Genomic DNA, 144,179 nt, shown 5'->3' on the forward strand with positions numbered 1-144,179 from the left:
CTCCACCAGCAATGGAAACTATTATTAAACACTTGAACATAACATCAGTAAAATAAGAATGACCTAAAATGACAGAAACTATCTTTAGAAAAAAAAATGTATTTGACGTGTATTTTGAGTGTTTAGGTTGGCCAATGTCTCAGCTGCTAACATGGAGGAGGCGGGGTTTATGACCTATACTGTCGAAAGCCACCAGGGGGCGATCAAGATGTATTGGCTTCATCTTTATATACTGTTTACGCATTTTAATCTTAAGTCAGTTCGTAACAACTGCAAACACAATCTGATTTCAGGCTAATGTTGAATCCAGTGCAGAAATGGCGGACCCTGCCACCAACAATTGAAACTATTACAAAATGAAGTAATTACAGAACATAAATGCATTGAATGGCTATTGCTGAAAAAAAATGCAGACCAACAAAATGATACCAAAAGACATATGGTGATTTTATGAAAACCTTATGACATTATTGTAAGAGAGGACGCTTTACTATAATGTCACAGTGACCAGCAGTTTATATTTAATCTGTGACTAACTGTCCACTGAAATTTGAGCCTGGCTGTTACTGCCAGCCGTTTTTCTGATACTCCCTCCGTCTCATGTACTTTTACAGTTTTTTTTTTCTTACCTTCTTGCTTTCTCTCTTTGTGTCCTCCCCCCTTTCAGTTCTTTTCAGCTGTTTTCTCCAACCACACACTTACCTCTCAGTAGCCCCAGGCCGTCACTTTCCTTCACCACCTAACCTTTTATTTCTTCAGCGTCTCTCAGCTTTTCTCTCTCCTCTTTCCATTGATGCCGTTCCATATCACAACCAGACCTTTTGTCTTCTGCCCTCACTGCTGCCCTGCACTCTCTCCTGGTTACCACAGCAGCCAGTAACTGTTTCAGGTGATGACCAGTTTCTTGTAAAGAAACCCTCACTTTAGCCACAGGCCAGAAGTAAGGTGTTAAAAGAGACAGATAACAAAAAATGTCTTGACTGAAACATCAAATCATCTCACTTAAAAAAGCAGAGTAGGACAGCAGAGTTTGCACCTTAAAGAATACTGTGTAACCTATAAATTATTCAAGTCATGCTTGAGATAAGGAGACTGAACTGGATTAAGTTGAAATTGTGAGATATTGCAACAAAGGAATTGTAAAATAAAACAAGATACTAGTCCATGTTGATAAAACTGTAACAGAAGTGACCATTTCTACTTGTTTGTGTTTTCACGTGTGCTTGCTTCGTCTGATCATATTTATAAGCGAAAAAAATAGTAACACCCACTTTCCTATTTCCTGCACAAGCTATCTTTTATCAATTTTCTATCAGGTCAAGGATAATATTTGTGAAATTATTGTATTCAGGCTGCATGAGAATATAAATCCCTCAATAAATATAAATGCAGACTTAAGACCTTTTTGATGAACAAAACTGTTTGAATACTCCCACACAGAAACACACGCATGTTTTTACTGTGGCTGTAGGAATTGCAATGTCAGTCTGTCAGTCAGCCAGTTGGCTGGGTTGCCACTTTGAAATATTACAACTATTGGACGAAATTTAGTCAGCCTACAGGCATTTATGTTCCCCAGAGGATGAATCCTAACATCTCTTACAGTAGGCCTAGCTTTTAATCTAGCGCCTTTGTTTGTTTTGTTCAGTATTTTGGTTTATGACCAAATAAAAAACTAATGACCCTCCCATCAACCTCAGCTGTACTTTGTGTTCGATGCTTATTAGCAAATATTAGCATGCTAACATGCGAAACTTAGATGGTGATTATGGTAAACATTAAAACCACCTGCTTGACATCAGCATGTTAACATTGTCAATGTGAGCATGTTAGCATGCTGACGTTACCATTTACCTCAAAGCACTGTACTATGCATAGGTGTCATTTACAGTGGGGATGCCATCACATTCTCATCCCAACTTGTCATATAATGCTGCTTTGTCAGTGGCCTTTCATGTCTAAATATGATGCGCTAGGTACCCTTCTGCATCTGTTTTTGACGCTTCTGGATGACTTGTCACTTTATGCTTGTGCATTGCGTCTTTTCAATATACACTTCCATTTTCACAAGACATGTTCGGTTTGGGATCGTTACATTCATACAGTCTTTTGCAAAAGAAACTTACAGTGATTGTACAACACCTGGCTTTTACGTTTTTCTTGTGCAACAAAAGCATGTGGTTAGGGTTAGAAAAAAACACCATGGTTTGACTTGACATTCGCACAGGAAGCACACTGCGGTCTCAGGTGAAAAGCTGGAGTTTGTTGAACCCATTCACCTTCCCTCTTGTCCACCCTATAGGAACTTTCCAGGTCTTTATGTGATGTTGTTACTGACACCGTCCAGTGGCCTATCATATGAAAGGTGCCTTTTTGCGTTGCCGCAAATCATGCCTGCATCTGTGCAGACCCAGCAGAGAGAACACTGAATTTAAAAGGTAGATCTACATGAGAATTAAGATTTGAAAGTGATACAGAATACCTGAGAGCTTTACTGCATTATATTTCTGTATAGGGACCAAGCAGTGAGGCAATAAGGACACAGGGAAGCATGGGTTTTTATTTACCCCAAAAAATGCATGAAAAATTACAAACCAAGAAATGAATGACTAGGCCTATAAAAGAGGTCATCACAACAGAACTATACTCACTATATGATTACTACACATGGTGTTAACTGAACAAACTGACCTGTCAAAATGACACAAGAGGGAGCATATACTATAGTAAGTAAACCCAAATCCCCTCCCTATGACATGGCAGCACATGGTTTGATCCAATGAGTTAATGAGTTGGCTCCAGGATTTAAGAGCCCTCATCCCTCAGCCATGCCTTTTACTCCACCAGGAAGGGACCTCCCCAAACAACTACAGAAACTCAAAGACAAAGAAAGAGATGATTAATATTAAACAATTTGCCTGTGTAACCCTGCAGTGCAGTACAATGAAAGTAACCTGTATAGATAACAAACTCATGAGTTTAAAGAGTGTGGATTGGGAAAACATTACTATGTGTGGCTATGACCATCACAATTTAATTTTTATTCAAATTATTTTATTTAAATTGTCACCTGCTGCCTGAATTTTCTGTTTTATCTGTACATAACGACATTTCAACCATACACTGGTGCATTAAAAAATCCCCAGAATGCAGGAAATGGAGTGTTTGACCCCCAGACTTGCACACGCGATTTTTTTCCCTAGGATGGCGAAGGCATGGCTCACCCTACTCTCCCTCTGATTGGCTAGTAGTCATTGCCTCTTTTGGCTGGATTGGTTAGGTTTAGGCATGAGGAATGAGATTGGTTAAGGATAGTGTAAGAATGTCAGGGTAAGTCAATCGGACGCAGAGTAAGGCAGAGTAGGGCGGGTCTCGCCTTCGCCATCCTAGGGGAAAAAAACTTGTGACCCCCACTTCATACGTGCCCGTCCATGTTGAAACAAAACCTATGCTATGATAGAAGCCTGGGCAATGCCATTTTGATGTACCATTTTTTCCCCAACCTGTTTTAATTATCTGATCTCACACCAATCCCCCATTGCATTGCCTAAAATCACACATGTTAAAGACCATTTAATTTTTTTTTTTTTTTTTCATCTGAGACCTTTTGTTCCCACCACTTTCTAACACACCGCGACGCCCTTGGTGCTATATGTTAGCAAATCTTAGCATGCTAAAGTAAGATGATGAGCACTGTAACCATTATTCCTGCTGAACATCAGCATGTTAGCATGGTCATTGTGAACATGTTAGCATGCTGACGTTAGCATTTAGCTCAATGCAGCACTGTGCCTATGAGCAAACTCTCACAGAACTCAGACTCATTTGTTTTTCCTTTTACTTTGTGTGATAACTTCTTCTCTCTCTTTAACTTTTGAAAAAGTTTTTCCTCCCTTTCATGCCTTGCTTTTAATCTGTAGGCTGTTAAGCTGTTTCAGTGCCCGTTTGTTGTATATTTATCTTGAGTTACTAACTAAACTCAACTCAACTCTCCTGAACCAGGAGAAGCTCATGCTCAGGATCACAGCCAGGAGCTGCAGGTGTTCCTGGGCCTCCCTTATCTTTATAATCCTCACAGTCTGAATGAAAAGCTTGTGATCCTCCTTGGTGTTCTCGTGTGTTGTCACCTGTTTATACTTCTGCTCTGTCTTAATGGGGATGTCGATGTGCTCCTCTTTATAGCTTCTCATTGTTGTACTGAGTTTTGTCAGGTTCTGTTGAAGCAAAAGTGATAAAGAAGAGTGGAGAATTTAGCAGATATTTCCCTCGAGGAGTTGGCGGGGACCAAAAACAGAGCTAAAAGAAGAGTGAATATTGGACATACATGCAGGTGGCCAAAAACATGACTACAAATGAGTAAATGTTGCTCCCTGTCTGCTAAATGAGTAAATAGGCAACGGTTTGCTGACATGCTCACATTCTACACTTTATAAGGCCATAAAATGTGTCAGTGTTGTGTTTACAGCATGTTCTCATTCCCCTTAAGTTGTCAAATAAATGAGTTAATGCAAGTTTAGTTACAAAGTATTAGCCTTTGCAGCCTTTTGGAGCTGTTAAATCCCCATTTTAATATTATTTTTCATTGATTTTCCTGTCAGAACTCCACTTTTTGCAAGGTCACCTGTGCTTACTACTAAACCAAATGTTGCTACTCTCATACTTGATTTCAGGATTGATGCTGATTCCTTTTTTTACCTTTCTAAAAATATCAGTTTGCATTATGGTTGAAGCCTTCAGTGTTCATTTAATCAGACCACAGTCTCTTGCGTCATGCACTTAGAATCTTTCACTGCCTTTTTGCAAACTCCAGGCTGCTGTCTTCTGCCATCTGGCCACTCTCCCACACAGTCCAGATTTGTGAAGTGCTGCACTGACTGTTGTATTTCCAGAAAATTCTCTTGTAGCAGCCAAGGAACGCTGTAGTTTAGTTAGACAGGTCCTTGGATCTTCATCACCTCCGCAACCGGGGTCCATTGTTGCCTGTCGCTTGATTTGTGGTCGGACGTCCAGCTCTGGGGATGAAGCTTTACTCTGCCAATGTCCAAATTCTCTGTGTTCTCACAAAGCCCCAACATGTTTCCAGGTAATAACTTTTCAATTTGGGAAAATTAAATGATGAAAAAACAATAAATGCACAATACAGGCACAGTATGTGTCTTGTGCTGTACATAGAGGTGATGTAAGTGGCATAGGACACTGTTTTCTACCATCTTATGCAGTACATCTGAATACTGCACTGAGTTATAACAGTAAGTTATTCATGAGGAGCTCCTTGTCATGCTTTGTGTTTAACTGATGGAATGTGTCATCAAGTGTGCAGTGATGGACAGCAGGGATCCATTGGAGAACTGCGGGGAGCTTAGTCCACATGCTTTTCTGATTTCCTGAGCTTTCTGACAGCATCATGAATATTTGCCTGTTCTTGAATATTTTTGTTTTTGTTTTATTTTCATTTTGAATGTTTCCTGACCCTCATGAAATTCTGAAACCCCCACAGGGCGTGCCGCTTCAAAGCAAGATATTTAAGCAACAGTAGGCCAGCAGTTAGTATTGTACAATGATAATCAAAGCAGCAGTTTATCCTCATGGTCTCGTCTTTGTTCATCAAATCATCTGTTAAATTAACATGATTTATTGAATTCCCTAATTTGAGGATGGATACAAGGCTCCATATGAGGTAGCAAGGTAGGTTAACTAAAATAGATGCTGTCAAGCATCCTCAGACCCCTGGAAACACACTGATATGTGGTGGTCCGTATTGTTTCTAATCTTATAGAATCTTATAAATAATCTTTTTCTATTACACTGCAGTCTAAATGTCCACATTACACCATCATGTCAGATTATACATCTTAAAAACGTAATAAAAACAGCTGATTTTTTTTTTTTTTTGCAGTAATACCATCCCTTTCTGCCTGCACAGGTAACAAATAACATTAACAAAGGCTCTGTTCCATTTAGTTTTGACAGTATGCAGTAAGATGCAGCCACTATCATTGATGATTTATTACACCTGTGTTTGAAAGTCAATGTGTCCACAGTAAAAAAAAAGTCTTTCACAAACAAACCTATATAATTTGAAGGGAAGTGCCTTTTTTATGTGTTCTTTTTTGTGCTTCTAAAATATCAGTGTAATTCATTCATTAATAAGACACATTACTGGTGGAATTTTACTGTGAATGTCTTGCATTTTGCACACTGCATTGCAGATCTAATAACATTTGGCAGAGCTTTAGCTCTCCAGTCCTGTGGGAGCCTCCTGGCATTGCCTCATCAATACCATGGCCCGGTGGCAGACTCAATAAAAGAAAAGAAAAAAGAAGACGAAGAAGATGAAAAAAAAAGAGCAACAAATGAGATATGTATAGGGAGTGGTACACAAAATTCAATAGAGTGTTGTATGCCATCCTCTTTAACTTTCAAGGTTAAAGGTTTGAGCCTTATTGTCATTATACAGTACAAGATTACACAATGAAATGCAGTTGAGGCCCCATCCACCTGCACAAAAGTACACCTTGGTCAGTCAGGTTAGCGCTCATGCAGTGCCACAGATGACTGGTTTAATTATTTGTTATGTTACCTTTGTCAGACTGTGTGGCCTGCACAAGCTGGCACTTTTATTAAATGAAATGATAGAGTCTGTAACAACAACATCTGTAAAAAAGTGTACAAAAAGAGCAATTACACTTAATGGATGTGAAAACCAGATGGCGTTGGGGGAGGGAGACAAAGTGAAAACGTTAAGAAATGGATATGATTTAGAGGCGCTGGATTATTTACATATCATCATGTATGTATTATTACAATGATATCAGTATTTCATTTTTAAATATCACGGTGACCATCAATCCCGGTATATCACAAGATCCCTAATCCTAACTAATATGTTAATAAAGCTGCATTACATACTGAGAAAATTCATAAATGATCTGCAGGTTATCACGCTGCAAGATCAGATGAAACATTCCATCAGATAACATTAAAGGAACACTCCCTTACACTTTGGGTAACACACTTGTCTGCTGTCTTTAACAGATTTACACCAGAAGATCAATAACAATTTCATCCCAGCACATCCAATACAGAGATGTGTTTTGTCTGGCTCTGCTTTGCACAAAAGCTGTTAGCAGCAGACAGGATGTCTTAGCTTTGCTCTGTCAAAAGCTGTCTTATTTGGGGTAAATAACACATTTTCTTTCATAATTATGATTTCAGAACTATGTCAAGAAAAACAAACAAAGAGCTCGCTTCCTGTTGGCTCGTCTCCGATGCTCCCTGGCAGCGAGAGCAGAAGTCATGTGCTCCAACACGGCCTCATCATCAGTGGCAGTGGTACAGGGTATGATGGCATGGCAGACCTGGTCACAGATGGTACACTTAGGCGCCCCAGAGGCTGCCTGCTGACAGGACACACACATTACACAAGAAACACTGTTATCCTCTGCTTCCGCTTCAGACACTCTGACCAAACACCTCTGTCAGGTCTTCCTCTGTACAAACATGACTGATGCACGCTTTAGGTATCTGGCAGACTTCTCCGTAAACCTGCAACGTCTTCTCTTTTTCTTCTGTGCTGAGAAAATGAGAGACTACTCGTCTGTCACAAAAGAATTGTGACTGAAGTAAGCCAATCTCATTTTGAATGTCCTGATGTCAGAGCTGCAAAGCCTGGGATGGAACACATGCCCAGGCAATGGTTCACAAATCCTAAAAAGTAGCAAACAGAGGAATGTATTGGTATGCCTACACATCCAGAAGATCGAAAATGATAACCTAGATTTTTCGAACAATGCCCTTTTTGTGAGGAGTTAGTGTAAATATAGAAAATCCAAATCTGTGCAAAATGTAAAGACAACCTTTTGTGCAACAGATAATTGCACTCTGCAGTGTTAGCTCTGAGTTTCTGTTCCTGGATCTGCAGGGAGATTCTGAACAGGCTCACTTTCTTGCTCTTTCTAAATTGACCTTATTGACTCCATCTCTGTCTCTTTCCTGTGATAAAGTGCTTTTGGCAGATCTCATTAAAGCTAGACGATACATCTAAAAGAGGCTCATAGCAGATCTCCCCAAGGCCTCGCATCTCTTTAGCAACATTGAAAAGTTCTCGAATCAATCAGAAATTTGAAAGCACCCCGCTGGTCCTTGTCCTGACAGTCTTTAGATGTCTTCAATGTTGGTGGCTTAGAGAGTATAATGATGATGTGACCTCTGCAAAGCCAAATACAAAACAATAAAAATAAATAAATGCAGTCAATGTGTTAACTCATTAGTATATTATACTAATTTAAAAAGCACATCTTATTTAGTTTTGTTTTTTTAGCTGCACTAGGGGCATGGCCATGGGCAGATTATGAGATAATGAGCCCCGGGCAAAGACGTACAGTCCACCTCTCCTACGTAGAAGCAAGACTTTAAAGTTGTTAAGCCTCTTTTTGTTTTTTGTCTCTTTGTAGTTGTTTTGTGTCTTTTAGTAGACACTTTGTAGTTGCCCTCGGTGTCTCTGTAGTCACCTGTTAACATCTCTTTGTAGTTGTTTTGTATCTCTTGGGGGTCATTTAAAATCTCTTTGTAGTTGTTTATATGTCTTTGTAGTCCCTTTATCGTTGTTTTGTTTTGGAATCTCTTCGTGTCTCTTTGCAGCTGTTTTGCATCTCTTTGTAGTTGTTTTGTTTCTCTTCGTGGTCATTTTGAGTCTCTTACTGGTTGGTACCTGTCTCTTCAAGTGACATTTTGCAGGTAAAGTCTAGGGGAGCCCCTGACACCTGGCCCCTGGGCCTGTGTCCACTAGGCCCGTTCAGTAATTAATCAATGGGAATGGTTAAATGATTGGGAATTACAGTTGGTCCACTACTTTTCTCTAGACTGAAATATCTCAGCAACTATTGGATGGAGTGCTATGAAATTGTCTTGACATTCATGGTGCTCAGAGGATGAACCCTTATTATTTCTCCTGACCGATCTTCTGAAGTGTTTTTTTAATCATTGACACAGAGTCTTGTTTCCTTTTTAATCACATTTTCTGTGTGCCCATGGATGTGTAGGTCCTAAAATGAGGTATGGTCAAGCACATTGTTGGTGCTATTTTTAAGGCAGCAGAAAGTGACTGTGACATTGACCAACAAAAACCTGGTCTCAGGTAAATGGCGCAATATTTTCCTGCATTTTCAAAAGGCACATTACTCAGACAGTGAGATGTTTCTACATAGGCTGGCTCACAACACACATACACTCTGCTTGTTACACACACGGGACACGCTGATGTGTTGTGGGTGGGTGAAATAATACATCATTAATGAGGAAAATATTGTTTACATTCTCTAAACTGTGAACGTAGCCGTAGGCGTAGATTTCAAGGGGGACACAGGGGACATGTCCCCCTCAATATTAAAGCATTGTGCTTTTGTCTTCTCATGAAATACCAGAAGGCTTTTATTTTGACAAAACTAAAGATATTTACACCATAAACTGATGCAGAAGAAGCACAAACTAGTGCATAAAAATTCACCAGAACACAGAAGATAAAGTGTTTGGTGCTCACATTTCTCTGGCAGTATACCCCTAAATCACCCTGTCCAATATGTACCCCCCCCCCCCCCCAATGTTAAAACAAAACCTACGCCCTTGAACGTAGCAGAGAGCAGAGCAGAGTTGCAGAGCTGCTGTCTGATTCTCCATCAAGAGAGATGCTGTGTGCATTCACGCACGAGGAGCAGCATAACTTCATTTATTATTTCAGAAGCTGAAAGTTTAGGTCTGTTTCCTCTGTCAAGATTATAAATATGGTTTTTAATATTGCTGCCTAAATGTGCCATGATATTTACTGCAGTGACATTACTACTCTTACTGCATTACTCTCAGCAGAAAACTTCTCCAATTTGCCAAATCCCCCATGTATGTAACAGTATGCCAGGTGCAGGCACACCTAGCTTTTAAAGGGAAATGGGGGATAACACTCTGATTGGCTGAATTTATATTACGCCAGGGTGTCCAAACTGTTTTGAATGGGGTCTAGATTACATAATGTGAAAATGCCCAAGGGCCAGCTGCTTCTCGCGTCATAGGGGTTATTAATGAAATCATGCACAAATGAAACAAACATAACTGTTTCATGTTCCATGTCTGCTACCTGGCCAGAAATGTCTGCTGCTAGGTAACCCATTCATTAGCTTACTGCCTGTTTATAAAAAACAAAATAGTTCTTCCAGCTTAGTTCCTACTTGGTACAGGTCCAAAAACTGTATAATAGTCCTGCCATTGCAAGCTGAAAGGAAAAAATGCAAAATGAACTTGTTTAATTAACCAACCAGGCCACATGTAGTGTATTTTGAAAGACAAGCCCAGGATCATTTGAAATGGCCTCTATTGGCTCCCGGGCCTGACTCTGGACATGGCTTTATTACACCAAAAACATACCTATAATTAATTCAAGGAGTGAATACAACCCCTTTGCCCCTTGTGCCTTAATTTACACCCAGAATATTCTGCGTTTAAGATGCAAAGTGGAGTTGGACACACCCTAAACGCACTTGCGCCATGCACTTTGAACCATGTACTATAAATCGCTTGAATAGGGCTCCTGACAACTTTTAATGTCTAATTTCAACGGCAAGCTGCAGGTATCACTGCACAGGCGTGAGGGGTTTGAAAACTGGGAGCCTTCGGGAAGAGTACCCAACTATTGTTTCCTTACTTCAGAAAAATTGTTTCTTTTTTCCATCAGTATAGCGTAAATACATAACTGAAGCCTTCACTTGACGTGTGACAGCAGCTGACACAGTGCTCTGCCATCCATGAAGGAAATGCAGGAATGGGATAGCTGTGAGAGGAGTGTTTGAGAAAGACATACAAGAACAGAGGCCGCAAAAGAGGTGGAAATATACAGTACTTCATAACAGATTGTGCAAAAAGAGAGCAACCCGAGGAGGCTGACGGAAAACTACAAAAATAAGGAAAATCCCCAGAAACGTTGTTGTTGACCTGCTAAATATTATACTTTATACGCTCCATAAATTAGCCTACCACAAACAAAACCTGAGAGTATGCATAGAAGTCAATCATAATATATAGTTGCTATAAATCCTCCTACTTATGACATGGTTGCTAATGCTGTTAAAATTCTTATACTTCTCACCTATGCTAGAACAATGTAACCTGTATATTACTGTATACAGTCAGCATGCAACTCGCTTTCACTGCCTTCTTGTATCCTTTCCCCAAACAGAAGACTGTTTCTCAGTTTGTTCTGTCAGTGTCTTTTGAAAAGGATGTTGAGACTGAGCTGTGCCGTCTTCTAAGCGAAACTCTGTGTCTTCAGGTAACTTAAACTACAGGAATGTCACTGCTGGAGACGGTGTTTACTTGGCAGAGTCATACATTTCTTAAATGTCAGCACTCGTTGTTGATGAACCGAGCTTCCCTCCCTTGTGTCACTTGGTTGCCAAGTGTTCTTTCGTGTCTGAATTCTTTTTTTTTTTTTTCATAGACTACTTCTCTTGCTCCAATTTTTCTTGACCTCCATATTGCTGAGTGGTGTGTTTCTCTCAGATCTCATTTTTAATCAGCTCAGTTGGACAGGCTGAAATCAGAGAAGTGGGTTTGTGAATTCCCTCCTGCTGCTTGAATTGAATAACTGTCAGTGTGTTTACCCAAATTCCTGTCATTACGGTGCCATGTCTTTGGGACAATTTCATACAAAGGACAGAATATTCGCCGCTAAGGTGGTTCTTAAAAAAACAAAAAAACACTTCAGTTGCTTCTCAATGTTTTCTTTCAGTCTGTCTTTGTGACAGGTTGTACTTTACACCCAAATTTGTTTTTAGACAAAGCCATCTGGAGGTGCGTGGACTCTGCTGTTTCATATGACTGTGAGGGATGACGGTCAGGTCCCTGGTGTCCTTAATGGCTAAAGTTTCTTTGTATTAATAAGAGCGTCCAACCTGCTGATGAATGCAACGATGTCACCTGCGGTTTTGGCATATCATTGCCAAAAAACACACCAGATGTATCAATGATGAGCATGCAAAAATATGCATGCCCAACATTGCACACAAAGACTGTAATTTATACATTTTCGTTTTGAGGTTCTTGTCATGATGCTGTAGAGTTCCACACAACATCCTTCTGACCATTGTTTTATTTACATTAATATTTTTGTGCCATTAAAGAATTGCCAGAGCCAATGTAATGTTATTGCAGATAAATTAATTGGTTTTGTGTTTGTCTGTGTTTTGTTTGTTTTTTTACAACTGAATTTTGCATGCATTGTACATTTTCCTTTGCTCAGCACCAAAACACTAAAAATAGACACTTCTTTCATTAACTTTATTTATATATACTGTAACTAAATAAACAGTTCATTATTCAGTTGCAAAATAACAGCAAAGTAGTGTTACAGTACATTAGAGGCTTCTCAGTGGAAATAACATGGTAAGATGATATAACTGAATCCATGGGAGAGGATTTTCAACATTACACCTGCTTGCTGTCTGTGGGTTTGACAGCCACGTGCTATTGAGAGGTGAGCTGTTTGATGTTTGAGTCCTCGAGGCTAATGAAGAGGAGCTTTGACAATATCTTAACTGGGAGTCTGAGCCTCCAGTCACTGAAGCCCCTCTGGCAGGATGCAGTTGAAAGTGGCAGCACAAGAATCATTTCACGCACACACACAGACACACAGACACACAGACACACACACACACACACACACATTGTTAGTGAGTTGCATACCTTCTGGAAGTCTTACTAGTAACTGCTACAAAACAAAATCATAACAAATAGCAGCGAGCGAGTTAGATGCGTGAATGTCACTCAATCTTGTTGATGCTCAGGTGGTCCTGGGGGCTCTAGGGGTTGCCAGTGACCCTTTGGCCTTGTGAACCCCCTCCCCCAGAAAAATGCAGCAGCTAGAACTAAGGCAAACCTGTTCAAACAAATATCCCTCACTGTCATTAAAATAAAAGATCCAATGATCTTTGTCACATGACAGACAATTGGATTTTATCTGTCATAAACATACACATTACAGATATGTGCAAACATCCACTAATGTATTGTGGTCCATCTGCCCCAGTAACAAAGCCTGCTAGTCTACTGTATGCATTTGCTGTGTTAGAGACTTGAGCAGTGGTGGAAGAAGTGTTCAAGTAATTCAGCCTACTCTTGTAAATGTAGCAATATCACACCGTAGAAATACTCCTTTACAAGTAAAAGTCCTGCATGCAAAACTTTACAAGTGGCCTATTAGTGACAAAATGCAGCCTATTCCAAGTATCAAAAGTAAAAGTACCCTCAATGCAGAATGATGCCTGTCAGTATTATATTACTATTATATTATTGGATTATTGTTATTAGTGTATCAATAAGCTTTATTTCAGTGTTGTAGCCTAGTTGGTTGAGGTGGAGCTTTATTAAACAGTAATATGATATTTAACAATGAGTCATCCTATATAGCCTAAACTGTTCATATGTTTTGAATGTAAAGTGTAAAAATGTAAAATGAAAAGTAAGTAGGAACAGCTGTTGAATAAATGTAGTGGAGTAAAAAGTAAAATAGCAATCTACCACAAACTTATACAGAACTTTTTGTTACATAGTGTAATCGATTCTTATATTCTTATGTTATATTCTCATCACGTGGTAAGCTGTTCAAATGTTAATGGGTTCAAAAGCATTTATTTCGTTTCTTTAGTTGCCCTGTTGATTCACCGGCTTTCATTGAGTGTCTTTAAATGAGTGAAACAGCGCCCCCCTGGGATCCAACGCTGGTCAATGACTTCCTGCATGTGTGGTGATAGGTGGCATTACACCCTCAAAGTCAAGGCAGTCGCGAGGAGTGTCCATCCAGGTGCAGGTGCCGAAGTTTTGATTGCAGACAAGTGAGGAGGCCGCCATACTCCCTGAGGAGAAACTCTTGAGGGAACTGTGAAGACAACTGTGCTGTAGCATTACAACTAACAATAGAAAGCTATAATTTATGCAAAACAACGTGAGTTAGCTTGTTAACTAGTGTCACTGCCGTGTGTTTGTTAGAGTAATGAGCTAGCAGCAATAGAAGGAAGAGGTGAGGCACCGTCACAGCAGCACGTGCATTGGGACGTTATACAGTATGGATATGGACCATTTCATCTCCATTAAAGAGAGGACTTTCACGTCAAATAAGGTCAGACAGATACACCTTCTTTATGTGTGTTTGCTCGCTCTCCTCATGGTTTAATGTCACGCCATGGCTGTGTGTTTTTAAGTAGCTACTTGCTGTGTGGTTGTTATGAGGTCGAATGTAAGTACTGTGCTTTGTTTGTTTGGACACTGAAGCTGTTGTGTAATTGCTGCTGTCCACGTGTTCAGCATGGAAAGAGCCCGCTGAGGCTCTGAATTGTTCCCTTATTTTGCAGCTATTTGTTGCTCATTCATCTGCTGATTGATTGTGATTGGTGATTGTGGCCTGTGGAAGAGGTCTGGTATTGTTTTTTAGCCGTACTGCATAATGACATATTAGTCAGAATATGATGAGGATGTAGATAAAAGTGTGCAAGTCATGCATTTGATACATGCAGTGATGCTTATTAACATAAACATTTTTATTTGGACATGCATGTGTTTGTCGTATATTTGTCTGAAAAGAAAAGACAAAATAAGTGCAGCATTTTATCTCAAGGAAATCTGAGAAAGGGTGGATAGAGGTAACTGGACACCAATTCAAGCTCCTTCATACAGGACTAACTGTAGGACACAGAGTCTTAATTATATGAAGCATGAGCTAAACTGATGTTCCAACCTGGATATGTATTATCATAAAACCTAGTTAATTTGCAAATCTTCTCATTAAAAATCTAGTTTTGACATAAAGATACATCTTTGTACATCATAATAGCTTTGGTGCTATAACCATGGATGGTTTACTGAAAGGGCGTAATGGGCACAGGCCCAGGGACCTAAAGTGTCAGGGGCCACCCCTGGTCCTCACTGGCAAAATGCCACACATATATTAATACATACCAACCAGGAAGAGACTCAAAATGACTAAACAAGAGAGACACAATGATAACAAAGATACTGCAAAGAGATACAAAATGAAAAAAACAGGCAAGTAACAACCACAGACACAAAATGACTACAAAGAGATACAAACGAACTACTAAGAGACACAAAACAACTACAAAAGGGGCAAAACAACCACAAAGAGAAACAAAAAAAAAATTCATGGAGATCAAAAGGAACTGTGAAGAGACAAAAATTACTACAAAAACAGGCGAAATAACCACAAAGAGACACAAAGTGACTACGAAAACAGGCAAAAAACAACCACAAAGAGACATAAAATAACTACAAAAACAGGCAAAACAACCACTAAGAGACACAAAATGAATACAAAGACAGATAGAACCACCAAAAAGAAATAAAAATTACTTTAAAGAGACACAAAACCCACAAAAACATGCACAACAATCACAAAGACATGTAAAACAAAGGAAAAAAAAGGGGCAAAACCACCACAAAGTGCGTGTCTTGGTCCTGTGTAGGAGAGGTGGTGGGGCCTTTTGCACATCTTTGCCCAGGAGCCCATTGCTTCCAGCCATGGTTGTAACATCCTCTCCACAGTTTTAATGCACATTAGGTCTGCGTATGCTTGGAATAAACCTCTTCGTACAAAGTGTGGTCCGACTATGCCTAAAGGCAAAAGCCTGCCATCATAGAGAGGAATGAGAGGACTGAGATGTGATTGATCCTACAAATGGGAGTAATGGTGCAGTGCCCCCACAGAGGCATTCATGGTGTTGCACTCAGTCATACACATTTAAAAGTGACACAAGTAGTCGTGTGAAGAGTGGGGAGGAAAAAAAGAGCGTTTGAGAGAGAAGTTCACTCCTGTCCAATCGCTGCATGAGGGCGACGTGAATGCTGGATTGTCAGGTTTGGAAAAGCTACAAAACAGACAGACGCAGGCCAATGTCAGAAAGGCGCGGGGGATTTCAGAAACTTTTAGACAATTCGTCAAGCACACTGATACCTGTAGACTGTGACACTTGTCCACAACTCAACTCTGTATGGGTGTCTGGAACTCATTTGATTAAAGTTTGAGTTTCACACTCTGTTTTGAGTCCTGTCAAATGACTGTGGAAGCAAGTGCTGCTGTGAAGTTACTCAAGACCCTCCACAAAGCGTTTAATGGTGCGTATACTCTGCTGTCACATTAAAATTTCAAAAACACAATAATGTCTATAGGGTAGGGATATTGTCTTCATGCTGTAGACATGTCTGTCTCCATATCTGAGAATCTTGGTTTGCTGGAATTATAAGACAGACTGGATGGCAGAGGTACACTGCTGAAACAAACTTAATTTACCTGAAAGCATGCTGACATCCTTAAAAGCACTGCAGAATTTACCAAAACATCAAGTAAGATGGAAAAAAACATCTTCCTCACGGCACACAAACTCCAACCGTGACAGCAGTCTTTAAAAATGCAAAGAAACCTGACTGAGACACTATCAAAGCGCATTACAGAAAAACCCATGAAAATCATTGCAGATGTTTCTTCCAACAAATGTTTAGACATTGTTACAAGTCGCATTCATGGGCTCCAAGCGATAGACATCTGATCTCACATCTCCACATTGCTGTACATCTGCAGGAGCAGTGGAGAGGGCAGACATCCCAGCATTAAGTTTTACAACTGGCATTTGGAGCTCTGATGTCAGCCCCACTGGTGCGCTGAGCCTGACAGCTTTGTGAATTGACAAAGATTTAAATTTTTTGCCTGCAGCACAGGCGTTTAGAGGGTAACATACTGCATAGTGGCAGCCATTTCTCATGCCAACTGGGGTTGCAGCAGCTTACAGGTTCTACAGTATACCTTTGTGTTAAAATTTACGGTTTAGTTATCATACCATGTAAATTAACTTATTTATGGTATTAAAAAAAGAAAATTGCAACTGGATGGAGAATCTCACCAGCACATCTCCTTTCCTCCTTGACTGCCTGTCAGACCTTGTACACATACTTCCTTTTAGGGTCACTGTAACTGATGATAAAAATTTGTAATACCGTATACTGTGAAATTGTGATACTTTCTGAGATGATTATCATACTCTGAAAATCTCATACTGTCGCAACCCTAATGCCAACTTGTTTAAAATATGGCACACTTGTACTTGTTCAGAAGTGCATTTGGTGGAAAAGGACGGTGGAAGAAATGAGGCAAAGGCAAAGGCAATGCAGCAGAACAATGCAAGGAAGTGTGGTTGAAAAGGGCAACAACATAATAATGATGAAGTCACAGAAGGTTATTCCAAAACTAATATGCTCCAAAAACTAATTTATAGAAGTTAATCAAAGTCATATTTTTGCCTCTGAATCCATAATAAAACATTCTGTAGCCAACTGGGTGATAGGTAGAAGGAAGTTAATAATTTTCCCACCAATTTAATATTCCTGAATTTGTGAATCAAATCAATAATTCAGATTCTGAGTCAAACCCAATTTGGGTCTATCTGAATGGGTCAGCCTGCATCAGCCAACCCTGCTCTCAATCTGGGCTGGACATGGGTCAGCTGCTGTCTGACGTTTGTTAGGTTATACTAATGAAAGTTTGGATTTGCAGAGTCAGACAACTGAAACCATTCCTTTGGTAATTACCTTCGCCTGGCGTAAGCCTGGAGGGGATCATGCGTTTCGTTATGTGTGTGTGTGCGTGTGTTTGAGTATGTATCTGTCGCTCTGCGCTAATCTCGCAAACTACTGGACCAGTTAGCCTGATATTGTTATGCACATTAATGACTGTATGCTCAAGGACCTCTCGGAGTTGTAATAATTTGTAATAGATGAACAATCTGTTTGATTTTCTGTTTTATACCATCATTGACTACTGACTCCACACTTCTCTTAGCCGGCAGGCGGGAGGGGCTGCAAGAAATTGGCTCAGCTAAAATCAACACGCATTATCTAGTATGTTGGAGGCCACATTTTGGCCTTTGTTGAGGTTCAAAAACTTACATCTATAGAACAGTTTGGTCCTATTTTGAACTGTAGCATCTGCAGATTAATCCATACCAGAAATATTGTTATACAGCAAAACAAGGCACATTATGAGATTAAGTACTCCCCATTTTTTGTTAGCTTGGCATGGCATCACACCACACCAGGAGCGTTTTCAGAAGTTGAGCACTTTTGCCTGCTTGAGTTTGTAGATTGGAACAAATTTTGGAATTACTAGAATTGTCTACAGTGGCTGCGATTGGACCGGGTGCCTGCTTGGCTGCCTGGGGGAGAGCTACACCTTTCTTGTTATTTATTGGGATTGAGTGTAATTCAGTTTTTCATCAGTAACGAGTATTGAACTACAGACTGCAGACTGGAGTCTCATGGCCCTGGCTGACATGCACAATAAAACATAAAATTATTAGGCAGTAATGTGAGTGAAGCAGAGCCCAAATAAACAGCATATTCTGATATGGCATTAACTGAACTGACAAAAACAGCTGGAGGGCAGATTTTTGTCTTTCTAAAAAGCCCAGTCTATTTCTGCTTTCCTCTATCGTGTCTGTGAGTTTTTATATTTAGACTTTTTTAAATGCTCTCTTTGTTTGTTAGCAGTTGTGCCTATATCTACAGAGGACACACTGAACCACTGCATCACTTTCCTCTCTGCAGTGCTGCTGAACACAGTGGGTTATTGTTAATGTGGCCTAATTTACATTGTATTTCAGTGGTTAGGTGTGTTGTGCCAGAGCTCCTTTTTGTGTACATATACGTATACATACAATTGTTAAATCAAATTTCTTCACCTGCAGTCATTTGTATTCATGACAGAGATACTGTCTTACCCACACTTTCCACGGATTTAAACTTGCTCTTTTGTGCTGGCGGCTTGTGCCCCAGCACATTTTTTAATGTCTGGCATTGCCTCTAGGTGTCTTTACAGATTTCTTTAGCTCAGCCTCAGGCTAGACGCCTCAGGTAGACACCTCATCATGATGAATGACGGGAACTTGACCAACTAACAGGAAGCAGAGAGGGACTACGCTCTGCTACTCAAAGCATAAAGTTGCATAATGTATATTTAATTTAATCATAATATGGGTTCAATTGAAATTTGTAAATAACATTAATGTTAGTGTAAGTCCTTGGGAAGAACACCTTTTATCAGATCTCTGTGTGTTTGTGCACAAGCCAGAAGTCAAACCATTAATGCCAACTGTTGCATCGACATGCTAGGTGATGGCGTGGTGATACAGAAGTTATTCATGCATATTAATGCAGTTTTATTCAGTGAGGTACGAGACTGCCGCCACACTGCTTTGGTGGTATCAGGTGGAGTTTTTAAGTTTCATATAAACACGGCTACTCCAGTGGCACTGGCTTCACCTTCCATATCTCTGCACCTGACTTGTTTCTTTGTATGATTACAAACAAACAAGTTGCTGGAGATGAATCTATTTTAGGGGATTTATTGTTGGTACTTGTTATTCTTTCCTGTTCAGAAATTGAAGGTTGTTGTTGAGAAATTTGACTGTGTGTAAAGGATTTTCTCCAGAGTGACAGTATCCACATCTTAACACTGTCTCATTCAGGAGGGCCTATGGATGAAAACATTTCTTCCCTGTCATCAGTATTGATAAGCTCTTCCCAATGTAAATGCTGAGTGTACCAGAATACTTATTAATAAATACATTTGAAAAGGACAAAAAGCCTCCATCCAGCCCAAACCTACATTTTAAAATGTCAAATGGTAATGTGGGCGCAAGTAAAATACTTCTATATGCACATGCACAGCATCAAAAATCTAACTTACCACACTGATGTGCCTTTAATCTTCTTTATTATTTTGGTTCAAAATATGAGCTGTCCTGAAAGAGTTTTCTGAAGAAATGTATAATTGATAAAACTCCTTTAGTAATTCTTTAGTGTGTTTAGATATTTAGTTTGATGTCTGACTGGATGCTGAATATTCTGCCCTTCACACAAGCATTTTGCTCTGTCTGTCTCCTTGTTTTGTCTTTACTGACTTTTTGAAAGGGCGTTGAAGTTGAACAACACTTAAGTGTCAGTAGATCTTCTGTGCAGGCAGACAGCCTTTTAACAGCACTATTAACTATTAACTAACCCGCCATTGTTGAGTGTTTTAAGTAGATCTTGAGCACCAGCCACAGGAGATTAGATTCATGCCAAAAAGTCTTATTTCAGTGCAACAGTTTGGCTGTGCATTAATACATGTTTGGACATTTTCAAAAGAAGCATGTACATTCATTGGACAAAGGTTCTTGAAAAACATTTCTGATCTGTCTATTCGTATTGGCAGTTTTGATGTTGCCTCCAGAAGAGAGGTGTGAACTGTAGATGAGGTCCAGGGCAGGAGGGGTAGCATCATTATGTCCTGTTTCTGTGAAGAGGAGGGAGGGAGGGAAGGAGGGAGGGAGATGAAGGCCAGCTGTGAACAAAAACATGCATGTTTGTAAGTGATTTAAAAACTGCAGATTTAAATTGGATGAGATTTAATGTGTTCTCAAGATTTCTTTATAATCAGCAGTGGGTGAATATAGCTTGGGTTTGGCAATCTGATGGTATAGCGTGCAAAGGTGGAAATGTGTCCACCAGTAGAGATTTGGCGGTACTATTTCTACTATGGGAGCTATTCGGGGCAGGCTATGTAGTAAATCAGGGCTGGATTCTCATGTGAACTCATGAATACAGTTGCATTGCTAGGTAACATGATTTGGACAGTAATGGAGAAGGAGTGTGAAGTTGTAAATAGAGAAACCTGTAGTCAGTGTTTCTTAAGAACCTGAAAGCTTCTATTTTTTGTTTTTATGGAAGTATCAGATAAAAGAAGAAAATAATCAAATGAGAAGACATCTGGTGTTTTAAACCATATCTTTACAGAACAGTTACTGTATCATGATATATACTGTTATCTTGATATAAAATGATATATACTGTGATTTTTGCCATATCACCCACCCCTAATATAGCCATTACATCAGACAAAAGGTTGTCTGTGCTTGGGTGCAATTAGTGGAATAAGTTTGCCCATGTGTTTAAAGTCAAGCCTTATATACTGTAGTATAGGTTAATGATTTTTATAGGCTCCAAAACTGACCTTATTAAGTGAATTGGGATTTTTCTTTTTGTAAAAATAACTACTTCTTTAAGGTTAGAGGACCTGTGTTGTCATGGTTACAGTAACAGACATTTGGTTCAGGTTAGGGAATACTTGTGGTCATGGACTGTCAGATGAAGACAAGAAACAAACAGCAGTCTCCCATGTTAAAGTCCTTTGACCCTTTCACCTACCCCAACCTCCTCCCTATGCAGACTCTGTTGTCCTGTAACGTCACCTGAAGTCCTCCATGTGCTCCCGTCATAAATACGACAGCTGCCACAGGGCTTTGTCACGTGAACATAAACAGATGTTGTTCTGGGGCACTTGCTGAGATGACTGATGCTGTCGATCTTCTTGTGAGAAAGGTCTCAGTTGAACGGGACGGTGTATCTGCCTCCATGTTAGGGTATGGTGACAAGTTAACCAGTTAATGCATGATAATCCTGTTAACTGTGTAGGACCATGTAATTAAAATATGCACGTGCCTTAAAAGAATGATGGTGTATGAACATTTCCATTTATAGTTACCTTAAGTTACCTGAGTTAAGGTTGGTAGGTTTGTGGCGACAACACCCAGGTATTTTTTAAGGTGACGCAAGCACGTTTCGAACGGTGGTTGTGGTGACAACTAGGTACTTTAAGCCAACACATGATCTTTTTTGTCAAAATAACTGTTTTTTTTGTGCCTCAACCTAACCCCATGTCCACCACAGTGTTAGGTAGCGTTATTGGTATTTGGAGAGAAAAGGTTGAATTGGTGCAACCCCAATTTGTCTTTTTAAATAGTTACATTCTTCAGAGGAATGACATGTGCGAATCAGTGACTGATCTAGCCTGATCTGAGCTCTTGATACCAAGTAGGATGTGACTATGTGGGGATGTCAGTGTACAAACAGACTGGGACCTCAGTTATGATAAACAGAAGATTTTTGAGCCAAATCGCATCCATATTCCCAAAAAACATGAGGTGCATAGTCAGACCTCTTCTGGAGGGATTTGTCTTGCAAAGGCTCACTGTACCTCTATTGCTACATGTTTTTATGAAAGATGATGAAACATGAGATCAGTGAAACCCCAGAGAAACACACGACCCTTAAAGAGAAATCAGGTCATGTACAAGTAAATGGTAAGGCTGTACAAAGCACGCCTGGCAGAGACCCATGGGCACAACATGGGGAAGGGTGACTGGCATGTGTACCTTCAAAACAAAGGAAATTTTTATGGCAGGCAAGACGTAGAAGCCTCAAGGATGTGAAATCCACAGCCGAAAATACTCCTAACAGGAGGCAGTGGTACAGCTGGGAAAACAGTACAGAGATGACAGGGACAAATAGAGACATTTTTCACCAAACTCTGAGTCACATTCAGCAGACCAAAGACAAACTTATTCAGCCGCTATTCGCCCACGGCTCAGACACACACACCAGCGTTGGCAGGTGCTGCAGTCTACCTTTTATAAGTCAATTTACGAGATCAGTGGTATGGCAGTGACAGTATGTACTTGTTTTTGTATCAGCAGTACTCTCCATCTCTTTATGTCAATAAACATATTTGGTTTGTCTCACTGTATGTACCTGACCACTTATACTTATGAAACCCACTCACTCTCTTCAAAGAGATAAAAGATAAATTGAAAGAGGATTTAGCTTCTCTTACACACATTGTTCAGCTCTTCAGAGGTGAAATAAAAAGCAGAGCTTTCTGTTGTTCAGAGTTTACTCTCATTCATTTTTTATATGTCTCCGGGTTCATCTCAAAGCAGCAAAGCACAGCGTTGCTCCATTTTAATTTAATTGGGTAGGTTGATGTGAATATTCATTTATTACCGTAATAAACCCTAATGATAAAATTATTCACAGTTTTGTCTGGAATAAAATCATCATTTGGCACTCCCAATCTCATCTGTCAAATTTAATCCTTGAAAAAAATGAACAGCATGGATTTCATCTTGATTAACAATGTATTAATGGAATATGCCTAATTTGGTAAATGTCAGCCAGGTTATTTTCTACGTTAAGCCTCTAAATACAACAATGTCAGTGGGTCCTGTTTGAAGTTGGAATCACAATGGACTTGTTTTCAGTATGATAACCCACTCACAAACATGCAATGTCCGTGTGTCCTAGAAGATTTTAATGTCCTGGAGAAATTGTGGTGAAATATTAACTGTGGTTATTGAGCTAAAAAATATTTGGTAGGTTATATAAATAATGACATCATCATAGATTTATATATTTTTCATTGAGAAGTGGGCTACTTTGGATTAACATTATATCCCAAATAAGTAAGTCCCTTCTATAGAATTCTATCACCTACATTAGCCTACCTTCACAGGGGAAACACATAAACACAAAGAATTTCCTTCAGCTTACTAGACCTAGGTGAATGCTATGCAAGTCATCATCAGTACCAAAATCAGTTACGTTGCATTATTTTCTATTTAAATGTCCTAACTGGCTGTGAGCAAAGCAGCACTACTGTTTTGAGCTGAACTTTTGTTGGTCGCCCTGTTCCTAGTTATTCCTGTTCCTAGTTATTCCTATTGCTCAATTTGAAAGTGCCACAATGGACGAGGAACTGCTGATTAATGAAGTGGAAATGAAGTGTTATCTCTGCGATAACTCCTCATTTCACTACAAAAGCCTAAATAAGGGGGCAGCTGGCTGGAGGGAGATCGCCAGGGAGCTGAAAGTCTCTGGTAAATGACCATTGCTAATAACACTACCTGCTGTTGGCTTTGTTGTTTGTCATTTCCAGTAAATATCATGTGTTATCAGTTTAAAAAGTACAAACATAGAAAGACAGCAAGTAGGCTACTCACCCATCTTTCAAATTATAACGTCTCCAGTATGATCTCGGGCACACAGCTGATAGGCACAGTTTGTTTACATGAGGTAACTGTGGTGCATATTTAATAGATTCAGTGTGGACAGTGAGCGACGCTCCCTCCCCTTAGGACACGGTGTTAGGCCTACATATTCTTAGAGGGAATTATTTACACCAGACATTATGACCAGAGAGATTTGAATTTGTTGGACTTAAACTGACTGTACCGGTCCAAAAACCAGTAATTAGTCAACTGGATAATGAAAACCCTGCAAGCATCATATACTTATATCCAGCCTTATTTTGAAGTTCTTGTAGGTGTATTTTTTTTTTTTAACTTTGGACAGAGCCAGGTGAGCTCTTTGCCCCATCTCCCAGTCTTTTTGCTAAGCCAAGATAAACCACTGCTGGCTGTAGCTTGATATTTACTGTACAGACATGAGAGTGGTATCAGTCCTCTTATCGAGTCTTTGGCAAGAAAGCCACACAACAAAGCAACACAACTTCATAAATGTTAGCCTATTTCAATCCATCTCTCATATTATGTGTGATAGATCCAGTGGCGTGTAGTACATTTACTCAAGTACTTGACTTAAGTACAACTTTGACATACTCATACTTTTAAAGGGGCAAAAAGCGAAATCTTTTCACCACTAGGTTTGCTGTTGTGCACTGCCTGTAGACCAAAACAAAGTGTGTCATGGTCATGAGCCACACCTCCCTCTACCTCTGCTCTCCACTGCCCCGCCCCCACCCCACTCGCCTCGTCTGTGCAGCCGAGCACTGCAGCATCTCCACGGACTATTACATCCAGACGATCACGGTGTTTCTTCCGCAGGCTCCGCTTCACTCAGCTTCACTCAGCTGCCCGATATACCTGCTGCTTCTTCCCACGTTAACCTGAATAACAAACCAGGGCTTGGTGCTCCGGTTGGATCCAAACGGAGAGCCGGGACTAGCTGGGAGGCTAGGGGAGGCTAACTGGTTGTGCTGGCAGCTGAGTGAAGTGGAGCCTGACGAGGAAGCACCGGTGTGCTCCGGTTTCACTACAGGCAGATTCACTCGCCACAGGGGCGAGGAAATAATAATTCACATGAACGTACATGAACGCGTAGCCGGACCGGCTTGTAAACAAGGGGCTGGAGATCAACACAGAGAGAGGGTGTGTGAGGTCATGTTATACTCCAGATGAAATTACACCTCTAGTTCTTCACATAGCGATTTTTTAATTCCTTCAATCTAGAAATCATGAATTTCGCTTATTGCCCCTTAAGTATTTCTGTTACATGCAACTTTATACATCTCCTCTACTATATTCCTCAGGAAAATATTGTACTGTTTACTCCACAAAATTTATTAGATAACATTAGTTACCAGTTACTTTGCAGGTTCTGATTAGTAAAAAACAAAGATCCTCACTTTTACCAACTGCAACATTATTGTGACGCTTACATATTAATGCGCTATGCAGAAATTGCCACTTACTGTTTGTTAACGGCATTAACAGCGAAGTGAAAGCCAGGATTCACTCCCGTATTGGAACAAGCTTTGTCCGCTTGGCATTTTGTCTTGTTATATTTTCATTTTTCTCAGCTCTGTGTCTGCAAACTTCATAGCTTCCTCCTGGATGCGTACTGCTTACAGTCCGGTTGCTACCTTTTTCTTAAGTCCTGACCTCACCTGTGTGCACTGTGTCCAGATAGGTCTCAAACACAGCAAAATGAGAAGAAAATACAGGCAGAGGGCAGAGTCTGTCAAAATTAATACACCGCCACACACTTCTAGTGGTTCTGTGCTAGGGATGATTGAGAGGGATTATTTTTGTACAAGGAAAATCCTGCATAGTATACCTCCAATGATATTAACCATCATAATAATCAATAATTACAATTATTTAATAGGCTGTTTATCTGAAATGGGCAATTCTGTATAATGAGTACTTTTACTTTAGGTACATTTTGATAAAGCAAATTTTTCAATGCATGACTTTTACTGGTAACAGAGTGTTAATTAAGTAAAAAAAAATATGAGTGCTTCTTCTACCATAGATCTTAAAATCCCCTGGTCATAGGTGTGAAGTTTTGTACTCTACAGTCAGTCATTAATGCCTACAGTAAACAGCATAATGTTTTCTCCTGGCATACGAGCTCTACCTGCTCTTTGTTCCACAATGAAATGTTTTCTTGTACATTATTTTTCAATGTTCTGCATTCACCAACTATTCCCTCCCAAGTCTCAGTTCTTGACACCATTCAGGCTCAGAGGGGATGAGCCTTACACACAAAATAGCTAATACAGCTACCACCGGCTCAGAAAATAGAGGAGTAATACCAGAATCCCTGTCTTGTCATTTCTCACAGGCTTAGTCTCGCTTTTATCTTTGATGTATCCTGGTGTAATGCAGCATTCACATCTCTTTATCCACTGTGTACCTGGGCTGACTCAGCAATTGAACAGTTCTCAGTGAAATGATGTTGTAGTTTTGCTAAGGAGAAAAAAACCTGAAGGACTTTTTTTTTTTCTAGACACAACACCTCAGTGAAACAGCCTTGCAAATAGTGATCGGCGATCTCAAGGAGAGGCAAAGCTTAGAAAGTGTGGCCTCGGGGTCAGTCACTCTATCTCCCAGGGTTGTCAGAAATCAGTATATCTCCACTGTTTGTACAATGGAATATATTTTTAATCAGCCCATCACTTTTTTGTGTATCTGCACACACACATTTTCACATATTAAAGCTCTTTGCAACTTTTATCAGGATAAAAATAATTTATATTCTCTTGACAGGAAAGCAGTTTTTTTGTGATTGTCAGACAGACTATTGGATTTCAGACTGAAATAATCTGTTTATAATGATGAGCATTCAACACCATGTCCAAAGTGAATGAAATAGATCAAATGGATGACTTGGAGTGATGTCTCACTTGTCTCAACTTGCTCTATTTTCTTTTTCACCTCACCAGAACAAAAAGATGTTAACCGCATGTAATCGTGGAAACTTGATTGATTGAATGAAAAAAAGTACAAGCAAGAAGGCAAATAACAGTCATATTTACTGCAAGGTTTACACTCAGTGTAATAAAATGCTCATTTGGAATAGTTGTAAATGTCATTTTTTATAATTTATTGTAACTCCAAACAAAAATAATTTCTACAAAAAATATTCAAATAATGTCATATAATATTGATACGTGGTTGATATCTTTTCTCTCTCTTTTAGACTTCTGTTAAATTCTGTTAAATTCTGCTTCCTGAATACTGTGTGAAGATTAAATCTCGCTAAGTGTGGCAACAATCACTCATTCCTATAACAACCATAATAGTGACTAAATTTTTATAATTGGTAACCCCCTGGATATTATATAATATGTATAATCTCAGCGACTGTTAGTGGGCACATTAGATACAATGACTGAAGATATAATTCTTTAAAAAAATGCAGCAGAAATAGAATAAATGTAAAATCAAGTCTCATCTTTTTGAGAAGAAATGAAACCTGGTTAATATACTATGTAGGCCTCAGCAGCAGGATCAAACGCGCACCTTGCCTCCCGACCCGTCCGTCGTGTCGACATGTCTTGTAGTCTTACCAAGTCTGACCACACGCACGTTGGCCGTCAGTCAAATGGAGGTGAGATCCTTAACTCAACCAAGAAAAAAACAAAAAAAGAAAAGGTCCTCATGGGTAAAACAGCCATTCCCTTTGAAGTGAAACAGTGGTGATTTAAGTGTTTTTTTTATGCTTTTTGGTTTGATGCACATTGCTCCAGCTCAGGAATAAAGGGAACAGTGGTTGGTATGATTTTTTCCCCCCCTTCGTCTGCATCTTTTTTCTCTGAGGTCGCTCCCCTTTTTTCTCTTTGTCCTTCTCACACCTGAGCACACACTCCATATCGCAACAGTCCTGTGAAGTGTGTGTCTGTGTGTGTGTGTGTGTGTGTGTGTGTATATGTGTGTTTGAAAGGAGACTGGGACGAGTTAGTGTCGTGTGAGTGTGTGCGCTTTTGCGAGTGCTGCAGTGTGTGTTCGTCGGGTCCACAACTGGACCCTACCCACTCGGGGTCACTCCTCGCCTCGCGTGCACACACACATATACACACACTCCTTGGTCTGAGGGTTTTTTTCTTTTTCTTGGCTCAGTGGGGAGTTAACGTGGCCAGCAGGTGGGCTAGCAGAGTGCAGAGCAGCAGGGTGGCCGTGGTAAGGTGCAGGGAAGAGGCGGCGTTGCAGTCCTTGCCCGCCTCGCAGCGGGAGTGTTGGCACAGTACCCCCTTAAATTCTGGAGGACAGATGCACTTCTGGCTCTGGTAGCATGTTCCTCCGTTCTGGCACAGGAGCATCTCCTCGTCGCAAACGTTAGCTGTGAGACGAATGGCAGACAGAAAGAGCAGCAGAGAAAAAGGGGGAGAGTGATGGAATTGCGGAGGTAAGGAGAATGAGAGAGAAAGAGAAGTTGGGAATAAAGAGAGTATGGCAGAGTGACAGAGTGACAGGCGGTGAAAGGATAGTGGGGGAGTAAACAGCACAAAGACGAAAGAAAGATGTATGGCAAAGAGAGACAGGTGAGGGAAGATAAGGCGGGGCAAAGTTGGAAAAAGCATGATGGGAAACAGATAAAGGGGGAGGAGAAGAATTCAGGGCAGAAAGAACAAAGCAGAAAGGAAAGCAGGAGGAAGGAAAGAGGCAAGATAAATTCTCCAGTCTTTGCCTCAGGGACGACAACAGGTAACACCTGCCTTTTTTGTGTTTTTGCAGTCCTTTTCTCTTTTTTTTCTTGAGGCTGCACTTTCTCAGGGTCAAGTAAAAATCATTGTTTCAAACCTAGGACAACACACTGCATCCGTGATAATTGTTAAGTAATGGTCGGAGGAACAAATAGCATCATTAAAATGCTATAAAAGGCATTAGGAAAAGCACAGAGGTAGTTGTACTGAACAAGATACTTGACCTAAAAATGTACTGAGAGAAAACAGAGAGGATCAGGCGTCCATGACAGGAAATAATTACATGTGCTAACGTGTTTTATTGCACCAAAGATAATTGGCTCTGCTGCACTGAAGTATTTGGAGTAAGATGTCAAAACATACTGCCCTACTATTTACTGCAATATGTCTCATATTGTTGTAAATAAACCCACAGTCAAATGGCATCTATGCCTGTGGAGGTTTAATGTGTGTGTGTGTGTGTGTGTGTGTGTGTGTGTGTGTGTACAGTAGGTGGGGAGGGTCTATGTGAGATCTATGTGAGACCTCACTAGATGGTAGATGGTAGAGGAAGGCGATTTCCTGTAATGGGGTTAAGGAGTGACAGGGTCATCAATTAAAGAGCCAGCTGATGCTGCTAATGAGCTACATGATCTATTCCCCCGGGAGTAAAGAAAACATTGGGAGATGTACAAGCTACAGTAAGTGGCACAGCACACTGGCAAAGGAACATTTGTCCATGATATTTAGACACAAACCCCCCAAAAATCAGCCTCCGTATACTCACGGTAACAGCCTTGTTTCCAGTAGTATCCCGGCAGACAGTCGTCACACTTGGCTCCCGTGGCACCGTCTTTACACTGGCAGAACCCTGTGCCGTTACACCGGTCATGAACAGAACCCATCTGATTGCAGTTACACTCTGAAAGAAGAGAGTGGCGGAGAAACCAGAAATGAGTGTCATTTAGAAATTAGAACTAGAAATGGGATTGGACCGAGAGTTGAATTAAGTTCAGCCAAAAAATGTGCACATTTGTATTCTGACCATGGACTCGTCTTTGGTATTGATGCCTTTCAGGGCTGCGGTGCTGTGCATGTAAGGGGGAGTTTCTCCAAACTACAGAGATGTCCCAAGATGCTGCAGAGATTCAGACCTGAAATTTAGGCCCTTTTCAAACAGAATTATTTTTACACAATTTATTTTCACACCATATCACGCCTTGCTAAAAATTCAGATGCAAAGGCCCTGTCTAGTAATTTTCACATAAAACTAACAGATAAAGTGATACAATGCTCTCTGGACTAATAACTACTGTGATTTAAAGCACATTACCTTTTGCATGTTATAACTGTTTTATGATCCTACAGAGCCAAACTTTCCCAAGGTCTCTAAGGGCTCATTTATGCTCAACATTAGAATCGGAGGTGGACAGAGCCTTCTGTCTGTACTCTGTGTTCATTTTGTTTGTATTTGTACACATTTTCTGAATGCTAACGGATGTGGATGAAAAGGAGCAGTACCATCAGAGACCGTGGAAGCAGTTTAACGTTGTTCAAGCTAGATACTAGGGTTGGGTCGGTATGAGGAAAAAAAAAAAACGGTCCGGTTTTTATTAAAAAAACGCATCAAGTCGGTAATACCGAATTTTTGCCACTTGGGGGCGCAATTGACTCATTTAAAATAAAAAATGACCTTAGGACAACAGAGTGACAGTAACAAGTTGTTTCTTTTATTCCTTACAAATAAATTTTGCAGCTTACTCAATCAGTGCAAACAAGGGTTGCCTCCTTCGTCTGGCTCAAAGCGAAAGTGTTGCCATAGTGGCGCATTCCTTGATTTCGTCGAGACTAAATTGTCCGCCATTATCGACTCCCCGTCACTATTAAACAAACTCCAGGCTATAGTAGAGGCGCATGTGCACTCGCACCTCCTAGCTCAGTCCCCGCCCCACCCCTCTCTCTCTCCTGCTTGTTGTGCACTTAGCGAAGAGGCAGACACAGGTGCCCACAGACTCGGGCTTACTATAAGTGGAGTGGACTACGTGTAAAAATGTCTGTGAAAAATCCCCGCGATGTGAAAAATATATGCCGAACAGTCTTTTGTGTGACACTGGTGCGCGGAGCGAAGTCCGCGCGGTTGTGCTTTGCACGCACAGGGCTTGCGGACGTCCACTTTTACCGGGCGGACCTCCGCGGCGTCCGCTCCACGTACGTTCTGCCCGAGTATGCGGTCCGGTCGGTCTCAAAAAATAAAACCCGGTCCAAGACGGAGTACCAGACCGAATTGGTATTACCGAGAACCGACCCAACCCTACTAGATACCACTGTAAGAAACAATAAAGAAATTGAAAAGATGGCGGAACACACTATTCGGAAATATATGTGAAAATGGTGAAAAGAATTCTCCATCCACAGGTTGGGATGTATATAATGGCCTCACAGACATGCACCATCTACAATGTGGCCTTCGTTTAAAGATACATTATTATGAAGTCCTACATCGTCACCTTGTTTGTTGTTGTGTGTAACTTTTGACTCCGCCCTTTAGTACCATTCATTTTCTTTACCTCTGCCATCATAAAGGACGCATGGAAGTATGAGAGCAGTGATGTTTGCAATATTTGAAATGGACATATCTATTTTGTATGTAAAGGTAGTATAAATGAGCCTTTAGAGGTTAACACTTGGCATTGGTTTCCTAAAAACAACATCTATCATACACCCTGCAATGCTGGGAAAAGACTACAGCGACTCCTCTCCCTTCTAAAAAGAAGAATGAAATAACAGATGTCAGAAAGTACTGTATATATCACATGCTGTTTGGAAACTAATTCCATCTAAACAGAACTGCGAGTTCTTTTTATCACATGATATCTGCTTTCAAAAGCAGGTAGAAGAAGTGAAGGGAACATTGTGGTGTTTTGAACAGTCGAGGAGATGCAGAAGTCTATTTGTTGTGCTGCATAATTCAACAAACTTAAGTTCCGTCTGTTGAACATCTTAGGATTCAAACGGCCCATAAAGCACCACAAACTCCCATTTACTATACTTCCTACCAATCACAATGATTTATTTTTGTTGTCTTGATATGCTAACTACTTACTGAGATACATATCAAATAAGTCTGAGACAGTTTACCTCTTTAACACAGGATGACATTGAATTTGATGTTTTTTTCTCCCCACATAAATTACTCTTATTTCTGCAAGTAATTATCATTACAAATGCATATATTTATAGAATGTGACTGATATACAGATCAGTGGTAGCAGATCAGAGATAAAAAAAAACTGCAGAGCTGCATATTTGCACTGTCGGTTATGTATATTTTTTATTCTTCCATTTGATTTGATGTAAGCCAATAGTTTGTCTTTCACTTAAACCCAAGATCAAATTAACTCATTTATAATAAAATGTATTGTAAAATATTCATAAACGTGAAACAAATTGTACAACCACAGCAGTGCGGTTGGTATCTGTGTCTGTGTGGGTCATGTGCATTAATATGATGATTGTATGTGAGCCACTGAGAGTGAACACGTTCTGTGGAAAATGTGTGTGCAAATGCATTAGTGTTTGGGAGGGCATAGTGTCTTGCTCTAGAGACGTGTGAACTGATTTCTGTTGCCACGCTTGGTGTGCCAGTGTGCTGGCAGATGAGCTAATGGGGCCTTATTTGTGCTGACTCCAAGGCCTGGCCCTGTGTGTGCCCCAACCACCACAAGTTTACCCTCCAACCCCCTGCAGTCCTCCTACAGATGGATCCAAATCAACACCAGATTTCTCTCCACAGCGATGCAAACACAGTGACCTCTTATTAGGAGTTAGGACATACCCTTAAAAAGACTGAATTTAAAAGGAGTAAATACTCTGTACATACATACATATCAGGGTTCAACGCTAAGGTTTTTTTTCACTTGCCCGGTCGGGCAAGTTGGTCAGAGATCTACTTGCCCGAAGTCAGTTTTTACTTGCCCTCTAAAAATTGTTTAATTTAAGCGGCTATCAAATAACAAAGACTGCAGTTATTTTTATGTTATGTAATCTTTATTCACACTGTATTTATTAATTAAAACAACATATGTCATGTATTGTAGCTTAATTCCTACACAAAAATGACAGTGTCAGGGCTTAAAGTGAAAAATTTGTCAGTCGTTCTCCGTCTATAATTTTGCGCCCTACTTGAGCCTTGCCCACCTCTATTTATTTTTCACCCCTCTCTCCAGTTCTGCTGTATTAACACCAGGTTTAATATATTTTGCTTCCATCTCTCTGCCCTGCTCTACTGTACTTCAACGCTACTTAGGTCTCTCTCTACTCTACCAGTAGACTACCACATCCACCTGTTGCACAAAATGCACACAGCAGTGTTTCCCCTAGGATGGAGTTGTAGCAGCGGAGGTGAAGCACACGCATGAAAAATAATTTTCACATGCGTGAAACTTTTTTGTATGCTTGCAAAGCACAGCCTGGTGGGAGGTTTCTATGTATCTACTGGCACCAGAAGGGCTCTTTAGGACTAAGTACATACAGTACATGTGTGCACAGTAATGAGCAGGTGAAATGTCTGTCTAGCTTACATATGAGGTGTCTCAAGATTTAGGAACATACAATTTTATTGAATATAATAAAGTAAAAAGTCACTTGACATGCTGCTGTTTTGTGCTATGACCTATTTAAGTGTTGGAAGTTGTTATTTACGTGACAACGCCTAAACGCAACACAAGCTCAGCATGAGTGCCGTGCTGAGCTGCTGTGCTGAGCTGCTGTGCGAGCAGCGTGTTTGTCTGTGCATAACAGCAGTCTGTTGGTTATTTACACACTGTCCATTTCAATAACTTTGCCAGCTGACAAACTGCACCGGGCTCGGGGTCAGGTTTGGTCAGGAAAATGCCACTCTAGCGTGCTCACCTGTGTGTGGCGGAATTGTTAACGCGTGACCATGTAGAGACAGAAATGACACAATGGCATAACACCATAAATAATATATTGTTATGTTATTATATGAAGCGTCCGTCGCGCAAAATAATATCAATGGGGGCTGTGGGCAGGACATTGTTACACAGCTGTGCCTGTGACTTCAGGCAGAGAGACCGCTGCATCAGAGCAGAAGAGCACGTTTTAAAAAACATTTATTTTATCAATTAGTTATTAACTTTTACTATTTTTAGCAACTTGCCCAATCGGGCAAGTGAGTTGTTAGTTTACATGCCCGACCGTGAGTTTTACTTGCCCCGGGCAATCGGGCAATCCTTATTGTTGAGCCCTGCATATAGTGTGTATCACCGTTACTTGAGATGTAGTTGTCTACAGCACAGTCAGAATATATGTTTTTCATTGTTTTGGCTCTTCAGCACATTTGACTTGAAATTAGATTCAAGTGTTGACTTTCAGCTTTAGGGATGCCTGAGGGTGTATCAGTATTAGTCGATCATTGTTTGACTTACATAGACTAGTACCTCTTAAAGACAACACGGCAGGGTAGTCAGCCTAATAACTCAAAATGTTTTTATGTACAAATATTGGAAAGTTCTTGTTAGACTGAAGCAGGTGAATCTGGTAGAGAATCTGCAAGGAGAATACCTGCTGATGTCTGTGGGCTGTAATCAATAGCTGATAGCAAAGCATTTGCAAGTAAATATAAAATTGCATGACTTCATTTAAATCTGCATTTATGGATTTTCTTTGTTGTTTGTGTGTGTTTGTGTGTGTGTGTGTGTGTGTGTGTGGTGGTGGTGGTGGTGGTGGATGCGGCATTCGGCAGTGCAACAAGCTGTAAAAACAAAATTGAAATATTGTCACCTTATAGTAGTATAGTATGTAAGTTACCATGGTGAACATTTTAGCAAACAGTTGCCCATTCACACATTCAACAGTTAAGGAACAACATCGCAAGTGATGTTTCTTGCCACCTGGCAGTATTAAGTCTAATATTCACCCTCATTTTAGCTCTAGTTTGGTCTCCACCAGCTGGACAGGTAGTGTACAGTCAACATTTTCTCACTCCCAACTCGTCCAATATTGACGCTTGTTCAGGGGCCCTACATGTCAGACTATGAGGTTCTAGGTACACCTCCAGTGTCAGTTTTGGATGAAGGGACAGCATGTCAATTAACACTCGTCACATACATAGTGTCTTTTCAAAATGAACTTATATTTTCACAGGAAATAAACAGTTTTTGCTTGTTTAATTCAGTCTCTTTTTAAAATAAACTTAGAACATAGCATAGCACGTGGTTAGGTATAGAGAAAAAAAAGATGATGGTTTTGTTTAAAATATGTGTTTTTGTTACTAATGTAATGTAACGTCCCGTGACATACGTCACCACGGTAGTGTGCTACATATACTAGTACACAGCAGTGTTCTTAAAATAACTTGACTGACTTTCACACGGAAACAAACAGCAGTCTCCTGGGGTGAAAGTCCAGAGTTTGTTTGACCCATCCACCTCAACTCCCGCCCACCCTATGCAGACTTTCTCATTCTTTATACTATGGCAGTTGCTTGGAGCTTCAAGAAATGCCCCGCCCTGTGTGTGTCACGCCGCTGTTAAAGGTTGCCTTGGTGCGTTGTTTATCTGATGCAGAAAGCCACTGACCAAGTGTCGTTATTGGACGAGTTAGGAGAAAGACAGGTTGGTACAGTGGGTTGTTTTTAGAGCTTTTTCGCTGAAAACAGCTTCCCACTGTTTCTGAAAACTATGCTGATGAGGGTGGTGAGAGTGAACCAAAACGATGGAAAAAAGTTGCGGACTTTAAAATCAAAACTGTCTTCACTTTAAAAAATATCTGAGTAATTGCTTTAATTTTAAAAGCAGTAACAATCATATCATCTCCTTGTCAGTCACACACAACACACTCACACCGTCCCCCTCCACACACTCCCTCTGTCCCCCTGCAGACTGACCGATGCAGACACTCTCATCATCCAGTTCGGCAGAGGCGTTGCGGAAGTATCCCAGTCTGCAGTGTTGGCAGTTCTGGCCCCTGGTGTTGTGCTTGCAGCTGACGCATGTGACAATGTTCAGGTAGTCGATGTAGCTGCAGCGGTTGGAGTGGCCGTAGCACTCACAGTCTGAAAGAAAAGCGACATCTTTAAGTTCTTTTACTAGAGGATTGTTAAACATGTTCATGATGTTGAAGTCAATACTCGGATAGAGTAGTATCTTTTTAAGCATTCTCCTGGGATTCCTCTGTGACAGTGGGAAATGATAAATTACTTGCACTAACAGATACGCCTGACGGTTTTAGTTTTAGACGTCAGTGAACAAATGAATGACTCTGAGTGTGTTTTATGACTTGCCTTTCTGACTCTATATTGGTTCAATAAAGACAGACCACTCCCTCTCCATTACTACACTCACAGGTTTGCTGAGTCTGCTTCACTGGGCTGCACTGATTACTGATGGGAATTCCACTATCCTGAGTGAGTGTGTTGGTGTGTGCGTGCATGCTTGTTTGTGTATTTGTGTTCAGGCATGTGAATACAGGCATGTTAATTGTGTCTGGGAATTTAATTGCATTACTGGATGAGTAGATTATAAGCTACAGAATCATAACCAAGGGAGTTTGAGGTGAGTGATACAGTAGCTGTTTTCAGACTGCACCTGACACCATGAAATCGGTCTGACACCACTTAACCTGATAGAAAACCTTCCCTGCCTCTCCTCTCTTTTCACTGTTTGTTCTTCATTTCCACAGTCTTAAATTCTCTTTCAAAAAGCGCTGCACAATCAGGGCTCTTAATTAAATTTTCTCTTTGTAATTCATGAATTATCTGAGAGGATTTGATTGCAGGTTTTACTCTACAGGCTTGTACGCTTGATAAATTAAGACTTCTTCCATATTTCACACCCTAAAACCAAAGCTTAAAAAAAGAGAATGGTGTAAGACCTTTTGTATAATTTTTCCACAGAGGGAGAAATGAAAGCCTGATATCATTTACGGTAGGATCTGCATTGTGCAGAGGGGTGCAGCAAGTGTTGCTCTACATTCTCGCTACGATACTCTTGGCTGAGGCTGGTACCTAATTAAGGTTTTATTAAGCTTTAGAAGTTGGCTGCAATAGTGTGCTGCAAGGCATCACTGTCCTCTAAAGAGGCGTTTACCAGGCATGTTTATGCAAATACACATTTAAATGCACATTAAAAAGTCGGAGTTTAGCTGTTTAATCAGCCGTCACATTATTATTTTATTATTGTTTGGTTGATGATGCCAGCTGAAATATTAATGAGCTGGTTTAAAAGGAAGCCAGCGAGAGCAGTGCCATAAAGTGCCTCTCTCAGCACTGAGGAAACCATGCTAGCGGTGGGGGAAGAACTGCCTAATTAAATATAAATGGCCAATTACTCCACAGACTACAGAGGCAATGGGACATTGTTCCACAAATTAACGTTACGAGTCAAGATGCTGCTTTATTGGTGTTTGTCAATTTTGAATTGTAAACGGTGAAAGACAGTTACATTGAGAAAAGGAAGCATCAAAGAGTCTCTGAGGTTGAGGGAATAATGGTATATTTTGCTAACAAGCATCCTTTCTAAAATCAATAAATGGGAATGTCAGTGTCTGCAGCTGTTTGATGGTTTAATATGAGTTCAAAGTCCAAACACTTACCTTGATCATGCACATAAAGCAAACACAACCAAGAGGGAGTTGCATAGGGAAAGAATGAGCAAAATGAAAAACATAAAACATACAATAAAAGGAATTTTTCCACAGGTTTTCTGTTTGGAAAAACAGCATACATACTTATGTCAGGTGACAGAAAGAGTTTCTAATCCACTGATCTGAGCCAAAGAATCCAGAGGATTCAACCAAGCTCGAGTCTCCTGTCTGTATCTTCAGACCAGCTGTAGCTCATGTTGGTCTCTTACCTCTGAAATCATCGTATATGATCCCAAACAACTCTCTGGCCTGCGGCTCTCCTGAGATCAAGAGTTTCAGAAGCCCTTGAGGGATGAAGGAATCTTTGTTTAAGATTTGCCTCCACATTATTCACCATGCTACCGTCATCTACAGCCCTATACCTTCACGCAGAATAAGCAGGTATAGATGAGCATCAGTACTACAGAGAGGTAGCGTGGATTAGGTGGATGGGATTCCCGCTGGATTCTACCTTTAAAGAAGGGGTTGCTTTGTTCTATAAAGCTGACATAATCTTTACCCAGTGCAGTGTTTCTTAACTGGTTGGACAGAACCCAAAACTCATCCTCAAGATTTTAAAAGAATCTATATGCAGGGAACAACTGTAGTGCTGCCCATGACAAGTTTTCAAGTCAAATTCATGCCACAGTGAGGAAACTTTCCCATTGGTTAATAAACTTGTGACAACACTGGTGTCACCGATTACACAGATTACAAATTCTAAAGTATTTTAAGAACCTAAATCAAAAACTGCTGTGGGAAACATTGGGCATGGTTTATTTCAAAGATACTCCAAGTGGATCAGACTTTTTAAAAGTTCTCATTTGTTAAACAAAGCATATAGAGCGATTAAATTATGCGGCCCAAGGTGAATAAGGGGAATAAAATATGTCAGTTTAAAGATTCAATCGGGAAAATAACTGTGGGCTCAAATGACCGCCTGTAATGAAGCTATAAATGCAATACTGTGTCACCTATTAACCTCATCATAATACATTTTAGGTCCTAATGTGCAACCAGTTATGAATCACTGTGCTACTATTATAACACATGTTCAGATTCTACCTTTCCTTTTCTCTCTTTCTCTCTCTTCTCTGTCTTCATCCTCTCTCCCAGAAGTGTGTTTTGGGGTCACATGACTCCATCTTTCCCACTCAGGTTTGTGGTGCACTACAAAGGAGCAACAACTTGCAAATCAATCTGTATTGATGCAGCACAGATTATCTCAGGCTGTATTACCAAACTAGAAAGAACAAGTATGGACAAGACAACAACATCCAATGATTCGTGAGAAACCTTTGCTAATATAGATCCTTTTCACATATAATGTTATTGACTTCAGAAATAAGGTAAGATGCTTATGAGTATTTAGAACATTAAATTGCAGTGTTTGTTTTTTTTTAAAGTGTCATCCAGTCTTATTACTGCCTATAATCAGTTGATCAGACAAGACATCAAGAATTAAACATATTATTCAGATCGCAGAAACATTTAATTTTTTAAGAACATTTTCAATGTCAAATTCATCTTCCTATTGTAGTCTACCGATTTGTTTCCCACTTCATCCTTCTGTCTGCTTTTTATTTCTTGCCCTGCAGTGTCGGTCTTATTCTCATATGAAAAATATGGCACTTCAGCTGGTACCAAATTAAGATTTTTGCTTTATAGCGTATGTTGACTGACAGGCTATCATGTTGTTGGAGATAAATTTAGATACATTTGTTGTTTCCAATTTCCATTTTTTTCCCGAATGTGAGCTGCCAAGTTAATCTGGTGGTGAAAGTTTCTACTATTACTACTACTATATTTATTGCACCACAAATATAATAATCTGTACTGTATATAGCTACTATAAATCTACAAGGACGTTGCAACCACTACAGTTATCTACAGTTTGCCTCAGTCACTGCAGTACATACCGTGGCCATGAGTCTCATGTACATGTCCTCCAAAATTATGGGAGACTGAAATGGCACAATTGTTATTGATATAACAAGCAAAAATTAGGTAAATCAAATTTTTATGAGAAGATTATCACCACTGCACATAAAAGAGAAACCGTCTCTTTCCTCTCCATGCCCAGATGAAGTTGATGTTTTGTGGCCATGAGCTTCATGTCCGTGTCCCTCAAAATTATGGGAGACTGTCACACCACAGTCATCATTGACATAACAAGCAAAACCATCACAAGAAAAAAATGATGTGCTCTTTTTCTATGCAATTTAAATAATTAAACATTCTCTATTTTTGTGTTTTGCTTGGTTCTCCTGTCCTTTTCTTTTCTTGCTCTTATCATGAGTCTCAGAAAAAAAATATGTTGCTAATGTTGGTGCAAAATTTACTCCATGGGGTAAGTTTATGTTGTTGAACAGATACATGAATCTGTTTATATTTCTGCTTTTTATAATGTATCTAGCCCATGAGGAAAGTTTATCTGCTACATTTTTACTGCACTACAGGTAAACTACAGCATCTAACAAAAAGTGCTAATACTACATACAAAAGAGATACCTGCCCCGTGCCCAGATGAAGTTGCTGTTTTATGGCCATGGGCCTCATTCACGTGTCCTTCAGACTTGTGGGAGACTGAAACACCGCAATAGTCATTTACATAACATCAAAAAACATATAAAAACATCTGATTTTTAAGGGCCAAGTTGCCAAGTTTAACTTGTGGTGAAAGTTTATTGACTGCATATTTCCATCACTAAGGGTACACTACAGAATATAAAACTACAAGAACATTGCTACCACTACATTATAAAAGAGATACCTTTTCCATGCCCAGATAAAGTTGCTTTGTGGCCATGAGTCTCTTGTACATGTCCATGAGTCGCATGTGCATGACCATGAGTCTCTTGAACGTGGCCATGATGACCTTGGCCATGAGTCTCCTGAGTGTGGCCATGAGTCTCTTGTATGTGGCCATGATGAACGTGGCCATGAGTCTCTTGAACGTGGCCATGATGAGCTTGGCCATGAGTCTCTTGAATGTGGCCATGATGATCGTGGCCATGGGTCTCTTGTACATGACCATCAGTCTTTTGTACGTGGCCATGATGATCGTGGCCATGGGTCTCTTGTACATGGCCATGAGTCTCTTGAATGTGGCCATGATGATCGTGGCCATGGGTCTCTTGTACGTGACCATCAGTCTTTTGTACGTGGCCATGATGATCGTGGCCATGGGTCTCTTGTGCATGGCCATGAGTCTCTTGAATGTGGCCATGATGGTCATGGCCATGGGTCTCTTGTACACGGCCATGGGTCTCTTGAATGTGGCCTTGAGTCTCTCGAACATGGCTATGATGATCGTGGCCATGGGTCTCTTGAATGTGGCCATGATGGTTGTGGCCATGGGTCTCTTGGATGTGCCCATGAGTCTCTTGAACATGGCTATGATGATCATGGCCATGAGTCTCTTGTACGTGGCCATGAGTCTCTTGAATGTGGCCATGATGATCATTGCCATGGGTCTCTTGTACGTGGCCATGATTGTCTTGTACATGGCCATGAGTCTTTTGAACATGGCCAAGATGTATGTGGCCATGAGTCTCTTGTACATGTCCATGAGTCTCTTGAATGTGGCCATGAGTCCCTTGTGCGTGGCCATGAGTCTCTTTTGCATGACCATGAGACTCATGTATGTGCCCTTCAGCCTTGTGGGAGACTGACACACAACATTCATCATTCACATAGCAAGCAAAAAGATTGATAAATTTATGCTGTCTAATTTTCTCATGATGAAAGTTTATATACTGCATATTAAAATCTCCACAGGTTAGTGTTCTCAAAAATATTGATTTATCAATCCATATTGATTATGAATATTTGAAATGGTTTCAGTACTCATTCTAAAGTATCAATACACCAGTACCAGCTGTGTTTTCCAGCTCTCACTTGTTGTCAATGCATACTATTGTCATTCTGCTGTTTTCTGCTACTGACCAAGAAAAGAACAGTTGCTCTTGTCTTGTTATAGCCTTGTTATATTTATCTTTAACAAAAATTTAATTTTATGCCTACAATGTCAGTTTTATCCGTGTTATCAAAAATTGTATCAAATACCAGTATTTTTCAAGGTTTTGTTTCAAAGTTAGGAATTCCAGTATTGAGACAACACTGCTACAGGTTAACTCCAGTTAGCCACTGCTACCACTACAGTATATATAAGTATATACCTGTATGCTGCTCCCTTTTCTGCACATGCTCAGATGAGGTGGCTGTTTTGTGGCCATGAGTCTCATGCCCGTGTCCCTCAGATGTGTGGGAGACTGAAACACCACAGTTGTCATTAGAATAACAAACAAAATCTAGATATGTTCTTTGTTGTTTCTTTTTTTCAAGGACCCATAAAGTCACCAAGTTAACTCATGATGCACATTTGTCTCCTGCATATTTCCATGAATACACGTACACGAGTATATATGAGAACATTGCTACTAGGGGTGTAACGATCCATTAATCTGGATCGATGTATTGATCAAATGATCAACAATCCATATCATCTTTAAGATACACCTTTATTTTGAAATTCCAATGGCACATTTGGGTCACTGAAAACAGTGCTAGCACCAGGCAGATAATGGCAAATACCCAAGAAAAAGACGCTAAGGATAATTACTCTCCTTTTTGGAATAAGTCAACATTGTGGAAAGATTTTGGATTTTAGATAAATATGAGTCCACAGATAAAACACATGCCATAAACAAACAATGCTGGTACAAGATAAAATACTCAGGAAACATGTCAAACCTGGCTGGGCATCTCACTCTGCTAACTTGTTGCTCTTTCTACTGCTACTTGCTAAGCTACTCTGTTTTATCAATGTTAGGCTGAAAAATCAGGCATGCAGATTGAAATTCAACTGTGCTGTTCTGTCTGGAGATGCAGTGGCATAAACCAACAGTCAGTAAGAAAAAGTATCAATAATACATGCAGTTTCTGAAGCTTTGAGTAGAGGAAACGTCAGCTACCTGCTAGGCTAATTTATGCAATATAAAAAGCAAAGTTTCATTACTACAGGCAACCTATAGGAGATTTACTACTGCTACATGCAAAAAATACCTGTTGTTTCAGCTTTTCTTTCTTTATGCTCCTCCCTTTTCTCTCCGTGCACAGATGAAGTGGTTGTTTTGTGGCCATGAGTCTCTTGAACATGGCCATGGGTCTCATGTACATGGCCGTGGGTCTCTTGTATGTGGCCATGAGTCTCTTGTAAGTGGCCATGAGTCTCTTGTACATGGCCATGGGTCTCTTGTATGTGGCCATGAGTCTCTTGAACATGGCCATGGGTCTCTTGAACGTGGCCATGATTCTTTTGAGTATGGCCATGAGTCTCTTGTACGTGGCCATGAGTCTCTTGTACGTGGCCATGAGTCTCTTGTACATGGCCATGATTCTTTTGAGTGTGGCCATGAGTCGCTTGTACGTGACCATGAGTCTCTTGTACGTGGCCATGAGTCTCTTGAACGTGGCCATGATTCTTTTGAGTGTGGCCATGAGTCTCTTGTGCGTGGCCATGAATCTCTTGTACGTGGCCATGAATCTCTTGTACGTGGCCATGAGTCTCTTGTACATGGCCATGAGTCTCTTGAATGTGGCCATGGGTCTCTTGTACATGGCCATGAGCCTCTTTTACATGGCCATGATGAACAAGGCCATGAGTCTCTTGTATGTGGCCATGAGTCTCTTGTATGTGGCCATGAGTCTCTTGTGTGTGGTCATGAGTAACTTGTACATGGCCATAAGCCTTTTGTGAGTGGTCATGAGTCTCTTGAATGTGGCCATGAATCTCTTGTGCATGGCCATGAGCCTTTTGTGAGTGGCCATGAGTCTCTTGAACATGGCCATGAGTCTCTTGTGCATGGCCATGAGCCTTTTGTGAATGGCCATGAGTCTCTTGAACATGGCCATGGCTCTCTTTTACGTGGCCGTGACTCTCTTGTACATGGCCGTGACTCTCCTGTTTGTGGCCATGACTCTCTCTTAAGTGGCCGTGACCCTCTTGTACGTGGCCGTTACTCCCTTTTACGTGGCCATGACCCTCTTGTACATGGCCGTGACTCTCTTTTATGTGGCCATGACTCTCTTGTACAAGTCCCTCAGATGTCTGGGGAACTGAAACACCATAATTGGGATTGAAATAACAAGCAAAAAGATCTAAGGTTAATTTTATTCTTTGCAGCCTAAACAACCAATAAACCATTATGTTTTTAAAACCCATCTCTCCCATCTTTTTCTTTTCTTCCAGTCACTCTATACCATCATGTTATACCAGCTGTATAACATGATTTCACTGATGTGAACATGTTACTGAAAAGACAAATTTAGATGCCTATCTGATGTTTTTAGTATCTAGTAAAAATGTTAACCACAGTAAAGGTTTAGGAAGTTAAGTTAGTAAGTATTTTATGCTGAGGTTGTTTTGATGACCAAGAGTCTCAGGTGCATGCCCCTCAGGCTTGTAGGACACAAAACATTTTTCATTACGTAACAAGCATAAAGTTTAATAAATTTCTGTTGTTTTTAATTTTCAGGGCCCCATTTTTGCTGTGAGTCTTTAAGTATAACTCACGGTGGTGTGCTGCGTATGTTAGCTACAACTACAGTACATATAAAAGAGATCATTGCTTTTCTTTCCTCTTCCTGCCTTTCCTCTCTGTGCTCAGATGAGCTTGTTGTTTTGTGGCTGTGAGTCTCATGTCCATGTTCCTCAGACATGTGGGGAGCTGACACACCAGAGCCTACCTTAACATTAACAAGCGGAAATTTTGACATATTTCTGTTGTTTCCTGTTTTCAGGGGCCCATTTTACACAGTGAGTTCCCAAGTTAAGCTTGTGAGGAAAGTTTATCTACTGCATATTTACTGCACGACAATAAACTACAGTATGTAAATCTTGGAGAACATTGTCTCCACTACATATAAAAGAGATAGCTTTTCTTTCAGCTTCTATTTCTTTATGCACCTCACGCTTGCTTTCCTCTCCGTGCCCAGGTGAGGTTGTTGTTTTGTGGCCATGAGTCTCATGTAGGTGTCCCTCAGACTTGTGGGAGACTAAAACACCACAACAGTCATAAAAATAACAAACAAAAATCTACATATATTTTCTTTCCAAATTTTTAAGGGCCCATGTTTTGCTGTGAGTTGCCAAGTTTAATTTTAGTCTGCTGCACATCTGCACAATGGGTGAACTACAGTATATAAATCTACATATGCTGCAGTAGATTTATATAATCGCCACCTCCTTTTCTCCCCATGCCCAGATGAGAGGGTGGTTTAGTGGCCATGAGTCTCATGCATGTGTCCCTCAGACTTGTGAGAGACTGAAACACCACAACCATAATTAACAGAAAAAGACACATTTCTAGAGATAGACAGTTTTGCTATAAGTCGCCAAGTTTAACTTGTTGTCAAAGTATTTCCACCACAACAATTAACTACTGTAGCCACAACCACTACAGTACCTCCAAAAGAATGCCGTACCTTCTCCATGCCCAGATGAGTTGGTTGTTTTGTGGCCATGAGTCTCATGTACGTGTTCCTCAGGATTGTGGGAGACTGAAACACCACAAAATAACAAGCAAAAATCTAGATGTATTTCCTGTTTACAGTTATTTAGGAGGCCATGTTTTCTGTGGGTTGCAAAGTTGAACTTGTAGTGAAAGTGTATCTGCTGCACTTGTACCGCTACAACTACAAGAACATTGCTACAACTACATAAGAAAAGAGATACCTTTCCTTTCAGCTTTTCTCTCCTCCCCGTGCCCAGCTGAGGTTGTTGTTTTATGGCCATGAGCCTCATGTTCCTCAGGCTCGTGGGGGACTGACACACCACAGTTGTCATTGACATAACAAGCAAAAGCATGCAGTGGCATAAATTTTCTATGCACTTTTCCCAGCAACGCACACTGAACAATAAATAAATTCTTTATCCATTTCTACTTCATCCTGTCAGTCAGATAAAAATATAACACCACTATTGGTGCCAAAATTATGATTTAGCTCTAATGTTTATATGAGTGACAGACTATCATGTCAGTGAAGAGATGAATTTAGATATGTTCCTGCTGTTTTCAGTTTTTAGGGTCCCAGTTTTCACTGTGAGCTGTCAAGTTTAACTCATAAAAAAGTTCATCTACTGCATATTTACTGCGCCCAAAAGTAAACTACAGTATATAAATCTACAAGAACATTGCCACTACTACATATGAAATAATAATACCTGTCTTTTCAGTTATTCTTTCTTTCTCCTCCGCCTTCCCTTCCTCCCCGTGCTCAGATAAGGATGTTGTTTTGTGGCCATGAGTCTCATGTACGTGCCCCTCAGACTTGTGGGAGACTGACACACCACGATTGTTATTGACAAAACAAGAACAGACATTGTATAAAGTGTTTTACATGCTCTTTCCGAAGCAGTCCAAACAATAAGAACTCTATAATTAGGCTGATACTGCACTGGGTAAAGATTACTGATATCTTCTGCCTTTCTCTCCCTTCCCTTCTTCCTCTGAGACCTTGTTTTCCTTTTCTCTCTCTTTCTCTCTCTGTCAGATAGTGGATTGCCCCATCAGGGGCCTCAGCCATGGGCTTGGGAAAAAGCTGTGAGAATCAGAGAGGCTTGAGAAACTCCTTCATCACTACACTTTCACTCTGGGTGTGAAAGAAATGACATGCACTTCCTTTTATCTGAATGTCATGAAATCTTCTGGCTGGTTCTTGTTCTAACTCTCCGTGTGTGCTTGTTTCTTTGTTCAGAGCGAACTCTGTTCTTATTTCTGTTACTGTATTTACCCTAATTTGAATATTCAGAGGATGCAATATACTGTATTGTATTACAGTAACATCTTCTCATGGGTGTACCACCATATGTTGAGATTTAATGTTCTCTGTGGTGCACTCACACAAAATATCTCAAATCAATACTAGAGACAACCTCGCACACACATCCCATTTTTACTGCATTTTTAATTGTCTCTTGCTCAAGTTTTCCCTTTTTCTCTGTGTGTTCCACTTTCCCAGAGGGCTTTATGCCATTCCCAGGATCCTTTGCTTCAAGTTTTTAGGGCTACAAATGAAAGAAGAGATGTGAAACTAGTTCAGTTTATGGATCAAGCCTCCTCTTCCTTTTACCTTTCCATTTACTGCAACACAGGCACAATTCAATAAATCAAAACACCACAGTCCTCACAGAGGTGATTAAGACTAAAAATACAAATAACCAGTCACATGAAGCGACCACACCATGCACGTCATTGAGGGACTAATGATCACTAGACCACCAGGGAATACAATGCTTCATGCATCCATCTGTGTTTCCCCTTGAGGTGTTTTTGTACAGGCAATGTATGTCTTCAGTTCTTCTTCGGAGGGGGGCATCCTGCAAGCATCCTGCTCCCCTGCGGAGCGTCCCCCTTCAGGCTGTCTCCCGCCCACTCTCTCCCCTTCATCCCTCCCCCTCCCTGGGGCTCCAGTGAGACAGGATGCCAGCAGCTGTTCTCACAGCACCCTGGACCATTTCACACAACTGGCATCATGCCATAATTACATCTCATCAAAGTAACCCCTGCCTACCTCTACTCATGTCCGACTCTGGCCCCACTGGACCTACTCTCTAACGCATCTGTCACGGCTGCACACACACGTGCAAACAGTAAAAAAAAAAAAAATGCTCTTGTGGGAAGCATGATTCTAAATCACAGTTGTTTCAAAAGGCTGATGTAGCACAGCAGTGAGCATAAATGCATTTAATCTCAGTAACCCATGCTGCCTTGGGGGTAGCAGTGATTCGAACAGTTCTTGGCATTAATCTCAATCAGCTCAGCCTGAACTGTCTCACATCAGACACTGGCAGCCAGAGCATTCGGGGTTCCCGCTTCCTCTACGCTGAGTGACAGAAGGGACCTCAAAGACCACGTGGTTGTTTTATTTATATCTTGACACTTCATATATTAATGCCCCCACCCCATGACATAGTATTTTGTAATCTACCGCAGTAAGATGAGGTTAATGTTAAGGGGAATGTTTTGGGCTTAGTCCTGATTCTGTCTCGCCTGTTACCCTTTTCACATCTTTCCGTCACTCTGATCCAGTGGCTGATGCTCCACAATCCTCTGAATGATGCAAAGACAGTGTCAACTGAACTCAGACTTTTTTGCAAACCTTCCACTGGCAGTGCTCATACTGCCTCTCACTCACTCACCCATGTTAACTAGATTTCACTGCCACTACCTAAATTGAATAACAATTGACATGCGATATGATGCTGGACAACACAGGATTATAAAAGCTTGTGTATACGAGCATGTTAGTGACCTTCACCTCCGGAAAATTGCCCATTTCAGAACGGTTCCACACCATAAAAATCACACCGACTGGAAATGAAAATGATCTCCTAATTTTAAATTAGATTATTCTATTTTCTGGCAGCCTCTACTCTATATCTACTGTCATCTAGAGCTATGGGTGTGCCTTACCTCTGTTCTCACTATGCCTTGGCTCTGAGTGTTTTCCCTCAGTTTCATGTAGGCTTGTATGATGGTGAAGATGAGTGAGTACAGACTCTATTGTGATTGGATGGTGTTGATGATGATGATCAACGACCGTATGATGTGTGGACTCCTTTGGGACTGGGTGAGACAGATGTGAATGTTCAGGGATTGTCTCTGAAGGTGTGAACTCCTCTGGTGTCAGGGAAACTCGGTGCTCCTCTGATGGAGAGGATGCTGAAGGAGGGTGAACCTGTGCTGTAACAGGAAGTGTGTCAGATTCTCCCATGGGTACCATTGGAGGCTCAGACAAAGGCCTGGTGTGTAACACATTGTCTGTTAGTGGGGTTGAGCTGTCTGTAACTCGGGATTTTGCTGCTGGAACTCTCGTGTCTGTTGCATCAGTTGCATGAGGACGGAGAATGTAAATGCAGTGAGGAATGAGCAGGCTAAGACATTAGCATAAGAGATGCAGCCTCAGATTGTTTTTCCAAAGAAAGCCTAGCTTTCCTTTTTTCCTCTTCAAATGTGCACATATACACACACACACAAACATCCACGTTCACACACAGAGAAGTGAGAACACACAATGATAGTGTGATTTCACACTGCTGAGATAGGCTAAACTCAAAAGCTGTTCCACAACCCTTTTAGTGCTGGAAAATTGTGTTGTTTCTGCAAAACACAGTGACTGTTAAAGGTGTGACTATTGTTAATATGGTTGTAAAATAAAATCACACAGTGTTTGTCAAAGTGTATTACTCTGTTTTACACTTACAATGTTGTGTATGGATGTGTGCATATGTGTTTGCACACACTCAGTTTTGTCATATCCAAATCTGAGAGATGAAAAATAATGGAAGTGTTCATCTTTCACCTTCACAACAGCAATGACTTAATTACTGATCTATAAATATAGCACTGTACATTGCTGCAATATATCAACTACATAATATGAATATGTAAAAGTGCTGGTATAAGTGTGCCTGTTTAAACTGCTCTGATGTCCTGGCTAATCATCACACTATTTTCCACTAATGTGAATCTAAAGTAGTTTGGTGGCCACATTTTTCTTCAGAAGTTAGTTAATGACAGAAAATAGAATAATTGTGCTGCTAGATATTCAGACTTCAGGCTGCAATACCGATTTTTCATGCACTGCACAAAACAGTCTGTTGCGCCAATAATACATGTATAATGTACAGAGAATTTTGACATTTCAATTCAAAAATGCATGGATTACCAGAACCATCTGGGAAGCCATAAACACACACACTGCAGCCAACAACTATGTAAGAAGAGCAGTAAAGGAGGCAAAAATGGACTATGGGAAGAAAGCGTAACTACAGTTCCAGGAGGGCAATCCCAGAAGCTTGTCAAGTGCGTGCTGATGCATCTACAACAAGAGAGCTAAACAACGTTTTTGCTTGCTTTGAGGCCATAGGTGGCCAACTAGCAATAACAGATAAAAAAAGGTTAATGGATGGGTGGGTGCACCTTTCATACCTATCAACCCTGAGCATGATGTCAGGAGGGCTTTCAAGCGTGCGAACCTCAGGAAAGCAGCAAAACTAGAAGGTATCAGTGGCCGGGTCATTAAACAATGTGCTGTCCAACTAGCGCTGGTGTTCACAATGATATTTAACCAGGTCAGGCTCAGTCTGTCATACCCATGTGCTTCAAGAAGTCTACCATCATTCCTCATCATTCCTAAGAAAACAAAATCATCCTGCCTGTGGCACCAGTGGCACTCACTTCTGTAGCGATGGTTAAGGATTGCATCTGCTCCTCACTACCCAGCACACTGGATCCACTACAGTTTGCCTACCATCCCAACCAATCAACAGAAGAAACCATAGCACACATCCTACACACCACCCTATCTCCCCTGGAAAAGAAAGGGAGCAATGTGAGATTGCTGTTCACTGGCTACAGTCCAGCGTTTAACACCATAGTTCCCTCCAGGCTGGCCACAAGCTCAAGAAGCTGGGATTAAACACCTCAATATGCATGTGATCCTCGACTTCCCTGACAGGCAGACCCAAGGTGGTGAGAGTGGGTGGACACACTTTTGCCATCCTTATCCTTAACACTAGAGCACCCCAGGGCTGCGTTTTGAGTCCCCTGCTCTACTCCCTGGACACACACAACTAAGTAGCCAGTTCCGACTCTAACACAGTCATCAAGTGTGCTGATGACACAACTGTGGTGGGCCTGATCATGGGTGACCTGCTGTTGTCAGGATGACAGCCTACTCCTGAATATCAGCAAGACCAAGGAGATGATGGTGGACACTGGGAAGAAGCAGGGAAAGAACTATACCCCCTTGATATCAATGGCTCCTTGGTGGAGAGGGTGGACAGCTTCAAGTTCTTTGGTGCCCACGTCACTGAGAGCCTGACCTGGGCACTGCATGCTGACTCAATGTTGAGAAAGGCAAGGCAGAGACTGTTTTATCTGAGATGCCTGAGTAAATTCTGGGTATTCTCTCAGATACTAAGGAAAGTTTTCTTCCTGCATGATTAAGAGCATCCTGATGGAGAACAACACTTCCTGGGTTGGAAATAGGACTGAACAGGACTGCAAGTGCCCTGCAAAGACTGGTTCATTCATTCGACTGAACATATGAGGCGCTGCTCTACTTTGCCTCAATGATGCTTACACCAGGCATTGTTAGACACACTTTTTTTCTACATGATGTTGCTCAAACCGTTCTGTTCCCTGGAGGACAGTGGTTGTCCATCTTCAAGTATATATTTTTTATTTAAACTAGGCAGCTGGAAAGCAGAGATTGACAACACGTCAACCAGCACAGGAATGAGGGATCTGACAGGCTTTAATCTTGGGCTAGCAGGGATTTGTAAGAGCTACATCATCAATAAAAGCAGGAGTTTACATAACTTCAAACCATCATAGCTCACTATTCTAGTACAATCACACTACAATCATGACTAAATAGGATGCACAAATCTCATACTACCTACTTTCTAAGTGCCTACCTTCACTTAGATGAGAATGATGAGAGTTTGAAGAGCTGAAATGGGAGTTTCCAACTCCAGAAATAGAGTTACTGGAGGCAATGGACTCTGTATGTAAAAGCAAAAGGTAAAAAAAAAAAAAAAAATGGGGGCAAGGTCTTAGTGTCATTTTCAGCCATGTAACAGCGCCATCACTCTCTCACGCAACGCACCAACAATCTAATCTGATAATTATGTAATCCTGTGACATGTGCCTGTCTGTCTGTACAGATGGACTCACTAACTGTCCCATGACACTCTCTCTGGCACGCACACACACACACACACACACACATTTTAGCGAGTATACAGTGTGCAGTCTCTGCTTGGACACATTTTTAGGTGTCTTCTGCACAAATGCATTTGCATATAATGAGATCATTTGTCACTTGTATTAATGTAGCCTGAGAAATGATAACAATAATGTTTAATGCCACCTGTCAGTCTTAGCATTCTCATCATTTATTACGGGAGTGCTGGACATTGATTTAGCTCCACACTAATGAAGACATTGTGATTCAGGGCCAGTTAACGTTTTGCCAGAACACCTAATGGTGGCGGACGGAGTGACAGCATGGGTGTCATTAATATGTCACATGATTTTCCAGACATGATCTAATCTCTCTCAGTCTGAGGCCAAATTCAGTCTTTATAAAAATGCAAGGATTTCAGTAGACGAGGATGGCGGACAAAGAGGATTGTGGTCGGGTGAGTGGTTGATCTAGTTGTACATCCCCATTGCGTGTGAGGTTGCATACACTTCTCCGTCTGCATGTGTCTGCTTGTACTTTATACAGGCTACTCTATAGCTCTGGTACAATGAAGTCATGTGGAGTCATGGTGGCTGGATAGGTAGAAGTATGACTGGGTTTTAGGATTTGGTTTGTCTGACCTCCCCTCCCCCTTCTCCAAACACCCATCTGTCCAGCAGACCAATGGGCTGTGGGCTCTGTGGATCAGATTTTCTTGCCAATAGATCGCTAATCCTCATCTGAGCATGCTCAGTGACTGAACTGGGACAGGGACATGACAAAGGGTGCAACTGCTATGACATGCTGTCCAACCCATAAGTCCTGCTGTACTGTGTATAAGGATGCATTTGCTTCAGCAGCACAAACCACAGTCGAAATCTTATCATTGATCTCCTGTAAAATCCCACAGTACAAAACCTAAACTGGGATGTGCATTTTCAGATTCCAGGGAAAAGTGATAATACTGAAAACATGATTTATATAACCGACTTTTATGTGGATGAAAATTTAAAAAATAAAATCCCAGGCAGCTTTTACACTTTTCGACGCAGTTCAGAGATAAAGTCAACATTTTCTGCACAAGTATTGCTGTTATTAATATTAGAAAATAACCTACAAGCTGAGAGCCAGAGAAGATAACTGAGATTACAGCTGATTTTATTCACTGATGTTGTTATGCGCTCTAGTTATAAATGTCACAGGACCTTTATCCACACACGGTACAATAAAACCTGTGTGTGGGTATGTGTGTCAGAGTGTGCATGTACAAACAGTAGTGGCGACCGCTCTGTGAGAATGGAACCTAAGACCTTAGATCCCCGGGAGGAAAAGAAGGGGATGAAGATGATTTATGGTTTTCACTGAACTGCGCCATATGCCCGCCATAACTCTACACGCAAGCGTACACACACACACACACACACACACACACACACACACACACACACACACACACACACACACACACAGGGTTTGCTCACATCAGGGTCAGGTTCAAACCAAATACGCTTCTAAACCTGGGATAAAAAAAAGGCAGGAATACACTATGAACTTCCTTTCTGGTGTCCCAGAAGTGTAACTGAATAGTTCTGTCTGAACTGTACTGTCTGTACTTTAAGTATGATATATTATAAATAACATGAATTAGTTGTATATATTTTTGCACTCATAATTTAATAGAAAGTGATTTTAGGAATAAAATGTAGTTCATAGTTTTCAAAAAAGACACAGCTCATATCTGATTACATTTTAAATAGATGCATTGACGCTGCAATGATGATTCGATGAATCCCCAGTGACAGAAAATCAATCTGCAACATATCTGATAATCGATTGTACAACAAGTATATTCAACCAGGCAACCTGATTGATCAGCTAGACATTTAGAACATGATCAAATCAACATGACAGCACACCCTCCTCATCAATAAAATATTACTCTGCCATTTCCATGTAACTTCCAGAACTGAATCAAAAATCAGCAGGCTACAGTATTGATACAATATGGATCAATTTGTTGTCAAGTTTGATTGAATCAATTTTCTTTATAAATATACCACTTATGGTGCACTTTAGTAGTTTTATGACTGCAGTGAAAATGTTGTTTTTTAAAGGCTAAACGCCAACATATATTGATTTAAGCAGAATATTTTCTTAGATAACTTATGTCTATTTTGGACATTTATTGACTTTTGGACTTTACAGTGCTCTGGACTTTTTTTGGTAATTTGTTGGATAACATCAGCTGTGTCAGTTTGTTGATTACACTGTGATATCTTAAAAAGTGTGGATGTGACGTTTGTGAAAGTAGTAGCTAGTAGTAACTCCATAGATTTGTTTTTTCAGTTACAACAAATTCGACTTAGCATGGCAGTTTTGTGTTTGTGTATGGTACATATTCAGTTTGGGAAATCCTATGTTCTTTACAAAGCATTAATGTCAGTATTAGTTCTGTCCAATGGTTAATTGAATATCTTTGGGCTTTGGACTGTTGGTCAGACAAAACAAAACCTTATGATGGACATTTTTCACTGTTTCTACAAAATAAACCGTAGATTAATTGGCAGTAAAAACAGTAGTTAGTTGCTGCACTATTATAGAGGTTAAATAAAGCTCAAATGATCACAATATGACTGTAAACAACATGTGTTGTGTTTACATGTGATTTTCTGTGTCCTTCACAGCGGGGCTTTACAAAGCTTACAAAAGACTGTAACTCTGTTTGTTTAATGTTAAAGCTTTTGTCAGCCCCTCCTAATTCACAGCTAATCAGTGAATTCTTTGACTTCCCTACTGATGTCAGCCAAACAACAAAAGTGCTGTGCTGTTGAACAAACGCTGTTAATGGATTTCCTTCAGACAAAAAAGAAAAGTCTGACGACATCACAGTGATGCCGAAATCCCTTCACCTCCCACGTCCTAAGTGCTTTTCTGTTGGAACATGAGAGGTCTGCTGCCTACCAAGATGGCAGGTTTAAATTTAGCATGAGGGCGAGTCGGGCTTTGAGGTCCACTTTACTGTACATTCAGGCGGCTGACAGAATCTGTTCACATCCATCCTGCGCTGCTTAAAATCAGTCAGTCAGAACAAATAAAGTCTAAATGTCCATACAGTTTGATGCCCTCGCTCTCAAGACGGGACAATCCACGTCTGACATTAACGTCATCTGAGATATATACAACCAGGGAAACAGTCGATGTAAGTTGCAGGATGAATTATGGATGATATATACCCAGACACAAGCACACCACTTTTCAGCGTCTATAAGCAAAGTCATAGGCACACAACTTTGCTTTGTCACAAGCGTATAAGTCTACAATATTATTGGACCAGCTGTGGCCAGCAGTGGACCAAGTACTTAGAGACTTTACTCAAGTAATAGTAACAGTACTGCACTGTAAAAATACACCAGTACAAGTAAAAATGTAGTAAAAGTAAATGAATACTGTCACCAAAATCGCAGAATGGCCCCTTTTGTAGTGTTTTCATAGTATATATTTGGATTATTATTACGCATGTATTCACCTATAAGATGGATATTAAAGTTTTCTGGTCAAGGTGTAACAATTTCATAATTTGCAAAACAATGTCCTCTTAAAAAATCATATTTCATTTCAAGGCAACAACAATTTAGATCAACTATAAATAAAAAGTTTGACATTTTGGGAAATAGCCTTATTCTTTTGGCGGAGAGGTAGCTGCTACCAGAGAGGATTGGTACCGCTTTCATATCTGTCCGTCAAATAGGAAGTTTCCATTTTTTCGTGCTAAACAGCTGCTTGCTGTAGCTTCATAGCTGATGGACAGACAGGAGAGTGGTATCTATCTTCTCATCTGACTCTCATCAGAGAAGCGAACAAGCGTATTTCCTGCCAAGTCAAACTATTCCTTGAAGAAGTGTGAGAATCCTGAAGGAAGTCGAATAATGGAAAAATGACACCTTACTCTAGAAATTTAATAAAACCAATTGAATTCTATTGAAATGTCTGCAACGGCAGATGTTTCCACTGGTTTGAAGAAAATAAAACTTTCAGGACTGCAGTGTGTGCAGTATGGATAATGCATATCTACCAAGTAACTACAGCTGTCAAATACTTCTAGCTATGGCTAATGTACTTTTCCGCACCTTCCCGAGGGGCTCCATGGGGCTCATGGGTAAAAGCCGGGGGCCGCTCAGCTTGCGAGATGGTTATGGCGTTCTCTGCTTTGCCCTTGGGTCCACCCTCACCTTTGGGTTCCCCCTGTGTATCACCTTCAGCTTCACCTTCAGTTTTACCCTCAGCTTCACCCTCTGTCTCATCTTCAGCTCCTGGAGCAGTAAACATCTTAGATGAAGTTGACGTTGTGGCTAGTCAGCAGCACAGGTAAAAAATGGTGATTAACATAGGGGAACTGAATCTGTGGCAACCTGAAACTGAACCACTAAACTCATTATCTGCCCATTAGCAAGCATCATTCTTCTCTTTGATAAATCATACCCATTATTTTGTATCTAATTGTGAGAGGAGCCCTTTTAAAAGCAGACTTCTGCAGTGCAGTCCAATTGCTCAGTCTATCCATGCATCAGCCTTTTACTGTCCGGCCATGTGGAGAACAGCCCAGTGCTGTCAGGGTTGATGTTGCCACTTTGCCGATCGTTTCTGTCTAACAGCTCGGAGGCTGAGAGCCTCTCCACAGAGAGAATCCCTAATCAAATTCCCTTTTATTCCTGCCTCCCCTAGCTCCTCACCCGGAATCACACTGCATTACAACACACTAACATATGCCCACATCCTTCTCTACCATTTCTCTCTCTGTCTGTCTTTTCTCTCTCAGCTCCCTTTGCTGCTCCAATCCACCGCCCATTCACACCCAGCCCTCTCTCTCTCATCCCCCCTTTCTTCAATCCATCCACAACACTGTCTTTAGTTGAAATAAGAAAAGCAGAACTGTGGAAGAATTCCTCCTGTGCAGGTTAGTGTGATGTGCTGTGATGAAAGGACATGGCGACAGAGAGGCCTATTAATAATGAAGCACACAGGGCCCAAGCTGCAGCACTGAGAGAGGAGACGCAGGAAAAAGAGAAATGAGTGACTAGAGAGCCAGCTGAACATCACAGGGGAGAGGGAGAGTTTAGGAGACATGCAGGAAGCGAGGTATGGGGTTAAAACTTACATTTTAAAAACAATACAACAAAAAGGTGGAGAGATGATGAGAGAGAGAGGAAAAGAGAGAGAGAGAGTGGAATACCAACTCCTCTGCTTTGCTTTGCATTATTACTTACTAGAACCGGAGGGGGAACCAGCAACTGTACCTGAAAGAGAATAAGAAAAGGGAGAGGAGATGAGAGCTTGTTTATTTATGCATTCAATTTGCCTAAAGACTTGACTCTGCCTCATTCATCAGACTCAGGTGGCAGAGAGAGCTTAAGAGCTGTTCTGCAAAATAAGGGTTTGTTGTAGACCACCTCTCAATGTCTTGGAGTCATTACTGGGTCTGTGCCATCTCCCTCCATCCCCCCTTATTTAACCTGTTACACTTCCCCCAAATCCTCAAATGCAGAGGGCCTCATCATATATGTATGTTTTAAGAGAGCGCTACCACTCTGCTACGCTCGAATCAAAACTTTTTGCCTCTCTTGCATGTTTTCCGAGATTGTATTTATAGTTAGCTTAGCTTGGCATGCATAATGCAACTGCATAGACCAAACTGTTTCGTGAGCCATTTTGTGTAGCATTTCAGCCGAGCAAGTTGCAAACATTTTAATTTTTAAATTCCACTAATGGGATTCAGGAGTTTAAAAGGGTGGTGATGGGCTCTGAAGGTGTGTGTCAGTGCCATTAGAACTGGGTTGGAAACAAGAGTATGATGTAAAAAAAAAACAAACACAGATGACAATAGTCATTCTCTGCAGTGAGTGCAGGTACAGGTGTATGTGAGTGTGTCTCTGCTTGTGTTTCTCTCTCTGCTCATATGAGCGTGTGAATGCTTGTTTGAAAGGAGGAAAGTAGGGAGGGGCTGCCCTAGATTATTATTTTATCATAGCTAGCTACTGTAGCTGGCTACACTCTCCAAGAGGATTTCCCCCCACGCACTCCCACGTTGTTCCACAGCTCTGATCTGCTCTCTGCACCGAGGTGACTACAACTCAGAGAGCTCAGCCTCTCCATTGTCTTCTCTCCACTTCTCCTTTCTTTTCAACTTGTTCCCTTGATCCTGCTTTTCATTCAGGACCTCAGAGTGATGACAAAACCTATACATCCATCAATAGAGATTGCTGGAGAATTTTAAATAACTGCATGTATATTCGTTTTGAAAGACTGAAATGAATTGTATTGATGCTGCGGGGGAATCTGGGATTATTGTAGTAGTAAAAATGAGAGTAGGATAAGAAAAGAGAATAAACACTTTAAGTTAAATATTAACAATTAAAGAACAACGTTTTTGCTGTTGGATTAAAATGTTCCCTTTGGTGTAGAGGAATCTTTGCTAATATATTGTGACCATCACAGTTTTTCTGTAGTAAAAGGCACATTTCACCTGACTTTGCAGTTCCCATCAGCGATACAAAGCGCTTCAGCATCTTTCAGCTTTACTGTTTTGGTTCATTTTCACTGCTTTCATTGGCCTTATTTCATCTTCAGTGAAAAAACATATTTGCTTTCTTATTGTGAGTTAGATGAGAAGACTGATGATCATGTGTGTGAGGTAAATTAGCTACAGCGAGCAGGTGGTTATCTTAGCTTAGCATAGACTGACAGGGAAACAGCTCACTGATCAATGCAATTCATCTCATTTTTTTAATCCACAAAAAAAGTGTAAAGAGTGTAAAGATGACAATTTGCCGTTTTATGCAGAGCTTCGTGGTTGACTATTTCATGGATCTAAGCGTCTTATTTATTTATTATTTTATATCTATCTTCTTATCTAGTTCTTGTTAAGAAAGCGGAGTATTAGACCTCGTTTACACCCAATATTAATATGCATGTTGGGTGATTGGAACACAAGTGGATAGCTCTAATACAGGTGTAAATGCACCCAAATGCACTGCTCAGACCATATTCGGAGGTGGTCTGAGCCGCATGCAGTATGACAACATTCCTTTAACAATGTGTATGCTAATGTGTCCTGGACCACACTGAAGGACCAACTACATATCTGATGTCCTTGCCCTACTGGACAAGCAAACTCTCTGTTGCTGCCGTTACACAGGTTAGATGCAGCGCTGAGAGACCGTCTCAGCAACCTCTTTCCTTGTGGTGAATGGTCAGTTCAAGTCTGCCCGGTTAGCAAGAGCTAACAGAGCAGCAGCAGCGGCTGTTAAACTGTACCAGTAAACTCACATTGACACCAAAACAGCTTGACTCTGTCTTTAAACCTGTTAATAACCGTTAACATTAGCTGTGTGTGTGTGTGTGTGTGTGTGTGTGTGTGTGTGTGTGTGTGGACTCTCACTAACTATCCCCAGCTTGGAGCTCACACTCCCACAGGAGTAGTCTCCTAATGATGGTGAACGAAATGATGTATGTGTGTATACATGTGATGCATACAGAGCAGCGGAGTGAGATCTGATCACATGTGGTCACTGGAGACACGTGGAAAAGCATTTTTGGTGTGAGCAGACCATTTGTGATTAGATCACCCGAGACATGAATACCAGTGTGAATACCAGGTGTAAACATGCTTCTAAAAGCAGAATAAATCTTCCTAATTCTGCAGCAGTGTTTAGGTTCCTTACAGGACACATTCCCTTTCTGTAGTATTGTATTGCTGCATATTTACTGTGAGTGTGGCAACTGAAATCAATTACTGGTAATAGTCGTATCCATACATAATACAGTAAAGCAAGCTGCCAGACAGCTAGAGCACATGTAAAGACTCAGCAGTATTGTATCTAACTGAGTGCCAGATTGATGAGTTGGATCAACTCAATTGGAACAGATAAACATGTTTAATGTACGTACAGGTGTTGGGGGTTCCATTGGGTGTTGGCAGGTAGGAACCAGCCTTCCAGGATTTGGCTTTGAAGCCCTTCCTGCAGCGCTGGCAGTCCTGGCCGGTGGTGTTGTGTTCACACTGGCACTGGAGGTTCCCATCCTGCAGCAGGCACTGGGAGGCATGGAGGTTACACTTACACCTTTAAAAGGAAAGGAGAACATACAGATGACAAAGGTGAGATGACATGACCTGAGACAGAAAGTGAAAGTTGTAATGACACACTAGCTGTAAGTGTTCATTATGTCAGATATTATAGGACTTTTACACCAAGGGAAAAAAAAAAGCGCAAGTACTGAGTGTTAGAGATGTGCAGCAGAGACGGAACACAAATCTATTATGGGTGAATTGCATTACAGTAATTAATGTAAGACAAGATTAAACAAGATTAAGATTGTAGGATTAAGGTACGCAAGGTTTTACGTAATTTGTTGTTTACTGAGTGGACACTGGAAATCACACTGTACACCTGACAAACAGTACAAAGTAAGAGAAACTAATGATCAAAAGTAACTTTCTGTGTGCGTGCATGCATTTATACTTTGTGTAGACTCGCTTAGCTAGACCTATCTCCACAGTGCTGTGTCAGCGCTAGAGAAAGGTCTGGAATCACAGAGTATCTTTCTGCTATAGGGGGAAAAACGCTTTGGGTTGTTTTTGTTTCTTTAAACCAATCAGTCGCCTTGGGGCAATTCTGAGCCCAGGATACAGCAACGTGGCTCTTGCTAAATAGTTTCTAAAGAGAACTTATTTGGTGAAACATTTGCACGTGGGAGGTCGAAATGGCCCCACAGAAGTTAAACAGTCGCATGTCACTTTATGATTTTATGATTCAACATTTACTGATAAAAAAGACAAATGTAACTTGATAATCTGTGCACTCAAGGTGAAGCTTGACTATATTTTAGCTCTGAAGGGGCATATTGGATCTGCAGAAGGTTTGCTGGCTGTATGTGGCTCTAGCAAAACATTATTATGACAGTTCACAGAAGCTTGTGTGAAGTGACGCGCATCGGTACATTAGTGAGTCACTTTCACTGGTGCATGCCACTGCCAGAGTTAAAAGATGTGGCAAATCAACTCTGGCTGAGTCACAAAGTGGATCATGCAACATCAGGCATGAGAGTCCTGAGAGACGGAGTCCGGGCTTTTCCAAAGCACATTCACAAGTTTATTTATTTGTTGTGGATCTTTACAACAATTCACCCAAAGGACAAAGCAGGCATGCCTTTTTGCATGATCCAAATCTTTGTCAAAACCTGCCATTTTCAGTGTGTAACTTGTTAGCTCCGAGGTTTGTGGTGGTGTTTCCCATGGCAAAGGGGATTTAGAAACAGTAACATGCAGATAGCGTAAGGAAGGGACTATGCCGGTTGAAATCAACGGCCCAATGGCAGGCTTACATCGACAGTCTACATCCGCTGAGTCAGACTATACTGTTTGTGGTGGTATGAGTGTGCATACTGTACACATATGCAGTCAGAAAATGTTTAGGGAAGCATAAACGAGAGTTAAAACAGACTCAGAAATCTCAATATGCAATGCCATCAAGATTAATTGGCTAAAACAGTACATTTATATAAAGACAAATATCACAGTTACTATGTTAAGTGTTAATGTTTTGGTCTCAAATTCAGTTTTCTCTCAGAAGCCACTGGCAGAGCTACAACATCCATTTCTATATTGATGTTTGCTTGTGCAGTTTGTACAGTTGCCAGTTTACCTGATTCAGTTTCATTTGATTTCATCAGAAGCTTTATTCCTGTATCTTCACACTAGTAGTAGTAGTAGTAGTAAAACTAAAACTAGTAGTTTTGCAGTATTTTTTCCATTTATTTCACTATTTTAAAGAGAAATTTCAGTTTTATACAGAACATAAATGTCATGTAAGTATTGCTTGTTGCGTTTTTCTTTGTAAATAATTCTGGAGCACAGGTAAACAAACAGCAATATGTAAAGTGGAAAAATATTATACACTTTCGAAAAATTGAATGCATTATTGTAGGTTCAAGTTGGTAATCTGTTTTCCCTCTGTCTATCCAAGACCGCCATTTAGGAGCAAATTGTTGTTTACAATTACTGCCTGTGAAATTCAAGTATCTCGAGTGTATTTGTGTACGAGTGTGCATGCATGCATAAACATAAAGCGTGCATACGTGTGTGCACAGTGCAACCTCGGCAGAGGGCAGGGCCCAGGTGGGCTGATCCAGAGGTCGAAGTTCTGCTGGGAAGGAAATGAGGATCTTAAGGACATTCGGCAGCTACGACTTTAAATTACAGCCTTTTCCAGATGAGCGACTGGACTCCAATCCAGTTTGTTCCACTGGAGTGAACAGCTATCCGTCTGCATCAAATATTCAAAGAATGGCCCCTGTATTCTGGTGAGATGACTACTTCAATCTTCCTTCCTCACACTAATCTGCGCTTTCTCATCAGTTTTTCTTTTTCCTTTTTTTTGTTTTTTTTTTTGTGGTTCATGCTGTCAGCCCACCAACCTCAATCCTAGTTTCACGACAGTACTTCACATGCAGAATAACGATGACTGAAACTTAGAGACGCACAGTAAGCTTCACGGGAAAAGAAATGGAGACAGTCGATCATGGTGAATTGTGTCTCGCATCACATTGTTGCTCGCAGTCCTATAAATTACCCACGTTTCTCTCTGATCACCTGGACGAGCTGACAGGACGTGCCAGGGAGAATCCATCCTACGACAAGGCCTTGTTTCCTGCACGCTTTCTGAAGGACACGAGCTGTCCACTTAGCAAAGCGGGAAATTGAACATCTCTTTTTCATGGAGGAAATAGAGGGAGAGTGAGTGTGTGTGAAATGAGACAGGTGTGTGTGCATGCGGGCGCGCGTGTGTGTGTGTTCCTGCTTTGTGTGATTGTGATGCATTTGTCTGAGAGCGGCGATGACAGACAACAGATCAGAGAAGCAGAGGCGCGGTGACTAATGCCTGGATTGAGTGACTGACAGCGCCGAACATATCACCGCTTCTCATCTCCTGCGTCGTCGGTGATAAATCTCATCTGTCTCATCTTAAAAGTGGAAGCGCCACTGAGTGCAGGAACTAGAAGTTGTAACTTAAAATCAATACTGAAGAACAGAGTGATTTTCGAGGTATGCTCTGTGCAGTTTGTGTCTCTCAGGCCTAATGGCTGCAGCGTATTAGAGGAAATGGCTTCACTCTTGTCAATTATCTGGACAGTTGACATATAGTTGAGGTTAAAGCCTGCATGAGCAGATGAGTCTGGATCCATGAATGTCCTGTGACGAAATGTCACTGCGTCATAATATTGACTAAATATTAACTAATTTAATTATTAAAGGAAAAAATTGCTTGCAGGTTGAAACTTTCACGACTTTGACACTCCATCCCCTTGACCTGCTTTTCTGGCTCCTGCCACATAGCACAGCCCAAGAAGACCAGGAGTACTTCTTGCCTTGCACTCCTTCCGCATGACTGATGTGACACTCCGACTTTTTCAAGTGCCGTGTCTCTTTAGCTCTCTCTCTTTCAGATGACAGCTTGCACTGGGATTTCTCTCGATCCCCCTTCTTTGGTCCCTCCACACAGAAATAATACATGGGCACAATCATATGTTAATGTGCAAGATGTCTGCCTTCACTGCAAAGTCATCAAAGTGGGAGTAGCAGCTCTGAGCTGAAGGAAGTTAAGACGGGACAGCTGGATCCATCACAACCCTGTCTATTTACTTAGAGAGAGAGAGAGAGAGAGAGAGAGAGGGAGAGATGAAATTAGAGAAGGTGAGTGGAGGAAAAGACAAAGAAGGGCAAGAGAAAGCTGGGTGAGAAAGAGTCTGGGAGCAGAAGGAAATAAGTGATTCAAATGTATTCCAGTCTACATTAGAAACCACACACACAAGGTGGTGTTTTAATTAGCTGGTGTAATTATGGGTCAATACCTCTGTTTATCAGTCTGTTGGAGACTGTTCTCTGAAGAAAAATGAGAGTATCACTGGTTTCAGCAAATGGGCAGAAATGGCTTATATTTACATTTAAGCAACAAAGCCTCTAGCAACCACGCACACTACAACTCATCTGCTGGTAGCAGAGGAGGAAGTTGGGTGATGTTATTATAGAGCCACAAAGTCTGCAGAGGAAGGAAGTTGGGGTGGATGGATGGGCCAGCAAAATATAAGACTTTACTGCTGGAGACTGCAGTTTGTTTTATTGTTCCTACTGAAAGCCTTTTAACCATGACCGCAGTCATTCCCTAACCTTCACCATCCCAAACCATGACTTTTCCCCAACACCTCCACCCCCACCACCACCATAGCAGTGTAACAGCTGCTATTTTACTTTTGAAATAGCGATGTCATCCAGTGATAGTGTTGTTAGATAAGAAATTGTGTTGTTCTGGAGGAACTGGACCAACAGTGTATTTTGTCATTTAATTTAGGGGTAATCCTGGGCTGTTGGCTATGTTGCCTTCAAATTAGAATCCTGAGGATTTCAGTCCTGGTTGTTCTGGTGACACCTGTGATTGCTGGTGGTAATAGCTAGCTAGGACATTTCCATAATATGCTCAGTCAGTGGCCCTACACATCAAACGATGACGCTCTAGCTACACCTCCAGCGTCACTTTTTGATGCTCAGGGACTTTGTGTCAAGTTACATACATTGTCTTCTCAAAATAAACTTTCATGTTCACAGGAAATGTACAGTTTCGATGTGTTAAATGAATACAGTCTTGTTGAAAAATAAACTTTCACGTGGGTATTTAACTTTCTTAGGCAACAAAAGTACATGGTTAGGTTTAGAAAAAAGATCATGGTTTTGGGTTAAAATAAGTACATCTCACTAACTAAATATAACATCATGTATGTCACGTGACATACGTCACATCTGTGGCATGACATGCATCGCTACATTGCCGAAGTAACTCACTGTTCAATTTTAGTTTCCCACAGGACACAAACAGTGGTCTCCTGGGTGAAAGTCCGCTGTTTGTTTAACCCGTCCCTCACAACTCCCACCTTACTTTGACTTTCTCACTCTATATACTAGAGCAGTTGCCCAGAGCCTCAGATAATGATGAGGCCCACTGTGTGGCATACAGACACAGAGGGTGCCTCTGTATTTTGGTAACCGATGACAAGGGCCACCGACCAAGCATCAGCATTTGACGTGTTGGGAATTAGGACGGGTTGGTCCAGATCTTAGTTCGAAAATGCTGATGTGTATCAACCACTGGGGACAGTAAACATACATTGAGTGGCTCCGTTTACAGTGCAGCCAAACAGTAACACACGGACTGAGAGAATTCACTGCATCACGCTGCTTTACTAAAGATGACTGCAGAAGGCACTCAGTAGTGTCGTCCTACACTGAATGTTGTTTTCCCCCATTATGTGAAATACAGGCGTACACTTGCTTTTGTCTTCTGTATCACTTCCAATGCGTGCATTCACTGTCTCCTGTGGATTCATTTGTGTGTAGACAATTTAAATCCCATGCGGGAAAGGCGGACTCTGTCACGGATAATGAAATGTAGTATATTTAGAGGCAGAATACAAAAAATGAAAAAAAAAAAAAAAAAAGCTGGCTAGAAATAAACGTATTTGCAAAGTCGCAAAATGCTGAAAGAAGTCAAGGAGTATAAAGTAGATACTTGAGAAAAGACTGTTGAATATTAATGAACCAGTAAGTAACTACTTTCTGACCAATTCCTCAGTAGATCATTCCTGATCAACTCTGAATCAGCTTCTAAATGCCATAACATACATATTAGTCACTCTTTTGTGTCCCCCTCAAGTAAAGTGGTCCAACCTACGGATGAAAGCATTACTCATTTAATACTGTAGCTTGGCATCCCTGTTTCTTAAAAATTACAAATAAATATTTCTAATGTGCACAGCATGTGTTTCAACAGAAATATAATGCTGGATTATGATTTGTAGGAACAGAATTATTAACTGTTTAATGAATATAATTCTAAAGTTGCAAAATGTTGTGAACATAACTGCAGAATACTCATCATATGTAATTATTTTTCCTACAATATGGTTCTTTATTGATTGTTTAGGCAACTCAATGCACTTTACATTTAGATAAAGTGTGTGGTTGCAGTAAACTTTACAAAAAAGTTCAACAGTGATACAAGACAGGATATGAGAGTGATTTCTGTATTTAACCAAAGCTAACTTTCCTCATTAGAGTGTTTTTGTAACCTAAACCTAACCTTGTGCAGAATGTGAATCCTGGCGTTAAAGGCCTGGACTATGTACCCAGACCACCTCCCTGTGATGTCTGTGTGGTACAAGAAGTCACACTTTGAGGACAGATGTTTCCAGTGAACATAATCCAGCCAGCATTTACGTTTACTCCTAAACATACAAGGCAAAACTATTTAGTAAGATACAAACAAAATTCTTTTGCGACATGATTGGTACACGTGTAATGCATTATCTACATATCTGCATGCTCACGCTAACCAATAATGATCCAGTAAGAGACAGATCCACTCGTTGTCAGCCTATGTGTGTCATGTGTTTCTGTGTCCATTCACAGTGCAGTCTGTCGCTGTGAAGTCATGTCGGCCCTGTGTATTTAATGATGCGACGACTGCCTGTTTTAGACGGCAGAGACGCAGCAATTAGGGGAATAAATAATAAGAAAGATAAACAAACATCAAGGGGGAGTCATGTGGTGGCAGAGCCTGAGAAAGCAGCTGGAAGCAGCAGTTAATGGGGCTTTATCTGTCTCTTTACTGAAGTCGACGCCTATTCCTCTATTTCCCTCCGGGGACACAGCTATCACTCCTGCTCTCTTATTTTCGGTTTTGCTCTCTCCTCCCACTGTATTCTTTACTTTTGCTCCCAAATTCCATCCACTGTGACCGTTCCAGTGCTCCAGTCTTTTCTTTTGCTCTCCCTCTTTGATCTACCATATTATCCCACATCTTTTTTGTTTGTTCATTCTTTCTTTTTTCTTTTTCCTCTCCTGTCTGTCTGACTATGTAGCCCTTACTCCTTTAGCTTTTGCTACTGCCGGTTGCACCAGTGCTCACTGAGGAGAGCATTGGGTAAATTGGTTGTGGACATGTGTTTGAGAGGAGTGGGCGGAGGAGAAAATAGGGGGGTATAGACAGTGCGGAGGGCTGAGCAGTCGGTACAGCAGGGAGTAGGGCAGTTGTGTCAAAGCCCTGACAGTCTGCCTCCCTCCCCAACTACAGTGGTGAGACTCGGAGGAGGAGCAGGAGGAGGGTCCGCATTGACGTGCTCTAACCTGTGATGACAGACTGCATCGATGCGGGTCTGACCCAGCAGGAGATCTCCCTCCTCTTCTACTCTGTGTTCGATCAGCCGTCACTGAGAAGGCCCACTCGCTATTCACAACAGCTCTCTCCCCTGATACCACAAAATACACAACCGGCTACACAACCTGCTGGAGTAAATAGTAGAGTGAGAGCCTAATGGGCAATGAGTGTCAGTGCTTTTGTCAGAGAGAGACTTAACACCCAAACCAGGGCTGACTGATGACACGGAGGTCTTTGTACAAATGCAAGGGATGAATAAAATAGCAGGAAAATGGGTCGGAAGTGACAATATAATACAATCAAACACAATAACACTACAGTTAGCCCAACTCTTGTCAAAAGTACAATATCTGATTTTCAATAAACAGAGGACTTGATTCAACTTGTGTTCTAAGTTTTGAGAGTTGTACTTTGTATGGATACTTTTTTCTCAGTTTCACTCTTATGTCCTTTTGTATCTGAAGATTAAAGTCCCTCTCCAATAAAAAATGTGTTTGTTACTTTGCTTGGATGTTCGACCTTCACTGTGCAGAATGATGGAGAGTTTGACACCAGTACACATTGATCTGATGAAGGGGAAAAGTTTCTTTATGCTCACCTGAAATCTGAGTTTAAGACGTGTTTTTACAAGGATGATTTTGTGACACCTCGTCTTGAAAGCCAATTGTGGTCCAATATGCAACAGGGCCGTAGTCAACCAAAGAAAAACATGATTTTTAAAAAATATTCTTTCTAATGGGTGTGTCATGTATTTACGCTATGCTACAAACAGCAGCAGCATGACAAGACGCTGAGCGTGTATTATATTGATTCTTGTGTTTTTTCTGGTTGCAAAATGTTGAAAAATGTTTAACTTTCATTAAAGTGCTGTGCTCGTCACTACTACTACTCTACTCAGCTGTCCAGTCACAGTGGAGAAAAGATGGGACAAATACCACAAAGACCAATCGCCCCATGTCATATGTAGAAATGCAGCAATTAACACTGCTGTCCACATAGACCAGTGAGCCAGAGCAAGGACTCTATCTTGTGACGATATTTGACCTCCACAAATATTTCATATCATAGCAACTAGGGCTGTCCCGAATAGGAGCTTTGAAATTTCAGTGAAAATTTCCAGGGAATATTCAAAACTTTGACAGGAATGCAATGGGATCTGGAGGTGGGGGTAATAGTAATTAATCAGATTTATAAAACACTGATCAACCACCAGCACCTGAGCCAACTTTAGTATGACTAAGCACTGCTGTGTGTGTGTGCGTGTTAGAGAGGGAATGATAGAGAGAGGAAGGTGGACTATTGCGATCAGTGTTTCTATAAATTATCAGTAACTGTGGGTTGGGCCTTGTCACTAGATGCAAAGCAAGTGCTTTTCTAGCGCTTGCAGCTGCGGATAACCATCCACAGTTCATCTCACCTGTTCTTTCCCTCATCAGACTGCCAATTTAATGCTTGAAGCAGGGGCAATGACTGTGCTCAGAACACTTGTCTCATTTGTGTCTGACACCTCCCACCTCCTTTAAATTTTTTACCACCAGCCAAGTGGTGACAGAACAAAACAAAAATTGAAGCATTCAGATACTGGTTTAGACGTTAATTACCATGGCAAAGAAGCTTTGAAGCATTTGGATCAGCCCTAATGGCAACCGGATGCAACCAAAGCATCTAAGCTGAAAAAAATGCTGCTGGGCGTTTTCAAAATGGAGCACCTGGTGTTTTCAGGAAGGAAAAAAAAACATTGTGATGGACACAAAGGAACACCAGCAGTTGTCCAACCAGGGACAATTTGGTTGAACAAGAGCATGTCGGCCAACTAATTGACCAACCAAATGAAATATGTCAACCCTACGTCATACTTTGCCCCCCTAAGTATGACAAACTTTAAGCGTCCACTGCACATACACTTAGAATGGACTTTCTCATTAAGTAGGAGACATGTTGTGTCCAGACTTAAAACTTTCAATGGAGGAGAAAGATTAGATGTCATTTTAAAAAGGCAAATAAACTTTTGTGTGAAAGAACATATAAGAGATAACATGTCTGGAGGCAATATCTAAGCATGTCCACAAATTCAAATCTGATTGCTGGAGGGCAGCCCGCAGAAAAGCCGAGCCCTCGGACACAGTGTGTGCTGAGCGCGGTGGGAAGCGATCAAGTGAGGAGTGGGTGTTGCGTAAAGCTGGGCTCATTGATCAGCAACACGCCTTATTGGCTTCTGCTGAAGTCTTTATCACCACGTCCCCTCCCACTTCCTTCCTCGCCTTGCCTCGTAAATTCAGAGCAGCTAATTGGACATGACTGCGTTTATGTTCCAGCTTCATAAATTTCTTTCTCTGAAGGGAGAGGATCGATTTTCCTCGAGTGCAGCCTCCCGTAGCAGGGGAGCAGCATGAGTGTCTTCAAACCTTCCCTCTCCTCTCCACCTTTTTACTCCCCTCTCAACCATCCCTCCTTTCTCTCGCGTGTGCTCTCTTCTCTCTCCCTCTAGACTAAACAGGTAATCTATAACTGACCTCCCCTGCAATCATGTGGTGAGAAGGGATTACACCATTCCGCTTTTCATAACCACAACAGTTCTTTCATACGTTTCTATCAAGCCATCTCACTCTCATTCATCAATAGCAGAACTGATGCCACTTTTAAACAAATCATTCCAGCCGAGATCATTATCTGTCATTATCTAATGAAAGCTGTTGAGAGCAAAAGACCACAAATGTTTTAGATAGATTTTCTGCCTTTCATGTTGTTTCACTCTCCCTCCATCTCTTTAGTTTCTCAGTTTTCTATCTTTTTTTTATGCAAAAGAGAGAAAACACTTCCCACTGGAGCATCTAAGGCAGCCAAAGGGACTGTGTGTTTGAGGTCTCCACAACACACACATGCCTGCAATCATTATATACTGTATGTTCAATGTTGGGAGGTCACTGGATGTTTTTGGCCTGTGGAAAAAAAAGAGGAGTGAAATTGTCCAGCAAAAAGACATCTTAAATTATTCAAAGCCCAGGAATGACCTTGATTGTCTTTGCAATCCACACCCTGTGTGTGTTTGTAGTGTGTGTGTGTGCCTACTATGCAGTGTAGGGGGATGTGTGACCTCCCTGGTGTGTATGTGGGAGGATTCATTATATTAGCACAGTTTGCTCTGAGTTAAAAAGTGTGTCTTTTAGTTAGTGATGCACTAGATAGAGGGACAGAGAGAGAAGGAGAGGGAGATATTGTGTGTGACTAAGCGTACGAGTAAATTATTTACACAGGATACAGTAAATGACTATTGCGTGCGTACCCAGTCCTGAGAGCATCTCCCTGATTGGTTGGTTTTGGTCGTGTAAAGAGCAGCAGGCAGAGTCAGGCCCACTTTGAGCTACCTGCTCTCTGAAGTATGTACTGTATGCACAGGACCAAATAACTAAATAATGGAGCCTGGGCACATCCTGTTCTCCAGTCCAGACCTCAGAGGACCGCTCTCATGAGCACAGCAGAGACTCTCTGTGTGTTTGTGCGTGTGTGTGTGTGTTTGTGTGTGTGAGTTAGAGAGAGAGAGATACTGGAACAGTTCAGGTGTGGGTTACATGCCAGCTGTGTAAAATGTACTGTTTTTGCTGGCCTTTCAAACTGCAGGGGTAATTAATATGCAGCTTTCAAAGATTTTTGTCACCCTGGCTGTTTCCAGTGATACATTGTGTATGAGCATGAAATACAATTTGTAAATAACTTTCTCAGCCACTTCATCAGTTGGTGTAACTCTTGTTTCAAGAAGTTCCTGGTTTTCAGTCTTTATTCAGAGAGTATCAGGTACTCATACTGTAAATGTTGTTAAAATTTGGGGTACCTTTATTAATTATATCAGAGAGCAGATGGACTCAGCTGCAACTAAGTAGTGTATGTTGAAGTATGTGCGTCACTTGAGAATAGCTTTAAATAATATCATAATCTAGGCTGTGTGTAGATTTACGTCACGTGGCTTTGGACAGCAGAGCATATTTAGGCATGCATGGACAATTATTTACTACTCTGGTACCTTTTTTGTTTTGGGTCAGTGTCTAATTGTCTCTTGTTTGGACCAGAAAATTCAGCTATTCAGATTTATTTATTGGGTAGGTATTTGGTTTTTAATTTGGGGATTTGGTTATTCATTTTGGGGTTTTCTTGTATGTTTTATCTTTTTATTATGAGAAATGAAATTTAAGAAATTACGAATTTATATTTTTTTTCCCCATACTTTGATTTACTTGTGGCAGCCCACTGCAGTACCAGCGTTACTATTTAAAGTGGGCAAAAATCTACTTCACTGTAGAGCTGTGTGCAGCCTATCGATCCCCCCCCTCCCCCCCCCCCCCCCCCTTTTGTTTTTCATGAGAGCTCCACTCCACGCTGAGGACAGTTGTTGAGTCCACCTGAACACACAGTGACAGAGCTAACTGTTACCCTCATACAGCTAACGTTGCCTCTTGGTTATTAATGGGTCTAACGATAAAAGTTGAGACACTTCTGTGCCAGTTTCAGAGTGTTGGGACTGTTAAGTGGCTTGGTGTTGTATGTTAGCTGCTGCTATGTTAACCAGGCAGATGGTGAACTGACCGTTGGCCAGAAGGAGAATGGCTCCAGCACTATATCTAACCTGTGTTAACAGAAACACTGAATCTTATAAATATAAATCTCAAATCTCAAATTTGTTGGAGCTAGTAGGCTGTTTCGGCGCTTTTGTTTCACAGCTTTGTCAGGTGTTGCCTTGAATTTGGAGCCTTTTATTATGAGCACTAATGTTCAGCCACCCCTCCCACTCCCTGGCCGAATTTTTGAGTATTTGCTGTTGATTACTACCGATGCTCCGGAGCGGGAAAAAAAAGGTCTTGGACAGCCTTACTTGTTTGTTTTTGCAAAATTTTCTTCTAGAAAAAAAGTGGGAGTTAGGCCCTGTACACAGTAGACCAAAGACTGCATTAGAACATGTTCAGACCAACTTTAGCTCTGTAAGAAAAATGCAGCCCTCTGACTCAATGCAAAAAAATGTCATCCAGAAAAAAAGTCGAACTTCATTCAACTTTAACACACAGGGATATCATCCAGCAAGACACTGGCCAATCAAAGTGCACATTCCTGGTAGATTACTTTGTATTTCTACTGTCAACACAAAAGTTAAAATGATTGATAACATCCGGAGTTGCACAATTCTGTGTCAGAGTGTTATAAGAGTGCAGTGTTTTGGTGTCTGACAAGCCTTCAATCTCCTGGATCTATTACTCAACTTGGACTACCTGGGTTGTATTTTATTGTCTTACTGGAGCCCCAATAAACACGCCCCCCAACCCCTTGCATGTTTTTAAAGCAGGGCTATTTTTGATCTGAACACCCACTCAGTCGAAAGTTACTGTCATCAGAGTCTAAGCCAGAACAAACTCAGTTACAAATCCAAAAACTAAAACATAAAGAAAAACAAAGCGTGTCTTTCTTGCACAAAATAAATAAGAATCCAGTAGTAAAGTTTATATCTGTGCTTAGTATGCAGATGTAAATAAAATACTGAGTTAAAGCCTCACATCAGCAATTTCACCTATACAAGTTTCCTCTGCTTGTCTCTACGTGACACTAATAAAAAGTTATTGTCCTATGAATAACATATGCTGAATGTTAGCACCTATAAAACGATCCACTCTCAAAACTTACTGACCACTGTGGTGGGTGACCCTCATTAATTCGTCCACTCAAGACATATGTTACTGGCATTTGGCACTTGGCGGGTGGTAATTTAAGACACTGCATGCCTGCATTGTAATATTCATGCAGCATGATGCAGCATGAATGATGCAGAATGGCTGACACCATTCTTCCTGATGCAGCCATGTCACCGCATTGTAAGGCTTCTTCTTCTAAAGACAGTTTGGCCTTGCTCCATCCGGCCCCGATCGTCCTGAGATCACTGCATAACAGTGCTGGATATTAGAGTGTAACCTCCCTGCAGAGTCCTTACCGCTGCTGAATGTGTTTTAATGAACACTACAGCAAAGAGTAACACCTGGGGAGAGAGGAAATTGGGCGTGAGTTGGGGGGGGGCGGGGGCATTATTATACATCCTCCTCTTATTTAAGATATGAACGAGGAAGAAGAAGTAAAGGGAGTTGAGAGGCGATGGGAGGAATGAAAAAGTGATGAAGAGACAGAAACTACATGGAGGTTTGGTGGGAGGTTCTTCCTGTTGTGCAGTCCCCCACAGAGTCTGCAGACCCCCAGGGGCGATATGGATCTTTGTAGGATCTTTATGTTTGTTATGTGTGTATATGAAAAACTTTGGAGCGGAGAACAGAATACACTCAGCGCCTTCTCTCTGAGACAATATGCCCGCCTTACGAACTTTAGAGACGCACTTTTGAACCTCTAATGTGTGAAAACATGTTATTATAAATTAGCACACCAACACACACGAACCCGCAGGCCTTCACCCATCTTCACCCGTGCACCTAATTTTTACTTTACTTTTCCTCAGTTGCATTTCCTCTAATTTAAATGTGAATTCATTTGGAGAAAGTCTCCGAAAAGTCACCAAAACTTACACACAAACACACACACCTGCAGACAAAACCTAATACAAAACACACATACAACTCACATAATGTGCATTCCTGTATAGCCATGTGTGTATTAGTTTCTAATTCCGTTGAGACCGCGCAGGGGAGGATGCCTGGGGAAGAGAAGCTGAGCTGGGATCAGCCAGAGGACAGGGGTTAATATAATTATCCTGCTAAAACCTTGAGACTGAAAGAACATCATTAGTCATAGAGAGAAGAGAGTCGCCCGAGCCGCGGGCCAGAGGAGGAGAGGAGGTGAGGACAGAGGAACAGAGGAGGAGAAGGAGGGGAGAACGGGGGGAGAGCTTCAAAACACACCAGTGCAGTTAGCAAGACAATTAGTACTAGGACTAAAACTTGGGGGTCTTTGTCAAAAGAAAAAAACAGGGAGGACAGTGTTTACCAGCGCTCGGAGCTGTCGCAGAAACTGCTGTGCTTATTCAGTAATTATGATATTTTGCTTAATAATCTCTATATAATTGAATTACTTTTGGTGAAATGGTTTAGCAATCTGATTCGTATCTTAACTGAACCCATAATGATACTCCTGTGTAGCCAAAGCTCAGCATTATTTAGTAATTAATGAAATGACCTCTGGTTTGTGCAGATTTGTTATGAAGCTGTAGTAACTGAAGGACTCAGTATTTTTTGTGAATGTGCTTAGAGGCCAGCAAATGGACAGATAGATATTAAAGGGCAGATCTTCAAACATGTGCCTTTTAGGGCCAATGCACTGATCAGTTACACTTCAGTTCAAATCCATGAGGAAGGTGAGAAAACTATATGCATCTATTTCTATCTCTTCACTCTGTACTAGATTTTTTGGGGGGGATTTTAGTGACTTTGTATGACATAAATATGACTGACTAACACAAGGTTCCCATAGGTCCTTGAAATCCTTGAAAGTTTCTGCGTTTGAGGGGAGGAAATCAACGCCTTGAAAGTTATTTGAAAGTTGATATAACTAGACATGGGTAATTTAAAGTGCTTAAATCTATATATGTAGTGCAAGAATAGAAAGTTCTTTTGATTTTCTGTTTACTTCATGTCAGTAAATAAGCTACGTTCTGCTGCTTTGTTAAAGATCAGGACATCTGTATGCCCGATGCAGAGTCTGCAGCAAATCAATAGAATTTTACGCCATGGGCGAAGCAGCTTTGGCGCATGCTGACGAGGCATCACACAGGACGGCACTCTGCAAGTTATCATTAATTAACCTTGATCTGTCTCTCAAACTATGCCATGTTGGGTTTTTGAATTTGAAGGAATTGGGCTGGAAAGTCCTTGAAAAGTCCTTGAATATCCTTTGATGTTTAAGAAGCTGAAGGTGTGGGGAACCTGCTGATAGAGATGCAGCATCAGTTTGACCCCATGAATAAAAATCAAACGAGGGCTGCCACTACAGCCGATGATTTTCATTATCTACTAATCTGGCAATTGTGTTTTTTGTTTAGAAAATACCAGAAAGAAGTAGCTAAGTCTATGATTGCATAGGCCTAGGTGATATGGACAAAATCAAATATCCCAACATTTTTTCATTGTTGACTACTGGTGCTTTCACTGAATTTTTGATAAATAATCAGTAATGTGGATATAATGACTAATTGGGTAAAACGGCTAGGACAGTCTGGAAAGTTAAGAGAATTACATCACTGTACTGTTATGCAGCCTTTAAAACCAGGAAAAGACTAAACTTATATTACGATATCTAAAATAGATCTAATCTCATATCATGATATTGATATAATATTGATATATTACCCAGCCCTTTACCCTATTACCCATATTACTCTCACACAAGACAATGCAAATGCTCACAATTGAGAATATGGAACAGGGGAATATTTGGCATTTCTGCTCAGTACATTTACTAAATGTTTATCGAAGGTTTAAATCTAATACACTGCATTCCTGTTTATTGATAGTGAAGATTATTGATCAATGTAATATTGGGTGAGTAATTAATACACAAGTGAGGGGTGAAGTATTTGACAGGATAAAAAAAAGCCCCTTACATGTACATTAAAAGGAAGGAATGATTACTTGTAGGTTATATGCAATTTACCAGCTGATAAGAGTAATAATAATTATTAATTTAAAGTAGTCAGCATGTAGATTCTCAGAAACTAATAATCACATTGGTACATTATCATCGTGCGACCCTGACATTACATTCTTGACCTTGGAAATAGAAGCTTACAAAATAATCTCACCCCAAACTCCACTTACTCACTTGTTACAGAGCTTTTGATTAAACTACATGGCGTGGCAGATGAAGCCCAACTTTTAGGACAGCGTTCACAAGAGGTTCAATGACAACTGAGCAAAACCCACCCACTGATGCAGAACTTGTGATACAATCAAAAACTCCAGAACAAGCAAGTTATTGGACCTCAAGTTGAAATTGTTTTATCAATAATAGTATCATAGTACATTCAGTCAGTCCTCAAGCAATCAAGTGATAATTATCAACTAAATAATCCTTTGCGAGTTCTCTACTTTTAAGTTGTTAATTAATTCATAGTTTGTTACAACCCTAGATTTTTTTTGTCTTATTCCAAACTAAACAACGTTCATCATATCACCTGCTGACTTGTTAAGCAGGACTGAAAACTTGCACTCTTGTCCCTCCATGGCCCATGATGGGACAACACTGTGGTAAAAGTGAAAATCTCTGACATCAAAAAACCAACTGATCACAGTTTGAGCTGGGGTGTTTCTCATTGACAAGCACATGGGCTCCTTTTATGTCTCTCCGAACTGATGAGTTGTTTATCCGTGCCCGTCTACATGCTCGTAATGACAGTGACAGTAAAGACGCCGTGTGTTTTTTGAACACACCATGCCTGTAATAATGCTATGCTAATTAATGTGGCTGACTGAGAACAAACCATCTTTCCAAGGACACCCTCCCTCTACCTCATGTTCTCCCACTTACAATTCCCAGCATGCTTTTCAGCTTTAAAGCACGCTTGCGGTATCAAGAGATTCCCCTCTCACCAGATGCTGGGTAAGGCACAGTGCAGGCGCTAGTGGGGAGAATTCTTTATTGTATTTGTGAATTTAAAAGGATATTTATGGGATGAGTAAAGAGGAGGGGTGGGAAGGTGGAGGAAGAAAAGAAAAATCTATTGAAGAGGGAGGGGATGAAAAAAGAGACGTTCATCTGTGAAACAAAAGACGGGGAATGAAAGGAAAACAGGAGAAAACGCTGACTTTAACTTTCTTCCCTTCTGAGGGGAAATAAACTGTGATTATCAAATCAGTTACAACCATTGTGTCATAAATCATCGCATATGAGGGGAACAATGACACATTCCTCATTGCGGTCCCTCAGCTTTCTGCATGCCTTTCTTTTCTGTGGAGTGCTCATGAATGATTTAAAAAGTGATCTGTTTCTGAGCCTTGGCTGCCTCGGAGGAAGAGGAGCTCAGAGGGGAGGAGTCTGAGCAGGGTGGGAGGGACCATGCATGAAGGCTTCCTGTCTCCGGCAAGAACACACTCTTCATCACACATCAAGTACGGGTCGTATATTTCATTCATGAGGGAGAGGGTGGCAGTATTCAAGTGCAAAGCACTTTCCTCATGAAACGGAATAGACGGCTAAAGTTTTCAACCAGGGGTGCAAAATACGGAGAATATGTGCAGAGACTCTGCTCTGTGGTGATCGTGTGAACTGGAGAATAATATTTACAGAGCATCACACCTCACATCATTCATCACAGAATCACACACCCCAGCTAGTCCCATGAAACTAGGAGTTAATCCATCATCTGCCTCCCTCTTTTCTTTCTCTCCCTCTCCCCCTGATCCAGGCTTATACCTACCATGCTCTCACCTTCACTCGGCAAAGGACACAAAAGAAAACTTTAGTGTAATTCAAAAGTAGTGGTGACAGTCTCCAAAGTCAAAGTCACCCTACATGGATAACTAAGACACAAAAAGATGGAGGGTCCAAAAAGGGAGCAGAGGAGAAGCATCTGTTCTTCCTTGTTCTCCAGTGGAGATGATGGACAAGCCTCGAGGCCACAGAGATTCATGCTTCCAGTACAACAAAAGCCTTTGTAACAGTCAGATTTAGCCACAACTCAGAGTCTAATTAGTCCATCCTTCAGGAGGCAGCATGACTGCCAAAGCACAGATCAGGGTTCGCTAGAGATTTCTGATTTCCAAGTTTAATTGAGTATGTCGCAGTTACAATTTAAATTAGGTTTGTTATTGTTTCTGTTGCATAAATGATCAGTAGAGTGTTTCAGCTGGTGTGGTTTGTTTTCTTCTTTTTCCCTGTTTTGTTAAAACTACTTCAGTACCCTGGCTTTGCACTCCACTTCACTGTCAGTTTTTAGAAAAAGGATCAAAAGGATCACGCGGTAAAGAGTTTATCTTTTTTATTCTACACATGTCAAAACCTGGTGCCTACATTACCCACAATGCAACTCCAGGCAGGGTTTCAGTATTGGTGAGGGCGTGTTTACGGCACCGGTGAGACAATGGAATAAGATCCGTGAGGTCCAGCTGGAGTAACAGATTAATGCATTTAAAGGCTTATCAGACGCCAAAACACTGAACGGCAGTTTGTAGTACTCACTGACCGGATTTTACAGCTCTACAAAGTTAACTCGACGATGTGTAAAAACTTGGCAAGTCCTCTTCTAAGCATCTTGTGACCTTTTAGATTTATCTTAGGATCCCTTGAAGGGGTCCCGATCCACCCACTGATTGAGTTGATGTGGGTGAAACAGGTTACACAGCACCTTTCTCTTAACATTGACTTACTTTACTAAAGTTTCTATTTTATTTTCCAAATATTTGCTTAAATATAATAACTGTCTTGTAGATTTGGGTTTAGGTTTTAATCCTAATAAACATGATTTAGATGTGGCTCCACGTGGGCCAAGAACAAGTAACTCTTATACCATGTTTGCATTTGTATCTGGATATCCTATTTGGATCTGTAGAAAATCCATGTAAATGCAAAGTGTAACTGCATACAGGTTGCACTGTGATCAGACTGCACTCAGATCAGCTAGACCACATCTGAACTTGCGCAATCATATCCAATGAGAACATGTGCAGTATCAAAATAGCAGAAACATTTGCTAATACCAGGTGTAAATGCAAAGATCTGTGGATCATAATCCTGACAGTGTATCCACATATACATCACATGTTAATATTAGGTGTAAATGGGGCCGGATCTCGTAGTTTTCTGGTCACTTCAATGTCATATCCTCAAAATCAGGTATCAGAATTTTCAGTTTTAATTTTTCAGCACTGTGATTTAAAAAAAGAGCCTATCTGATCATAGATGTGCTGAGCATTTGTGGCCCACACGCACAACATTGTTTTCACATATAACAAAATTCTTGTATGAAACATCCCTGAGAAAAACCCGGAACCTGCAAAGTGATAGATCACTTAACTCTGCTTCTTCCTGCTAGCCGGTAATTGTAGAGGCAGATAATGTATTACTCCATATCAAAGGTGAAAATAATGTCAGTTGCAAGAGGTCTTAGAAACAGTGGACCAGATGTCAGATTTTGCAAAAGGAAAGAATCCTTATAAGAAGTTATGTTTTTGAGTTGGTGAACTTTGGAAGACCGGGGAATTTCCGTTAAAGGAGTTGTTTTGGTAATCTGAGGTTCTTGCACAGTTCCAATTCTTGGAAATCAAATGAAGCAGAGAACACTTAGGTTTCCCAAGAAATCAAACCTACTGGGACAATTACGTGATAAGCCCAGACCTGTCTGTGCACACACACACACACACACACACACACACACACATAAAGGCATTTGAAAGTTGGATAAGCGGGGCTGTTTTCTGCAGTTTCCTGCTGTGTTCTCAACCTGTGTTGCTGAGTGTATTCATTTCAGTGTTTGCTGAAGGTGAGCATTTTCCTTACATAATTATAAAGACCTCCCGCGCAAAAGTCCGCCAGCTACGCCTTAATAATTTCCATATTGAGATCCGACCACAATGCAAGCGCAATTGAGATCATGAGAACACTTTATTAATACCAGGTGTAAATTCAGAAGCTCTGAGATCAGATCAGATGTTATCCAGGTGCTGTATCTAGACATGGTCACATGTTCATACCACAGGTAAATGGGACCCAAGAACTTTGGCTGCACAGAATGATTCCTAAAACATTCTGAAGTAATTTCAAACGCTTGCATAACTTTGCTTTTTTTGTTTTTCTTTTGTTCTTAATACAGAAATAAGTCTCAAGTTTCGCCAACATTCATGACTACAGTTGCAAATTGTGTGTGTGTGTGTGTGTGTGTGTGTGTGTTTTAGTTTTCATATTTTTACAAAAGACTTCTGCTGCTCTGGCTGTCATGATATAACCACAAACAGACAAATAAAAAAAACCAACAGAAAAAATGAAAGTCATCGTCCTGAAAACTGCTCCGACTGTCCTTTCTCTACTCTCTGGCACAGAAAACTTTACTGGTGTTCATTAACATGTTGCAGTCTGTTCCAGTCTGTGAGGAGATGGAGAGCTTAAACCTCTCAGCACATTAGCTCTGTCAGCAGGGGGCCAGGATGGCACTGAGAGAAACGCAGACACATGACCAATAAATGAGTCAAGCAGGCATGAAACAACATGACCATGTAAAAACACTCCGAATATCATTAGCATTTATACGGCTTGTTTTCTGGCAGGCTTGCTCTTAACTAATTTTCACTACTGGAAAATAATTAGTTGTTGATGAAAGTTAAGGCCTTCAGACAAGACCGGGCCTTTCAGATGCAATTAGTGGTTAAAGCCCACAGAACTATATTACTTCATTGTTCTGTAGCCGATTGCTAGTAGCAGAACAAGTAGTGGTGGTATTAATGTTATTAATACTCTTTACTTATGTTTAGACAATGTCAGTTTGTCAGTTAGTTGGTCCACCACTTTGGTCCACACTGAAATGTATCAACACTTAAATGGATTGTCTTAAAATCTGGTTCAGATTATCAGACTCCCCAGGTGATTAATCTGAATGACTTTGGTGATCCCCTGACTGTCCTCTGGTGCCACCATGATGTTTGTGGTATTTGTGGTTTCGTTTGAAATGTTGAAAAAGTTATTGTACTGTATTCAGGGTGAATTCTAATAACTTCATCGTCAGATCAGAATTTTAATGAGAAATGCTTTTGGTTTATGACCAAATATCTGCAAAACTAATGAAATTTCCATCAACCTCAGCTGTAGGCTACTTACTCTTTAGTGCTGATTAGCAAATATTAGCATGCTAACACACTAAACAAAGATCATGGTAAACATTGTACCTGCTAAACATCAGTTAGCGTTGTCATTGTGAGCATGTTAGCATGCAGATGTTAGCATTTAGCTCACATACCCTCTGTACAGCACTGCTGTAGTTCAGTATAACTTCTAACCATTATAGGCATTATTAATATTATAATAAGTGTATGTAATAATATATTTTTAATGGACTTAAAATTTAAAAAAAGTACACAGTTGGATACAAGAACAGCAGTTTTAACAGCTTTTGACATGTTAATCAAGGAAGTTACCTGCACTGACGTGCATATGTCTTACCATAGTTATCAAAGTATTTGTATAAATAGGTTATATACATGGCCTCATAGAGATAAGTTATGAGATCGCAGACAGATTTAACAATCAGTAGATTCGGTAGAAAATCATCATAATCTGCTATGATAAAATCTTGTGGCTGGTTCGTCTGCTTTCATACAATAAACTGCACCACAGTCCACTTGATAGCTGACCAAGACCCCCCTTTAAAGTGGTCTCAGTTCAGTTTTTTTTTGTCTCCACTAGCAACACAATCTGAACTGTTTTATGTGCAATGACTATATTTTCATTTTATTTTTTTTACTCATTTTTATTGTGCACTTTATACTGTATTGATGCTGCTAATCCCTCTATGGGTGCCTTAGTATTATTTTATTATTTTAGTATTTATTCCCTTTTATGGTCTGGATTTTATCTTATTTTTATGTATTTATTTTATTGTGTAACATATTTAGTGAGTGGTTCTTCGACAGTTCGATATGTCGACATGGCAATAAAGTATTGACTCTTGAATCTTGTTTGATTGATAGCTTTTGTACCAGTCTAAATGAGCTGCATTAATTGGGCAAACAGGCTTGAGTTTGTTTTAACTGAACTAAACCTGTTTAGGTGTGAAAGCACCCTTCGTCTTGTTACAATTTACAATAGATATTGTACGTGATAGAAATTCTATAAGTTAGTTTCTTATTTCACAAGAAATATGAGGACAGTCAGCAAAATAATGTTAATGTCACTGTAAACAAATAAATTCCTTCAGGCCATACAACTTTGCTGCTATATAGCTGTATATATTGTGGCAAAACAAAGATTTTTTTCTTTCTTCACTGTTTGTTTAGCAGTTTGCAGAGACCAATTAGGACAACCTAAAATAAATAAATTATAAAATACTTACAGTAGTACTGTAAACTTTTGAAAAAGACAAGATTTAAAATTAAAACATTGATTTGCCAATAGTGGGTTCATCTTTTAATTCAGTTTGAAAGGATTTGATGAATTCTGTGGGCACAATTATCAGTCAAAATGTAAATTACAATGGAAAAATTATAAGCTGTGTTGACATCAACCACAACAGTGCTATACATTCACAACATGTGCTGACTGTTTTCTTGCTCAGCCAAAAGACATCGGGGAATAAGATACTTGGACTACATACTTGGCTTCTCTTAAATGTCATTCTTCCCCCGTCATCCAATCAAATTAAATTCAGAAGTCGGGGAGAAGAAGACCTGATGTTGCAGCGACTACCAGCCAGGAGAGAAAAACGATGCAGACTTCGCCTTCCCCCTCATTCTGCTCCATCTCCTTCTCCCCGTCCTGGCCCTAATCCACTTAGTTGGCTCTTCCTGAGCTTACAGCCTTTCCTTTATTCCATTATAAAGACCCACCGTACGACCTGCTGCTTATTTCATTAAAAAGGCCCAATCCGTGACCCCACGTCTAATCCATAATGCAGACTACAGGCTAGCCTATAGTCCACACCACAGTCCAGTGGGGCGGCTGACAGATGTGACAGAGAGAACACTGAACAGGGATGGAGAGATGGAGGTCCAATGAATGAGGGGGAATTTGAGAGCTCCGCTTATGAGTAAAGCTTCCCGGTGAATATGATTTCACTGATGTAAATGATGATAGAGTTGAGGCTTTGCTCCTCTATCTTTGATGGTTGGAGATAGCTTTCACATGGCCCATCAGTGATATGGAAATGGCCACATCTAAGGGTTGAATATAGCCTGTAAAATGAGCATAAGGCCTGAGGCTTTCAAAACCCCAAACACCTTGGCTTAGAGTTTATATTGTAGTCAGTACTGTAGCTCATTACAGTTAACCTTGGGAGAACTTTGTGACACAAAGTGAGTGATGCTGAATCATATAATATTCTATCAACTCTATCCAATTTGACTTTGCCTCTGTTTGACCTTCTTCTCCCTTCAAAATCCCTGCTCCACCTCTGGCTGCCCTCTACCCTAAATGCCCTCTCACAACTTGCTCAAGATCCAGTTTGCTGAGTGTTTTCAACGCATCCACAAATCTAAATTTACAACCCCCCTTCTATCAAAGCTAGCTTCCCTGCGTTTGCACTTAATGGCCTATCCAGTTACCTTTTTATTGATAAAGCAGCACTATTTAGCCCTGAGTACCTGGCTTCCCGCATACCTGCGCCAGCTCTTTAGAGCTTGGCCAGTCACTCTGACAATGCAGCGTCAGATAAAACACGTCCCATAGAGGTAGCATCTTATACTGGTTGATGGGAAAAGGGCTTGTTTTGCTGTCTCTGTCCAGGCTCAACCCAGGTCATTAAGAAGAGTTAACTAATAATAATTACTTTTAACTGGATTCATCCAGAGAGCCACAGATAGAGGCCTGGGGACATACAATACAGCCAGGAAGTAACTACAACCCTCTCTCCATCGATAACACCAGCATATCTCATTACTGTGGCGACCTGCGGTACACTGCCATTCGGTCTTGATCATATAAAACCCATTTCAGTGTGCCGTCCCCGCTGGAGCACCAGCAGAGTGGAATATTCATTATTCAAATTTTAAGCATTGGAAATCCCAATATGTTACTAAGGCCAGATGAGATGAGATGAAATAGCTTAGCCTTTTGTCCAGGGAACATTGACTAATCGTCTCGCTCCCCAAAATCAATTTCCCAGCCGTAAGCATCAGACACTCTTGATTGTACTGTACTGTTGAAGACCCCCCACCACTATCACCTAATACTCCTGCTGGCTGCCCAGAATAACTTATTGATTAGTGATTATGTTACGGGAGGTGTGGGTGGCTGGGGCGGAAGACGGACTGGCCTCAGTCATCTCCACAGGGCTAAATTTGGGTCCTCTGTTACCAGATCCAGCGCACACTGACACTATCTCCAGCTGCCACCAGCCATCAGCCCTGCTCTCTGGATGAGGAGAGAAATTAAGAAAGTTTTCTGGAAGTATAAATATGAAGAGAAACCTTTGAGAGCTCACAGTGCAGGGGGTTGTTTCAAGCAAAGCAGCTCAGCAGGGAATACGAGACGGATGATAAAGTCTTAGATGTGGTGCACTTGCGGACTACTAAATAAAGAAATGAGCACAAATATTTCAAAACAGGCATGGTTGATTATTAAATTTGCCGGCTGTGGTGGAGGTTGTGGCGTGGTGATGGACTGTTTCACCCCCAGGGTATTGGGCTGAGCTCTCCTTCTCTCTGTGATTCTGTGCTGAGCCTGAAAAGTGGCTGTGATCAATACCTGCAGGCCCTTTCCACAGTGCCAGAGGGCTGTTTATGTGTGTGTGCACGCATGTGTGTGTGTGTGTGCTGTGTCAGCATCCACTCAGGACTTTATCAAACAAGCCCTGTACCTCGACTCCACACACACATAAACACACGACGCCCCCATCGGCCAACGCCCCTCTCAAACAGTCACTCATTTTCACTTTCCCCTTCTCACCCACAATCCCCATCTCTCACACACACACACACACAGACACACACACACACAGATTCACACCTCCCCCTCCCATTCCAAGCCATCCCAACACGGATGTTAAATACCATTCAAATGTCAGCCTCCCGTATTGATTGGAATGATAATTCTGAAAGGTAGGAGAGATGGCTTGTTGATGCTAAGCAGGCGCGTGACGGCCCCGAGCATCTTTCACTGTCACAAAGTTGCCATGTAAGGGTTCCCGGCTCCGCTGGCAGAATGTGGATAGCGGTTTACGTTAGACCACCGAGGCCGTATGTTTCTGTCATTAATCATTGTCCTCACGGGCCAGTGACAGGCAGGCCAGGATTCATGTTGAGAGAGAGAGAGAGAGAGGGTCATTTTTAACGCCCTCAGATCAGAAAGGCCATGTGAGAGTGTGTGTGTGTGCATGAATGTGAGATCAGAGGGTTTGTTCATCACCAGATGGTTTTTCTTTACATGTCATGGTCTAGAAAAGACATTCATCGATATACAGTTTGCTTTATGATTATAATCTGCTAAACGTATCATTTGTTATTGATTAGTTTTAGCCAGTGTCATTTCAGCAGATACACATGAATGGTGCTTGGCCATTTGAACAATCTGGCAGCGTTCCGTCTTTGATATGTAAATCTTAATTATTTTAGGGGATATGTTTAAACAGTCCGTCCACCCAATTTATGAAAAGATGTTTTCCACATACACCTAGTGACACCTACTGTAGCCATGCAGATAGTAGAGCTGGACCCGCATATTTGACTATTTTGATATTACCTTGTTGGGTAGGAATTTGGGTTTTGGATGTTCGGGTTTTTGGGGGGGGGGGTTGCCTCACTCTCTTTCTCTTTGTTTATCATGAGAGCTCTGCTCTGCACCAGAGACAGTTGGTGAGGGTCCGCCCGCACACACACAGAGCTAGAGATGGAGCTAACTGTTAGCATCACATGGCTAACTTTACCTAACTTCAGAGTTGAGCCATTTTGGCGTCGGTGTGAGTTTGGGACCGTTTAACAGCTTGGTGTCGGATGTTAGCCACTGCTGCAGTGTTAGCTCATGTGAAGTGAATAATGAAGCTCCCTTTTTCTTGATTAGTAAAAACAATTTTGGTAATAGTAACAAACAGAAATCTTATTTGAGAGTACACTGCAGTTTTCCATTTGTTTCCAAGTTAATTCTGTTATTATGTTAAAAGGAATGAACATGTGCATCCCTTATCAAGTCAGCATTGACCCTCACCTGGCAGGTACCTCGATGTTGGAGATGGCATAGAAGTACTTCAGCAGGTTGTCTCTCTGGACATAGGTGCCTCCAAGGGCAGGCCTGAGAAGCCTCATCCTAAGGTTGGTGAAGGTGAAGAAGTCCCTCAATCCCTTCATACTTTCCATGCGAGTGTACAGGCTGTCCATGTTCTGTAGTTGCGGTCCTGCAAACACAGCAAAGCGCGCCCGCACCTCCAACTTCACATTCTTGTCGTTCTTGGAGCCAACCCAGCGTGAGTACTGCTCGGTGCAGATGACCCGTGTGATGTTTGTGGGCGAGAGGTCACGCACATGTTTGGGTGGCATGTTGAAGGCATCCATGCAGTCGTCAGCGTAGAACTGGTAGGGCTGCCAGGAGCGTCCGTGGTCCATGGACTTATCCAGTACCATGATAGTAGGTCGGCCGTACTCGAAGGTGATCTGGATGTCGTCTGTGAGCTCCAGACTCTTGTTCCAGGACATGGTGATGTTGGCCAGCAGTGGCTCTGGGTGGCGTCTCCATGTGACTGTCTGCCAGTAGGTGATTAGACCGTTGCGTTCTTTGTCCTGCATCAGCTGAGGAGGGTGGGCCAAGTCTGGGTTAGAGGCATCACACTCGTCACTGCACAGGTATGGGTTCTCCTAAAAGATGATGACAGACCAGAAATACATCAGTCAGGGTTTGAGAATTACATCAGTGTATTTCTGATTGTGTAGTGGAACATCATATTATGCATGCATACTCTTATCGTGATGGCCCACCAGCAGATGGAGACGTGAAATAGAATGCTATTAAATGTATGTAATATACATTCATTGTGCAAAATAAGAAAAGGCATGTTTGCAGATTCCGACTTTAAAGCCAATATCAGCCAATACCAATAACTGTGAATTTGGCAGTACATGCAACCAGCCTCAAAGGTCAGTTACAATGATGAACTGCTTTTACAAATTGTGCAGAAATTCTTTGCTAATGCAAACCAGATGATGCATCAGCTGTTTTGGTAGCTAGTCTCAGTCAGTCTTGCAGATGAGGACACTGGATGTAGAGGATCTGAGCTGGTGTGGTTACATGTGGTTTGCAGTTGTGAGGCCAGTTGGATGCACCACCAATTTCACGAACACTAGAGACATTGGAGACGGCTTATGGCAGTAAAAGAACATTCAGTTCATGGGCAACAGCTCTGGTGAACATTCCTCCAGTCAGTATGCCAACGGCACGCTCCCTCAAAACTTGGGACATCTGCGGCCTTGTGTTGTGTTGTGATAATACTGCACATTTTAAAGTGGCCTTTCACTGTGACCATCCCATGGCACACCTGTGTAGTAATGATGCTGTTTAATCAGCATTTTGATATGCCATGCCTGTCAGGTTGGTAGTTGGATTATCTTGGAAAAAGGAGAAGTGCTTACTGACACAGATTTTATCAAATTTACAACCAAAATTTAAAAGAATTGTATCTATTGAATGCACTAAAAAGTCTTAGATCTTTAATTTAAACCTGCAAAAAATAACAGCAAAACCACATGTATATCTAAACAAGCCACAGACTCTGGGACATTAAACTACTAAGGTGTCCTGTGGCAAGTTAAACTCAACTCCCAGCTTCCCCCTGACTGTTTGTACAGGTGTCCATTGCCTGTAAGTACCCATCAGGCACAGAGCACACTGCAGACTTCACAGGAAAGTTTCATTATATTTTGCCCAGAACCCTAAAAACCAACAGGTACTACAATGCTGGAATATAAAGTGGCCCTAGTTTGGCTTGTTGTTAATTAGTGGTAATTTTAGTAAACATCATATTCTATAAACATGAACTAATATAATAATGGTCTTAATACCGTCGCTATTTCAATTCATTATGTCCTTTGATTGTGCATATCTCCCTACCAAAATTGCAATTAATCAAATTACTACAATGTAATTGCCTCACAGTGAACATGGGGCCTTTGGTGTCCCTGGGGCAGCTCCCTGCTTTGTCTATTTGGTAATCCAACCTCACAGAGACATTTTCACGTTGTAATTTCAGCTAAATTGTCTCACTTGATGAAAGAACAAAAGTTTTTAGCTCAGTGCTTTAAAAATGCTGTGGTTTGAGTGGATGTACAGCTCACGGAGTATTTGTGGTCTTGGTTAAGGCAAGGAATTACATTTTCTTCCCACAGTCTTCCAGATAAAGTATGAATGTTCCCCTGAATGTGATTATATATCAGTATTCAAATCATGTGTGCTTTTTCTGCTGCGTCTATGACTCTCCACAAAAACGTCCATATTGTTCCCGCAAAGCATTGCGTGTGTCTAAATGAGGAATGCCTTCAACTCCTCGCCAAGGCACTGAGGGACAGAGAGCTTAAAAGTAAACTTGCCAAACAACACAACAGGAAGTGTGAAGGTCAAGAGGATCGTGCATCATCACTGTCTTTGCATAGACAGCAGAGTGTTGCTGCACTTTTAACTCCAGAGAATTGATCTTTCTCTTCTAGTGATGCCAAGACTTTCAAGCCGCGGCCCCTCTACACAACTCAGAAGTCAACGGGATTATTCACACTCCTCACACACAGAGCCTCTTTCTACCTGCACCACAAAATGCCTTTCACTCTCCGTTAGGACATCTCATGCCGCTTGTCGTCTTTTTTCTACCGAAAAGACAAATTTATTATCAGCACTATCAGCACATTCAGATTCCTACATTTCCATGTTCCAAAAAATGTCAAGTCCCGTACCTCCCATGACCTTTTACTGAGAGTTCTCACCAAACTTTGAAATTTAAAACCCTTCCCCTCAGATAAGTTTCCCCAGAATCCCTAATTCCACAATTGCTGGCTCGTCATATTGAGACATTTGCAGACATTTCAGTAAAAGTGATGTAGCTTACTGTTGTAAGCCAGTTGTCTGACATCCACATCACCACAGAAGTTAAATATTTACACAAAGAAATCCCAGAGATCCTCACAGTCATCTCTCCTGGTGCTTAATTTGCAAAACGCAGCTCTGACGCTGTTTGGATTCTATCACATTCAGAAGGCTCATCGTGCCCCCAGGATGTACTAATTAGACTGAGAAGGGGTTATTATTTTCTCCGATATTTAGTCACAGTCATTCATTGTATCAAAGGGGTCATTATTTGTATTACTTGTCTACTTTATCACACACAGGCACTGGTTTACTTCATTATACTGCACATTTGTAGCATTTCTCGATAATTCCAACCCCTAAAACTGTCATTTCCATCTGTGCCATCATGCTGTTGTCTTATTGACTGATACATTTCATTGTCCAAAAAAAATCCTCCACAGTTTTCTGCTCTAAATACAACACATCAATTTTATTTAGATTAAGAATTAGCTGCTGATGCCTGTTAAATTTCGATTCGACTGTGTTTCCAACCTCCTCCTTGTTTTCTGCACGAACTGATTACATTTTATAGCTGATGTTATCCTTCTTCTTTTATTTATTGGGAATCCAATAGTCTTTCTAAATTTTACTGCATTCCTAACAAGCTCTTGATGGAGTGCAGAGTATGTCTTAAAATATCCTCTTTTTTTCTCCCACCTCCTCCTTCCTCCCCTTTCTTCTTTGTTTTGTTCCTTTTATTATTTTTGCTGTTGGTGTTATTACTACTTCTAATTGTAGTGTTTAAGACTGCGACCAGCTCATCTTGAAATGCTGTTTGGTAAGGTAATGGAAATTATGTTAGCAACAACAACTACAGAAAAAAAGCATATTTACTTTAATTATTTTTGGAATATTTTTAGATATTTAAATATAATATGACAGCAGAAATGACAAGCAGTAGTAAGAGGAAAAGCAGGCAAATCTAAGATCCAGTGACATCAAATATTTGCAGCTTTAACATTTGACCTGCACGTGACAAAGGAATGAATAACAGTAGCTTGTTTACAGTTCAAACTGTTTACATACCAGTTTCATCCTTTTAATGTTGGTCTAATAAAAACTTTCTACTGTGTGTTTTTAACCCTGTAGTCAGTTTGGTGTGTCACTGATTTTGTAAAAATGTTTCAGAATTACAGTCAATAATGCTTGAAACAACTTTGGAGTACAAAAGTGAATAATAAGACGCATTTATAAAGCAACTTACTCGTACTTAGAGCAAAGAGCAGTAGTCACCTTTCAGAACGACTCTCAAGTGATCATATGATTGGCAACATGTACACTCAGAGCACAAAGAGCCAAACAAAGACAAGGAATTACTTTACATCTGCCCCTTACACCCGCGCCACACTGCCTGCATGAGTGTGTGTTGCAGAACCTGAACCATTGAAACACATTGTCAATGTCGACAGACATTGAAAGACAGCAAGAGCGACGCCATCCCGACATGTAAGCAGGCCCATCTGTCTGTTTTCAGGGCGTGACGGCTGCACCCTGATTTTAACAAAGTTGAACTTTTGGATACAAGGAGAACCAATCACAGCCGGTAAATATCTTGCCCTTCTCCTGTAAATATGAGTCCATGATAAATATCGAAAAGAAATTGATTGTTTTAGTGCAGGGCTACCCAGAGCTTTACACCTGTCCCACGGACAACATTTCAGGCCTAATACACATTTCAAAAACAAGATCGGCTCTGAACTAAGTATTTCTGGTTAGTAGGATATGGTGCTGGTTATGGTTGCTTCACTGCTTGAGACGCAGCCTACCTCCACGCCCTTAAAAGTTAGTACAGAGTAGGAACAAGTAGCAACCAGCACTCAACGTTGCATTTTTTGGGTTGGTTAGAGACGCGGCATGTGTCCTAGCCCTAAAACAGCCTCACTGTGTGCGCTAGCAGTGTTGATCAGGCACAGCTCAGCTGCTACATAGCTGCGGAACATAGAGAAAAATAAGTGATATGAAATGTTTAAATCAAAAGCAAATACTAGGCTGAAACTACCCAATTGTGAGTCACACATGAAGCTCACTTGAATTTAACAGCATTTTAAAACCCAAAGAAGTTTGATAAAAAGTTCCAGCACTTCATAAAGTCACTTTAATCTTTCTCCTAATTCCCAAGTTTGATATTTAGCAGTTAAAGATGAACACAGGCCCTAATGATAATACACCAGGGCTTGAAGTTCTCCGGCACGGTGCCGGATTTCCGGCGCAGGGATATTCTGGTGCAGGAATATTTTTTTCTCGTGAATATTTTATCATCTTGCCGTAGCAACAGTGATTTAACCAGTCGTTTTAAAGCAAAGCAAAGTGATAGTTCCAACTACCAATGGTGTATCACATTACTCAAGGTAAACAAGGACTTCTAGCCAATCAGAGGCAGAGTAGGGCGGGCCTTAAGTTTTCACAGTCTCTTATTCAGTCACGCCACAGACACACTGGACGCAGAACCGAAGCGCAGCGCCCAGCAGCGGAGGCAGTTTTCAGTTGGCGTCCATGTTAACCTATCTGACTGTCCACACAGGCCGGTGAGCAGAGCGGAGCGCCCGCGGAGGCTCGCGCACTGCAGCGCTTCAGTTCGGCATCTGGTCTATTTTTCACACGAGCCGTGAGTGCCTCTGTCAAGCTGGATAGAGCGGATCATACCAAACAGGAAGTCGGACACAGAAAAGACGAGAGAATCCGGCCAATTTTCAAAATAAAATAAATTTTAAAAATAAAAGCCTGTTTAATTATGATGTTGCTTGTCTGTCTGTAAATATTTGTTCAGTTTGGTCTAGACACGAGAGAGATGAAAACACACACACACACAAAGAGAGAGAGAGCGAGAAAGGGCTACAGGTTGGTGGTTGCAATTCACACATACAGAAAGAGAAAGAGGTGGTGTGGTAGAGATAAGTGAGATAATTTGTGAAGCCACCAATGAGTTGTCACTTGCAAATTAGCTCAGTCAGATAGAAGATGCTCCTTGGTGTCAGAGGTCGTGAGTTCAAGCTTCAACTGATGTAAAACGTACATTTTAATGCGTTCTTGTTGTCTTCCTATTCTGCCACTTGTTGCTCAGAATTGCCTAAAATTGCCCGGCCCCAACCATTTTGTAGTAGCTGATGACCAAATTTTCCTTTTTTGGTGAACTGTTCATATTTCATTATTAAAAACCTTGAAATTGTTATTCTAGCTCCTTGATGTGATACTTGATTGATACTCTCAAAGTGCACCAGATTAATTCATTTAGACGTCAAATGTTCAAATTTTTCTTCCGGGGGGGGGGGCATGCCCCCGGACCCCCCTAGCGCAGAAGGCCCTCTAAAAAAATTTCAGGCACAGGATTTTTTCTTGCTTCAAGCCCTGATACACTTTATATTAATGTGCCGTTTCCTTGATGATGGCCAGAGATTTCTAAACCTTATAAAACATTAAACTTACAAAATTATTAAATTTACAGAAAGACACGTCGCAGTGGGCGAAAATCCTGGCAATATAGAGGGAAAGGTTTTATGCAGATTCAAGCTTGCTCTGATTAGAGTGATGCATAACATTAACTCGCCTACTTAGCCATTTATCATGTAGCTTTGACAAAGATCCTGAAAATATACTGAGAACACAAATTATATAATTAATGGAACACTAATATAATGTCATGGTACAACTGCTTTCAGTTCAGCCCAGCAGAATTAGATTGCATAATGTCTGTCAAGTGATATTACGTTCCAAATCTATCTTTGAAGTATTAAACACTCACTTTAAGAGCAACATTGTGCCAGAACTACAGTTTACGGACCAGTTAGCAGCAACTGTAGCAACTCGAATTCAGCCGCTAGACCTGGACCGCCCAACTTCTCGTCGGATCAGCAAACTTTCTGTTACTGCTGTTACTCAGGTTAGGTGTACGTAGGCTCTTTGTATCCTGAATGCACCTCCCCAGATATTTAACTATACTTTCCGGTGATGTAGACTTCCTGTTTATTTTTGTAAAATAAAAACCTTTTTCTCAGCAGACAAAGCTTTTATTTTTATTGTGAAGACAATAAAGCCCCCACAGAACAACATTAAAGTCTTGTGTGTGATTTATCCTGGCTTCACATAAGTCGAAGACTAGTCCGCTAGCCACTAGGCTAATTTTTGCAATGGGAAATGTCATACGCTTATGCTAACATTGTTAGCATGTTGTATATGTGGGGAGAACATGTCTGGCACAAGACAACTGTTTCATCAGTGAAACTTGTAAATTATAATGGAGCCAAATTTTGTATTTTTGTTGAATATTGTCACTATTAAGCCATGTTTAATGTGTGTTTTAGATGTGTTAGTTGAATCAATCAAACCTTAGTGCACATCACGGAAACTCAACACAGTGGCATAGAAGCCCCATTGCCAACTTGTGTGATTGCAGAGTGACGCAGGCACACTGCTGCACATATACTGACAACGGCGTAGGCCACTCTATAGGCTACAGCGTAGGCTCTGCATAGAACTTACACACAACTGTAGATCAGCCTTCAACTGCACACACAGACAACACTCTTGACAGTAGATGTGGCTAAACAAGGTATAACCACAGGGACATGGAGTGAAACCAGTAGCACACCACATCATGAAAATCCCACTAATTTGGGTGACCATGAGTCTGCCTAAATATAAATGCCCAAATGTCCAGTAGGGGGCGCTTAGCTACAGCCTAAACATAATTACAGTCTGACCACGAAATAGCAGGCCTTTTTAATAGCAATGCTGCATAGTATCGACGTACAGTGAAGGAACAGATCATGTGTCCCTGCTTCTTTTCAGACGCTCACACTCTCGTCTATTGCCAAGAAGCAGCAGACGGTTCTGCCTTTTGAATAAAGTCATTGGACTGTACCGAGGGGAAAGTGAGCAGTCAGTCAAACCCACTCTAGTGGTCTAATAACAAAAGCAAAAGTTACAATTCTGCGAGGCTGAGATTATAAATCATCTGATTTATGGTGACAACGCAGAGTGGGAAAACTCCAAACATAAGCAAACGCTGGGCCGGTGCTGAGGGAAGCTGTACGGCACAGAAGACACTATACAGGATCATAATGCATGTGAAGACACAGCAGCACAACAACAGTATCTCTACACCAAAACCTGCAGATAATCTATCTCTCTCCTCATCGGAACGACATAGTAGCATTGTCCTCTATCTGATAACCCAATTATCTCCCTTGCACTGACTCAGATAGAGATCACTGTCGGTGCAAACGCATTTAGGATGATAATCTACAATGCTCATAAACAACTGCAACCGGAACAGGTAATGAGAATGAGATGAAGGGTAGTTTTACTTGTTGCTGTTAGAGGAAAGCGACTCTGTACTGTAGCGGCCTTGCTGCTTTTGTTCGCTCCATTAGTGCATCCCCTGACCTTAGTCCAGACACACGTTTACACACACGGGACTGGATTAGTAGGCTGTTGTTCTGGGGATGACCCTCGACCTACAAATCCTATTGAAAATGATCGCACTGTCACACTGTCCCAGATACTCCATATAGGTTAGCTGCGGAAGTGTGTTTGTGACAAAGTGTATGTGTCTGAGAGGAAGTGTGTTTGTGTGCAGGCAGATCTGAAACATAAAGGCAAAGATCAATACAATATTCTAGATTTTTTATAAATCTTGTCCGTCTCTTTGTTGGATTTCAGCGTTGGGTCAAAAAGCTGCATGTTGCTGTTCACCAGTCTGCTCTGACCTCTCGGAGCCCATTAGGATTATCTACAGTAGAGGTGATATGTATTGTAATATAGGCTGGAAGATTTTTATCCCCCATGAGAGACTTACGCGCGAGGTTATGTTTAAGCCCTTTGTGTGCCCTGTCCTCCTTATCCCACTCTGCCTCCTGCCACTACTCTGCCCCAGCCCACTATATCTATGCCAGGATACACACACGCCCGCAAACACACTCTCCCACACACATACATATACACACACAGATCCCGGCCAACTGCTGCGGCAGGTGGCTCGCACTGCTAAGCCCCTCCAGCAATTATCCTCGCTGGGATCCTGTCTCCACGACAACAGCCGCCATGATGCCTCTGCGATGAGTGACTTCCTTGTTTTCCCTCGCGGGATAACAATGGGATTCCAAACAGTTAATAACTTCTCAAGTGCGAAAGTTGGCCTCGTGCTACGGCTACGAGGACTGATTGTGAGTGAGCTCTCTGACCTCCTAAGAAATCATCTTACACAAACATCAGTTTATAAGCCAGTTATTTCAGTGTTTAAACACAACAGCGGTAATAAAACATTAGTGGTTGCCTGCAGAAATAACAAGCTGCCGTTATGCATTCACATGAAAATAAAGCATGAAAACAAATTGTGCTCTGCCTGTCCTTTCCTGTCTCTTTCATCGTTTTTACGAGCATTCACCCAAAATATTTTCTGTCACTGCCGTGCCCTCTCTCTCCTCTTTATTTCTTCCTCCACTTATAGAAGTTTCTAAGTTATATTGCTAGCAAGGGGAATAAAGGTAGGGACACACACTCAGAGAGCACTCATTTATTTTGTTTTGGAGAAATATCGAATGAAATGACCCTCCCATTAAAAAGGCCACAGAGGGGAAGAGAAAGGGATATTGCTTTTTCACTTATAACGTTAATCTTTTATTTTGTTGGAGGTTTTTCCATCATACTGGAGGTTCTTGTTACCCTGAGTGAAGATGGTGTGTGTGTGTGTGTGTGTGTGTGCGTGTGTGTGTGCGTGTGTGCGTGCGTGTTGCCAATAAAATGTACATACTGAACATAAGTGCGTATAAGTGATGTATCGAATTACAGATCCTTTTTACTTTGATTACCTGAAACAGCGATTATTCGCTCGCTGTAAAAATGTCTCACAAAACAGCAGTCGGCAAGTGTAAATGTGTCTTAGGTGTGTGTTTGCGTGGGCGGGTGTTGTTTATGTCTGTGTGTGTCTGTGTGTCGGTGTGTGTGTATGTGTGTGTGTGTGTGTGTGTGTGTGTGTGCGTGCGTGCAAGCAAAAGTAAATGTTTACTGTAGGCAATGTGTGACTGTGCTGGAGGAGGAGAGAAGAAGGACAGAGCAGGGACACCATGCTGCTCCAAAGCAGCAGCAGAGCTTGTCCTGCTCAGATCACCACAGTCGGACCAGGACGAGTTATATTAAGAACTTATCTTAGAATTCAGGTAATGCTTACAGCAGAGACAGAGCACTGACAGAACAAAATATCAGGAAGAGATGCTTTTTTTCCCTGCACTGATGAGGTGAATTCAGGTAAAAGCTATTATCTTTTATTGATGTCTGTTATTAAATCTAAACCAATCACAAAGGAGATGTAGATAAAGGGAGGCAGACGAGCTGGGAAAGGATTTTAAGCTTTGAGACAGATGACGTGAATTGTGCAACAGAGATCTTTATATTATACTTAATGTGTTTCTTAAAAAGTACTGCACTGATTTAGCATTGAACTCCCGGAACATTCTCAGACTTACAATGGGCAGTTTTAAAAAGAGAAGACAAAGGAAGGATCAACATCCTGCAGCAACAGAGATATCCTCTTATTTTATTCAATGTATTCTTGTTCTCTGTCAAAACCTGGCACCTTCATAACCTACAATACAACTCAAGCACCAACAGTTCAATCAGAGATGCAGGTGTTTTATGCTAGTAGTGGCTAATGTAGCGTCGAGCCCCGAGCCTTTAAAAGCGATGGGGAGGGGCCTACAGAAGTCAGAGAGGTTCGCTCTTTTCTGACTCCACACCAATAGACTTTTTTTTATTCTCACACTTGTAGTCTTCAGCCCTGACTGACGCTGACTCATGTGACATCACTTGAGGCAACCTATCAGACTTTGCACAGTTCCCTCTGCAGACACAACAGGTTTTGTACAACTTTTTTTTTCACATATGCAGTCATACTTCCCAACACCTATAAAAAGACTGTGACGTGTAACATCAGCAGACTTCCCCTTTAATTGAGGAGCTGTGTTAGAGGTGTTAAAGGGAAACTGGTATTTCTCAACCTCAGTGTTATCACGTTTCTTGGTTATGACAGCGTTTTCTCACCATTTCTATTGTACAGGCTTTTGAAAAATACAGACTACAGGAAGAACAATGTTAGTTGGTGCAATGAGCGCATGTGTCTGCTGTAGATTTTCAGAGGGTTTTAAATCAATAGCAATCATCTTAAACACCTTGAGTCTGACTTAAACACACAGCGTATCCCCGTAGAGACTGATGCTCCTCGCCGATAGTTCTTCTTAGAGCCCACATTTCTACTTGTACAACTTTGGGGAATGTTGACAACTTAAAGAACAATCTTGGGCCCTGTCTACATGCGTACGGATATTTTCCCGTTCCATTAATAAAAAAAAAAAAAACTGTCCACATGACTTTCATTTTACAAAATATCTCCGTCCACACTGGAACACAAAAACTAGGAGGTGGAGATGATCTCTAGATCAGTCGTCTGGTTCTGGATTATCCACTGATCCAAAACTCTTGTTTCTGGCTGATTTTAAACAGTGGACAATTAGTGTGGGCAGGTTATGAGACGATGGGCCCCTGGGCACAGATATGGCAAAGGCCTCGACACCTGTACTTTTGCGACAGAGGCACAGCCTTTGTGGTGGTTTTGCCTCTTTTTTTTTTCTTTTTTTTTCTGTCTCTTTGAAGTCATTTTGTGTCTCCTTGTGGCTATTTTGTGTCTCATTGTAGTTGCTTTGTCTCCTGGAGGTCATATTGTGTATCTTTAAAGTCATTTTATGTCTCATTGACATCAGTTTATGTTGTTTTTGGTCAATTGTGGCTGTTTTGCACCCGTGGGCCGGGTCGGGCCATAATTTCCCGCCACAATCCTCGGGTTCGGACGGGTCAGGCTCCTCATAATAGACTTAGGCTATGGTGGCACCCCCTTGACAGCGCCACTGGCCACGCACATGTGAATTGTTGACAGTCACAACGTGTGTGGCGGCTTCGTCGAGTGTACCAAGTGCAGCATGATGCTGGTATATGACAGCAAAAAGATGGGAACCTTGACACTTAAGAGGCACATGACGAAGGCTTGCCTTGGAAAGAAAGATGAGAATCAGCCTTCAATGTCCATGTTCGTATCCTTAAAAAAAATGTCAGGTTTAAACTGGGCTCGGGCTCATAATTACAGCTAAAGGGACGGACCGGGCTCGAACAGAACATGCACGGGCTTGGGTGGGGTCGGGCTGGATTTTTTGGGCCTGATCTAAGCTCTACTTCCTGATCAGTATGTATTAATTTAAGTGACATTTTGCAGGTGAAGGCCAGGGCATCCCCTGAAACTTTGGGCCCCAGGTCCCTGCGCCTCATAGGCTTGTTTAGTAATCCACCCATGATGCTGAGGTGGACCAAATAACATTGAGTACAGCAGACGCCTCTGTTCGTCTGTGAAGTGGTGCAGCAATACTAAGTTCCATTATAAAGTAGTTGTTAGACCAAGCAGTGTTAATAAAACGGAAACAAACCAGTAGTCTGGATTAATGTGTGCTGTTTCTGGTGCATGCTCATTATGCAAAGCAACAATGGGCATGCACCAGTTAAGGAGTTGACATCATTGTTTTCCAAACAGTATGTCTTACATGCCCACATGAATACACAGTAACAAGAGTTTTACTTTGCTATAGTGACCTTAAACTCCTTTTGCATGTGGACGAAAGGCTACAGCATCGAGGACATTATCAGTTTTACAATATGTCTGTATCCATGTAGACAGGGCCTTCATTGTGGCAAAGACTGTGAATCTCCAGCAGCTTTCCAAACATTTTAAATAACAGAAATGACCTCAAATACTTGTCTGCATGTATTTCCAGGGGACTGCTTTCTGTCTGTATTTTTGAGACGGATTCTGTTGCATTGAAGTTTTGTTGGAAAGCTACTGTAAGATGCTCACGTTTCCTCACACCTGTCTGTATTTCCCAAATCTTCACAGTGGAGGTGGTGAGTAGAATTTCATCATGAATAGTAGTCATGAGGGACACAGATATGATAATAACAACCAGGTACAAATTTCCCTTTGAATTATCACTCAAATGTTATTGCCAGTCCATCTCTCACACATGCACAAACACACAAACACTGGCTCTGTAGCTTCTGTCCTTGTGGTCTCTCCTCTCCAAACAGCCATCAGTCCTGAGATCCTGATGGGCGAGACAAGGCAGTTTGCTAAGTTCACCTCAGGCTGTCTAAGCCCCTGCGGCCAATCCCTCTTAGTATCACCTTAGTCAGGGATAAATCTCACTTATAACTATCCTCCCGTTCTGCCAACACATCTAAACACTCTCTGATCACTTTCAACTGTGTCCTAATGGGGAAGCAAGCCATGCCATTACATCACTACACCCTCCCCCACCTCCCTTGTTCGTACAGTCACTCTCTATGTTGCTCTCTTTAGCTATCTGTTTCTTTCTCTCTGTTCCCTTCGTTAATTACACTCTGTACTGTCAAACCTGCTCGTGCTGCGCCCAGATCCCCCTCCGTGGGTGTATTATTAGGACACAGGCCACCTGGGCTGGCTTTTACTCCAGAGAAGGGCATCAGGGATGGCCCGTTGCTGGGTGTGAGTGGCCCTTTTGCATGGCCTCGATGGCCCACTGCTGGGCAGGGCAGGCCAGGCCGGGCCTGGCAGGTCTACACTGGGCAGGGAGTATGAAGTATGGCCATAGGCCCAGTCTGGGAAGCACTGATCCACGCTACCAGCTGCCATCTTCCTCCCCTTCCTGCATGCTCCCCTTCCGCTGCTGCGCGGCTTCTCTCTCTTCTCATGTCTATTTTTAGAGCTGGCTGATTTCTACCTTCTAAAACGGGCAAATGTGTTGTGGAACAGGAAGGTGTGTGTGTTTTTTTTTGTCTTTCTTAGACATACTACCGTGCGCTGTCAGCCAACCCGTGCACATGTTTCACACACCCCTGCTGGTCCCGCTAACGTCACAGCACACTGTACATTCCCGTACACATGCACGCATCCCATTTGCATTTGGCTGCTCTCTGTTCTCGGTACCCAAGGGAGACGGTTGATTGAAGGTTTCGGTTCAAAACCAAAAAGCGAAATAACAAACAACAGCACAGCGAGACCTTTTTGAATGCATTTTTATATCGACACTGTGTGTACTACTGTGGAACTGTGGTCTGATTTCATCTTTCTGCTTAGCTAAGCTTGGATCTTCCTCACCTCTCCCTCATCATTAGCTATCCCCCTCTGCAACACACTGCCTCACCCCCCTCATACCTCCTTACTCCATCATCTCCAACTGCAAGCTAAGACTCTATAGTAGCTATCATACAGAGAAACTACAAAGCAACTACTGAAGCTCCTAACACGGCACTAGTTACAGTAGCATCTTTGTCAAAGTGCTGGAAGCCTGTCATGTTGAAAGAAGCCAACATGCTGGCCTTTTTGGCTGAGGAGGAAGGATGCTGCATTCCCAGGGAATGAGAGAGATAAATTGAGTGAGGAAAAAATGCGTCCCTGTGGAGATGGAGGGACCAAAAACTACTGTAAACCTATGCAAGCAGGGAAAGCTACAGTATGCCTCAAACATCAAACTCCCCCCAAATAAGTGAATTCTCCCATAGTTTTTAGGAACACACGGTAGCACTCATAGGGTGAAAGAAGAGGGGAAAAAAATTATTTTGCATCTTCCGCAGTATGTCTCAAGTCTTATTAAGGATGAGCAGCTCTGCGCATTGGGTGATGCAGTCTTTTTTTTTTTTTTTTTTCAGTGCCCCGACTTTCCCTTGACTTGTGGGATTGCTGAATGAGTGAATGTAAATGTACACCAATTAGATAAGAAACCAGCTTTTCTGTAAAGCTGCCAAATCCGGGGGCATGAGGAGGGGGGAAAAATGCTGCTTGCCTGAAAATAAATGATCTGTATACCAATAACCCTCAAGTAATACTCCGTCGGTGGGTCCAAAAAAAAGACGGAAGCGGTGTAATGGCCTTGCTGAGGTGTCCTCTGTTAGGAGAAAATAATATGTAGTGTTTTTTAACCCAAAATGCTGAGATTTTCTGTTAGTTAAATACAAAAATATGGCTTGTAACATGGCGGAAAAGCAACTTTTTGCTTAATAGGATCCTAAATAGCCCAAAATTTGTCAAATAATTATCTAGTGACAGCATTAAACCCGCTCTGCTCCCTCATTATGTAGGACTTGAGTCTGACATCCCTCACTTCTTAAGTAAACTTTCATCCCACAGCTTCTTTGCTCCCTAAATCCCCAGCTGGTGCACTTGGGGGCCTGGTTCAATCCCCACAGCCACAAATGACCTGAGAGGAACCAGAACTTTCCACTATAAAGACCCCGTCCGATGCAAAAGTGCTGACTAAGACCGGCCTCCTTCCTGTCCCGCCCTCTTTCTTTCTCTCTCATCAGCCTAGCAGCACACTCTGGATCCTTGGGATGGAGCAACGCTGGCCAACCCTTGTAAGGAAGCCCATTAAGGAGCCCATCAATATTTCATCATTGCTCACTCAGAAACATAGTTATAGAAGTTTCCAGGCTGGGGCCATTAGGGGGCAGACGTCAATACGTTATGGCAGCGAGCATCTCTCTTTGCCTCCCCCCCCACCCACCCCCCCCCCCCCCCCCCCCCTCCCTTGCCTCCGTCCGTCTCCCGTCTCAAGAGAAAGTCATCGGAGAGGCTTTCTCAAGACGACAGTGGTTTCCGCTCCTTCTACATTAAACAAATCATTAAACATTAGGTATCCAAGGTGCATAATATCCTTTCCTGCTCCTGTCAAATGACCCAAGTACTGTTATTAGTCTCAGTGAGAGGAAGGGAGGGAGACAGGGGGGAGGTTGCTTGTTTGCAAAATCTAAAGGTAACAGATCTCCAGTCACATGGCATACAAATACCTAATTAACAACATGACATGGTTGTACAATGTGACGTAGACGAGCTTAAACACTCTCCAGAAACACTTGTTGTGAGATCTTGACTCATGGCTGTTGAGACAGGTCTGGCACCTTCAATACTGGCCAGCTCAGTGAGTGAACAGTCATTGGCAATCATCAAGAGGACGAACTTGAAGTCTCACACACACACACACACACACACACACACACACACACACACACACTGAGTCAAATCTTTATGAGTCAAACCTCAAATATAAAACTTTCCTCTGAAGAGGCAGGAGGAAGTTTAATTGCAGTCTTCTTAGGATTACAATGATTTTATAACCCTTATTTCAAATTATTACACTTACATTAGCCGGGATGGGAACTAGCCTGCAGGCTAAAGTGTGTTAAATATTGCTGTAGCAGACATTTTAACGAGTTTTCCTGCAGCTCACCCTTCAGTGTCCTTGGAACTAAAAAGGTCCCACTATATGCATTTTACCAGAGGAAATGTGAGGTCCTCTAGAAGCCCAAATCAAACCGGATGCCAGGCTGCCAAGTCCATACTAATGTAAACAACACCTCCGGACCTCTGCGAGCCCTGCCAAGTCATTGCACTTATGTCATCCCTTTTAGCTCCCTATAGCTTTTGTAGTGTGAATCCTGCTCTGACTTTAATTAGACCTTTTCCCCCTGTCATTACTTTTCCCTGTTGTCACTATTCAGCTCAATTGCATGACCCTGTGACCTTGCTGATTTTAAAACATAATAGTTTTCAACTTTTTACACTATATTTTACTGAATACTAACCAAGGTTTTCTGCAAATGTAGAGCATGTTTGCATTGTGTGCAGGCTTACCACTTTTAAATATTAGCATTTCTATACATTTTAAGTTTTTATTGAATGTATAAAATATGCTGTATAAGTCAGGACATGAACTCACCAGAGTGCAGAACCTCTCGGGCGGGTTTCCACAAGTGATTCCGGGCGGATCCACCTTGATCCGCATGTAGTCTTTCATGGACGCGGGTTTTGGCTGGCACGCGTGATGCTCCCACACCGAGCCCTCATCCGTGCTCAACAGGGACCTGCACAGATCGTACTGGCCCAGAGTGGAGGCCAAGCAGTGCAGCAGCAGCAGAAACACGGCCTGGGGGAGCATGGCAGGCTGGGGGGGTGTTTGGAGCGGGGTCCGGCGCAGGGTGAGGGGGCCACGGAGCTCAGAGGAGAGGTGACGCGCATGGAGCGGTGATCATGAGGAAACAGTGGACAACCCCATCACCATACTGCTGGACTGCGAATGGAGAGGTGGAGGTAAATTGACACTACTCGCCTCCAGGCTGATAAATTTCCCAGATGACAGGAGAACACTGTATCGGCAACTTTCGCTCAGTGTCTCTTCACAGATATTGAGGGCCCCCAGACAGCCGAGAGAGGGACGCTTTCTTGTTTTGACGGCTGACTTCCTGAGGAAGATGGGCAGTGGGTGGAGAGGCAGATAATGTTACAGAGATTGATCTCGGCATACACTTTAACCATAGTGTTGCAGGGAGTTGGGTGGGAGATGTTAACGCGGATCCATGGCTCAGAGAGCGATGTCCTGCTGGGAGACAGTGGAGCTGGTCGGGGAGGATGAAGGAGAAGTCGCTGCGTCTTCAGGTACATTGGACCATTGGACGTTTCACACTGGCCGAGCTCCTCCTGATTGTCCTGGGGGCGAAATGAGGACAAATGTGAGCGAAGTAGGGAGTTAGTGTGATGAGTAATGTATCCTCATCAATTCAGCACATCCTGAGTCTTACTGTAAATGCAGGGATATAATTTTTCAGTGCTCGGCTTGAGATGAAATGTATCCTGCACGGTATTTCTCTTTCGCATGAATAAAAGTTTAATGTCGGGTCTTTGAAATACATGCAGGATGAGTGGGTTGCGTTCTTATTTTGTGGCATAATTAACTCCTTAATTATTATGTAGTAACTTGCGGTAATTAATCTGGGAAAGTGAGAGGAAAAAAACATCACATTTATCTTCATACAACAGGAGGAGAACTTTTATGCGAATGTGTGGCACAGCAAGTTGAGGAGGGCAAGTTTGGTTAAACCCGCCTCTAACATGCGGTGCAATTCGGTGATATTTAACAGGAAGAGCTGCACATTTAATAGACACTAAAAAGCGCCGCATTGTGTGGATAACCTTGTGCGTAAAAACACGTGCTGCTGCCGGGTGCCGCCTGTGCTTGCCAGAGTTGTAATTGCTCCTAGAGCTCTCCTGTGCTGGAGGTGAAGAGTGGGCTACAGATGTTTTCTTAATAATTGCACTGAAACAAAATATCAATATGATGGAGACATTTAACAGCCTTTATTAAACATGTTCTTAGAATATGAGAAAATGTGCCAAAAAGGAGAGAGAATTTTACGCACAAACCAACTTCATTCTCTTTAATCAAGTGTAATTTCCTTGGGAGTTTATTGATAGCAGGCCTATTCACTACTCTGACTTACTTCAGCACACTGTCTTTAATTTAATAATAAACTTTAAGCTAAAAAAACTGCACTGGAAGTAGCATTAATGCCGGATTTATTCACTTAATTTAATTGTAATTCGATTTTCAACTGAATACATGAATAGATGAATAAATATGGTTGACATTTTTTTTTTTTTTTGCACCGTGCCCTCGTTGATCATAATCCAACTGTCATCCCACACTGACAGCAGCCGGGTCCTTGCACAACCTATCCCACACAGCCCTGTGGACTCTGACTTAGTTCAGCTGACAAGTGAAGTCGCCAAAGCTATTTCCCGGCTCTGACAGTGTTGTAGGGGTGTGTCAGTTTTTCTACAGTATAGTGCACCCCACTGCGCAGCATCGCTCACATTATATGCAGGTAGTATATTTAGAAATAGATGCATTAATGCGTTTGTCTGAAACGGTGTAAATTAAGCCGAAAGTCCCCCCAGCACTCTGATTATCCCGGAGTGGTCCGGATATTGTCAGAGCACTCAGAGCAGCTTCTCGGTGCAGACTTCAAAGAGCTTTAGCTAAATGCATCGTGTTGCGAGATGTTTTTAGCAAATCAGATAAAGCACTTACTTCTAACATGCATCCGCGAGACAGGTCAGCACTTTGTGTGGCGTTGGTGCACGTCTCCCTCTTTGGGTTTCAAAAAAAAAAAAAAAAGATCCCCCCCCCGATCATCCACTGTACTCGCTCCCCGCTGCGGTCCTCACTGTACTCCCGTTATCTGCCTGCCCCGGCTCGCTGTTTGTTTTTGCCTTCTGCCGGATACTTTTTTATCACACCGTAGATGGCTGCGCCCGGTAGATCGGTGTCCTAGATCTGGAAACGGCTGGGAAAAGAGGACTGAAATCCAGCGTCAAGGAGTATCAAAAGTATAAAATATTGACTTTGAGGAAAGGCTTGTGCCCGCCCTTCTTCCCCCCTCTCCTCCTCCTCTTCCCACTTTACAAGCTCGGGTTTACCCGGGATGCTCAAGGGCAGAAAGAAAGAGAGAAAAAAAGGCTTTATGGAAAATATCACCCTCCCTCCTTCTCCTCCTCCCTCCCTCTCTCTCTCTGTCTCTGTCTCTCTCTCTCTCTCTCTCTCTCTCTCTCTCTCTGTTAATGCCCAGGCTAAATCCTTTTACCATCACTTTCAATCACTATCTGAGCTTTTATCAGCCCTGCTGCCTGAACCGGGGCGGTGCAACTTCCCCTTTCTGCTGCTGCTGCTCCTGCTCCCAACTGTTCCCCAGCAGGTCCGGTCTGCACCCTGCTCGGCTTAAAGGACCAGTGGGAGAAGGGGGGGACCCGGTGTTACTGTACTCTTGCCCTTAATCTGTCCAGATGTGTAAAAAAAAATAAATAAAAAAACACAGTACTGTACGCACTGTTTACTTGCAGGGTGAACTCACAGCTGTCCCTGCATCAGAATAGATGCTTCTCTAATGCTCCATGTGGGACTTGTAGTCTGACCTTTTCTTACTTTAGTCTATTATTTATCTCCTATAATGCTGCTGTACAACTTCCCCATAAGATCTTATAGATATTAACTTTTGCTGTGTTTTTTTCAGCCTGCATTAATATTAAGTATCGATAGGGTTATTAAACAGGATTATCAGTGGATCTGATGTTATACTTCAAATGTACACAGGTCAGGAGCAGACCTGTGTAACGGTTCCATCCTGCTGCAGAGTGGTGCACTGTCCATGGTGCTGATATGGGGCAGGGCCTTTAGCTCCACATGCAGAGGACTCACATTAAAGGAGCACTTCACCCACAACATGACAGTTGGTCCTACCGTGAAAACTTTTTCTTGCAAGCCTCCATGGAAAATGGTGAACATATTGATTTATTGATTGTAAATGGATGTTTTGATATAGTTCTGCTGTTGTTAAACGTGGTCCCATATCAAACTCTCACACAACTGCTGCAGTATTAAATGGTGAACATATTGATTTATTGATTGTAAATGGATGTTTTGATATAGTTCTGCTGTTGTTAAACGTGGTCCCATATCAAACTCTCACACAACTGCTGCAGTATTATCCAAGTTTGGTTTATAGTCAACTTATAAATCAATGTATTTGCTGTTTTCCAAGGAGGTATGTGAGATAATCAAAGTTTTCTTTACGTATTTAAGGTAACACAGCATGAGTAACTGATGTACAAAGGGTCATTTTGTGGGTGACGTATTCCTTAAATCTCCCCACATAGCTGAAACTGACAATCAGATTCAGCTGTTTGTTGTTGTTGTTTTCCATTATTTAATAGTCCATGGAGTTAAAAACTATTTATGGTTTAGGGTAATTCAGTGTTTCCCAACTTGGGGGTGCAGCTAAGCAGGGTTATGTTTATGTTTGTTTAAAGGGACACTCCACTGATTTTTCACACATACTTCAGTTTACTCATAAGGAGTAGTACTACCCAGTCTGTAAATTAGTTGTGTAATATCTAATTTAGGTCTGGAGGGACCTTTCAAAACGTTTGAGAAAGTGACCCTGATGATGTCATCAGCCCAACAGAAACCTCTCAACAAACTGGAGTTGTGACAATCAAACAAAGTAGATATTTAGGGCTACGTTTACACTACAAATCTTTGTGCTTAACAGTTACAGAGACATCATGCAGCACGCTGACGTACAGAAGTAAACATGGAGGCCACTGAAGTCAGTGTTTACGTTTCAGTGTTTCCCACAAAATTTGATTGCATTCGTGGTGGTAGCTGACCTGGGGGGCCGCCCCAACTCCCTGCCACATCAGCAAACGCTGTTGCTGCCGTTACACAGGTTATGCCTGGTGCACACTACACGACTTTTCTGCCCGTTTTGAAAGTCACTGTCACATTACACGATTGTGGAGTCATAAAGTCATGCCGTGACTTGGCCAACAGACATGACACACTACACGATGGTCCACACCAGTTATCCCCTTGTCCTGTTTTGATTACTTTTAGTAGTATTTCAGTCACTGTGTCTGTTCATGTGCCAGCCGAAATGTTGTTGTAGTCACGTTAAGAGTGCCAGCAGAGGGCAGGAGCTACATTTGAAGTTCCGTACGCAAAAATACAAGTCACTGAATCCTCCACAACAAGTTCCTGCAAAAATTTCACAATAAAAGCCTGTTTAAAAAAATGAAGGGATTCTCTCAACTGAAGTTATATGGAGCCTTTAATTTGAAACAGATACAGGAAGTGTTGAGTTTGAACTGATGGCGTGATGCATTAATTTTTCAAGGCAACGGGAGCAAATAAAAAGTGGAAATATAAAAATACAGAGGGAATAATAAATAACCGACTGTTTATTATGTAGTCTATTTCAAATGAAGCTGGTAGTCTCTGCAGTTGTGGTAAGTAAAAGCCACTATTTATTAAATTCCCTACTTTATGTCCTCCATTATGAAGAAATAACATTGTTTGCTAGATTGATGGTAATGGCAGTACTCAGCAGGATGCTTCTGCTGTTTCGCACCATCATTTTTCCCTTTTTTGCCCCTGTTGTTGATGTACAGTTGTCTACAGCAGGAGATCTCTCTGTGTTCCTATTGGTCAAAGTGACGGCTGTGACGGAAGCAGTCATAAACGACAAAAAGAAAATCAAACTTGCAAACAAGCTAGACTTTCTGTTGGAACGTCATGAGGTGTCCTAGACGTGGTGTCAGGTGTCGTTAACTATGACACACTACACGAGATGAAACAATGAATTATTGTGTACGACACTCATGCCGACACCATACGCCGCTGCGTCGGGTCAGAATCGGGCTGATATCGTGTAGTGCGTACCAGGCATTAGATGCAGCACTAAAACACTGTCTCCAAAGCCACTCTCCTCCCATGCTAACATAGTAGCAGCGGCTAAATGGGCCGGCAGTCGATCCCAACAAACTCACACAGACACAGGAACGGCTTGACTCTGTTGTTAAATTGATTCTTTTAGGAAGCATAATGTTAGCCATGTGATGCTAGCAGTTAACCCTGCCACTGAGTGTGCGGGCGGACTCTCACCAACTGTCCCCGGGTGCGAGCTCACTCTCCCACAACAGTAGTCTCTTGGCAGTGCTCATTGTTGATATTGTGGCGCGCTGCCACAAATAAATAAATGTATGTAATACACTGGGTTTCATTTATAGGTTGATCTGCAGTAGAAGCCAGCAAGTCCGTGAGCAAATAATAACAAAGAGAAAGACAGACACATTTCAAATTATGGCTTTTTGTTGAGCAATGGCTACTGCTTCTGTACGGAGGTGTGTGTGGATGCAAAGTCAGAGCCAGGAGTGGCACGATGGTGATGTGAATGACATCACTGAAACGGACTTCATCCAAATTTTCTGCTTTTAACTACATCTGTCAGCGACTCTCTAAAAGACTCTTGTGGCAAGACACTCAGTTCAGGCGACCCATCTGTGAGTGAGGTAAAAGGTGCATCAATTTCGATATGACTGTTCAAACTGAGGTCACACTGCAAAAAATTCCAACCTGTATCTGATGTAGGAGCACAAATGAAAGTGGCCCAAATCGGACTGTCAGGAGAAGAAAATCAGATTGGGGCCACTCTTACCTGCAGTCTGAATGTACCATAAGAGGCGGAGTGTCTCTTATGAAAGACACTATTGAATTGTATTATGGGAAATGTAGGTTTGAGCACAGGTGGAACGAGACACATACTAAAGACTAGATATATAATATCATGGTCTCTGCTGCTTCGATTTAGAGCAACTTACCACCCCATGAACATCTTGTTTTGTCTGGCGGTTTATCATCTTACCATGCTGTAGTGACGTAGACATGTACTCCAGGATGCGTCTGCACACTGTGACATCACCGTTAGGTGTGGTTACAGGTGCTACAAAGCACACTTTTACACCACTTTTACACTTTACAGCCTGGTGTTACTCTTTAGTCTGTACTCTGTCTTTACGCTGAAGTACCCTTTTTTTTGGGGGGGGGGGGGGGGGGGTCTTTTGCCTTTAATTGACAGGAGAGAGTGAAATGGGGGAGTGAGAGAGAGTGGGGGGGTCGACATGCAATGGTCGCGAGCTGGAGTCGAACCCGCGACCGCTGCAGCGAGGCATTGCCTCTGCACATGGGGTGCCGGCACCACTCACCACGCCACCGACGCCCCTGAAGTACCCTTTTAATCTTGAGTTTTTACTTAATGATTCCTGGATAATCTGATGTCTAAAAATGTACGAATGAATCAGGAAAATAAGAAATCAACCTATTGAAAAGGTGTAGCTGGTAAAGATGAGTCATTGGTAGACATTTCATTATTTTAGGGGTGGTGGTATTCACAGTGGTAATTGGTGGATACCAGAAGTGGAAAGTAAAAGTATTTTTACTCAAGTGCTACTCTTAAGTACAATTCGAAGGCACTTGTGCTCATCTTGAGTATTTTCATTTTCAAGAACTTTGTCCCTTTATCCCACTTTATTTCATTGGAAATATTGTACTTTTTAATCCACTACATTTATTTGAACCCTAGTACTAGTTACTTTGAAGTGGGGGTGAGCAATGTATGGAATATACTTCATGTATTGCGACTGACTATGACTTTATCTCAAACACTGAGTATAAATTGTGTCATTGTTTTTCTAATCCACCAGTATGAGACTTGCTTCAGTGTTTCGTTTGTTGCTCTCTCTTATGGCTCTCTCCCTCTCACAGATACACACACACACACAAAGAAAGACTTATAAACATGATAGGTCACACACACTCCTCCGCCCATCCAAATCACTTTCTCCTGAGTGATAGTGTGTGAGTGGGTGAAGCGTGTGTCTCATCTGCAGGGCTCCAGACTGCTACTATTTAATTGTATTCTGCGACCATAGAGCACCACCGTGACTTGCAAATATTATTGCTATATGGACTGGAGAGCTGTTAGTTTGTTTTGAGCTTACAGTGAATGAATCATCACATTTAACGTTGCCATGGTAACAGTTTAACTTTATGAGATTAACGATAGTGTAAACAGATGAGCTGTGTGTTTTTTTTTTACCTGCAGGACTCCAGACTGTGACTACTTAGTTACATTTTGTGACCATGGAGCACCAGTGTAACTTGCAAATACAATTCATATATGAACTTGAGAGTTAGTGTGCTTCGACCTCACAGTGAATAAATCCTCATGTTTAAAGGTGCAGCGGCAACAGTTTAACTTTCTGCAAACTGCTACCATCTAACTGTTGACCGAAATGTTCAAGTTCACAGCAAAAACACCAACATTTCCGTCCCGAGATGAGTCAGGTGCTTCAAAATAAAAGCACCAGAGGTTCCACTTTGATTTATTTAATTATAACAATACTTTTTTAAACTTTAGTATAACAATACTTTTTTTTTAATTTATTAGAACAGTATTTTTATTGAACTTCATCATAACAGTATTTTATTTAACTTTATTATGACAGTAGCTACTTTATTTATCTTTATTGTAACTGTAGTTCATTTAATATTTTTTTATTTTAGTAGTTTACAATAGTTTAGAGATTTCAAAATATCAAAAGATAAATTTTGTATCACAATGTACCCTAAAAAATCTAGCAATATTCTTTTGTTTTATTATACAAAGCAAATAAGAAGTTAATGAAAATGATTTCAAATTTAAAGATGGACAACTGTAACTGAAAGTAATAGGAGCCAGTATAACTGGATCACCTACCATTTTAAAATGATGTAATGCTTAGAGGTCAGTGCATTGAGTATTGAATGCTCCTGAGCATTGAAATACAAGAGCAACATAATGAGTACTTTTACTTTTTACACTTAAGTCGATTAAATGTCCGATACTTTTCTACTTAAACTGAATTCTGAATGGAGGACCGCTGCTTTTCCTATAGTGCTATTTTATGAGGGTATTTATTTGTGTGATTTGTGTGCAGCTCCCACCAATAGACACTTAAACCAGTTATCTGAACCCTCTCTTTTTGGCAGTTAATATGAAATGACACAGATGTGAATTTTAACAATCCCTCATTCTGCTGGGAACCTGCCGCATCATCCTCAAGAACCCCAGAGGTCCCTGCAGCTCATTTTTGAAACCACTGAAGTAACTAATACCATTGTACTGCCAGCACAGGAGCAGATGTGTATAATCAGTTCATAGCGAGCCAGGACACCGTAATTCACACTTCAGAGGTGAATGACATGCATTTGGGCTTACATAATTCACACCTCTGGTCACATTTTAGGGCAACAGAAGAGGAGAGAGGCCAAAAGACAAGGGGGACAGAGGGAGAAAGAGAGGTATGATTCAGTGGAAATTATGAACCTCTGTATGAAACACTGGCAGTACACCCAGGAGAGGATCGATAGTTTGTCCTTGCAGGGCCTTCCCTCTCCTTTCGCATCTTTGAGATGAGACTTAACCCCTTTTGTACTGCTGAGGGGTTTTTAGAGGAGAGGACCCCCCCGCCACTGCAGTGTGAATGGGGCCAGACTGAAAGACAAATTCCCCCCTCGAGGATCAATTGAGCATCACAAATATGGCATTTGCTGCGATTACAGGCTCTTGATATAGAATAACACAGGCCTTTAATCGACACTGCACCAGGGCGATGGGAGAAAAGAGGCCCGCTGAATTCGGCCTCTGAGATAAAGATGAAACGCAAACTACATGGCATTTGTTAGAGGTGGAGGAAAACTACAAAAAGAGCTTACATTTCACTATCAAAACTCTTCTGATTTCACAAAAATTGAGACCTTGTGCAACAAACTCTCCTGCCTATTCTTCCTCTCGCTCGCTTAGTGTGAGTGATTTAAAGCAGAGGTTCATCACTGATTCAGCGACGGTCAGAGAGCGTCAGCCGCGCTTGAAACGTGACTTAGTATGATTAAGCTCCAAACGTTTATTTCACAAATGGATAAGGATTACATGTGTAGGCAGTGATGCTGATAGCATTTTGTGCAGCCTCTATGCTTTACTCCTCTCTCTGTGCCTCTAACCAAAATCATGATCATATTTAGCCAACGACACATTTTCCACATCTATGTAAGCTTTGACACTTTAACTAAATTCACTTGAATGTGCATCAATAACCTGATAGAAATGTCAACCCTCAACATGATGAATGAGTGATATTGTATTTTGGAATTCAATTATGTCTAACTAAATAAGAGCATCAATAACAATAGAACAGGCTGTCCTGGCTAATAGACCTGTACACACTACACTGTGTAGCACAACAGGGCATTGCTGCATTCATTTCCTGCAACAGTGTTAGGGAGTCGACCATGCTGTTTTCAAAGTAGGCAGTGTAAAATTAGACATCCTTTTTGGAAAACGGATTTTATTGGCTGAATTGGCTGCATGTGAGTATTATGTAATTTCTGTGATTGATTGAACAGTTTATATAGAAATCTGCTCTGTGAATCATTGGGCTCCCTGCAGTGTGTTCACCAAATCTGAAAAGTTGTGTCAAACGCTGAGTGTCAGTGAGTGGCAAAAATCAGATGACAAGATCATCCTCTTGTTTTTTCTCTTTTTTTTTTGTCACTCTCCATCTTTCTCTATACTCTCCCTCTCTTTCACTCTCACTCTCTCCGTGTTGTGTTTTGGCAGAGGATAGAACTGTCAGAGTAGCCTGGCTGGCAGACCTTGATAAAAAATATACCCTTCATCGTGGCAGCCTGCAGAGTTTGGACAAGGTTCAGGACGAGCCTTATCCCACCCTCCCTCTCTCTCACCCTCTGTCTCTCTCTCTCTCTCCTCTCTCTCTCGCTTTGTCGAAAGGATGACGCAAAAGTCAACTTCTGCGGGAGTCACGCTCTCACATAAATCAGTTTGGAACTTTGGGAAGGCCCCCAAACAAGTTGTGCATGATCAGAAATAATTTATCTATCCATCATGAAATGCTTTGACCAGATGGCCAGAATGTAATCACGCACACAGACACTCGCGCGCACACACACACGCGTGCGTGCACACACACACACGCACACACACACACACACACACACACACACACACACACACACACACACGCACGCACACACACACACACTCAGATACAGTACAGTATACACAGGCTAATGTCTTTAAAAAACTCCAGAAGAGTCCCATCAGCTCACAGCGCCATATATCTACAAGAAGATATATTTAAAGGGGAAATACACTGGTTTTAAACATCAGAGTGTGTTTCCAGGTCTGCATATGTGAAAAAAGTTGTACAAGTCTTTTGTGACTGCACAAAATCTGATAAACATCGATAAAGCGTCAGTTGCGGCTGAAGACCACAAGTTTGAAAGTGCAACAAAAAGAAATTGGAGGGTGTGGGGTTAGAGGTGAGGCTGGCAGATCTCTGTAGCCCACTCCCCATGCTTGAGGCTAGCAGCTTGAGGCTAACATAACAGTGTATATAGTTGTTGACGAGGAGGCAGCAGCAGTTTGTTGATTTTGAGTCGCGGGGTAGAGCACTGATCGATCAGTTTGTGGGTGTTGTTCTAAGAAATAGGGAGTTATATTTCTATATGAATTAATGAACGATTAAGCTGATGTTCTGCAGCCAGAGTTCACGCTGCACTCCGAGAGTGTGGTTCGTGAATAAGTGAATAGAATATACAGTACAGGCCAAAAGTTTGGACACACCTTCTCATTCAATGCGTTTTCTTTATTTTCATGACTATTTACATTGTAGATTCTCACTGAAGGCATCAAAACTATGAATGAACACATGTGGAGTTATGTACTTAACAAAAAAAGGTGAAATAACTGAAAACATGTTTTATATTCTTGTTTCTTCAAAATAGCCACCCTTTGCTCTGATTACTGCTTTGGACACTCTTGGCATTCTCTCGATGAGCTTCAAGAGGTAGTCACCTGAAATGGTTTTCCAACAGTCTTGAAGGAGTTCCCAGAGGTGTTTAGCACTTGTTGTCCCCTTTGCCTTCACTCTGCGGTCCAGCTCACCCCAAACCATCTTGATTGGGTTCAGGTCCGGTGACTGTGGAGGCCAGGTCATCTGCCGCAGCACTCCATCACTCTCCTTCTTGGTCAGATAGCCCTTACACAGCCTGGAGGTGTGTTTGGGGTCATTGTCCTGTTGAAAAATAAATGATCGTCCAACTAAACGCAAACCGGATGGGATGACATGTCGCTGCAGGATGCTGTAGTAGCCATGCTGGTTCAGTGTGCCTTCAATTTTGAATAAATCCCCAACAGTGTCACCAGCAAAACACCCCCACACCATCACACCTCCTCCTCCATGCTTCACAGTGGGAACCAGGCATGTGGAATCCATCCGTTCACCTTTTCTGCGTCTCACAAAGACATGGCGGTTGGAACCAAAGATCTCAAATTTGGACTCATCAGACCAAAGCACAGATTTCCACTGGTCTAATGTCCATTCCTTGTGTTTCTTGGCCCAAACAAATCTCTTCTGCTTGTTGCCTCTCCTTAGCAGTGGTTTCCTAGCAGCTATTTGACCATGAAGGCCTGATTCGCGCAGTCTCCTCTTAACAGTTGTTCTAGAGATGGGTCTGCTGCTAGAACTCTGTGTGGCATTCATCTGGTCTCTGATCTGAGCTGCTGTTAACTTGCGACTTCTGAGGCTGGTGACTCGGATGAACTTATCCTCAGAAGCAGAGGTGACTCTTGGTCTTCCTTTCCTGGGTTGGTCCTCATGTGTGCCAGTTTCGTTGTAGCGCTTGATGGTTTTTGCGACTCCACTTGGGGACACATTTAAAGTTTTTGCAATTTTCTGGACTGACTGACCTTCATTTCTTAAAGTAATGATGGCCACTGGTTTTTCTTTAGTTAGCTGATTGGTTCTTGCCATAATATGAATTTTAACAGTTGTCCAATAGGGCTGTCGGCTGTGTATTAACCTGACTTCTGCACAACACAACTGATGGTCCCAACCCCATTGATAAAGCAAGAAATTCCACTAATTAACCCTGATAAGGCACACCTGTGAAGTGGAAACCATTTCAGGTGACTACCTCTTGAAGCTCATCGAGAGAATGCCAAGAGTGTGCAAAGCAGTAATCAGAGCAAAGGGTGGCTATTTTGAAGAAACTAGAATATAAAAAAAAATTTTTCAGTTATTTCACCTTTTTTTGTTAAGTACATAACTCCACATGTGTTCATTCATAGTTTTGATGCCTTCAGTGAGAATCTACAATGTAAATAGTCATGAAAATAAAGAAAACGCATTGAATGAGAAGGTGTGTCCAAACTTTTGGCCTGTACTGTATATTCTATTCACTTATTCACGAACCACACATTCCATCAGCGTTACGAATTACCGGTCCAGAATGCCATGTGATGGCAAATGCTGGTGTTATGGCAGGCCGCCACAAATAAATGAATGTTAAGGAAACCCTGAATAATGCACCTGAATTTCAGACCAAATTGTCTGCAGTTGAGAGCATGGTGGGTAATGTAGCTGCCAGATTTTGACAAGGAAGAAAATTGTGCTGAATAAAGGACAATATCTCTGCTTCTGCTGCTTCATCAATGTTTACTCTTGTTTTATGCCTCTGATGACCACTGTGGCCTGAGGCGTTTGAGGTGTCTGTCCATCAGTCCATTTTTCCCAGTCTCGTAAATGTGCTATATCAAAAACGCCTTGAGGGAATTTTCTCAAATTTGAAACAAATCTCTACGATAAACTGATTAGATTTTGGTTGTCCAAGGTCAAGGGTCACTGTGACCTTACATCTATCTCATTCTTGTAAATGAGATATCTTGAGAAGGCCTAGAGAGAATTTTCTCAAATTTGGCACAAACAGCTTGATCTTCTCTTCTGATGGGAATTTCTCAACAATTCATAGGCAAATTGTAAAAATGAAAATCATACAAATGTCTAATGGAATAAAAATGATGAAGTGATGACATTTTACATCCAAAAGGTCAAAGGTCAGCTTCACTTTGACAACATAATGTTCTGCAGAAACACTTTGCTGGTCATAACTCAGCATCATAACTCAGGAACAGAAGGGGAGACATTTGGTCAGAAACTAAATTACTGACACTAATATTGGTGATTGTGCAGATCTTATGTGCTGAGAATGTGTGTGAAACATCCACATTTTAGAATTTGTAGCTTCTTTGCGGCAGCATCCATATTTTAAGCAGTGTCATCTGTCATGGCAGTCAGACAGTGTACTTTTGCCTGTTGATCATGACAATAAATGTTGTAGGAGTGAAATGCTAAATTGTTGGAGTGCTCTTGTCAGACGAATCACTTTCTAGTTTGTTTATTTCAGATATTCCCCAATTTCCTGGGAGATTCAACTGAATAAATTAGAATTTTTTTTCTATCTTTAATAGTTCATCTGATGAAGAAATACTTAGATCAAGCTGCGTGTCAATATTTGCTCATCTTTCATGTTTTTTTTTTTTTTTTTAAGTTTTGATTGGTTTAATTACCAACATTTCATGTTTTTCCTTTTTGGTCAGTAAGCCTTATGTGGGCCTCACAGACATCAGAACACCTGTCACTATGAACATACATATGATGTTTATTATACAACCAGATGGGTCCTTCAGAAAAGGAACAGAGACACAGAGAGAGACACAGAGAGAGAGAGACATACACGAGCACGTGCACACGTGTACACGCACACATACACCAATCATGGTCTCCTAGCAACTCCTAATTAGTGGTCCTACCTTGGGAGTGATGCTCTTTTCACTTACATCAGGTGTTTGCCCACCAGGGAAACCAGAAATAACCTTGGAGTGACCCTGAAACACAAGCACATTTCACCTCGATCCCACAAACCACATCTAATCCTTTTACCCAGTCAAGCCCAAAAAATATTAACACCACCAGCAGTTTTTCTTCCTTTTTTCTCCTCTTTTCACTATGTTAATAGAGTTTTAGGTTCATCTTCCTGGTGGTTTTTGTCCTGAGAAGGCTTATGGGTCGGGAGTGGATGCAGCCGTTAAGCAGCCAAAAGAAGTGAGCTGTAATGAGCAGAAATAACACCTGAGGGCTCATCCTTCTACATCGCATAGCAGTCACTTTATAAGGAGGGATGACAAGCCGTCGACTCTGAGATTTAACAGCATCTGTGGAGGGCCCAGTTGGTGTCCTGTCCCACACTGGGCCAGCAGCAGAAACACTAATCTACTGTGGTGTGTGTTTGTGTGCAAGAGGGGTTGAGCATACAAAAGAGGCATTGTTTATACTTGTTTTGAGCGTGTGTGTGCAGCGTTGCCTGGATGTGAAAGGTGAATCCATGTGTGATGTACACATTTGTGTGTGTGCAGGTGCTGTACAGTATGTGTGCCGTGGCCTCTTTTCTGCTTGTCGGCCGCGGTGTGACTGAACCTCCTCAGTGTCCCCGTGTGATCCAGTGATCGATGCAAACCTCTGGAGGTGCCTTTCAGACATACACACACACATACACACGCACACACTTGTCTCTGCTCTCCAACGCTGTAAAGTGTCTGTCGCCACTGAAGGTTACGGTAACAAACCCAACCTCTCGCTCACCCTCTTACTCAACGGATCAATCAATTAGTCATTCACTTCCTCATTTCTCCTCACTTGCTCATCTATCACGTCACCAGATGTGAAGCTGCACTCACCGTCGACATGACTGATGCTGTTGCTCAAACGGTCGCACTGCTCACTTAGTCATTCATGCGTTGAGTGAATGAGTGAGCTCCTTGTTCACTGACTCACTCACTCATTCACTCTTGCTCCCACAGTAGTTAATTGCCCGTGTGATTTAAGGTCTGGTTTACATATGATGATGGTTGTACTGCTGAAATAGTATGGATACAGCAAAGATGTGCTTTCACAAGCATGAAACATGCCATTCATGCACTTGCTGTACACAATCTCGTTCACCTCACTCACATATTTGCCAGTTTTTGTTAAGTTCAATTACTCACAGAACATATCTGCTTATTCTTATACTACAAAGTAATTGCATACAGTGTGTTCTTTATATTTATTGTTTTAGGTGACTGTGTTTGGCAGGTGTTGTACAAAGAAAGTTGATATTTTTAACCATTTTATTTATACTGATGGTTAATTATGTGAAACGTGCACTAGTGCATTAGGCTGCAACTTACAGTAGGAATGGAACTTTCAGTTAAACTTATAATAGATATTTTCATGCCTCTGTGCTGGCAACAGCTGTGGCTGGAGGCATTATGTTTTTGGGTTGTCAGTTCGTCCGTCCCATTCTCATGAAAGCAGTGTCTTTAGAATGCTTTAAAGGACTGTCTTCATATTTGGGACATATGTCCACCTGGACTCATACAATGAACTGATTCACATTTGGTGATCAAAGGTCAAGGCACTGTGACCTTGTGTCTGTCTCATTCTCTTGAACACGATATCTCAAGAAAGCCTTGAAGGAATTTCCTCAAATTTGGCACAAACATCCACTTGGACTCGTACAATGATCTGATTCAAGTTTGGTGGTCAAAGGTCAAGGCACTGTGACCTTGTGCCTGACTCATTCTCGTGAACATGATATCTCAAGAAAGCCTTGAGGGAATTTCCTCAAATTTGGCACAAACATCCACTTGGACTCAAGAATGAACTGATTCAAGTTTGGCGGTCAAAGGTCAAGGTCACTGTGACCCCACAAAACATATTTTTGTCCGTAATTTAGGAATTAATTTGCTAATTATGACAAATATTTTACACAAGTGTCTAATAGGATAAAATGAAGATGAAGTGATGACTTTTTATATTTAAAAGGTCAAAAGTGAGCTTTACTGTGACATCATAATGTTCTGCAAAAAGAAAGGCCATTACTTAATACCATATCTCAAGAACAGAAGGGGAGACATTTGATCAGATATTAAATTAGTGACACTAATCCTGATTTCACCTTGAAACTGTGGAGATTGTAAACATTGTTTGTGCTGCTGGGGGTTTTAGAAATTGTAGCTTCTTTGCAGCAACATCCAGATTTGAAGCACTGTTAACTGTCATGGCTACATATGAGTCTGGACAGGCATGGATGTAAACTGTTACTGCAACTGGACTGGTTCACAGAGGCAAACAACCGCAGGGTGGTAATTCTAGTTGTTTTTTGACAACTGTGGACATACACAGCAAAACCCTGTGAAGAAACAGTATGTAGACAGACTTGCTTATTCACTAACTCACTTTCTTGATCTTTGTCTTCTACTTACTGACTTGCTCTCTTACACTTAAGTGGAAAGGTAAATCATCAAATTGAAAAGGACAGGTTAGTAAAGACAGAGCAATATCAAACCTTCATCCAAAAGACTACTCCAGAGATTTAATACTGCACTACCATAAAGTTGAGAAACTAAAAAGGGAAGGTTGAAAAGTCTTTACAGTAGTAGAGACCAAGATATCCTGACTAGAGGTTGACTGATAGTGGATCTGTAAAGGCCGATATTTGACAGTGTTGGAAATGAACAATCGATAACTGAATATCAAACAAAGTAGTAATAAATATATAAATAAATATATAAATTCTAAACTAAACATCAAACTTGAAGTAATTAAATAAATCTGTAACTGAACATCAAACTAACTGTAAAAAATCTAGGTGTGATTTTTTGTTTTCTCTCAAAGTCAACCTGAGATTCTCAATCACGATAACATTACCTTGACTTCATGTATGGAGCCTCAATGCAATTGTATTAGTTTTGTTTCAAATGTGTGTTTCAATTATTTTAGAGTATCTTGCAACGGGTATTTAATAGGCCTGTGAAAATTCAAATGTAATTTGAAACAAGATACTTTTGAATGGAGCAATTTTTATTTTCAATATACTTAAAGTACTTTCTCCATGATTCATAAAACATTAAAAAAAAACAACTCTAGGTCAAAACCAAGTATATGGCTGGACTGTTTATGAAATGCTGGAGGGCTTTTAATTTGAAACAGGAAGTGTTGGCATTCACTCAGTCACAGCTGTTGCAGTCTGGCCAGAAACTTTATGTTAGAATGAAAAACAGTACACACACAGTCACACAGCAGGAGCGACCTGCTTTCTCTGGAGCTGTACTCACTAGTCAAGCTCCTTTTTGCCCGATTTAACACAACCCTTCCCTCTTCAGCTCTGGTCAATGACATATGTCCCTTCATGACTGATGGAGAGCTTGCAGTTATTGGCCACTATTGGAACCAAGTTCTGCTGATAACGATAGTTTGTAAAACCTCCAATCATTGCCGATTTATCTAACCTCTAATCCTGATATTGTGTCTTACTTGTACATCTTTGAAGCCATGATTCAAAAAACTAGATCCTATAATTCCCATGATGCAACCACAACATAAAGGGTTTTTTTAATTTGTTTTTTTTTAGTTAAAAAGCCCCTTTCAGAGCCACAGAAGACGATACAACTTTTTTCACAAGTTAGTATTTCCTACGAGCAGTGAGGTGACATTGACATATAAAATCAGTGGAGTGTCCCTTTAATACAGCTATCTCAACTTAGGGGTCACCACCTGATTCTTTTGATATGCAGACTAAGTCAAGGAAGATTTTATCTACTCAGAAATTGATGTTTATTTGATATATTTTGAACTGGAAATTAATTAATTAGGTGTGGATTGCTATCATAATTTCTGTATAATTTCCTCTGTCCGTGCTCTTGAAGATAAAATATGAAAGTCGGAAGGACCTCAAAATGGCATTGTAGGTGAGAGAGGCCCGAGATATCCTGATTTAACACTTTCAACTTTTATTGACTCTTCCCTTTTTATGGTGGTGTTTATTGATTTATTTTAGCAGTCATTACATCAGCATGAATTAAGTGCTTTTGCTCTGGCAGTAGTTATTATTCAACACTGCATTGGGAATATTGAATCTCAAAAGTTCATGTAACCAAAGATGAACACATTATTTGCCATGTGGCTGCGTAGCCACTTATATGCCATTTCAGATTTATAACTCGGGCTTAGCAGCAAATTAAAGTCAGGTCTAGAAGAGGATAAAAGATTTACAGTCTATTCACCAGAATGGTCTGCTAACAGTCATTCAGCCTACTCACACCATTATATCCTTCATTAAATGAGCTGTAGAGAAGAGAATGAGATTTATCCTGCTGCTCTCAGGGCAAACAGGGCACAGTCTCTTCTTCAGACTGACGCTCCGTGTTGACATTGGGGGGGATAAATCCAGCAGGATCAATACCAGCTTTTCGTCTCATTGATTTGCTCATACAACCTTGCCCTCGTCCCACCCAGAGGTTCTTCCGCCATGCTGACCCCTCTCCGTCACCTGTGAACGCCGTTCATCCGTCTATCTACATATAGTGCCTATCCATTTCACCAGCTGGAGGCAGTGACATTGGGCAGTGAGAGCATGCAGCTCTTAGAGGTCTTATAATGTCATGTTTTAATACGGGGGATGGAGGAATAAGTCAGAAGTAATTGTTGAAGTTTTATCTACTTTGGTTATCTGTATGTATGAACAGTGCAATTGATGTTTGTAAGGGCGAAGAGCTTTTCACCAGCTCTTGTCATCAAAGAGCTAAAACTTAACTCACAAGACTCGCTGTCATTTGTCTTTGCTCTTCAGAGTGACAGATGCAGTTTGAGTATTTTCTGATCTGATACCCGATCATCAAGACACCATTGTTTCTCACCAAAACTGGGGCCGGGAAAGATCATTTGAGTTTGGCTAAAATTATTACTTCATTAAGGTTAGCGGACTTTCGTCGGTATATTTACAATCATAACCACTTTCGTAAGGTTGGGGAATGACCACGTTCGTCGTTAAAGGGAGAGTTTACCCTCAAATCCTCCTCTTACCTGCAGCACTTTGTATCAATCTAGATTGTTTTGGCGTGAGTTGCTAAGTGTTGGAGATATCGGCTGTAAAGATGTCTGCCTTATATCATATATAATGGAACTAGATGGCACTCGGCTTGTGGTGATCAAAGTGCCAAAAAAATACTTTTGAAAAACTCAACAGCAATGTCTCTTTCCAGAAATCATGACCTGGTTACTCAAGATAATCCACAGACCTTGTTGTGCACAGTTTCATGTAGGAACTACTTAATTTCTGCTGAACTGCACGCACCATCCGTGTCACCACATTTAAGGAAGCGTGCATCTACTGCTAGCTCACCTAGCACTACTGAGCTAGCTAACGTAATAGCTTAGCGTAGGAGCATACCATTAATGTTTACATCTCGCGCTACCACAGCCAAGAGCCTCTCGTCCGTGAGCAGATGCACCCTTCCCTCTGAGCAGTGATACCGAAGGGAGACATCTCTAAGGCCAATATCTACAACCCTCTGCAGGTCACACCAAAACAATTTAGACTGACAAATAACTCTACAGGTTAAATATATATTTGATTTGGGGTCAAACTGTACCTTTAAAAGAAACTCACACTGGCTGTCTGTAAGAAACAGGAAACGAGCAGCAGTCTCTCTCGTTAAAGTCCAACTTTTCTGACCTACACCTCCTCCCTCTGTGGACTTTGTGGCTCTATAATAACTTTACACTACTTCTTCTTTTGCTCCCAATGGACAAGAGTTTCCTACAGCCACAAGAGGGTTTGTCACTCAACTTTCATTGTTTTCATGCTTTTGCTAAAATGAGTGCTGTTTTTTTTCTTGGGCCAGCAGTCTCAGAAATCCTGTTGTATATCCTGTGAATTTGAGATTTCTGAAATGTTTACTGTGTAATCTGTTACTCTCTAATGATGTAGTACAACACGTATTCTTAACCAGAACTTTATATATTGTGTAAAATTTGAGTTTTACTGTTGACAGCAGACTGTCTGTAACATGTCAGTAATGCCAGTTTCAGACTGAAAGCATTCAATGTGATATAACTGACGTGTAAATGCTATGACATTTCTTTCATTACCGAGACAATGTCACAGATGAGCGTCACTCTGAGGTTTTTTTGTTATGATTGAAAGCCAGTGGGCACTAAACAGGAAGACGGCCACTCTGACCTTTAACTGCAGCGGTGTTTTGTTTCCATCACTCAATCAGCGGTGGTCTTTGTTTATTTCTGTCCTTCCTCGGGGGTAAATAAGACCCCACTCTGCCAGAGAGGAGCCTGGGTAATGAGGCTTGTGTCTTTGGAAGCTCTACATCCAACAGGTCATGGGTCAACTTCAGGGGATATGGGGGAAATGGATATGAGATTGGAGGAATCTATTTATATTATATTATATTTCTGGGTGAGTGTGTGCGTGTGTGTGTGTGTGTGTGTGTGTGTGTGTGTGTGTGTGTGTGGGTGTGTGTTTGCACTATGTTCTGTAATAGTTTCCATGCCCATCATTATCATAATGACTGCACCAAACGACACTCATAAAACAAAATAACAAAACGAACACAATGAAATGTTGGAATACAAACCAACAAAACTCAAAATGACAAATTAATTAACACATCAGCAAATAAATCTAAATGTAGTTTTGTGTGTAAATTTTCTGTACTATTCTACGTTTCAGGCTAATTTAAAAACTATAGGTGAAGTTGAATATACAGTAAGAAGTTTTATTTAATATTTTATTATTATTTTTTCATTTATTTTTTGCTTTTCTAAATTAATTGTCACAATACATTTAAGTTAATGCCACAATTTGCCTATTAAAAACATTGAGGTCCTAATTGATGCTTCCTAATTATGGTAACACATGTATTTTAAAAATTATTCATTTAGGTTAGAACATAGTATTTGTGCTCTGAAAACAAGTATCATACATCTAAAGGCAATGCTCAGTTTGACTTTCCATTTGATTTCATACACAAATTGTTTCTGTGGTCGCTGCCAAACATCAGTCCTGACCGTGCAGTGTTTTGTGGCCTTTTGCCTTTTCTTTTTCCCCTTGCATCAAAAGCCTTTAAACATGCCTGTGAACATACATCAACGGCAGCTCATCAGGACCCAGTGCCACCAGTGACAGTCTGAGATGGAACCTCTGCTAATTACCATGAGACCCAGCACCCTACAGTAGCTGCACACTGCCGGGGTTCAATGTATGACTTCAGTGCAGACCAAAGGTTGCAAGATTTAAAAGCATTTCTTTTGCCACTCTCTGATATCTCCCTTATTAGACGCAGACAAAGAACATTGATCCTCGTGCAATTATTTTTTCTGCCCCACCACAACTGGATGATTTCCTTCATGCTTTTAAGTCTGTCTGCTGGGGTCGTGGCTCCTCAAAGGGTGTGTGTTGTTTGTTTCCTTCCTTTATACAGCATGTACACCTCCCTATACATATAGCTGTGTACTTTTCTGTGTTTTTCACTTTTTTGTGCTTTCTATATAGGTTCAGTCTGTGTATATGTACGTGTGCTTTGATCAGTCGCAGGCTTACCAGTGTTTGAGTATTTTCCCACAGCATGCAGACTTAGAATGATGGGGCAGAGGTGGTGGGTGTTAGTAGGAGTACCTCCTCTGTCCATTTAGGGTGGGAATGAAGCAGGTAGTGGGTGGAGGTCTGGCCAAGAGATTAGCCCGCCTCTGTCTGAGTGATCCCAGGACTGCAGCAAAGGCAGGGCGGGCCTCTCCTCTGCAGCTCCTCACGTACCCATTAATGTAAACACGATCAATATGTTTGTTGTGAGACCTGCACAACTAAAAGCAGAGAATGAAACCGCTGAACCGTGAGGTGGGAATCACATCTCCATGTCCTTTTCCTTTTGAAGGTACTTACTTTACCATATTGTATACTCTGGGTGTCTAAATTATTCCATTTAAACACATTTAAGTGCATCGCCTGGCTCCTGAGCAGCAACCAATACAGCTGAGATTTGAAGCAATGCAGAAGTACATGAAGTCCACTTTCTCCCAATCGATGCACAATGCTTTTTATGCTTCCACGCTGATGATAACCATGGCTCGAGGCATTATTTGTTTGGGTTGTCTGTCCATCCATTCCATCCTCATAAACAAGATATCTCAATAACATCTTGAGATAATTTCTTTAAATTTGGCGCAAACATCCACTTGGACTTGGATTCGAATTTCGTGGTTAAAGGTCAAAGCACTGTGACTTTGTGTCCGTCTTATTCACGTTAACCTGATATCTCAAGAACACCTTGAAGGAATTTCCTGAAATTTGGCACAAAGGTTTACTTAGACTCAACGATGAACTGATTAGAATTTGGTGGTCAAAGGTCAAGGTCACTGTGACCTCACAAAACATGTTTTGGTCATAACTCAAGAATTCATACACAAATTATGACAACATTTCACACAAATCTCTAATAGAATAAAATAGTGAAGTGATGACAATTTATATCTATAAGTTCAAAGTTCAGTTTCATTGTGACATCCTAATGTTCTGCAAAAAGACTTTTCTGGCCATTAACACCAGAAGGGGAGACATTTGACTAGACTAATCTTGGGTGTCCAACTTGAAACTGTGCTGATTGTATAGATCTTCTTTGCTGCTGAGATGAAGATGTGTGAGAAGCATCCATGTTTTAGAATTTGTAGCTTGTTTGCCACAACATTCATATTTGAAGCATTGTCAGCAGTCATGGCTACATATGAGTCTGGATGGACATAAATGTAAACTGTATCTGCAACTTGACTGGTTCACTGAAGCAAACAACCACAGGGTATGAACTCTAGTTTGAAGAACTTCAACTGTATTAAATTTGAAACAAAAACCCTCTAAATCTGTGACATCAATATCAACAGGAATTTGTCCTCAAATATCTTATTTGTTTGACCTCTAATGCAGGGAATATTATATCATTCATAAGCATATGCTTGCTAGAGTTAGGATAAGCTAAGTTAGCTATAGAGAGCTGAATTCATGACCTAGTGCAGTGGTTCCCATCTGGTCCTGACATGGGGTCCAGATTTCTCCTTAGTCATTAGGTCAAGGTCCTCATAGTTTAATACATTCAGCATCACACTTGTGTTTGTCCATGTCGTCCAGCTGGTTTGCTGTCTCTGTCAAATAGCTGTCCATTAGTCACTCACTCTACAGCTGGACACAGCACTACAAAATAAAAACTCTGTGCCAGAAGTCTACTGTACTTAAAAATGAAGTGTGTTTTTTACAAACTTGACATGTTCGTGAGTCACTTGCCGTCCATTCAGGGTGGACCCGCAAGCCACTTTTGGACCACGACCCACCAATTGGGAACCACTGACTGGCATCCAGTGCAGCATTTCCTAAAAGGAATTGAAACTTTTATGAATCCAAGTTAAACAGTTTTGTGAGCACAGAAAAAACGACAGCCCCCGAGAAGATTGATCAGTGTGGCAGCGCAAGTACTTATGTCATTGTCAATGTAGTTTCACTCTCTAAAAGCATTTTTTCCCAACTTTTTAGGTCAGTAATCTCTGCTGTCTAAAAATGTCCACACCATTCAGTCCATCTCCGTCATGTCTGACATGTCTGAGCTAACAGCCACCCCTCGACAGAAAAGGACAGCTGCTGCACTCTTCTATTCCACATGTATTTCTGATCACCTCTCACCCAGAAAGATTTTTTAAATGGCATGGTTTTTGGTTGTCAAGGGAGACCATAATTCATATTTGATAAGTGTGCCATTGTTGTGTCACTTCTGTGGCTCTGTGCTTAAGTTCACAGGCTTTTTACCCAGAGAAAAATCTGCTTTTGAAGGTTAGGAGCATATAATTCTCAACAAGGTTAGGTTGGTTATTATTCATTCAGTGCGCCAGTTTCTGTATGTGAGTATTAATATTCTGTCTGTTCTCAAAATAATAATAATAAAAGCTGACACATTTTCTGACAATGTTTCATCTTTTCTGTTTTTGGTGACCTCTGTGAGCTTTTGAGGACAGTTATTTTTTATTTATTTATTTTGAAAAGTACATTGGTTGGGTGCAGCTATTGCTTGCTCCACAGCAAGAACCTGCCATCTTAAATCAGGGGTAGGCAGTTTCATTTTGGCATTACTGGGCAAAAATACAATTATAAACTTAACATATTGTAATTCAAGTGGTCTGTGAGAAAACTAGACCTCTGCACCCTTTTGGCTTTGCTTCCAGTCTTTAGAAAGTCTAGCCCATGATGGGAGATTTTGGCCAATCACAGATCAGTTCAGAGAGAGGGCATTGCTCTAGGCTGTTCTATACACGTAAATGCATGTGCATTTTGATGAAACCCTGGTTCAATGGCAGAAAGTCCTACAGAGTAAGTTGCTATTTCAGTATTGGCAACAACTGCCTACACTGCAAAGCAACCCAATAAAGGAAGACAGACTTATTAAAAAAAGAATCTAAAAGAGAGTCTGTCAATGAATAAAATAAAACATGTCAGTATCAGCAAAGTGAGAAGTAGAAAAAATGTTGCATTTCGTTTAGCCTTTGGCTGACCAGAGCCAATGGCTAACAGCTGTGGCTTCATGTTCACATGTATGTAGCTAACATTAGCCAGAGCCATGAATCACAGTGTGTCCTCTGCCTCACTTCTTGCCGCTCTGAAGACAGGCCCCCAGTCAGCTGTTGCAGCAACCTGAATCCAGCCAGCACAAACCCCAGTTCCAGGAAATCAACAGCCCCGACTCTCAACTTTCTGTTGCTGTGGTTACACATGTTAGACCTGGCGCTGCTGCTGGCCACCAGCCCACTTTGACACTCACTGGGGGGTTTGCGCTGGATGAATTCGAGCTGCTACAGCTGCTGACTGAGGGTTTGTCTCCCGAGCTGCTGCCTGCTCTCCTCCCTACAAAGCAGTCCTCAGTGTCGGGGGGCGAGGCGGAGGAAATTGGCTTGCTAGCTAATTCTTGTCACATTTGTGGTCTGATAAACAGAGAAAGAGTGGGGTAACAAAGGTCTGGGTGAATGTGCTGCATGCAACTGCAACATGCGATTAAGTAAATCAAAGTTTGGAAAACACTGGGTTACTTTATAAAGTATGTACATATATGCCTGTGGTTGTATGGTGGCAGGCGCATAGGAAAGAGGGTTTTTTACCTTTTAATAATGACTTTCTTAAAAGAATTAAATCCCTTCTATGTGTAATTTTGTCAAATGGTTGTCAGTACTGTGGACTGAATGTGTTTCCTATGTGTGGTTGTTAAGGCACAGCTGGTCTGTCCTCTCTGTCTTCTTTCCTGCTGTCTCTGTTTTTTTCTGCCTGCACTTTTCTGCCTGGGCCATTCCTCACCTGTCCACCAGATGCCCTCGGTGTGCTCCCCTGTCCTTCACACCTGTGACTCATCCCTAATCAGGGGTGATCTGCTGCCTGCCTTCCCAGCTGCTCCTCATCTCCAATTACTGCTCCTGTTGCCTCCATCCTGCCTGAAATCTGTTTCCTGACGTGTGCTACCTGTTGTCTTCCTGCCACTTGTCTGCATACAGTGACAAAAGCAATATCATGTGAAACAATCTCTGCTTGGCTTTGCTGCATACAGTGTGAATGTATTTTTGTGTTGTCACAGCCATAATTTTAAATTTAAAGTTTCCTGTGATGGATTCTTAAGTAAGTTGTTTTTAACAGCACACTGACAATGTAATTAATAGCTATTAAAAACTAAATTTAAGGACTGTATCCCATTTAGTTTGGACAGTGTCAATGCCCTTGTATTGTCCATGCTGGCTCATAGGCATGGCTTACTGTAACAAATAAGTCAAAATGTCTCCTTCCTGTAAATTTTAGCTCTGGACTCTGGTCAGATCTCACCCTCAGTGTGCACACAGTGTCCCAGCGTCCCACCACAACCTCTGATCATTAGTCTGAGAAAAAAGGAGACATATTTTTCTAAAGGTTGAGCTGCTTATCCACGCTCGCTCTCATGGCGTCTTGTGGGGATTGTGCTCTAACAATAGAAGCTCAGAGGAATCTGATGGAGCTGTGGCACAGTCCGATCTTTGTTATGTGACTTGTGGGCCCGGGAACATTTGTTCTCCTTCATCCCTCGATATGTGTGGGATGAACAGATCCTTCCCAGGAGAGTCCAAACTGTTTGCTTGCTTCAACTCTCTCCATTTATCTGCTTCATCCTGCTTCATCGTGCCATCCTTTTGTCTCTCTTGCCAACCATCTTAGTCTTCTGTGTCTAGTAGATTTTTATAATCTTTGTCCATTTTTATTTTGTTTGATTTTGCCTTTTTTCCCTTCTTTTCTTGACTCTCCTTACATCTCATGTTATTAGGAGTGTTACCATATGTGTTATTGTAAGCCTGCTTTTCAAGGTAACTTGTATGAAGCTGGAAAAGCTGAAATCTGGAATAATATTCAGCCATGCCAGCAGTCTTTAAGGATGATAATGTTGGTTGGTTGGTTGGTTGGTTGGTTGGTTGGTCCATCCGCCGCTTTGGTACAGGCTGAAATATCTTAAAAGCTACTGGATGGATTGCCATGAAATTTGTTTCATACATTCATGGTCCTCAGATAATAAACCCTAATGTCTTTGCTGATCTCCTGACTTTTACTTTAGTGCCACTTACAGGTCAAAGTTTTCTCTTATTCCTAAATAGCTTGACATCTACTGGATTGGCACATTTTTACAGATATTCATGTTTCCCAGATGTCATTGTTACCTGCTAAACGTCAACATGTCAACATTTGCTGTGTCCCAAATCAGATATTTACATTAAAGGGGAACTAATGTTTTTTTCAACCTGGGCCCTATTTTCCAATCTACTTTTGTCTAAATGAGTGATAGGATGTTCAATATTTGACATTTCTCCAGTACGAAGCTCGGGCTGACCTGCCTGCAGCCCGTGAGCGCACACTATATTAATAATTAATAATAGGGCACTCAGACAATGTCAAACAACGTCAAAATACATCCACTAAAAGTGCATTTTTTTCACACAGATAGGCTCCGATTGTTAGTATAATTTTCCGACAACATAACGGAAAGGAAAAATGAACGTCTGTGTTTACCTTTAGCTGGATTCGGACATGTTCCTCTGCCTGTTGCTGCTCCCTGTCTCTCCTAAATACGGACGGTCATCAAATTCAAATGGCTCATCCAGATCCAGTTGGTCAAAATTGGGTAAAAATTTGGACATGTTTGTTGTGGCAAGTCAAAACATTCACTCAGAGAGTGAAAGTCTGGCTCTGAAATCTCACGTCTCACAAGATTTGAGTTGTTGCAGGAAGTTTCTCCCAGTTACGCCAGGAGTTACTCTGTTTGGAGTAGTCATGGCTGAATTTTTACCCGATTTTGACCAACTGGATCTGAATGAGCCATTTGAATTTAAAAATTAAAAAGTTGCCTACATCACCAACCTGTGCTGACAGCATCACAATTTTAAATTCCAATTTGTATTGCACTTGTAATAAGCAGCACATGTTATCCGCTATTCACTGCCAACCTGAGCACCAGCAACATGAAGGCGATCAAACTTCAGTAGAGGTGAGCAGAGGTTGAGTGGAGCACGTTGTGTTTGTTTACTAGAAAGTTCATGTGTTTTCAGGCTGAGGAGAAGAGGCATGGCAGAGTTAAGTAAACCAAAGGCTGATGGCTGATGAAAGAGTTGTCCTAACTGGTCCTGAGTGACATTGTGTGCCCTTTTCAGCTGAAGTTTTGTTGGATGCCTTGTTTCTATTTATTGCTGTTGCTCTCTTTAAAAGTGTGCAGCAATGGGCAAGGTACGGATCATTCATGAAGTTGAAATAAGGAGTCATCTGCATGATACCTATTCATTTCATTACAAAAACTTCCTGCCAACAGTAATACATTACACTACTTGTTATATGACTTTTCTGTTACACCCCTTAAAGGAAATGGCCACTTTAGAATGAAAATACAGACAGTACTTGCTGACCCTCATGCCAACAAGAAGTCCAGTATAGTTTTTAAATCCACAAAGCTACACTTGAAGTGCATGGAACCCACATTTTGAAAATGTAATAAAACTCTAATGCATTTCAAAAACATCAGAACGGCTCATCCGTCATAATCCAAGTGCCCTGAAACCGTGGTATGCAAAATTGACTTGAAAAGATGTAATTTACTCCACTTTTATAGCATAATTTCTCCCTGTGGTCAGTTAGCCTGCCCTGCAGGAGTGCTGTGTTTACATGGGAACTTGTGTGAGACTCGAGAACTAGCACTAGTACTAGCACTAGGACTAGCCATCAGCTAGTTGCCACACAGTACGCCTGCAGGCTAACTGACCATGGTGAGAAATTATGCTATAAAAGTGGAGTAAATTATGTCTAGAAGTATTTTCATTCTAAAGTGGCCAATTCCTTTAAAATTTGTAATTGCGTATCTTCTCAAAATTCAGATGTGTCCCTCTGTGACAATGTCAGGGTAATTGTCAGTAAGTGTAGCTAAGGCTGGATAGTGGGCAAATGATTTTTTTTTTTTTTCCTACCTGGAGGTCTAGTTTGCCTGCAAACAGTATTTTCCCAATTAGTCACTGGTGAAGCAACATTTAATCCACAACGTATCCAGCCACAAGCTTCATTGCATCTTTGTAGCCTGTAGCTGTCCACGATTAAAATCCAAGTTTGGATGTTTAGCCAGTGTAGGGCTACAGCCGATGCCTACAGCCAAGGAGGGCTCACCTTTGGTGGGGTGTATTTCCTTTTCACGTTGTTGTGTTGTCGGTCGTAGAAGGTGTTTCTGACCGGAGGTTTGAGGACGTGTTTTTCACTATGGAATGAGTTTTAGTCCAACTACCTGCAGAAACAGTGTTCCTGTCATCTTTCCACCTGACAAAATCAAAGTAATGACAATATTTCCAGTCGCTAAGGTAAGAGTTTCCATTTTAAAAAGTAGCTTGCTGCATTGTAACATGCATGCACAGTGCTGTTTTATTTCAAGTCACTAGTGTTGTGATAACAAAAGTAAAGTTGTAACAAGTTGTTTGATTTTGGGGTAACTGTAATATTATTATTGAAATTAGTTACACTACTCTTTACTGGAAAAAGTAATATTATTACTGTAACACACTGTCCAACACTGGCCATGGAGTCTTAGTCTTGTTATTAATAAACCTTTTTGATTAGTTTTTTGTTATTTTATCCACCAAACATACCCTTAACCATACCAAAACATAACCCCAGTAAGAATCAATTTTAACTGCAGTTTTGGGACATTTGGGACACCAGTTTTATTCACGGAGGGGAAAGCCTCCCCCAGTCAACTGGTTTCCAGTCCAAAATTTGTCCCCAGTTGCAGTCTTAGACAGAAAAAAGCACACACACACACTCCCCCTTCACTAAGCCAGTGACATTCCTCTGTGCATGGGGTTTCTCTCCAGAGTCACTAGATCACTGTCGGATTAGCCCCCTATTTCCCTCCAGGCGTTTGGGGTGCCCCAAGTGTGTCTGTATTTTTCATTTTGTGTGTATCTGTGTGCGTATGCGCACAGGCATGCTTGTGAGTGGAATGGCAGGGAACACGGTGATTAACACTGGATGTGTGGTTGCTCCCGGCGCTGGCACAGTCATAGGGAAGTGCTGAGCCGTGTAAGCACCTGCTTTATTCCCCCCCAGTGAGACGACAGAATAAAGACATCAAGCGCACCCCAACACCCCCCTCTTCCGCCTCTCCCCCTTCTCCTTCACACACTCACATATATACACACACAAATATACACACACACCGAGGTCTATGTATGAGCTGTATTCAAGCTGAGTCTCTGCCAACCCAGAGCACCATATTGGACCTGTGTCTGCACCATCTTTCCAAAACATGACCTCCACTGCTGGCCGAGTTTTGCTGGAACGGAACTTTTCTACCACCTTAAATGCGCCATTATTCAGATCTATGGTCGACTCTGTTCCGGCTCTGCCTGACACTTGTCCTTGGACCCAGCCAGCAGACTTCACAGTGCCTGAATCCTTTGGTTTGTCATGTAGAGTCTGGCAGTGTGTTTTAAGGAATGAGAGTTTGAATCAAACAAAACAAGCTGAGAAGAAAACACAGAAATCCAGTAGGGATGCCTCATACCGAGTCAAAAGAAAGAGGTGGAGTAAGAGAGAGGGGAAGCTGGGGGGGAGTGGGGTGCAGGAGCATGTTATTCAGTGCCGCTGTTGCTACTGACTGGCAGCTTGTTTTTATTTTTCCCTTTAATCTGACCAGGAGACTTCTCTGAAAATGGGGAATATGGGTAAAAGTTTAGGTCAAGTAAAAGTTTTAAGTTGAGGCGAAGAGGGCCACTAGACAAGAAGTCGATACAAGAGAGATATGTCATCCAAGCCTAAACCTTCTGAGGTGTTCTGTCTGAATGCTTGACATCGCTCACCACAGTAGCTACAAGGTGTTAAAACCATTGCTGGAGTTATATGTGCATCTCTTTTTGACGAGTTTCCTTAAAGACCAAATACATCTGTTGTTTATGGACTAGTAAAACCCGTGGTAAAGGGGAATACTGACACAGTTCTAACCTACCTTTAAGCTGAGGTTTCTCCATACTGATGCTTTCTATTTTTTATTTTTTGGAGTGTACTTCCTCCACTTCGCCCAGGGCTGCACGAAATGAAAAAAGAAAAAAAAGAAAATCACATTGCAGTTAGAAGTGTAACAATCCATCAGTCTGGATCGTTATATCAATTCAGTAATCAATGATCCAGAATCATTGATACAAAATGAAAACTTTGACCTTTTTCATCATCTTTAGGCAATGCTTTTATTTTGAAAGTCTGTGTCACCGTCAAACAGCGGCAGGCAGACGACAAGCAGCCAAGAGAAAGATGATGAGGAAAGATGATGAGGATAACACTATTATAATGTTGTTGTTAGTCCATGTTTTATAGCTGTTTGCCTTCAGGGTTATAAGCCAGATATTCCTGGAAGTTTTATGAAAAAGATGATGGTTTGGGTTAAAATGAAAACATTTCTTCCAGAAAGGACTTTCTGTCAGAAATCCCTGAAGGCCTACTTATTCCATGTGCTGTGCAATGTGTGTTATAGGAGTCAGTATAAAGTAAATTTTACTGCACTTAAGTGGTTACAGTTATTTTCATTATTATTGTGTTGTTTTTATGTTTTATGGCCAAAAGCAAAGACAAAATGGATGGCAGCCTATTCTGTAATCGACTGTGTAAAATGGGCAGATGATGTCATCTCATATTGATTGCAGGCCCCTAAATCTCACTGTATCAAAATTGTATCATGGCAGACTTTGTAATTTTGAAAAATATCGTCCAAAGAATCGATATATCGTATCATGATGAAACCATGATTTACACCCATCCATAATTATTTTGACATATTACGATTAGGATATGAGTTGTGGTTTTAGTGGAATGGTATTTTTTGCGTTTCATTTTCACTTAAAGATATGAAAATGATGATGATGGGATTTTTGCTGGGGTCTGCACCAAATACAAGCGTGTTCCCTTATATCTGGAATATGATTTGTAGGCCGGGGCATCTCTGTAGCACCCTAATGCTTCATTTGTGGTATTTTGTGACACATTTTGCCTTAATTAAAAAAGTGCAACTCCTGCAATTTGGACATTGCACTTAACCATATTGCAATTTCAATGGTATTTTGACTAACTGAGCAGCCCTACCTTTGCCACTTTTAATTTTGCAGATGACACCTTCCTAATCACTGACAATGCCAAGGTAGTTTCTAGAATGGCAATGAGGGATCTGGACTATAACTGTTATTGATGTGTCATCAAGAGTATCCAGTTTACATCAAAATTTGATTTGTCTGGACTGTGACAAGTTTAGACTGGTGTACAAGATTATTAACCTGGAAATCCAGACTCAAATCTAGAAAGATTTTGAGTCTTGTCCTCACCCATACACCCTTCCTACCCAAGGGGCGGCACTAACTGAGGTATATTAATGCCGTCACACACAATTGGATAGCACGATAGCCAATCAGAGCAAAAAACAAGGTGGCGTATTCATTGCACTAAGCCCCATTTGTTTGCTGACCAGTGGGGCTAACTGATATATTATGCTTTTGAATGACTGACTGACAGAACGACACACTGACAGTTTCCGTGATTATGTACAGCATACCATACCATGACTTAGTCATACTAAAAATTAGAAAAAAACCCAAAACATTCGGCCACAGGGGGAGCCAGAGTGATCGGTCGCATTTTTAAGCATTTTTCTGTTGTTATAGCGCCACCCAGTTGCCAGTTAGAGTTAAATTTCTCCAGTCACCTTGAGGCGTCCTGTTCTACATATCTACCAAGTTTAGTAAAAATCAATATGGCGGTTAGGCCTAGATAAGAAATTAGCTCTCTAGCACCCCCATTTTGTTTGATCAGGTCAATAATGGAGGGGTCCCCTCAGATTATGTGTGGTCATATGCCTACAAAGTAGCGTGGTGATTGGTGAAACCCTTGAGATGTTATACACCTTTATGTGATGAGCCACGCCCTCCGCAATATTCATTGCCTTATAGAAGCTCAGTTTTATTATTAATCCCCCTGAGGGGAAATTCAATTTTTTCACCCTTTTTTGTCATTAACACACAGGTCCAAAAGACACACACATGCACAAACGGGACATATACATGCACAAAGTGGAGAGATGGAGAGGTCAGGCACCCCGAGCGGTTGGGGGGTTCGGTGCCTTGCTCAAGGGCACCTCGGCAGTGCCCAGGAGGTGAACTTGCACCTCTCCAGCCACCAGTCCACGCTCCATATTTGGTCCAGATGGGGACTCAAACAGGCGACCCTCCGGTTCCCAACCCAAGTCCCTATGGACTGAGCTACTGAAAACTAAGTTTTCCAACTTTTGCGAAGGGAGAACTTTAGATACTGGTCTCTAGATTATGTTCACTGAGTTTCATGCAGATCGTTCAAACTTCCTAGGAAGTGATCGATTTTAAGTGTTCTTCAGAAAATTCAAAATGGCGGAAAACCTATATAACCGGAAGTTCTTGGGGCAAATTTGTTGTGGATGCATCTCTGTGCAAAGTTTCATGTCTCTACGGCATACAGGGCATGAATTTCAATCGGTTGCTATAGTGCCCCCCTTTGGCCAATTGATGTAATATTGCTTCATTCGCTTCCTCCCATGACCCTCTACCACTGTGCCAAATTTCACATGGATTGTGAGGAGAAAAACGTGGAACAGACACACACACACACACACACATTTTTCGTCATTATATAGTAAGATAAGTGTAGTTGGCTTAGCGTTTCTTCCAAAGCTAAATTGAATGGACGCGGTCCTTCGGCAGCTGCCGTCTTGGCTGTTTACTTTTCGACTCCTACGGCGCAGCGCTGTCCTCATCATGTCACGCCCGCCCAGAGCCCGCCTCTGTCAGATAGACTGATCTGATTGGTCCGATTGTGATTCACTCTGCTCCTTGGGGCCAGATCCCTGTGTAATGCAAATTCTTATTTGCTGGGGGCGGGGCAGCTGGATTTCCAGGTTACCAGATTATAGCACAACACAGATGACTGTAGGGTCTGCACACTGCACTCACCACTCACCCAGTAGACAGGCTTTGTAGTGTAGCAGTCATTTAATTTAGTTTTTAATCTGCAGGCTGCCTGAATGCTATTTGTTAAATATGGTTTTACTTTATTTTGATAGTCACACCTATTAAGCACACTTGTAACACAGTGTATTTGATTTTAGACATTTACTCATACACCTGTACTGCAGTTACTTTTTTACTTTGCATTGATTATTTTTTATCTTTTCTTAGATTGAATGCATTCATGTTGTTATGGTTTGAACCACAAGACATTTATTCACTTATAAATGATGTCCTCCTCCCATGCAGTCAGCTTATCATCTGCCAAGCAGCCTTCAGAAGCCCTCCGACCCTCAGTTGTGGCCTTATTGTCTCGCAAGGCCAGTGAGGCTGTGGTAACATCTGGTGCCTGGGCTGCAACAAATACTCTAAATGGATTGTGGAGGCTTGTAGCTTTACCTGCATGCAATTTAAGACTGTCGCACCACAGGGAGACAACCTATTTGAAACATAAATCAGTCATTGTGTATAGTATGATTGCAGTATATGTTTTAACAGATAACCTCTCTCAGAGAACAAACAAGAAACTTTCATACATTTGATAGGAATGAATGCTGAATGATATCAACAGTACTTGAATATCCTATTTGCTGCAATAACCTGGGCTCATAATGTTATTGAGGGCGCTTAAAGGAATAGTTCAACATTTTGGAAAATATACTTATTCTTTTTTATGCTGAGAGTCGGATGAGAAAGTTGGAAGTAGCTGTGTGTAGGAGTTAGTGGCATCGAGCAGTGAGGATTGCAGATTGCAACCAGCTATGCCCCAAGCATGAACTCCTGGTTAGGATTCATTCAGTGTTCATTGTTCAGGAGGTTTTTTGAATTATCACAGAGGTCTTTTCCTCTCCAAACTCCTACGCTGTTCAGGATCATCGCTTATGGCCCAGCACCTGCTAATCAGTGCTCACCTTTTTTCCGTGATTACTGAAGATCCAGACATTCGGGAGTTTATCACCCTGAGCCGAATTATCCACAGAGGTCTCTTCCTCTCCAAAACAAACAGATCCAACAATTTAAACAGGTGGTAACACTGAATAAACCAGTGTCACGTTAGAAATCTGTGTTTTTCTAATGCTGTTTGGCTTATTGCGGAGGGGCTGCTAAAGATGTCTGACGGGAAAGCGCAAATGGTCCTCTCTAGAGCCAGTGTTTGCTTTGTCCGTTCAGGGCTACAGTAGAAACATGGCAGTTCAACATGGCGGGCTCCTTGGACGAGGACCTGGTCCCTGTGTAGATAAAAACGTCTCATTCTAAGGTGACAAAATCAAGATGACTCTTATTTTCAAGTTAAAACATACTTATTTTATTTAATTAAATATCTGCCAATATATACGCCTTAATCCTACACACTGAACCTTTAATACCATTACCACATTTGTACTCTAAAGAGCATAAATACTACACTAGCTCTACTACTACAAGGCTCTGTTCTGGGAAGACTTTCACTTTACTTTATAGTGTTAAAGGTGCTATAACCAAGGTTTTATACTCCCAGTGAGTGCCCAAAATGACTGTAATATATGAGCAGGTGATAATATTGGCCATATCATATCCATTATAATAAATAAAGGCTTTTTTAACCTTTCCTCAAACTGAAATGTATCGCCTTATCTTTTTTTTTTAGACTTCTATCTATTTATCCATCTCTATTTATTTTTGGTGCGCAGATGTGTGAGACTGCACAAACAAAATTGGTGAACTGCAGGTTATGTGTCATGCTGAGCAGAGCTCTGTGCAGAAGCGCTGACAGTGACAGGGTCTAGCGGTGATACTCAGGCACTGGAGGTCTCTCAAGTGTCGCCTAGAGCTATGGCCACATAATTTGATATAGCTGCAGTGGTGGGAACGAAGAAAAACACAAACAGCAACCTTTAATTATGCTGCCCCGACTACTTCTCAGAGAGCCGAGTCTCGAGGTCAGTTAATCTCATCATTTTGTACACAAGACTTTCAGGAGTTCATTTATCAGGTTAATTCTACGAGGAACTGGGAGCGGAGTTTTTGATCAGCCCTCTCCCGTGTGCATCCTCTTGCTTTAATCAAACCTAAGATCTCTCTTCACCTCAGATCTCTCCTCATGACATTTCTTCAAGGGTTAATTTGCCAACAGCCATCACCAGATGTGTCAGTCTGTAGTCAAATGATCCCCCTTGCACAGAAACGGTGCTTAAAATTCACTCCATCTCCCTTGTCAATCAGTGATGGCTGCATCAGATCAGAGTTTTGTCTGAGCCGAGACTGAACTTGGTGGAGATCAGTGGTGTCAGAGAATTCCCCTGGCCTCCCTCCATCCCCAGAAGGTCACTTTGCCGCAGGCTCTCTTTTTCTTTCTTTGGCTCTAAGAGTTGCAGGAGAGCTAATGTGCCTGACTAATGAGAGAGAGTAAAACAGGGAGAGGGCAAGGGAAAAAAGCAGCCAACAGATTAGCTTCACATTTCGATTTAAAATGTTAATCTGTCGTCTAAAGTTGAACTCCGTGTTGTACAGTTTGCGGCAGAGTACCAATGATCTTTCTGTATTACTGAGCAGCACAACATGTTCTGCCACTGTCGCTGCTTTTTTTTTTTTTTTTTTTTTTTTTTTTTTTGGTGGGCCAGCTTTCTCCTGAAAGCTGATCAAAAGCTGTTTATTCGCCGGGGTGTGTTGCGGCACCACTGTGCAGATTTCATCTTCATCTTTGTGTGTATGTTGGTGCTCACTTGTATGTTTGTCTCTGCATTTGGACACACACACACACACACACACACGCACGCTCGCATGTTTCTCTCTGTCACCACTGGCTTTAATCATCTGTAGAGCGAGGCCATGGGCAGAAGTCAGTGGTGACCCACCCACGCTTATTCAATGTGTGTGTGTGTGTGTGTGTGTGTGTGTGTGTGTGTGTGTCTTTATGCAATGCTCCCCCTTGCTGCAGTCCTGCTCCACTGCTAATGACCCAGCAAAGCACCTTAATGACAAGGAACACATACTCCCTGCTGTTCTGTGAGCCACAACTAATAAGTTTGGTCAGTCAGACACAGAAAGTATTGTAACCCTTTTAAAAAACAAAAAAGAAATCAACGAGAACACAGAAAAAGCATGAGCTGCAACGAGCCAATAAGATTTCACAGCTCTGGCGTTGAGTGAAGAAGTCTGCCATCACTTAGATCTGCTCGTGTCTTTGATGGGCAGGAGGAGGAGGGGGACGAGGATCACGGTGGAGCTTTGCAAGACGAGAGTGAATCGTAAAATCAGAATTTGTTTATCTTTTACTGCTAATTCCTCATTAAAACCAGTCAGAGGCAGCAGGAGCCCTTTGATAAGAAGCAGCACAGTGTTTGCTTTACTTCTCTGAACGCTGGCATCTGGTAGGCCCACTGTGTGAGTTGGCTGCACATACCGAGAGATTGTGTTGATTTACCTTACTCAAAATGTATAATTTTCATACCTCAGTGATTTTATGCGTGGCTAACTGTTTACTGTTTAGATGTAATCTGGTAAATCGGAGCATTCAGAGCTGCTCAGGCTTTGTCTCGATCGAAGAATGAGTTCTTAAGCAGCGCTCCGTCTACTTCCATCTCTTACATGAAACACTGTTCACGTAATTGCTCCGATGCTTGGCATGTGCATGCGTGTGTGTAGGATTGCATGAGCGCAAGTGTGTATGTGTGTGTGTGTGTGTGTGTGTGTGCAGCCCACACTGTAACTCTACATGTGTGTAACAAGGGCTGCGTTGTATTTAGAGACAAGGCTGTATTTCATAGGTCATTTCCCTCCGTTCCTCCAGAGCAATACCCATCTAAAGCCGAGATTGAGTTCAGCTCATTTTTCAACTCTGCCTCATGTCCAGGTTTTAATAAAGCCAGTCGAAAGGTTGGGAGAATTAGGCGGCTGTTGGGTGTGGGTGGGGGGACGCAGGGGAGGAGGGGGCGGCGGTGTGAAAGGCACTAATTCCGGCGTCGCTTGGTGCTGGTTTGGGATCTCATTAGTGCCGTGTTGTACTGTCACACATACACGTCCACTTGCTCAATCATAGGCAGCAAAGACGTGTTTAAATCCAAAATGAGTTTCTGGCTACAAAGTCTGATTTATGGGAGGTGTGACCCAGGAAATACCACAGACCTCCATCTCGTCACCCCCATTCTTTATGTTTAGAGATTGTTTTTTTTTTTAACCCTATTACAGTGACCTTCCTCTTATTTTTCTGACTCACTATTCCCCACTCTTTCTCTGTTATTTCTAAAACTCCTTTACAGATTACTGTCTCTCATCTTCTTCTACTTTTCAGTTGCTCTCTTACCTCCCAAGCTATTACCGCCATTTTACTGCACCTTTAGAACAATAAAACAGAAAACATTTACTTCATGGTGAATAAAGCAGGAGAACGAAAAATATAAATAAGATCTTGATGAAAAAATCGTTTATATGACTGGTTCACTGCAGCTTTCTATCGAGGGACTTTGTCTCCGGTAGAAAGTACAAGTAATGAAAACTGTTCATAGCGAGACATGTACATTATCCAGTGTAACCAGGACACTTTGTCTGAAACAAGATGTTGCTGCTGATTTTTTTTTAGTGCTTTGAGCACCACAAATGAAATTACATTTGCCTCAATTGTATTGGAGTGGCAGTAAAAATATTAAAGACAGCAATCAACCTGAGAAATAAAACCAAAAGTGAGAAAATATGCTGTAATGTGGGTGAACCTGGTGAACCTTCCTCCCTAGATTTTATTTTAATGTATTATTTATTTGTTTTCCACCCTTTTTTTCTCATCACGCAGTTTTAGATATCGAGGAATTCTTTGCAAAGTGCTTATGCAACATGCCTTAAAAAACAGAAAGCTGTACAATACTGTAGACATTCTACTGCAAGCTTGTCAAATTCATATTAATAAGACGAGCCGGGTTATTCCTCTCTCGCTGTGAACATGATCTGCAGTTCAAACCATGAAACAGCCTCTCATTTGGCCCTCTCTACTGTAACAGTGTGTACCTATTAGGGTTGTGCAGATGGGCGATCTGATCACCCATCGGTGATAGAAGGGTTGTTTCACGATGTCTTTTTTAAATGACGATGCAATCGCGAGGTGTGGGGGGGAGACAGCGCGTGTGTGGAGCATGCTGACGAGATCGAGGCTGAACGAGGCTGAGTGAGAGGAGACAGAGGGAGGCTGCTTAGTGAGAGAGCGGAGGGGGGGGGATCTTCTGCGTTGTAGTTTCCTGTAAAAAATGTCCGTGAAAAATACATGCCGAGCAGTCACTGGTGCGCGCGGTCGTAAAATCTGAGCTTTGCGCGCACAGGGCTTGCGGACGTCCGCGGAGTCCGTTCCACGTATGTTCCGCCCGAGTATGTTCGGGCCGAGTGGTGAACAAACCAAACAACACAATGTCAGGAGAAATTGAAAAGATATGCCGTCTATGTAAAGTCAACTTGCTAATTAAGGAGCCATTACATGTTCAAGAGTTTTATAAAGCTGCTCAAACGCCAAAGAGAGGCTATATATAAGTGAACGTTTCAGAGGCGACGCATAATGACCCCCCCGCCCCCCCCGCGATGACATCGTTCATCGGCGATTTCACTAGATGGCGATAGGACGATAGGATATGGACAAGATCGCCCAACTCTATACAGTATCTCATTTCCCTGTGCATCAATATCTTCCACACTCTCATGAAGGGGCCTGACTATCCTCTAAATCCGCCAGGGCTTGATCATTAGGACGTACAGGAGGAATCAATCCGGTGAGTGAATTCACATCACATACACCTCCAGCTCTCATCAAATGACCTTGACTGCTGCCGCCGCCGGCATCGCTTGGTTTTAGATGAGAGGCTAAGTATGATAGTAAGATGTGTGATGTGCAGATGAAGTATGGTATTGCACATTAGCGGGTTTGAAGAGGTAAATCCAGGCAGGCTAATGAATGTGCCACGCTGACTAATTTAAAGTTCAGCTTCCACATAAAGGTAATGAGAGCAGCTGCACACTTAGAGCAGCCTTACGCCACAGTCCAGGGCCGCCGATTTGAGGTTAGACATCTGCAGTGTGCGTGAGAGGACACAGGGGTGGCGCAGGTTGTCTCAGAGCTCTTAGTTAATGGTGTAGTTCACCGCGCTCAGGCCCTGATGGTGATTACCTCGTCAGCATGACACTATTTGGTCTCCTGTGTCAGCTCCCAGGATGCAGAGGCCTCATCCCCAGACATGGAATTAGAAAAAGACGCTGCTTTGCACTTGTGCTGTCACCTCACTGGATACATACATAGACACTAAAACATGCTGTCACAGTGCGATTCTGCAGGTCTTTGCTCCTGCCAGCTTGGCAGCTTTGTTAACATCTTTGCCTACTGTACTACACTAACTCTCCTATCCATATGCAGTACATCTCGCTAATAAAACGAGTGTCACCTGCCTGTGACTGAGATATTTTTGTAGGTGAAGATGCGATATCCGTAGCCAGCAGTTCTGAGAATGCAGGTGGTTCGGAGGTAGAGATGAATGTGCTTCAGACTGGGGCAAATGTCGCTGTTACACAACTGAAGAGTAATAACCACAATGAGGGCCAACTCGTTTTTTTTTCCCTCCTCTGCTGCTCTGTGCAGGAGACTGGGCAGAGTTTCAAAGCCTCCTCTTTTCTCACTCTGACTCAGTCGGAAGGAGAGAAAAGAAGGAAAAAAACTGTCCTTCTCCCACATTCACACAGGAAATTCATCATTCTGTTTTCTGAATGCGGACTAAAAGATCCCAGGAGGGAAAGACTATTGTCATTGCTCAGTATGGTGTCACTCCGTGCATGTCATGGTCATCATCCCTAAATCTCAACATTTGCTCACTCACACTTGCACTTACACTGTTTGACATTCCCCTGATGACTTTTACGATGCGTGCAGGTGTGACCGATGTGCACTCGGTATTCAAAGCACTTGTTTATCTATGTATGCCCTCTTCTTATTTATTCACCTTGTAATTTATTTATCCGCACATTTTGTTTTTTGAGTATATGATCCGCAGATCTGGAGCTGAGAACATGCATGCTGCAGCAAGATGTCGGGTTCATTTTAACTAGGCTCATTAGCTGCAGAAGGCGGCACCGGTTAATTAAAATAATTCCCTGTTATCGTGGCTGCTTTGGTCAGCCAAATGATACCGGGGGACTGCTATGCAGCACAGACTGCTCTCGCTTGGCGAACGGCGCTCCTCGACCACAGCTAGCACCTAATTAGCGCTGGAGGAGGAATATTTTACTGCGAATTAACATGCCGCGCTTCGGCCTGTGCTCTAATTGACGAGCCGCATCTGAGGGCCGGTGGAAGACTGCGGCTGTAGGGTGTGTCAACTCAAGCGCATGAGGGAAACATGCATAGAATGTTTAACCGTTTCATAATTAGTGAGAATCAAAAAGCTGCTTGTTTAGTGGCGGACTTAAGTTGATTTTTATGGGCGTTGCATCCTCGCTGAGAAGAGGGCCTCCCTGTGTTCTCCCATGACCTCCGTTGCACTCATTCCAGCATGAAAGCAGGTGGGGCTGTTACATAGGTTAGAGGGCACTGAGGTAAATATCCTATAATCCATGTTCAGATCAAAACTCAAAGGTCCACACTAATGAAACCGTTTGGACGAGCCATAATCCAAAGTAATAGGAAGGGATCCGACAAACGCTTGGCTCATCAAGTCACTCTGTTAAATGACATTAAAACCTAAACAACCTTCAAATTACATATTTAAAACCCTAAGGTAAGCTTTAGCACATGGCTATGCCCACAAGCAGCATTCTGAAAGAAAATTTAACCACACTGATATATAAATTGGAGTTTTTCGGCGAGCAGCAGGATAGTTGCAGGGTGTTGATCAAACTGTAGGAATCAAACTTAAAGGACAAGTTATTAATTTGTTTTTTTACCAGGGGTGTAACGATCCATTGACGTATTGATTCAGTGATTAGCAATCCAATATCACTGATGCAAAATGAAAACGTCGATGCATACACTTCAAGATACACCTTTATTTTGAAATTCCCATGACACATCTGTGTCACCATATCCATCCAAACACACCTCCTTCCTAAACATTAAAACAGTGCTATAAAACATGCACTAGGAGGAGTGTTTCAGTTACTGTAGTCCCAATTAAACACCTAGTCCTTTTTGTTAGCCTGGTGTTGCTACACAGTTTGACAAATAAAGGCCTGTCTCAATTAGACGCCTGGTCTGGTTGCTTAGCAGTTCATTTTTATAGAAGTTCTTTGGATGTATAAAACCATGTTGTTGGCTACCCACTTGAACTAAAGTTAGTTGTATAGATCGTACATACAAATATGAGTGTTTAAACTTTTGTCAGTAAAGACATGATACACACCGTTAGCTCTGTTAGATTTTCCACAATTAGATCATTCAGTTCACTTTTCTGAAACCATGAGCACCACAGAGTAATTCATTTGGATTTACCAGCATGGTAAACAAGAGGGAAGTCTTCTGAAGCAGTCATAAAGTCAGAATTTGCGTCTATTCCTCGATTACCCTGTAAGTTACTAATATTTCTTTAGTCCGTAAGGGTCCACTGATCAAAAGAATCATAACATTGTGCATTTGATG

General features: G+C 41.5%; 1 protein-coding gene across 1 annotated transcript; it reads right to left on the reverse strand.

Annotated features, from left to right (window-relative positions):
* Positions 1-27,019: 27,019 nt before the first annotated feature.
* On the reverse strand, positions 27,020-104,355 carry ntng2b (netrin g2b). The gene is made up of 8 exons (XM_033647330.2): positions 103,929-104,355; positions 101,781-102,547; positions 85,099-85,742; positions 58,970-59,142; positions 56,290-56,319; positions 35,532-35,699; positions 29,412-29,546; positions 27,020-28,281 (listed from the first exon to the last, which is right to left on the reverse strand). The coding sequence occupies exons 2-8, from the start codon at positions 101,997-101,999 to the stop codon at positions 28,058-28,060; spliced, it is 1,593 nt and encodes a 530-aa protein (XP_033503221.2). The 5' UTR covers positions 102,000-102,547; positions 103,929-104,355; the 3' UTR covers positions 27,020-28,057.
* Positions 104,356-144,179: the final 39,824 nt, after the last annotated feature.

This window comes from Epinephelus lanceolatus, chromosome 19, assembly GCF_041903045.1.
Source record: "Epinephelus lanceolatus isolate andai-2023 chromosome 19, ASM4190304v1, whole genome shotgun sequence".
Taxonomy (NCBI): domain Eukaryota; kingdom Metazoa; phylum Chordata; class Actinopteri; order Perciformes; family Serranidae; genus Epinephelus; species Epinephelus lanceolatus.

Excerpts from the sequence above, each read along its gene's own strand:
- ntng2b (XM_033647330.2), bottom strand. The coding sequence starts at position 101,999 with ATGCTCCCCCAGGCCGTGTTTCTGCTGCTGCTGCACTGCTTGGCCTCC. Across the intron at positions 59,143-85,098 it reads AACATCGAGGTACCTGCCAG|GTGTAAGTGTAACCTCCATG; the intron begins GTGAGGGTCAAT and ends TTCCTTTTAAAG. Across the intron at positions 28,282-29,411 it reads CTGGAAACAAGGCTGTTACC|CTAACGTTTGCGACGAGGAG; the intron begins GTGAGTATACGG and ends TTCGTCTCACAG.